At 47.4% G+C, this 119,762-nt stretch overlaps 4 protein-coding genes across 8 annotated transcripts; 2 read left to right on the plus strand and 2 right to left on the minus strand.

Moving 5' to 3' along the window:
• Positions 1–6,420: 6,420 nt before the first annotated feature.
• LOC144731455 (mothers against decapentaplegic homolog 4-like) lies at positions 6,421–38,364 on the minus strand. Of its 3 annotated transcripts, none has more exons than XM_078612504.1 (12): positions 38,178–38,364; positions 34,441–35,515; positions 31,503–31,677; positions 30,243–30,272; positions 29,144–29,398; positions 24,396–24,512; positions 22,435–22,548; positions 18,627–18,680; positions 17,319–17,505; positions 14,640–14,808; positions 14,367–14,505; positions 6,421–13,127 (listed from the first exon to the last, which is right to left on the minus strand). In XM_078612504.1, exons 2-12 carry the CDS (start codon positions 34,675–34,677, stop codon positions 12,916–12,918), a joined length of 1,689 nt encoding a protein of 562 aa, XP_078468630.1. In that variant the 5' UTR covers positions 34,678–35,515; positions 38,178–38,364; the 3' UTR covers positions 6,421–12,915. The 3 variants fall into 3 exon arrangements, with proteins under 3 accessions (XP_078468630.1, XP_078468629.1, XP_078468631.1); XM_078612503.1 differs by having other exon boundaries at positions 31,491–31,677; XM_078612505.1 differs by lacking the exon at positions 24,396–24,512 and having other exon boundaries at positions 31,491–31,677.
• A 1,189-nt stretch (positions 38,365–39,553) lies between these two features.
• SELENBP1 (selenium binding protein 1) lies at positions 39,554–57,441 on the minus strand. Its single transcript, XM_078612506.1, has 12 exons — positions 57,294–57,441; positions 54,584–54,634; positions 53,065–53,177; positions 47,792–47,977; positions 46,210–46,330; positions 45,089–45,271; positions 44,450–44,631; positions 43,265–43,343; positions 42,847–42,968; positions 42,303–42,395; positions 41,076–41,194; positions 39,554–40,198 (listed from the first exon to the last, which is right to left on the minus strand). The coding sequence occupies exons 1-12, from the start codon at positions 57,295–57,297 to the stop codon at positions 40,036–40,038; spliced, it is 1,416 nt and encodes a 471-aa protein (XP_078468632.1). The 5' UTR covers positions 57,298–57,441; the 3' UTR covers positions 39,554–40,035.
• An 8,074-nt stretch (positions 57,442–65,515) lies between these two features.
• SLC6A14 (solute carrier family 6 member 14) lies at positions 65,516–83,022 on the plus strand. Of its 3 annotated transcripts, none has more exons than XM_078612507.1 (15): positions 65,516–65,784; positions 66,249–66,703; positions 67,378–67,522; positions 73,655–73,786; positions 74,439–74,603; positions 74,777–74,855; positions 76,068–76,200; positions 76,679–76,819; positions 77,760–77,988; positions 78,664–78,789; positions 79,604–79,722; positions 79,945–80,044; positions 81,191–81,300; positions 81,752–81,922; positions 82,520–83,022. In XM_078612507.1, exons 2-15 carry the CDS (start codon positions 66,611–66,613, stop codon positions 82,715–82,717), a joined length of 1,941 nt encoding a protein of 646 aa, XP_078468633.1. In that variant the 5' UTR covers positions 65,516–65,784; positions 66,249–66,610; the 3' UTR covers positions 82,718–83,022. The 3 variants fall into 3 exon arrangements, with proteins under 3 accessions (XP_078468633.1, XP_078468634.1, XP_078468636.1); XM_078612508.1 differs by having other exon boundaries at positions 66,252–66,703; XM_078612510.1 differs by having other exon boundaries at positions 66,562–66,703.
• A 3,372-nt stretch (positions 83,023–86,394) lies between these two features.
• Positions 86,395–102,247, plus strand: CHID1 (chitinase domain containing 1). The gene is made up of 12 exons (XM_078612511.1): positions 86,395–86,547; positions 87,915–88,064; positions 89,437–89,569; positions 90,505–90,549; positions 91,311–91,417; positions 92,229–92,290; positions 93,428–93,520; positions 95,077–95,181; positions 96,050–96,199; positions 96,617–96,697; positions 101,096–101,138; positions 101,976–102,247. Exons 1-12 carry the CDS (start codon positions 86,449–86,451, stop codon positions 102,072–102,074), a joined length of 1,167 nt encoding a protein of 388 aa, XP_078468637.1. The 5' UTR covers positions 86,395–86,448; the 3' UTR covers positions 102,075–102,247.
• The last annotated feature ends 17,515 nt before the right edge of the window (positions 102,248–119,762 follow it).

Here is a 119,762-nt window from a genome sequence, read left to right on the forward strand (position 1 = left end):
AACTCATTTTTAGATGCAATAATTTTGACAAAAGTTTGTATTTTAGAAGTGTTTTAAATAATTTTTTGCCACAATTAGTTGGCTGCTCGTTGCAATTTCTTTGCAGTGGTAACAAGTCATTGACTCGTTGGAAGTGAGGCATATTTGCACCGAAAATAAGAGTCAAATCTTTAACGAAAGTCAAGCAATATGACGCTCGCCATGCGGTTGTCCCGTCAGAACATTTAATTTGTTATCGATGAAAATGAACGGCATCCTTATAAAGCTGCTGCGTCATCTGATATGATAATCATAGTAAAAAAAAAGAGTTGAAGAAATTTACGCTTGTAATATTTTTTGGCTTGCCTTGTTTTTTACAAATAATTTCAAATTAAATATGCTTATCTGCAGTACCACAGCACGCTCCCATCGAATTAGGGCACAGACCAAATAATGGACCTATCAGTCGCGACATCTTTCCAGCGGCTGGACGAAGCCCGCATTGAATGAGCGGAGTGACAGCGGCGGTAGTAGTGACGTGGGGCAGCAGCGGTAACAATTTGTAGAAAATTATCACCGACCGCCTCCGAATCAATAGTGCCGAGGGATTACAAGAACCTTAATCCGGCCCTGGGGGTGAAGGCGTTAATGAATCGTACACACGACGCAAATTACAACCGGCATAGATGGCAGCCGCGTCTATGCCGGGGGAAAATAAAGCATTTTAAAACGACATACATTGTGGCCATATGAACATGAAAAAGGGCAGAGGCTGAAACTGCACGGAGGAGTTTGCATCCAAGAGATTTCCAGACAACGGGAGCAGAAGCCGAGAAGGAGCGACCTCCCATAGCCGGACCTTCAGCAATAATAAAACACGTTTCGGAGACTTGTGTTGCCTCCGAAACGGCGCGATTTATTTATATTATTACTTTTATTAATTTTATTTTTTACCTACGTGACTTTACCGAAGAAACCTAAGAGTATGGTTAAGCACTTTTTTATTCTTCAAACCACAGTCACACTCGTTCCTCATAATCAACCCCGAACACGCAGCCCCTTTTAAACCCTCCATCTCTGCCCTCCTCAATCCACATCTGTCTCGCGTGCCGAGTCCGTGTGACGTCAGTTTCCCTTAACCCTTGACCCCCGTCGAGTGCATTCCCATGCGTGTGGTTGGTGTGTACTATGTTGAGTGTGGAGATTGTCTGTGGTGCAAGTGTGTGAGGATGGCTCGGACATCCCCTACAATTGTATCATACACACGACACTGGGATATCCACCCACTGTTGTATCATACACACCACACTGTGTGGGATATCCAACCACTGTTGTATCATACACACCACGCTGTGTGGGATATCCAACCACTATTCGGGTGGAAGCTCCACTCTGTGCGAAAGCGACACGTCCCGGTGGGGACGGTCGAATGTAATTGTCTCGAGGCGTACGCGACATTACCTGGCACTTAACATTCATCACTGACCGAACCCTAACGTGGCGAGTGCCGGGCATGATGGATCTGTCCTGCAGTAATGAAATCCCCATCATGTTTATGGTAATGAGCTTGGGGAAATTGGCAAAGGAATGGAGCGGTTCGGAAGCAATCTGAGTGTACAATTTGGGTCACGTGCCCTGGGGAATGTGAAATATCCATTTAAAGTTAGCAGGCAATCTATTCGTAACAGAAGTGCATTGTTGAACTCTTTATATGCAATATTGTCGAAATGCAGATTGATAATTATCAAGTACCGATGTATGTACGCATGGCTATTTTAAATACATTTCAAGTGGCCGCATATGTGGGATTAATTTGCTGGCATTCATACTCCCACTATTCACTTGGGGAGTCCCGGAGTACGGTGGCATGTAAACCCATCATCCTGCGTGCCCTTACCCACCACCACCGTAGATGGGTAGAGCGACTTGCCGACACCACCCTAGCCGGTAAACTCTGACCCTTGCCTTCCTCTCGGCGAAAGGGAAGAACCCGCCCGCCGTGGATAAGGATCACTGAAGCAGAAACGGTTGCTCGGCCCGGCCTGCATGAAGCCCAGGAGGCCAACACCCGCCCGACGTGGCGAAGAAGCAGTTGTGCACGCAGCTTTTATTTCCAAATCGAGCACAAGAGACGACAGGACACGTTCCAGATGTTAGTCTGTGGCGCAGCTCAACTGTCACTGCATCCCTGACGTTTTGCATTCTTAATACAACGTTAAACGTTGTTGGATGTGCCGCACTGGAGGCCTGGCGGTGGGCCACTGCACGATTTAGTGTCCAAATGTTCTGTTATACGGTAGACATGGGGGTGTGTTTATACCGGATCTTCCTGATATGATGGTAATGTGACCGGAAAGTTACGAGTTAATGGTGTCGAAGCCACGAGGCAAGGCAGGGGTGTCGGCCATTACAAAGAGTACAAAATGGAGGCACAAATAGCGTCTCAGTGAAGATGGGCGCATCTGTTCATTGTGGGACTTTAAGAAGCATTGTCTGCAAGTTCGTGTATGTTCTTATAATACTAGGAATGCTGTTATACTGTTAGGATTGTTGTTATAATGCTGTACATGCCTTTATAATGCTGTTAAATTGTTATGATAAATATGAGGCCTAGTTTACAACGAAGTCTGCCACTTGCATTATTGTGAATGTTATTTGTAGTTGGATGAGTCGAGCCAGATTTGTGCCCATGTAACTTTAATGCGTTCTTGAGAGCAAGGACGAAGAAGTATCTCATCCACAGTTCAGTGTTACTTGCAGTGCTGTACATTTGGGCTGCAGTATGGTGATTACACAAAGTGACCTTATTTAAGACAGTAGATTATTCTCGTTGCATAGCTATTCAGTGCTAATGTAGGTGCCTGGTCCATCCAGGACATATTATTCAGAATAAAGTTATCTCAGACAATTTTATGCTGCAGTGTTCTTTCATTGTATTGATATTGCAAGTATTAACAGATGCTGTATTTTGTGCTGTGTTTTTCCATGAGTTTTACCTCGTTCTATTCATTCAATACGTTGGAGTCGGATGTTCACCCTGGCTCTGAAAGTTCATTGAATGCAAGGTTATCTACTCGGATAGTGGTGCAACGCAGCGCACAGCGAGGCCGAGACACCGACCGACTCCACCGTCGAGTGTGGGTTTGGGGGCGTTGGGCAGTGCCGATGTCGGCTGGCGGTTCTGATTCAGCGGTGGGATGGACGCGATGAACCTTATTCCCCCGTCGTTTCAACTCTTGACCTTCAGATTGGGCGTTCTGCCAGGGCCGCTACCATTGTCCAAGCGTAATTGGTACAATAGTTAAGTGGTTTGACATCACTCGGTGAGATGGTACATGAGGAGACAGAAATGAGAGTGCTGTTTCTACAGGGATTTGCCTTTGCCCGTAGCGTGTAAGCGCATTGTTTTAGCCTGGCAATCCCCTACATTTCTAAACAGGAATGGGGAGATAATTGTCCGTGGATTTTTCTCTGCCTTGCGGAGGCGGCTGACCTATCTCTAGCACCGGTGAGAGGACTGTGGGGACGTGCGGATGTTTTTGATGATTTGTGACACTCGCTCCACCAAGGCACGGTCAACTGAAGGCCAGAACACGTGCTGATAATTTTACTGATGTGGGATTTGTTGAAACGTGGGACGGGAGTTACCTCATATGCCAAATAGCCATAATAACCTAAGTTCAATGGCTAATATAGGTTAGTTAATGGATATCTTTTCACGTTATATTTCCCACTTCTTTATTTAATATATCGCATAATAAGCCCAAACACAATGGAGAACTTAACTTTTCATTGAAATAATAACCTATGAAAATTTGGCCAATTTTGCCATGTGAATATATGATTGCGAATTTCACACTTTTTATTTCATGTATAGAACACTATGCTTAAACACAATAGAGAAATTAACTTGTATTGAAATACGAAGCTATGGAAAAAAAACGTGGCCGATTTTGGCCGATCTTTGGATGTGACAAATGATCGTGAAACTTCCCACTTTGTTATTTCATGCACAGCATGCGAAACCTGCACACAATGGAGTTCACTTTGGTCATAACTGCATTGAGAAGGTTTAGATTCTAAGTTTTCGTGACTGCAATGTTCCATACTCTTTGGTTCTTTCGGTAAAGTCACGTCGGTATAAAAATAATAATTTTTTTTATTTAAAAAATGTTTTATTTTATTTTATACCTACGTGACTTTACCGAAAGAACCAAAGAGAATGCATTGAGAAGCCCTACACACAGACTCTGTCCCTCATTACACTTGCATCGATGGTACAAATTGGAAATCAATCGTTCTTCTTAACATGTTTTATTTAGTGTATTGAATCATGAACATTTTACATGCAAGATACTAAAACTGCTATGTAGAGTATTTAAAATACCCCAAAAAATATCTCCGGTTCCTTGTTTGTATAAATGTAAGAAAGTTGCACACATATCTGCGCGAAAAACAACTTTATAATACCTGCAATAAGTACAATAACTTCAAACAATACATCTTCCCTGTAGTAATATACACATCACATCTCAATTATGCTGATCATATAGTTAGCAATAACAAGTTGTATTCGTCTGGAACATAATTTTATCCATCCATTGAGTAGGTAGCAAAAATCTGTCAAAACTTGACCCTTCCCCCCCTCCCTGGACACACGCGGACTTTTTACCCACCCCCCCACCGAATCCTATAGAACGGCCGATATTGAATACACGCAGAAACGATCAAGGATGAATAATATTAATGTGTTTAAGCAAACAGATAGTCCACCGCCGGACTATCTAACTAATTTGAAGGCCAATGTAGACAAATTATTATTATCGAGGCTTCACCCCCCCTCCGTTTCCTATGCGTACACTGTCAGTAGACCCTCATACGCAAGCGTACGCATTTGGGTTAACCCCCCTCCCTCCTCCATGCGTACGTACTGAATGGATGGCCCCAAATATCGCTCGCCACTCATGTTAGCCCAGGATGTGCTGCTATCCACTCTTCCAAAGAGAGATGTGACTTCACAATGCATCAGGACATTTATCAAGTGTGGAATGAAAACCACTTCTACGCATTTCCTGGGTTACGTATGCACGTTGAACTGATTTTGTACCGTAGGTAGCCAACCGTGCTAATTGGAGGTGCGGGGAAGGATAAACTAAACACAAAGCAGTTCTAAAGAAATTAGTTTTACAAACACTAGGACGATGCCCACTTTCTACTTGGAGGCCACAACCATCACTTTTTGTGTAGAGGTTTCATTTCCTTCAAAACAAAAAATCAGCATTGGTCCAGGATTGTTAGAACAATAACCTTCCCAACACGGAACTGCCACAGAAAATCAAACTCCTTTATTCGGACAATTGGGCGTTTTACGCAATTGGAAAACAAACCAGTTTTGACTCAAACGTTTCAAAAGAATAAAAGCTCATGCTTGAGATCAATTACAAATCTTAATCGGAGAGTAACATAATTTACATAGTTTCACGAGGTACGCTATAGAACTGCAAAGTCGTTTTATTTCTCACCATGCGCAAAGACCAATTGATGCCAACACAGTGACATTAACAAAACCTGCAAGACAATGCTCCGTTCAAATTTCCCATCCCCGACGTGATCCAAAAATGAACACTCGACTGCTGAACATCAACAAGTGCCCCCTTACAGGGGGTCTTCCTATAGTGGCCTTTCTGGCAGGGTTTTTGTACAAGACCAACACGACCTGGGCAAAACATTTTTAACTGCCGAACAGTAGCACACCACGGATTTGCTTTGTAGCTACAGGGGAAGCCTTCTTAAAGTTAACCACCAAGTAATTACGAATGCAAAAGTACGTGGACACGTTTGATGCCATTGTTCTGTATCATACATGGATGAGCGCGGTTGGCTACGTACGGCTAAGAAAGATGTGCAACGTGCATGTAATTCCCGATTTGTATATTCATCTGAAAAAATCTGAACCTGTTTTTAGGAATTCATATTAGGAAGTTCGGACCAAAGATCCGGATGTTTCTGAGCACGTGCCCCTTTCCTGACAAAAAAAACGACCGTCGCGTGGCATCGGCCCATGCTGTTTTTCTCATTAAGACATTTTAAATGAGTACATCACGTGTCGTTAAACACGCCACCACCCGACACAGCCAATTAGTATGGTGCCAATTCGTTACGAGTACAGCACACCGGTGTGTTGGAGAGTAAACCCACAACATTTAGAATGTGATTGACGTTTTCGCCGGTAATTACCACCAGCTTCAACAGGCGATAACCAGAATTCCCCACCTAACTAAAAAAAACTATTATGGACATTGGTCGTGCAAGCCTACGTGTTAAAACCGAGTACATCTTGTTATCCGAAAAAGATTCACATCCGAAATCCTATTATGATGAATCCGACACGCATCTCTAGTACAACAGGCCACACTTTAAAAGACAACGACCATGAGCAGATGCTATAAAGTTTGTTTATTCTCAGTAACACGCATCGCGGAGGTTATCAGGACACGCCACGCACCTCATCATTTGGACACTGAAAGTGAAAAAACGTGTCCACGTGTTGGTTTCGATTTGCCTTTGCCTCGGGGATTCGACAGCGGCGCACGCTGCGCAGAAATATACAAACGATTGCCAGATCACCCGCGAGAGATGGGAGCGTTACAAAGAAAGGTTTCAACAAGTGAAACTGAAATATGGTGGATCGATTCCACCCTCCGTTTAAAAAAAAGTACTTTCCATTGTTTGTTCTTGTGACTGAAAATTAATTGCAGTTCAGTGTTTGGTCAGAGGGAAACAAGGCTCGTTGTATTGTAACTCAACTTTGCAGACACAACGATCTTCCTGCATTTGATGTATACTAACCCACTACCACGTTCAGACAGTAAGGCTTATGTCAAAATTCGTGTGATGCCCTGACACCGGTGATGAGCAATGTGAACTAGCCTTGAGACTGAATACTTCGTACACATAGTTGTAATGCTGCGAACGTTAAGTACAGACTTCAGATTATGTAGAAACGCAACAAACTCGCACGAGTCGTTAGGAAACACGAAAACTCAAATCAGCCCTTATGTGCTCGTATAGAAAAAAATGTCCATCAAAGTATTGAGCCTATAAAACGTTGCATAACATTCAGGTCGATTATGTCAACAATGCAATTTCCGGTTTAAAGGCGAATTTACAACACTTTTTTTTACAAGCTGATTTAATGTTAATACTTTTTCATTGACCTTTGGGATAATAACGTGACTGCCCAAGTTCACCAATGCACCATTTGCTGACATGTCCAATCTGGATGATACAAACGTGCAAGTGCTCTTAAGAGTATGTCCTCTGCCTTCGGAGCCATGCGGAACCGAGATAACAAAAACATTTCGTAACATTTGTGACCTTGTATTCCATTTCGCGCCACCGCGTTTTATTATTCCGTGCATGCAACGCATGTGGCTGTACGGTAGAGTCGGGTAAAATGTAAAGCCTACGTGTTAAACTAAAATGTAAAAATGTGGACGAACTTCCGCACCCGTTCCGAACATGTGGTTTATGCTTCACAAGTGTAAATATAGCTTGCTTGACTCCACTACTTGTGTTTTACCGTTATTGTACAATTGGGTGTATGCAACACTGGTACATTTGTACACCATGATTTCCATTAGATGGAACTGCACTGGGTTCTGCATTCGTGGTTCTGCACCTACTGGACATCTGTGAAAGAGAGGTTCTTATAACTCATCGGATTCCTCCAGTCGAAATACAGGTTCTGATAGAAGATTCTGAGTGAATTGTATTCCCTCTGCATATTAATAATAATAAAAATATCACATCAAAGGAAACCACCTTTGATATGACATTGACACTGTTCGTCTGCATTCTCTTGTTCCCAGTTGTAAAATGTCATTTTAAATCCAATTTTCAGATCTCTAGAGGGTTGTCAGGTTGTACTTGCCTCCACTCCAAGGCTGCACATCACCCACCATACACGGCCATGCTCACAGATGAGTGTGCATGCCTCCGATCAGTTAAAAGGGAACATTATTCCAGGCAATTGAAGGCATTTTTTTCGTGAACTTGTGAAATAGGTGGTGTTGCAATGCCTGGGATAGAACGCAACGCAGAAACAGTTTAGTAGGGTCTGGTGTAGACGTACTTTGGTAACATGACGTCTGTGGTTCGATCTCGTGTGGTGAGCATGGATGCAGATGTGCAGTGTGTAGCGTAGGGTACATTTTCCAATTCATTGCGGTATATAATACAGTTCAATGTATTCACATCATGAAGGATAGCCGATTATAATTCAACGCTCGGCACCGACTTGGACAAGTAACAGTTGGCACGTTCACCAAAACATAAAACATTCCTCATAAATCCTGCCTCGAAATCATATACACTGTTCAATGCCTAACACGACTGGCTACGACGGCGGGTCATATAAACTTGCATTCGCTATTCCCTTTGTGATTTAAATTGTCATGCCACGTGGGGGTGTGGGGGGAGCGGCAGTGATGCGGCCGGCGAGCGGTAGCACGTTGGCCGCTTCATCGCGGAGGTACGCGGTTGCCCCCGGTGCGTTAACCATCAAAAAAACAGTGGCCGGTAAATATATCCTGCAAGGTTCATATGCGAGAGTAGGACATTGCTTTCTGTCGGCGTCGTGGTCAATCGATCAATAATCGTCCCGCTTTTCCGAAGTGAATTTGGTCGCGGGGGTAGCGACTCCACCGTCGTGGTCAAACGTTCCACATTGTAAAATGCACCCGCGAGTTTACTCTGTTGAGAATCAACGCGACAATAATCGGCCCCTCCCCCCACTCCTGCAAACAACATTGAATTCCCTGAATTGAAACGCACATGGCTGTACTCAACTGCCTCTTTATATTAAAAAAAGTGGGATAGCGCGCTACTGCGCTGTGCGCACAACTGCGATAGGCAAAACACGAACTCGTTATCGTTGAGAATAAAAGCAAATCCGTTAGGTGGAGTTGAACACCTTTCACGGCAGCCCAAATGTGTCGTGCCCGTGCATAGGGAGCGGGAGCACGGCGGGTGTCACCGCGAAGTGAGCCTCACTCCCCCCACCCCACCGCGAGGAGCAGTGCCCGTTCATCCAATGCCACGTTTCCACTGGCACATTCGAGCCGCGCCAGCACGGGGGAGACCTCACGGTAAGGGTTTTTTCTTTCTTTCCCACTGGTGATTTGCTGGGCCTCACCCAGAACTGAACCCTGATACAGCTTGGCCTCGAGACATCTGAATCTGCCTCTGGGCTATGCCGGGGCCACAGATGTGGTGAATCATTATTTTCGTCACGTTTTGTCAGTCAAGACAAATAAACGGTATGACGCGGTGACACTGCGTCCACCATCAGCGGCTATGACGTCACTCGATTGGTTCTTCCGCTGGGTTGTGTTAAGTTTACAAACGACAAGACAAAGAAATATAAAATGAAGGCTTTTTATACAATTTATGCGAACCTAACCGACCATTACATTATTGCCTTTGGAGCTGCTTTTTGTGTTTTCAGAGCCCCGCCCCCCTCCCTCCCGATACGTTCCATTCATTGGCTACCACATTCTGATGAGCTCCCCCCCCCTTCAACTTGCTTATAAGGGATTACTTCTTGAATCATTGCCTCACTTGATGCAGCTAATTCGGCTGTGACGGTCCCACCTGATGACGGAGACTTGTGTTGCCTCCGAAACGTCGTGATTTTTGTTTTATTTTATTTTCATTAAATTTTGATGTTTTACCTACGTGACTTTACCGAAACATCCTAAGAATATGATTCCTTGCAGTCACGAAAGCTTCAAATCTAGAATTTTCAGTTTATTGTCCTTCCCCCGCGCCTCTGATTAGCGCGGTTAGCTACGTACGATACAAAATAAGTTCAACATAGTATATACATTTGAAGTTTGCTTAAACGAAATATAAAAACCAATAGATTTTACCTTGCACTACCACCCACCCCCTGGCCACAGCTACATTTCTACCCAGGTCACTCTTGCACATCACTCATCCTGGTCTCTTGAGTTCTCACCCCGAGCTACCTAGTAGAGGGATGCCATCCCGAGGTGGACCACGAAGGGGTGCAGAGTTGGAGCGGCAGGGGCACGGTATGGGTTGTATGGGTGCATTCCGGCCTGTAGATGCATTCTGGGGCTGTTCCCAGTCACGAATGGGAAGAATCGGCCCATTTTAAACTGCTCATAAAACATCTCATTTATGTTCTTAATGTACACACCAATATTAATGCTGCCAGAGACAGATTCGTCGCTGTGGGATCCTTTCGGAGAGTGTCTATGGCAGATGACAACTATTTAACATCGACAAGATGCCGGTGACAGGGTGAGAGCTGTATGCCCGGTGCCATAAATGCAAGCACAGAGCAGAGGTCGCAATCGGGTACCCGATACCCGTACCCTACCCGATACCCGGCTACCCGTACCCGGCCGGATACAGGTACGGGTACCCATTTGCGACCCTGGTGCGGCCGGGTACGGGTAGGCCGTGAGTCACTGGTGAGTAACCGTTTGTCACTCATTTCGGGTAGGGTACGGGTAGGGTACGGGTAGGGTACGGGTAGGGTACGGGTACGGGTAGGGGTACTCTACCCGTACCCGGCTACCCGTACCCGGCCGGGTACCCATTTGCGACCCTGGTGCGGCCAGGTACGGGTAAGGACTCAAAACCCGTTTGCGACCTCTGGCACAGAGGCACCTCGTGTGTGAAGGCAAATGCCCGGCAATGCACTCATTCACAAGCCAAACACCCGTGGCTCAATCTGCGCTAAAAAGGAGCGACCTTATGCTCCAGTACAGTTTCGTGCCCAACCGTGACATGTAGTGTGTTGCTGTACAGTTCACGAACGGGAGATATATTAATACCGCACGTGGACGTACGGCACTCGCTACACAATTCTGGGACGCGTGCAACCTCGGTGTCGTCGAAGACCTTTTCGGTGAACATATAAAACACTCGCATTGCACGAGGATGTGCAGTGCCTTTTACATTCCCCACGATCAGCACACGTGACGTGAGACCAACGTATATCTTCGCGCATAATTGGATGGATATTTATTATAAATCGCCTGGAGTGGTAAACTTAGTGATGCAGCCACCGCAGTGGTTCAAATCAAGCGAGTGCCAAGGGCCCCGAATGTTTCCGCTGGCCACAAGTAGAAGACACTTCGGTGCGACTCCCATATCCGCCACACTTCCTGGAGATGCTGGATGTCTGAAAAAAAACCTCTTTAACAGCTTCGTTGCGTTGGTTAGAATTCACATTGCTAACGGGCACTGCCTTCCATAGCATCGCGACATCTGCAATAATACCTTGTACCATGAAAAGACATTCATAGCTGACGTGTCAGGATGGCAAAGAAACTAAATGTATTCCAATATAAAAAAAAGGCGCAAAGTGTCAAAATATATAACGAGCTGGAAATCCGGACGCTGCAATAAACACATCTGTTGCTCTTCACCGCACGGCAGGGCCGTTCGCTGCCTCACGCGGCCACAGAGAGACGAGGCTGGAGCAGAGGGGGGCCCACTGAGCCGTGCAGCAGCTGTTGAGAGCCACTGCGGAACGCTACGACGGGCTGCGACCTCGCACGACGCGGTGGATACGTGAAGATGCAAGGAGAACGTTTTCAAACAGCTCTGCTTCCCCGGGTGCAAAAGCTGAACGGGGTGAATGGAACGGAGATGAAAACGGAGCTGAACGTCGCGCCTCTGTGAACGACGACGGGGAGCCGTTACAGAGCGGTGCGCTTTAATTGGATTCAAGTGTGATATAGTGGAGTCGTGGTTCAGCATTGCACAGTGTTGTGTAGAATGTATTGCGTTATGTGTAATACAGCAGCAATCCCAGTGTGATCCATCATTAACACTAAATAATAATTTGCATCGTTGTCGAAAATACGAGCAACGAAACAAGCAATGTGCCTCCTTCACATTTCTGTCCCTTCTTATATTCTCCACGCTGCTCATGATTATTTCGTGTAATTTCTTATTTAAATAAAAACTCAACAATTTTCCTGTATTTAAGACATATCTCTAACAGAGGATCTTTGCGCACAAATGGAAATTCAGCAGCACCTCCGATCAGCACGGTGGGCTACGTATGGTGCAAATGAAACTCAACATACATGAGCCTGACTGGGCTGCTGATGAGACGGTGAATGTTGAAAGCGGTCCAGTTTGCTTGTGATGGGATATGTAAAAAAATATATTTTACACGGAGGGACAAATATATGCTTATTTACTTTGTTCTTTATATTCTCCACGACAATGGCGAATGGTTATTCTGCTCTATATGATGTGTTGCAGCGTTTGTATACAAAGCAAGACTCTTGTGAAACCACACCACACAGCACATGCATCACCCAGCACGAGTGCTGGGCGATGTTTCAACCGAGGGTGCCCGTGGAAGGCAGCACAGAGCCCTGTGGCTGTGTCTCCCTACATCCTGCTGCACTGCTTCTGCACCACTCCCCCCACCCACTCCCCCCTCTGGCACTCAACACGATAACCCTGTCCTTCTGTGAACAATCACTTTCGTCATCAATAATGCTCCCTTACCCGCGGCGCGTAGGGTCTCCCCTCATCGAGCGTGGTTAATAAAGTCAAATACAGAAGGGTGGGGGGAGTGTGTGGTTAAGAAAAGTGACACCTCGTGTTTAAGTCGACGGGTTCATACACGGTTTAGTGTGCGCTGCGTTGCACCACAATCATTCGTAGCGTCATATTTCACGTGTTCCTCGTCTGCGAAAGAAACCAAAACGTTCCCTTCTCCGCAGAAGACAGGCGAGTGATGAATCCTTCAGGGCGCCCGCCACCGCGGCGCCACATTGGACGATGACGCGGCTCATTGGGACGTGGCCCGTCGGCTCGGGCGGTACGCGAGGAGTCGCCCACGCTGCCGCGTGCCGTGCCGGCGCCGCCCGCGAGCTCTTAGTCGAGCGGGGTCGGGTCGGCCATGGGCATGGTGTGCAGCACCTGGTCCAGCAACTGCAGCGCGCGGTGCAGGTGGATCTCGATCCAGCACGGAGTCTGCTTGATGCTCTGCCGCGGGTAGTCGGGACCCCAGCCCTTGACGAAGCTGAGACGCAGGATGCAGAGCCGGCGAAGGTCGTCCACCCCGATGCCCGCTGCCGCCGACAGGCCTGGGAAGGGGGGGGGGGGGGCGGCACGCCTCTGTCAGTTGCGTGAGGAATAATGAAACGAATGACGTGGTGTCACGTAACCATCGTGCTGTCAATTATTCTGGAAGATTATTTTTTACGAAGCACTAGTGTAATTGGTAACAGCCATTTCGCTCCGTTTAGATTTTTGTGCCATTTCTATTGCATACATGTTTTGTGAGAAAATAAAATATGAAAAAAAGCGACGATGATACCAAATAATGAAATTTTGCAACAACAATAAAACCGATACAGTGATCATCGTACGATCCATCATATTACCATATTATGTGAGGGAGGGTGGAGGCTAACCAGTTTGGCAAAGTGGCTTCTGCTCTATCATCATGAGTTGGTGATATGTCAGAGACGTGAGGGCCCATTGAACCTAACAATTCTGAGCCATAATCATCACAGATGAAGCATCATGAGTGACGAGCACAACCTAGTGGCTGATATCGGCAACAAGTGCATACAAAAGTCCAAATCTCCTCCCAGTTACAGCAAAAAAGAGCACAAGCAATGTAAATACCTAATTTCTATGACATCGGCCAGGTTCTCCAAAGGGGCAATCACTGTTGGTTTCCAACAAAGTGGTACTCATTTTATTGTCCCCAGAATAATGATGGGCCGCCAAGTCACCCACTATCCCCTCCCGAATGGAGTTTGAAGCTCATAATCGTGAGTTTATTGGACCCATTATCGCTCCAAGTAATTTGTTTAGCAAGGGACTTTATTACATTTTTCTGAGATGGCAGTGGGATTTTCACCATGGTTTAGGACGCCGACCAGATGAGTAGCTTCCCACACCTGTCTGTGTACTGTACACGAATGCATACGAGCATAACGTGTAACAACAAAAAGGCTATTTCTGCTATAACTTTATGTTTTACCGGGTGAGGCTCACCGAGCTATATTCCTTTTTTCAAAAGCAAATTGACCACAAAAGATAGCTCAACAAAGTGGCATATCATGCAGACATTTCTAGCAGCCAAATACTGTAAACGCATGTTTTTAAATGTGGAGGGGAAAACCCAGAGGGCCCTGAGAAAAATCCACGCGACTACGGGAAAAGAGAGACATGCAAACTGGAAATATGCGGACATCAGGGTCGGGATCAAACCCACGACCTCCTGTATACCAGGCGAGGAAGTCATCTCTACTACCACCAACGTTCGCATAGACAATGCTGCGTTGCCGACGAAGATGGCAGCTGCCGCTTACTGATGGCAGGAGCGATGCCCCCAACGGAGCCCGGCCCGGGGATGTTTCCGGCCACCGCCGCAGCCTGCGCCGCTGCAGCCGCCTGCGCCGTGGCCGCCTGCTGCTGCATCTGCCGGTGGCACTGGCGAAGGTCGAACACCTGGCGGGCACAGCGGAACGTCCAAGACACGGAAACGCTCGCACGCAGCGGGCGGTGCCAGAATTGCAAACAGATCCTCCCGTTTCAGCCTTGCGTAGAGGAGTCAAGGTGACGCGTCACGCCCGCCGCCGTACCTTGATGTAGGCGCCGGGGTAAATCTTGTGCACCGCGTCTCCCGGCGCGCGGCCTGCCTCGCGGTCCAGGTAGTAGCTCTGCACGAAGACGGCGTGATCGCTGAGGCAGCGCACCCACACGTCGCCCTCGCCGCGGCACTCCAGCTGAACGCCCTTGCCGATGTGCAACCTGCCAGTGTCACCCACGTCAGTTTGTACGCAAACCAAATGCATGCGCTCTGTGCAAGCAGTGAAACATCATCTGATCTGTGGGCCTCTCGTGTATTTATGGCGGCTGAGGCTAAGCTCTTCCCATCATCCACATATAAGAAGATAACAGAAAGCATTCGGAAGAAGGCAAAGCCGAATTTTTTTTCAATGGTGCATTTATATCGCTCAATACATAGCCCAGGGTGTCATAGGAAATGTGCCCATAGCAACTACGATCTCATGGCGCGGTGACGTGGCAGCGTGTTCGCCGTTGAGAGGTTCGCGGTTCGAACCAGATGATGAGAGATCCGATACAGGAGGCCGTTGCGTGCCAGTGTCAAGGTCCAAATATTCCTAAATTTGAAAAATTACCAATAAATTACAAATATAAATAGCAATCGTTGGCTCCAACTGAGATTAAGTGAAGCTGTCCTGGGTCTAAATAATTGTAATAATTACAATAATAATCGTAATCCCTTGTTATCGCATCAATCTCTCTGGTAAATTATTCTGCCACGTAAAATGTCGAGACGTTACAATCAAAATGTGTACATTCTTCAAAGGTCATGGCCGTTTTCAGTACGTTACATGAGAGGTTTGTATTATGATGGTGTCAGATGAACAAGTACAAAGGTTTAGAGAGTACACAGTGAAAATTAGCAGGTCTCCACGTCACTCTTGGTTACTACTGACAAATGTTTGATCTTAATTTTATTTAAATCCATCTGAAAAAAAGTGTCTTTGCAAACTTAACTGGCATCAAATGTTTGATTTTCGTAAGCTTTCTCTTCCGTAACCCAGAACTTTAAGCCAATCTAGTCGAGACGATTAACGTGCTCATCTCGTTCATTCAAGAAAATAGGAAAATCAATACAAGAGAACATTCCATAACCGGTGACACAGGGAAAAAAAAGAGAGGGCCTTCCTTTATGAGTAACAATATTCCCGTATAAGGCCCGCGAAATCATTTGGTCTGGCCCTGCCAAGGTAACCGCAGGCGGGACTCGAAATTCAATGAATCTAGGAGCAAACCTGGAAAATCAGTTGCGAGTAGCAACATCATCAATACCAGCTAACATCACACGCCTCACCAAAGAGAAGCAGTTCCAGCCATCACATTAGGGGTGAGTTAATTAAATGTTTGACCAAATATAACAGGCTAATTTTTTAGTTGATAATTTTGTATGGCCCGCGAATGATGTTATAAATATCCAAATGGCCCTTGGCAGAAAAAAGTTTCCCCACCCCTGGGTTAGGGGAAGGGTAGAGTAGGGGAGGGAGGCCACAATAGGGGGTGCGCGTCTGGGTTATATCAGAGGATTCACCACTTCATCTAGTTGGTTAGGTTTGTGTATAGGACATTTAAATATGGAGATTAAAAGAAACGAATAATTCTAATCATAATATTTTAGAAAGTAGTTTTGCTGGCTGACTGGCTTCCTGGCTGCCTGACTTGTGGACAGATGAGCGCGCGTGTGCGGTGGTGACATCACCGCAACAAGTAGTTTCCTTAGCAGTTCTTTAGAACTGCTTTTCATGTTTAGTTTGTTGTCCTTCCCCCGCACCTTTCCCCGCAACCGATTAGCACGGATGGCTACGTACGGTGCGAAAGAAGTTAAACTTTCATGCATACCACGCACTTCCACGTGATGAGGTCACTCGCATCCTACAGCGTAGGGGCAGGGTTCATGCTGACGCCTCCCCTCCCACCCATCCTCCACCCTGGCCATGTATCCCTAGCAAATGCGTGGGATACGCTATCATACTATTATATCATACGCAATGAGAAAAAAGTGTGGCTAGCTCGTTGGCTGGCGGGGGAGGGAGAAGTCGAAAGAATGAGTGGGCTTTCGATTTAAAGCTTTCGTGACTGTAGGGATTCATATTCTTGGTTCTTTCGGTAAAGTCACGTAGAAGGGAAATAATAAGATAAAAAAAAAAACATTAAAAAAAGTAATTCTCACGACGTTTCGACCACAACGCAAGCAGCCGTCCTCAGGTGAAGAAACAGAGCTGTCGGAAAGAGAGCGTCCTGCTTGCGTTGTGGCCGAAACGTCGTGAGAATTTTATTGTATTGTTTAATTTTTATTATTTTATTATTTCCCTTCTACGTGACTTTACCGAAAGAACCAAGAAAAATGTGTGGGGCTGTTAGTTTCGTTGAAAAATATTTGTCAACATGTGATTACAACCTGACTTTCATGGCTCACGCGAGTGTTTATTTGGCGAGGAGGCAATGCTGGTAGAGCCACACACAAGTTGCGAGTTCAAATCCAGGTCAGAGGTTTTCTCAGCACATCATCCCCCAAGGGTAGAGAGAATGGCTCTCACCAACAGAGGATTTTTCTTTTTTTACAATGAAAGTTTTAATCCACCGGTATACACGTTTTATTTCCCTGGCTCTGACATCACCGGTAATACAAGCAGCGGTTTCCCTATAACCATTCGCCATGGCAGCGTTAGAGCATAGGTGAACGCACGCACGCTCACCTCGCTCTCTCGCTGGCATCGGTACGGTGGACGTTGGACAGCTGGCCCAGGCAGAAGCGGTCTCCTCCCGACGGGTCCACGTAGCCGTCCACCGTCACCACGGGGCAGCTGGAGGGCACCTTGAAGGTCTCCCCCACTTGCACGTCCATTTCAAAGTAGGCGATGGAACACCAGAACTCTGGCCCCGCTGAAGGTGTTCAATGCAAACAATACACGGGCTTGACGTTGCACAGAGTTCAAATGCATGCAAGGTAACTTCCAATTGAGATTGGTGGCGGGTCATTTGTTTATTCAAGGGACACCTCAAAGAGTCCCGTTTGGGCTATTCTGCTACGTCCTTGGCCGCCTGACAAAAACCCACACGCGACGGGATAACTCAGAATCCACATCCGGTATTGCAAAATACCCAGTGGGCGATGTTCACACCAGACCCCTTGGCACGGCGTTATGTGTCACACCTCATACACCGTATGGTGCCTGGACGTGTGTGGATAACCTCAGGCCTGCACAATTCCAGGCTGCAGCTGCACAAATCCAGCCTGCAGCGGAGCAGTGCTCACCCTCACTCCCCCATGTGCCTTCACGGTGAAATAGCCAAACATAGCCATCAATTGAGCATCTCGCAAACACGAAGTTACTGTGCTCTGTTCGTTTTTTGCATCAATGCACCCAGCGCTGTGTCGTACCTGTGACCTTTCACATGATAAGGGCATGGCCACTACGCCTTCCATCTGTATATATTTACAAATTTAAGCCCGGTCGGGATGACATTTTCATGCATTCAATCATTCAAACTGGGAATCTTTTGAGTGTCCACGAACTTTAAGCAGAATCACAGCAACAACACGTTCAATTGATTGTAAACAAAAAGTGACACCGAATGTCTGTAAAGGTGAAGCCGTGTGCTCGATATTTGACGCCAATGCTGGCGGGAGGGCCCCCCTCTGCCGCCAACTAGGAGGGTATTTGGCCTACTCTTCCACACTGGTCAGATGTCTTGGAAGAGGTCGAAGTACCCAGACCGTACCTCACCAGACGCGACTGCTTGATGTGTCTGTAATATTTACACATTTATAAAAAAACTGTATAAACATGAATTTCCATAAGCATTTATTATTTGTAAATTTCCTGGACCGTTGCTTGTAAAACAGACGCAGCGCCAAACCCTCGCCAAGGCAAAGCAACGGAACGGCTTCACACCACACACCGCTTGCAACAAGGGCTCCCATGTGGTTTTTACGATAGGGATTAAGAAGGCCCTCGTCTCAACATATCAATCGATGTATCGATGCAGGCACAAGCCCTCACCCGGGTGTGCAGAGATTGGCGGCTGGAAGGTGAGCTCGTTGTGATGAGACGGCCCTGAAATTAAAGGTTCCAGACAAACACGTTTAGACACCTCGACTCCTTGTAAAAACACACGTACACACCGTTCAACACGCAGGCTTTCACGACCAATATTATTCATAAAAAAGGTGTCTGGGTTAGATTGCGTAAGTATAAATGTGTCGTAATCCTCCACCACCCGACACAGCCAGTAAGGTTTGTCACGTAAACAACGCGCCAATTAGTTACTACTTCAGCCCACCGGAGTGTTGGAGAGTAAATCGACAACATTTACAACTTGAGTAGTACGACGTTTCGCTGGTAATTACATCCAGCATCATCGGGCAATTTGCCAGAATAGTGAAGCAATCCACCGTGCAATCATAAGAGGCGGTAGATAATTTCAAATGTTTGCACACTCGTCGAGTGTAAAGGAACCCGCTGGGTGCGAAAGGGACACGTCGAGTTGACGAAATTGCGACGTACGACCCACAGGGCTCTATCTGAAAGAATAAAAGCTCGACGAACTGGAGCATGAACTCGGAAATAAGCTGGGACATCGTTGGCATCAGCGAGGTGAGAATAGGGGGGAGAAGTGCATTTTCATGCATTCAATCAATTAAGCGCAAATGTCCTAAAAGCAGCAGACACGTTTTAGTTAATTGCAATAATTATGGTGACGGAAGAGATGGCTGAGAATCGTGAAGGAGTCGAATTATTTGTCTCTCTGTGAATTATACAGAGAGACAGGATCAATAGAGGAAGAGGACTGATGAGGAACAAAGCAAATTCAAGGTGGGCGGCAGACTCCAATGCATTCGGATTCTCTTGCAATAGCACCATGACTCTTTTTTGTCAAATGTTCTGATCATTCAACTTGCTCGTACATGCTTTTGCAGATACCAATGAGTAATTTTGCTGCCTTGTCCCAAGGATTTTCAGAGACTCTACAGCTACCCCATCTATATACTCAGCCTTGCTGTTTCTTATTGTCCTTGATGGTTGCTGTTGTTTGGCTGTCTAAAGTGTCAGGCCCGTTTGTATCAGCTTCTACATCTTCCTCTAAACCTCCACGCTTGGCCTTCCTTATCGTAACGTGTCTCAATGCACTCCCCTTCAATCTACATCGCATCTCCTCTGGCTCTGTCAATATCTCCCCATTCTTCGCCTTTATATTTCCTTCGCTTGTTTCTCGTCTCAAGATATTCCTGCCACCTCCTTTAGTTTCGCAGACATCAGGTGTGTTTGTTCTCTCCCGTCAAGCTTGTCATTATTACGTTTGATCAGACTCCTTCTACTCCGGCACTAGGCCACGAGTCTTTGTGGATAATGGAGGGAGGAGTCGGAGAAGAGTAAACCCAAACGAGAAACCCACCGTTAAGTTATTCATTCTTTTCTGCTTTTCATAAATTGGCAATTTAAGGTCAGGTTTAATACGTTGAATACATCCTGATCTGTACGATCGCTGTGCTTAGATTTATATTTTTACAATACCCGCAATACTGTTGCCATGGTATTGTTGTTGACAGCAGTTGGTTCATGAATAGCAAAATGCAATGCCTGTAAATCGGTAAAATTAACTGTAAAGATGCTGCACTGCAAAAAAACTAAAATCACAAACAATTGCCAAAGCCTGCCCTCGTAAGCACGCGTTGCATTCGCAGCCCACAGTCCAGAAACAAACAGCGCTTGATGCCACTTCCATCCCATTACGCAGAAAGCATCTGCAGCAGACATTTGGCGTCCTATTTACACAAGAATGAAGGTCTGCATAAAGCCTTGGGCTATTGTTATTTTCTATTTGGCAGAGCAGTTCAATGCAGGTCAGGTCCCCCGATGCGAACACAAAGGAACCCCCCCCCCCCCCCACTTAGCCCGGCCGTCCCCAGCCGCCACACCGCCGTCTCTTCACCGCCGCCGCCAATCGGATGCGCGAGCGAGCGGTACACAGCCGCACGAGCGCACGGCACGTCCTCGCTCGGGTTTTAGTCAAAAAGGGGTCGCTTGAGTTTCGTCTGCTGAGATTTGTCATCCGACAAAAGGGAGCGCTCCCAAACGAAACACGATGTTCAATGGCGTGTTTTTCCGGAGAGCGCCGGGGAATGGTAAACACTTGAATTACAATGCACGACGTAAAATAATGCCTTTGGCTCTTAACAAAAAAACAATCATTTAAATTCTGTAAAGTAAAAAAAAAGAATTAATGCAATTACAGGCAACTATGTTGAAATCCTCTACATGTAAAATGTCACAAGGTGTTTTGATAGTGACCTTTATTTAAAAAAATAAGTTATTACATTATTTTCTAAGGGTTGACGCCACCACAGATTCACACTTTACTCTCATAATTGGATGTATTGCAATTCTATACAGTTATGGACGATTCCACACTGACGATTTGGTAATGTTAATGGTTTGTAACAAAGGCTGTGCACGAGACTCTGATCATCCATTATTGAATTGCCAGATGATTTTTGGTTTTCCTAAAGCCACAATGCGTCACTAACAGCAGCGGACTAACAACAGCGGACTACTCTTATCCACCATCATTGAACCTGAACACCCTGCGTGTGCCATGGCAAGCAGCTTTCTGTGCTTTTTTAAACTGATGGTGGACATTCATTCAATTTAAATATTGGCTATTGTGTTTGGCACCGATTACTGCATTGATATATACGTGCCGAATCTCGCCTAAATGCATACACTGAATGTTAGATATTAATTATACCAAAAAAAGGTATTAGTTTATTAAAAAAACGTATATGCTTTTAATCCAGATATTGTGTTTACAGATCTCTTTAAAAAATAAATTAAGGGAAAATAATGTAAGTTGCATATTACAATTTTAACAGTGTTAACACAATAAAAATGTGCATTATTTCAAACGTAATTTGACATCTTAAACTCTCTCTAGCCACTCCGCACAATTCATAAAGTAACTCACATATAACCGAGGCTTCCAGAATGGAGCGTAATGATGCGTGACATAGCATATGTCACGCATCATTATGACATACACTTGCCTGCCTTGAAGTTTTCCCTGTGATAATCACCTCTGTGCACCACTCAAATGCCTGTCCTGGGAACCTGCCAATCCAGCGTAGGTGCACCTAGCCATTGCAACCTCCTCTTGTTGGGTCAAATGTATTTTTATTCCGATTTGTACCATTCATAAACTTTCAAGTTGCTTACCGTGTCCTGCCATAAAATCCTCCAAAGGCAAAACACATATTTAATAGTTTTTTGTTCCTGTTAAAATGAGCACGAGGCAATTGACACGCCCTTAGTACAGGTAAGGCAATATGCAATTTAAAAGTGGGTTTTCCTTATAAAAATACGAAACACATTTAACGACGATTTAAGGCTTTCGTGACTGCAGGGATTCATCTTCTTGGTTCTTTCGGTAAAGTCACGTAGAATGGAAATAATAAAATAATAAAAATAAAACATAATCAAATAATTCTCACGACGTTTCGGCCACAACGCAAGCAGCCGTCCTCAGGTGGAGGTGGAGAACAGGTCTGTCGAGAAGACAGAGTCTGAATGGGGTGTGTCATTCAGACTCTGTCTTCTCGACAGACCTGTTCTCCACCTGAGGACGGCTGCTTGCGTTGTGGCCGAAACGTCGTGAGAATGATTGTAATATGTTTAATTTTTATTATTTTATTTCAATTCTACGTGTCTTTACCGAAAGAACCAAGAAGACATTTAACGACGTCGGTACAGTGAGCCTCCGAGGGTCGATTATGCACACAGCCAGAGTCCACCGTGTGGGATGGGTAACACTCACAGTAGTGGTTGGGGTGGTGCAGGGGAGGGTGGTGCTGCAAGGGCCCGTTCTGATGGTGGACCATCGAGGGGGTGTAGGTGGCTGTGCTGCTGCCCGTCCAGTTTGTGACGCTACCTGCATCAAGATACGCACACGCGGGAAATGTGACAAAAAGCGCACCGCTACTTCCAAAAGTGGTGCAACAGATTCTAACACACAATGCAAAACGTTTGCAACAATACCGCATAAATATCGCACAGATTTTAAATCAAAGCCAGCAGCCGTTGGAGACCACTGGATCTGAAGGATTGCCCATGGATATTTTCCTACCATAGCCATGGAAATGCATCTCTCTCAATGACAATTATAACGTGTTAGCACATGCCATATTGTCTATAGAAGAGAGTGGGAATGACAACAATAATCACTGTACAATGATGGTAACATGCCACATCCTATAAAGCGCTGCTCTTTTTAAGTTCTATTTTCTTTCCACCATTATTTGACGATTGGTTTGCTGAACCTGCCTAGAGATATAGCCAAAGGGAACCACACACCTAAAGTGTCCGAGTTTGTCGATGGGGAAAAACAAGCACACAATGGGAGAATGTTGCATTTATCGAGCAAGCAGACACGTGCTTCTGAGGACATGGCCTTCGGTACCACTTTTCCACTCGTGCATCCCGAGCCGACAAAGTGTGCGGTCACCATGGTGGCCGAGTTGGAACCAAACCCTGATGAGATACAATGGTCAAAACAAGACATCTGTATCTCAGAATCAGAATATTTATTCATACTGGAGGAATCTGATCAGCTATAAAGCTCTTTTTCACAGATGTCCAGTAGACATTTGGCTCAGGGTTAAGCAGCCAAGGCTAGTGACGTGTTCATTGTGCGTAACATTAGTTGGTACACAACGTGAACACAGCGTCACCCATAACCTACGTGTGTCCCACGTAACCTCATTTATTGCTTGTCGGTAAAGGCACGGCTCGGCTTCTGCACTGGCTGGGAAAACACTACCTGGCGCCGCCTCCGTAGCCGAACTGAGCTGGCTCGGCACAGCCCCAGCGTGGCTCGGTTGTACAGTGGAAAAGGGGTTCGAGTCTGCACACCCAGCAGGAATCTCCTCCGATGTTTAGTTCACACGTTTAAACAGATGGTAACCGGCAATTCACCAGCAGTAACGTGACCATTATTTATGCTCCTATTGTGTTTTTCTTGGACCCAATGGTGAAACCTGCATAACAGCAATGGGGTTAATGGCTGCACTGACAGAAGCAATGGGGGGGGGGGGGGGGGGGTGCACAAGTGGCTACATGCAAGCCCATAAAATTAGAAGACAGAGAGTGGAGCTTGAAGTACAGGACTCACTGGCAGGTGGCGGTGTAGTTCCTGCTTTGGGGCTTACGTTGGTTACCTCCTCCTCTGAGACAGCAAGCCAAAGGACTTAAGCGTTAATGTGCAATTAATCAGGGTCGATTGGTAATTAATAATTGTGAAAGGAAAAAAAATTATGCTACCGCGTGCCGGTTCCTCGTTCTGCACATCTTATTTTCTTTTTTAAAAAAGCTAATTTAGATTGACGCAAGGCAGTGTGTTAAATATCGGTTTTCAAAAAATGTTTCATCAACCGTGCTTTTCGGGCATAACTCCTTCATAGGTAGCTACAGCTTCGAACACCAGAGTACCCAGTGAACATTGCTTTAACAGGGTAAAAACCTCATCGTGACTCAATGAAATTGAATACGGTCTACGGTTGCCTTCTTTCAACAATATAAATTTGCCATTTAAAACGGATGATGCGTATTTGAGTTCATCATTAAACAGACTCACCTTACTTTTTTCTGTAATTAATGTTTATCTGACAATTATTTAAAAAAATATTTAAATGCCATTGCTTCAAAATGGGCAGAAACATGCCAATTATGCAACCAGCGCAAAGTGCAAACATCTGGTGTGTATGAAAACCATGCACTCACTGTGGAAAGGCTGCGTTTGAGCTGCAAATCCGTTGGGTTGGTTGGCTTGTTGCTGGCTGCTCGATATGGGTAGGATCCTGTCTCCCTGAACCAAGGGCAGTAATGAGCCACTTTGGCCTGCAATGCATGTTAACTTAAAATTAAGAGGTCTGCTTTGACCATGGCCAACTATGTTAAATGTCATTATAATACAAAGGCCCTTACCACAGTGCAGTATGTTAAATGCAAAATCCACTTGCTGTGACTTAGACATCAGCTAGAGAAGACTAACATTCATCTCAATTATTCTTGACCGGCTCGTGTGTTCAAATGACAAGTCCAAAATGTAGCAATACTTTTAATTGTATTGATAAAAAAAAACCACATGGATTCATTCCTAATCACTACAATCAAATGTAAATGTGGTTACATCATGAGAAAATGCAAATGGTAGCAAACAATCTTCACGGCAGTATTAGAGAATGAATAATCATAATAAAACATTATGCAAGAATGACATTTAAACAGAAGCAGCACATGCAGTTACAGCAGTTGAAGCAATATATTAAATTATTATTTGCTGACATTGGCAGTGGTAGCCTTTATTCATAGCACATATATCTCTGGCTTCTATGTGCTATGATGAAGGGACATTGCCCAACACATCACTTATATATATATTTTAGAGCAGTGTTATTAACATGTGTTTAGTTGTCATTTTAACGATGATGGTAAACAAAAATAACAATAATGGGCAGCTGAACAAAACAGCAGTAAAGGATTGTCATCAGGAATATGGCCTGGCACCTGTAGAGGACATTTTAGATTCTGCTGTCAAATATGCTGAACTGCTACTTAAATTATTACAGGATCAACCCAAAAAAAGCACAAGTATAGTTCACCTATTCTGTAGATACACAATTGTGGCATGAATGCTGGGCCGTCTGACCCACGTTTGAATCATAATTGAGAAAATTAAGCTTTCTTTTAGGGTGAAATACCCAAATTCAATTTGTCACCACCACACCCTCTCTGGCTTTGAAGGAAACGTGAAATAAATATTTTTTTTCAGGACTGGCTTGCATTTGGTGGCCCAGCTGAAGGCACATCTGCAAAAATCCCATCAGCAATTATGTGGAGTCAACTTCTGGGACCAATCTACCGATGAAGCAATCAGTGCCATCCTTACGTATTCACCAAACCATGCCTTGATCTGCCCAGTGTGGCGACTCGAATTCAAGGGAGATAGAGCTCAAAAAATATACACAGCTGTTATTTTTGTGATACATACCAAGGCTCTTCATCAAAAGCAGCTGAACATGAGCTGTAAGCTTCTGAACGAAATAATTTAGTTTTTTTGTCAAACCAGTCTTGGACAAGGGCCTCCATCGCTACAATGGTCACGGGGGTTGTTTGACCATTCGTCGCCATCCTGATCAGTATGGGTTGGTTAGGCGGGGGACCCAAGATCGGTTCAGATATCACTCGGCACTGAAGTTAGAAGTGGCCCGGAATCGAACTCGGGTCGCTGGTTTCACCGGGTTCATAGTTCGCTCGTCACAACCACGTGACTTTCAGGACGCACCACTAGAGCGCCGCTAGCGACATCCCAGCCGCGCTGAAGTTTCCTCGCTCGCGTTCACGACGTCAGAGCCCACGTGACCCTGGCGACGTGACGGTGAGCGTGCAATGCTGCAATGTGCTCCACGTTAGTCTATGGAGCCCGGCAAGCAGCGGGGAAAGCCCAAATGTAATGGCTACATACAAGAATGTCCACCGGAATGCAACCGATCTCGTCAGGTCATGCAAGCTAAGCGGTTTTGAGCCTGAACAGTGCTTGGATTTGTGACCACCATGCACAAAACAGGTGATGTGGGCTTGCTGTGGGACTAATTTTTCAGCAGAGGGCAGTAATGCAATGAATTGCTTGTACTGGACTATGCTCCAACGTCTATGCTTCCCACCTTCAAGCAACCCACACTGATCACGTCTGACGTAAGTAAAATTAACTTTCATGACCCGCACGGTGTTGGGAGGCCCTCATCTAGCAGTGGACTCGAGGGCTCTTGCATGATGGCTGCACCACAACCCTGCAGCCAGAAGCATTGGCTTTAATAATTAAATTAGCAGATTTTTATTTACAGAAGCAGCTTTCAACTCGTGCCATAGATCAATATTAGTTGTATTAATGGAATAAAAAAGCACCCGGTTGTTTTATTGGATTGCTTCTTCATTCAATATAATTAAGAAACATGAATAAACATTACAGCCAATTAGAATTGTTAATAAGCTCCTGCAATCATCAGCAACTGTAATTAATATAGCATCCTTCCAGGTAATAAAACAAAGTTCAGGATAATCATGGAGCTGAATGTAATTAGAAAACATGTAGTATCAACACTCTATAGAATGACTATATTTATCGTGTCCATTGTCATACAGTAATGCATGGTAAATGAAACGAGAAGGACAGATGTGAACAGGATCACATCGGTGGAGAATGGCAAAGTGAGCACTCGAAAGGATAGCCTCAACATTCTTACCCTGCATTTTTTACAACCTTGTAGTACATAAATTCTATCATTCACATCTAAAACGTATTAATATTGTGCTCTACAAATGGATTTGCATGCAAAATGTTGTGTTCGTTCATATTCAACAAGTACCATTAAAATGTAATTAAATGTACGTTCACTCGTGTTCTGGGCTCGCTTGACAACCGCTGTTATGATTGAAACATTTCTTCTCAGCAGCTTGTATTGCGTAATACCCTCTCCACAGCAGCTACGATAAAAGCGTTCCCTACATCGGAGCCAGGGGGTTCGAGCGTTGTGCCAATAAGCCCCCACGTTTAGGTCAGGTCCTGAAGAATCTCAGCACGCTGCGGGGACAGACACCGCTCACCATTTGGTTCTGTACTGAAGTCTGCCCTCGCCTTCACTTTGCTCAGAGAACCCAGAAAATAAATGTCAGCATGTTGCCTGCCACTTAAGTGCATTAGGAACAATTAGCGGGCAATCAATTGGCAGTATTAGAAGTGCCACAGTCAATTAACTACTTAGCTGGCAATAAAATGCCAACGCACACAAAGATAAGCACACCACTTATAACAGTAATGGACTAAGTATAAAGCAATGCTCACTAATTTAACAGGGTATGGTCAATACATGTTAATCTGTCAAATATAACCATTTTAATAAAAATATATGGATCTAACGTCATTAAATAAAAAAAGGAGTCAGTAAATGCAATCAATAGTTTAAATAAAAAAAAAACCTACACTTGAGCAAAATAGCTTAAAGCGAGGTTTGTCCTCAGCAAGCTCGAGTGGAATGAACACGGTTGGCCGTGTGTAATTTGCTGTTCCCTGCAGGGCCCTGGAGTGGGGCAAGCGAGAGGCGCGATGGGGTGGAGGTGAGCCAAGGGGGGGCAGCGGTGGGGCTGGAGGAAGGTGCTTTGTGCTCTTTGCACACGCGGCCCCCTCTTTCTGGAGGGTGCATCACTAAAAACAGCCTGGTTGGGCCCTGGAACAGTGTCTCGGATAGGATGAGACCCATTAATAAGATTTTACGTTTTCATATTTGTTTATTTGTGTTCCTGTTTCATAGTGTATATCTTGTTTGCCTCTTACCTGTGATTCTTAAATATGTGTTTTTGTTTTAATGTTACGTCAGAAACACTTTGGCTGTGCTCTCCAGTTTCCTGGGTGAAAATTGGGCTAAGATTTTTATCCAAATTCCGTCCCAGCTGCCTCACAAAGGTAACAAACAGTGTGATACATCCTCATAGACCGTATTGTACATTATCACATCACATTCTGGACTATAATGGTCAAAAGTGTCAAGAGAACGCTCAGTTAAAAGAACCACCACCAGTAGGCATGTACACAACACACACACAAATAGCAAGCCACTGTTGTGCAGGAATCACCATCAAGTGTGATATTTGTTGTTTAAAGAATAATACAACTCACATCTCAAACATTGCTCATGTTGTAGCTACACACCGAGGCTCTGTCTCCAGGGCTAACTTGAATGTGAAGCTTCATATGACACAGCAAAAACTTTAACGCCACATCAGCCACGTCATAGAAGCACTCTAATAATATATCACTCCCGTAGGTTTTAATACGGCAATGTAGCGATGTCTCAAAGAGCACATTATGGTGTCTCCGCAGAAGAGCTGCTCAGGGCTGCGGATTCAAATTCTAGTTTAGCGCGTTGACTCAGCCCATCATCCCTCCAGGATCGATAAATGTCTATAAGTTTGTTGGAAAGGCAACAGTGGCTGTCCACTGGAAAGCCTTGCCTCCATCACAGGAATGTGAAACTTCCACCGCTGGCTCTGAGATCTCATTTTAGTAAGAAATTACTTTGACCAAATAAAAAACTAATCTTAAATTCTTGTTACTGTTGAGGTATGGATGTGAAACTTCTTTCACACCGTACGAAGCCAACCGTTGAAAACACAACCTAGGTAAGTAACGTCATAAACAATATTTTGTTGGGGGTCGCACGTTCAGTTGATACTCTGAGTTGTTGGTAGGAAAGCAGTCTAACTTGTATCCTGATGTCTGCAACCCTTGTTGTAAACCATCAATGGTTAACGATCCTCTCTTTCTTCATCCGCCACCTCCTCATTTATAGATAAATTGCATGCAGGAGCGGACCAAGCTTGACCTGAATGATAAAACCGAAGGACAACTGCAAGAAGGATCTTTATTGCCCATGTCAAAGTCTGCCCCGTGGGTGAAGAGACCGCGGCCAAACCTGCAGGCAGAGCGGGGAATCCCGAGGTAGATGTGGAGGTTGACGGCTCCCCGCTCGAGGAGGAGGGGGTTGCCGGGGGTTGCTGAGAGGAAGGGGGCCCAGAGGCTGGTCCCGCGGGCAGGGTGCCCCCCCCCGGCTGGTGCTGGATAATCTGTATGGACGAGTGACCGTCGGTGACGTGCAGCGATGGGCCGGGACCCTCCACGGGAACACACTCCGGCATGAACTCTTCCTTAACCAGTCGCCCACCCGGTGCTGCAAGAGTGGGGGACAGCAACAAAATATCAACGCCACGGCGGCGAGATGCTAACTCCCTTGCTTGGTATGCGGGAGGTCGTGGGTTCGAACCCGACCCCGAAAGCCTGGATATTTGGAGTTTGTGTCTCTCTCCCCATGGTCGTGTGGATATTTCTCCGGGTCCTCCGGTTTTTCCCTCCACATTAAGAATCATGCGTTTAAGAGTATTTGGCTGCTGTAAATTTCCATGTGATAAGCCATTTCATTGAGCAATCATTTGCGCCAGCTAGCTTGTGAAAAATAGCTATTTAGCTCAGTGGACTTTACCTAGTAAAATAAAAAGTTTAGTATAGTTTTAGTAAAAATTACTTCATTTCGTCTGAATAAAAAAAACCCATCAATGGTTATCAATACTTTTTTTAGCAAAGTGTCACACTGGGATATTTGGCGATTACCTCTGCAAAAATGTAACAACACAATTAGCTGGTGATATGCAGATGCCCCGATTGTAATTTAGTAGTAATAAAGGATGGGCACTTAACAATACATCGAGTGACCGATTACATTTTATTCTTACACTCAAGTACATGCATTTTGTATGAATACAGATGATGTGCAGAGTATATGTTGTTGCATGTTGCACTTGGGCTAATGGAGAGGGCACAACTTTACCAATGAAACAAAGACAGAAAATCTAAGAAACAACCGGAATGACACAAACATAATATTGCTAATGGAATCGTGACCACAGATCGCAGCGATGTATTGAATGGCGCTGGGTGTTAGGGGCGGGTTGCTATCGGTAACACGCTTCTTAAACTATTTTATATTTTATAGTTTAACAGACAAGAACAACACTTACGAGATCCATGAAGTGTTAGTTGTCCAAGGTCTGTGAACAGAACACAATCGACAGTAAAACACAAATCAGAATACAGCACAAGAATATTAAACAATAGTGCGCGATAAAATACAACAAAAATGCCCTTTAATAAGGAGAGAGTTCATTGCGTCCAATGAAAATCTATGTAACTACGGTTGCCTGGGTAGGTGTATTTACAGTGTGTAGAGATGGCCTTTATAATTTACTATCACACCAAATTCTCAAATGTGAGACCAGTCATTTGAAACTGAAGACATAATGGCCAATCCCTGTGGAATGATGATTTTCACCGGATATTTTTTTCCCATTTTACAGCAGTGTGCTCTAGTTCATTCCCTGCGGAATTCAAGAGGTTACTGCGGGTCTAGAACTTTTGACACCCCGACATCTAGCTCCGTGGCAAGTAGACTAACAACTATACCATCCAGGTGCTTCAATATGTGGCTACAGTAATCACATATAGTTTTTTAGAACTCTGCATACTTTGTACTGTAATTGTGAAAATCAATACAAAACTAATTTCAACCTTTGACACGCTAGACATTAATCGATCACTCTCACGAAGCGACTCGGATGCGCGACAAAACACAGGCAAGCAGGAATGCAGTCACATGATGAAGCGCAAACAATTGCCCAAGCTCTGCAGTACTCTATATATTAAGATGTTATCGGCCAATTAATAAGGAAATCGCAGCACCGGAAGAACACTCACACGTGCGACGAGGAAACACTCTATAATCGAATTATTGTTTTATGTAGTCCATAAAAAAATGAACTTGTTGATAATAACCATTAATACATTTCACTGCATTTAAAATACTTGCTTACGAGTTCATGGGTTACACTAGCCTATTTAATTTTGAACCCATAGGTCTCTGCGAACAGATTCATAGATGAGATATTAAAGGCGTTCTAGTGTATCGTCAGACCATGGACTGAATGGCAGACATGGGAGAGAACTTTGCCGGAGATGAAGCGATGAAATAAGCTCCTGTGCAAGAGTTATATGAATTCGCAGCTTGCGGAGGCTTTCACCCAGCAATGGATAGACGGCCGATAACAATGAATGTATACCATAAATGCATACATCCTTCACACAATTAACATTGTTCTAAAGTCGTGCTTAATCCCAAGAGATAACTGCACTGTTTATTAGTTCGACAAAAATGTGGAGAAAACTGGATGAAACACCGTGCGTCTGTGAATGTGTGACAAAGGAAAGAGTACCTAAGCCAGTACCTAGGCCGGGAGACACGACCCGCTCGTAGTGGTACGGGTTAACGCAGACGCTGTCGGCCTTCAGGTCAAAGGCGTACTGGCAGAACTTCAGATGCTTCAGCTCATTCTTGTGCAAATCAGGCCACCTCCAGATGCGAGCATAGATCACGTGTGGGAAGCCTTTTCGACCGGCAACCTGAAACGGGAGAGAAAAGGCACAACAATTAAGACTGTGCGTACTGCTAGACACCGAAATAAACAAAAGTTTTAATGCTCAAGGACGAAAAAAATAAGTGACAAAACACACTGGAAAGTCTTCTTGGTTCTTTCGGTAAAGTCACGTAGAAGGAAAAGAATAAAATAAATAAAATAAAACATAATAAAATAATTGTTTATGATAAAACATAATAAAAAACATTTTAATGTTTTATTTTATTATTTTATTATTTCCCATCTACGTGACTTTACCGAAATAACCAAGAAGATGAATCCCTGCAGTCACGAAAGCTTTAAATCGAAATTTACACTGGAAAAGTATTTGCCCATGAAGCCTTCATCAAGGCATGCTCAACATTCTGCTCACAACATGATTTCCTGGATGACCAGCAACACAAAAAATGCAAAGGTCTCACAAATTACTGGTAACCCTGCACCGCACACTCAATGCACCGAGTGTCAAGGAACAAAGATGCCCTGGTAGGGTAAATGTAAGTGGCATGAAACCGAACGCGCACACGTGTCCATTTGCTACTTTAGGCACACATGATAAGCCTCGTAACCAGCTGATAGCTAACTGTCTGAGACTAAACCACCCAGAAATAGCCTGATCTCATCAGGTCTTGAAAGCTAAGGAGATTGTAAATCATCATGCATAAAAAGGCGCCATAGGCTGTGGCAGCGCTACATTGTCAGCAGAGGGCAGTTGCAGAAAAATCAATGTCTGTACTGTACACCATGCTGTTTATGGATTCTTAAACCATAAGCTATTGGGTTAAGAATTAATTGTAGATGTTCAACTGACTTAAATATAATTGAGGATTAATATTTAAGCATTATCTGCCCACTTAAAAATGCATCATTTATATGGCCATGAATGAAGTCACAAAATTGTGCAAATAGGTGGCATACTTGATCAGTAATAAAATGCTTGCTGAAATAGTTTTGCTGTGGACACCCGACACATCGAGAGACACGGTGGCAATACAAAACAAGTGAGAATCACAACGAGCCTTCAAAGCAAAAACTCATGAACTTCTAACACTTAAATACAATCAGTTTACTTGGGTACCGCTGGCGGCGGATGTATGATTGAAATGGAGGAATAGTTTTACTTATTACAAGCGTTTAAAATGGTTCACCATCACGCTGAATGAAATAAAGTGGTAAATTCAAAGCTGAACACTGATTTTGGATGGGAAAGTAAAATAAACGTTGGAAGAGGAAACAAAACATAAATATGAATCTACTTAACCATCATAGATCTTAGGAGATCTTAAAAAATATCACATCAACTGGTCCCCTCAAATAACATTGTCTGCAGACATGAATTATGGATTAAAGTTACTATGTTAAGGTCACCTATCATCAAAGGGAAAAATACCCAGAATACTTTACAAACCTCCGCGCCCCTCCAGTTAATTCTAGATTTGAAGCTTTCGTGACTGCAAGGATTCATACTCTTTGATTTTTTTCGGTAAAGTCACGTAGGTAAAAGATAAAATATAACAAAATAAATGAAAACAACTAAAGTTACTCCTCCCCCCCTAACGCTCTATATAAACACATTGTCTCCGAAGAGCTCTCTTCATACGCTGCAGTGGTTTTGCTGGGGCGGTCATACCTGATCACGGATGCTTGTGTTGCTTCCGAAACGTCGTGATTTAATTTAGTTGTTTTCATTTATTTTGTTTTATCTTTTACCTACGTGACTTTACCGAAAAAACCAAAGAGTATGCCCCTCCAGTTATTGTGAATAGAAGCTTTAAGCCACCAGCCTCAATACGTCTGAAGCATGCCCCTTCAAATATCTGTGGAAATGAACCTACAAGCCAAATATTGATACTTTTTCGCAAAAGGGCATTTTGCAGTAAGTTTTAACATTTCCTGAAGGTGCTGTTATTTTTTTTCCTCTCCAGACTGTGAAATCTCCAATTTGCATAAAAAAAAATCTAATGTCAAGCTGCAGGTGTTGGAAGCAGGGACAGAAGCTGGAGCATTAATCTCTCGGGGCTTCCCCCCACTGTGTATAAGCAGGATTATTTTATATGAACAGCTGCTACACAGAAAACCCTGCAGAAATGACATCTGCGTGAGCGCATGGCAGCAACTGCACTCTTCATACTCGTGGGCGCAGGATCAACAACTTGTATCACTGCACTCATGACGCTTTGGCATCGTTTTAGAAAGCTTAATTGATTTCTATTTTATTTTCAAATTGGAAAAATGAACACTTAAAGCTGACCAAAGAGTAAACCTCTGCTGGCTGTAAATAAGATTAATTTCACAAAAGCTACAGGCTGGAAAATGATAGAATCATAAAAATAGGATTCTATATTTACCGTAAGACTGTTTTAAATGGTTGCAGATGCAGCAACATGAATACCACCGTAAGTCATATTCACAAGCAGGATCAGATATTTCTCATGATATATGTTTATAACCCATAAGTCTCCGAAGGTTATAGACATGTGGCTTTTTGTTTCCGATGCAGCTTCTCTAGAATATAACCGATGCATCACCATCAATGTGATTATTACTTTGATTGTAGCACTCATTTTTGGCCCAGCAAGTAAAGAAAAGTCAGATTTGATCATTAATTCACTTAAACCATACAGTCCCACATCATTTCTTTACAGCAACTAACTTTATATTCAATCAAGAAGCCACAAAAAAATATTCGTTGAAAAACAACAGCCAATGTGTACGGCCTCCGTGGCGCGGAGTTGGTCCCACGACCCACCTGCAGCCGGCCGTCAAGCGTCCGCTGAATGGTGACGCACTTGCTGGGGTGAGCGCCGTTTGTGGTGATGGCCGTGATGAGGGAGTCCAACTCGTCCTTCTTTTCCTTCAGCTTCTTGACGAGGCTTTCGATGGCCCTCTTCGAGAAGGACTCGCTCTCCCCGCCTTGCCGGTGGCACATGAGGCTGTGCACAATGCTGAGGCAAGCATCGTTGCTCGTTGGTGTTCCCAGCGACATTTTAGGAGCTCTTTTTCAGACTAATAATCTTCCGTTAAACGCCTGCAGTACCTGAGAGATGTAAAAGCTGAATGTATACTTCTTATCTCATAAGTGCCTTATTCCAAGGTGCTTTACAACAATTATTAAAATGTACATAAGATAATAGTGGTTGAAGATTGGGGTTATTAAAAGTGGTGATGTGGTTATGTTGACAGAAGAGGTGGGGAGTAGTTAAGGAGGGGTTTGGGTAGTGATCGGGGTCGGGGTCAGGGTAGGGGTAGTAGTAGGGGTAGGCCTGGTCGTAGCTTGGGGGTGGGGACAGGAAGTAGCAGTAGGATCGGCTAGGGAGAAGAAATGGGTTTTAAGGGAGGTACGGAAGCAGGTTAGTGAAGGTTACATTTAAAAGTGTATATCATTAAAAATATTTTTAAAATCTTCAAACGCAAATTCTAGTCTTCCGATGGCTACAGACCGTCGGATACAATATCAGGTTTTGGCGTCTCTATCGGCTAGAATCAAATTCTAACATGACTTATTAGAAAAGTATTGCGTTGCAGTATGACGTCTCTAACCCCATGACCTTCCGACGAGTGTTCAGGAGGAAGGCGTCACAGAGAAACCCAATCTCTCCATCCACTCTGTCTTCTCAGGAGTCACCATTTACATTTGGCCTAATGATATCGAAATGACTCCATGTCCCACCACCGCTGCCTAAATGTCAGAATCTTTCAGAATCTTTATTTGTCTTTGAGGAATCGGATGCTATGAAGATTTTTTTCACAGTTCCTCTGGCGAGCTCTCTTTTCCACGCGCCACTCTTTCGAGTTCACAAATATTTTGCAGAATGTAGGCGTCTCTGAAAAAAACAAGAACGGTAAGACATTAAATATTATAACTGAAAAATTCTGACAGATGTATAGTTTGCTACAATGTTGTCAGTAGAACAATAATAGTAAAACTTTCCAGCAGCATACGAGCAAATGCATAACATCCACATCGTCAACAACGTGCAGTAATTTAATGTCCAGTGTAGAGCCATTTACAGAGACCAGCAGTTTCTGACAGTTGCCAGGAAACTCATGCAAGAAACTACCAGACCTGTAAGTTGAACTCAATGAACCCATAATACCAGCAACTGCATGAGCCTACTACTGTTGAGTTACAGCATCGTGGTCCAAACATCACATTAAAAAAAACATTAGCAGGAAATACAATTGTAAACAAAAATTATGCTATTCATGGAAAGTGTGCGTTCACTCGAATTCAGGAGTTCCCTATGCGCATTCTGGTTTTCTCCATCGAGCAAAACAATTAAGAATACAATCCATCGATCTCAATGCAGGAGCCTGCTGCAGGGATTGAGTGTCAGTGTCACTTCCGTGGGTGAGGGAATCACCCACGAGCCATAACCAGCACTCATCTATGCTGCCTCCCCCCCGACCCCCGGCGAGCCATTGCTGGAAATTCCACATTCCTTTGGCGGGTATTAGTCTCCGGTACACGACGAGTTCGGTTCTCAGACACAGCGATTGCTACCGTGGGGTGGATTTTCCACCACTGGCTCATGACCACCAATAATATATGAGCAACACTGCTCACGTCGAGTGTGATGATACGAGGTCACTCACGCGCCTATTCCACCCCAGGCAAGCCTCACGCCGTAACTCCCTTCACGTGGTCTTATGGGTAATACCAGTCGCGGATTAAACTCGTTCGGGGCCTGTAGCATATGTTATAGAGGGGTCCTAAATAAATAAATATTAAAACACACATTTTATTACTTGCATGGTCAAGTAATTGTATTTTTTCATTTGCTCTACAGCCAGATAATACGACAAATCGCTAACCTTAAACACCCAGTCGTTCATCAAAGGCGGTATAGTACTATAGTAATAGAGCAAGTGCAGAATAAATGAACCGGAATTGATAGCTTGAAAACATTGAGCGCGGGGCCCGTAGCATCATCAGTAGCTACTTGTGCTACTGGGATAATCCGGCACTGGGTACAACCCTTCAAGATGGTACTGCGAGACGACACAAGCCCAGAGCGGGTCGTCAAACTCTAGATCTCGTGACTTGCGGGTCGGGGTCCCGAGGATCAATCGATTAAAGGGAGTCCCTCGCACGAGACGATCTTCGGCTAAGAAGGGCTTTACTCAAATCCCTCAACCCCTGCACTCGCAGGAACCATTCTTTTCGGGAGCCCCGGGGCAGACGTCACACACCCCCTTCATAATATAGGTTTTTGGGTCAGATCGCGTTATTTATAAATGTGTCGTAACCCTCCACCACCCGACACGGCCAAACAGTAAAAAATGTGTCACGTTTTCAAAGGACAAAATAATTCACTTCTTTAGCACACCAAAATTTGAGTACGCCGTTTCGCTGATAATTACAATCAACTTAATTATCAGCGAAACGTCGTACTACTCAAATTTTAAAATGCTGTTGATTCTCTCTTCAACACACCGGTGGGCTAAAGAAGTGAATTATTTTGTCCTTTGAAAAACGTGAAACATTTTTTACGGTTTGGCCGTGTCGGGTGGTGGAGGGTTACGACACATTTATAAATAACGCGATCTGACCCAAACCCCTATATTATGAATAATATAGCTAATATTGGTCGCGAAAGCCTACTTCGTGTTAAATTGACACACCCTCTTGTATCTACCACGTGTCCCTACCCCGTGTCCCTCAGATCTTCGTGGACGGGGGCTCCTCTATCCAACCCCCTCCCCTCTCGCCTTCCTTCCCGGCTGCGTTCCCGTCGGCTCCCATTGATATAACCGGGGCTGCTGTATTCTAGATTTGAAGCTCTCGTGACTGCAAGGATTCATATTCTTTGGTTTTTTCGGTAAAGTCACGTAGATAGTCTGCCGCTGTCCGAGCCTAGCCAAAGAGGACGTGTGTCCTCCCCTAAACAAACTTAACAACCGGGATCGGCACGGCGAAACCACGCGGCCGTTCACAGCCCCACCGGATGCGTTTGCTCCCAGCTCCTGAGGTCACCACCACAGCTCCCGGAGACGACAGCCACATGATAACCACGCGGCTGTGAGTCGTCACCCAGCGCGTCCATAACACCCAACAACAACCGCCCCCATTCGCCACGAAGTAGCGGTGACGTCACAAAGGCGCTTGTACCAGGCTAGGTGCACTTTGAGCACGCGGTGAAGGCAGGTCACGGGACAAGAAGACCGAGTTGTCCCGTGACCTCTGAGAGGACTATCGGATGGACCACCGGCAAACTGGTTCCGTTTTAATCATCCGCTCGTTGTTGTGAGCGTCGCTTGCCCCGGGCGGCCCAGCAGCGCCGTGCACACACGACGCATCTCGACGCCGCTGGCACCGACATCGGCGTCGACGGGACCGCAACTCGGCGGCTCGAACTCGGTCAATCTCGCGGTCCCCATAGGTGAAGGACAGCCTGAAGCCACTTTTAAACCAACAGCATCACCGCGCACATCACAACAACAGCAGGAGTAGCACGCGCGCGCATCTCCACCACCATCGCTCACCTCCAACCACCACAACCTCGTGCTGCTCATCACACGGGCGCGGGGCTGTGTCTGCCCGCAGCAGAAGACTACGCGCCGCGGTAGAGCGACGAGTGGACAGTGCGAGTTGTTGTTGTTTGTTGTAGTCGGTCGGAGTTTTGTTGTTGTTGTGGTGGTGGTTGTTGTGGCGCTCATCAGCTCCACTCGGCCCCCCCACCCACCCCGCGTCTTGGCCGCCCTCTACAATCCCTAGCGCGCACAGGGCCGCTCGGCTCGCGCGATTGGCTGGCGCTGCGTCGCGTGACGAGGCCGCGAGCCAATCGCCGCGCGCGCGCGCTCCTCCACGCCGCGAGCAGCGCCCATCCGCGGTGGGAAATGTAAAACGATTCACGTTCAGGGGCCGCAGGCGGGAGGGGGGCCACGGAATCTGAACAGAGCTCCTCCTCCCTCCCCGGAACGTGAATTAGCGGAGCCCGGAGGGGCGGGGGAGTGGGTAGGAGGAGGGGCTCCAGGGGAGATGGGGGAGGGGCTCCAGGGGAGAAGAGAAGGGGCTGCAGGGGAGGGGCTCCAGGGGAGATGGGGGGGGGGGCTTAAGGGGAGTCGAGAAGGGGCTGCAGGGGGGGGGGGGGCTGCAGGGGGGGGGGGGGCTGCAGGGGGGGGGGGGCTCCAGGGGAGATGCGGGGTGCTGTGTGGTGGTGGTGGCTGTTTGGTTGAGACTGCGTGCTGTGTGGTGGTGGTGGTGGCTACCTGGTTGAGACTGCGTGCTGTGTGATGGTGGCTACCTGGTTGAGACTGCGTGCTGTGTGGTGGTGGCTGTTTGGTTGAGACTGCGTGCTGTGTGGTGGTGGCTGTTTGGTTGAGACTGCGTGCTGTGTGGTGGTGGCTGTTTGGTTGAGACTGCGTGCTGTGTGGTGGTGGCTGTTTGGTTGAGACTGCGTGCTGTGTGGTGGTGGTGGCTGTTTGGTTGAGACTGCGTGCTGTGTGGTGGTGGCCAGAGGTGGGACAAAGTCATTGTTATGCAAGTCCAAGTCGAGTCGCAAGTCATCAAATTCATGACTCGAGTCTGACTCGAGTCCAAGTCACATGACTCGAGTCCACATCTCATAGGTGGGACAAAGTCATTGTTATGCAAGTCCAAGTCGAGTCGCAAGTCATCAAATTCATGACTCGAGTCTGACTCGAGTCCAAGTCACATGACTCGAGTCCACACCTCTGGTGGTGGCAATGGAAGGGAGGTGCGAGGTGCGGCAAGGCGTGCGGGCCTCACCGGGTCGTCAGCACAATTATTTAAAGTGGAGGAATCCGATGAGCTATGAAGCTCTTTTTTTCACAGACGTCCAATTCATGTTGCTCATTCAAAAACGCAACAGCAAAAAAAAAAGACACGTCAACGCATATTTATTTTGCAATTTGGATTTATTTTCAGCAGGAATTACGAAATTGTATTTAAAATGACATACAAATACACTTTATTAACAACATTACCAGAGCAGATGTTGTTTGCACCACATAAGACAGCAAAACAACAGTGGTTCTCATTTTTTTTTTACGACCAATGAAAGCGAATCATTTGACACAACCCACCCATTCCAAGTGATTATCACACACACACACAGACGTCACTGTTGTGGGCAACGCATTAAGACACATGAAGCCACGAAAGTGATGCCACCTAAGGCGGTGTGACCCACACAAAGCGAGAAAACTGCTGCTCTGGGCTCGTGGGCCTAAAGCCAAGGTCGTGGAGCCGGAACTACGAAACCAGCGGGGGGGGGGGGGGGGGCAGCGGCCGCACGAGGTGAAATCTTGCCCCGGTGCTCGTTCGTCCGCAAGGCGCTCCGGCCAAACCCGATGTGGGGGGGGGGGGGTGGTTGAGAGGCTAGAGCCAAATGTCGGAGCTGCAGTCCCCGCCCGGGTAGCGCACCTCGTGGGCGAGCACGGGACCGTCCGGCTCCGCGCCGTAATCCACCAGGAAGCGCTCGTTCACGGAGAGGCCGCCCTTCTGGGTGTCCACGTCGATCTGCAGCATCACCGAGCCCTCCCTGCGTGGCGCACCGCAAACACAAAGATCCCCTCCCGTGTAGCCTTGGCACGGGCCGCTGGGGCAAGCGCTGTTGGGCGAGCGGCCAGAGGCCGAAACGGCGCACGAAGGGGGTGGGTGGGCAGCATCGGCACGCCGGGTCACCCTGGTCTCCCGAGCGGCGGTGTTTACACACTGCGCCAAGTGCTCAACGGGGGCCGAGTCGACCCAGAGGAGGCGCAGGACTGGTCCAGATAACCGTCACTGGTGTTTGCCGTGTGCGGGAATCGAACTCGGGTCGCCGGGTCACACACACACACACTCGTACATTTCGAAATAGTGCCTGGACAATGCCGTCCTGCCCCATACTCCCGTGCATAAGCCGGTTGTTCAATCGGTATATGTTGCGAGACAAACTGGGTTTTACAAGAAATTCTCAAGTCGACCGTAACAGTTATCTGCCGGCTTGCGACGAGTAAACGTTAGGTGTGACGTTACCCTCGTGCTGCACTTGCTGGGAGATAACCTCAGTTAGTGCACCGCGGTTTGCGTCATTACTTCTGAATGGAATGCATCCGAGAGGACGTTCCACTGAAGAGATGGAGCGACAAAGTCAGCTACTGTGCAGGTTCCGGGTCGATTATCACATCGCAGGATAGCGGACAGGTGAAGAAGGCTTGGGAAGGCCTTCATCCAGCAGTGGATTGATCATGGCTGACGTATTCTTGGTTCTTTCGGTAAAGTCACGTAGAAGGGAAATAATAAAATAATGAAAATAAAACAATAAAATTGTAAAATGTACTTTATTATTTCCCTTCTACGTGACTTTACTGAAAGAACCAAGAATATGAATCCCTGCAGTCACGAAAACTTCAAATCGAAATGTAACGTATACGTACTTGATCATTTGAGGGTAGAACTGCTTGTCCCAGGCGCTGTAGAGGGAGGTGGTGACATAGAGGCGCTTCCCATCCAGGCTGAGCTGGATCATCTGGGGCCCGCCAGGTACCCGCTTGCCCTGCGCAACGCAACGAGGCGTGAGCTCTCACTGTCGTAGATCCTGCAACTCTGATTTGCACGGTTGGCTACGTACGGCGCGAAAGAAGTTCAACATACGTACATACATCCCCTCGATTCACAGGACTGAAAGCCTCAAATCCTCACCATCAGAGCCAAGGATCTGAGCTGCGATTTAACCTACGGATATGCAATGTCGCCGATTTAAATGAAATTGTGTTGTCTGTACAGGGTGATCGATAGAAGTGTTTAATTTATGGTGCTTGGTTTGGTGAGAAGGAATGAAGAAATAAGAGAACAAGGGTCACTGATGATGATGCTGCTGCTGTTAAAGCGAAATCAATTACTCAAATTGTAAATGTTGTGGATTTATTCTCCAACACACCGGTGTGCTGTACTCGTAACGAATTGGCACGTTCTGTTTACGTGACAAACCTTCCTAATTGGCTGTGTCGGGTGGTGGCGGAGTTAATGACACATTTACATGTATGCGATATAACCCAAAAAACCTGTATTATGGATATTGGTCGCAAAAGCCTACGTGTTAAACTGAAAGAAATGAAGTTGAATTGGGCAGGAGAGGTCACGAGCACGACTGACGAGAGAGACGAAACTAACTGCCGAGTGGAGGCCGAGAGATGACATCACAAAGGGTTCAGAAGCTTTCACTGGAGAGAGGGGGAGCTGGGAAAATGGAGGAATGTAAGGAAATACCGTGGGAAGTGACCGGCCCTGGTGTCACGACCAAACAATGTATGCAGAAATAACCGAAGCTAATTGAAGGAGGGCCTGCCAGCTCTCCATGCGTCCCAGTCGAGCCTCCCAAAAATTTGGAAGTTGTATTTCACACTCACGGCGTGACAAGGCGTCAGTCAGCTGTCCGTGGCGGTGTGTTTTTTACGCAACATGCCGTGAGCCCAAAACTGGTCGCGATATTCACTCCAAATGTGTGGGACGATCATTTTGATGGAACATATAAAAAACCCCCCACAAATTTGGGCTTTAAAGAACAGAAGATAATGGCTTAAATGAGCCCTTTTGGATGCATTTGTATTGAAATCATTTATATTTCTTTCTGGTAAATGCAGCCAGCAGCATTGATTCTTCACCTGCACCACCAGAGGTTCAGGCTGCTCCTTCAGCTCCTTGTCCTCGATCACTCGCACAGGGCCGCCCTTCAGAATGCTGCCTCCAATAAACACCTGCACGCATGCATCCCCACTCACACTACTCAGTTGGTGCTGTTAATAAAATACATAGAGCCCCTGGATAGCCTTAATAGGCTGTTGGGGCAAGTTCTGTTAGCGAGCATCTATGAAGGCCAGTACCAGGGCACACGAGGGGGTGGGGTGGCCAGCACCACGGCACACGAGGGGGTGGATGGCCAGCACCACGGCACACGAGGGGGTGGGGTGACAGCAGCAGGGCACACGAGGGGGTGGGTGGCCAGCACCACGCCCTTGTTAACAGGTGATGGTGAATTATGAGGTCAGCACCATGTCCGGGGGGAAGGGGGGTGGTTATCCACGGGTGACCCGTAAAGTGGGTCGCAGTCGTAGGTCTGGCCCTCCCACTTTATGGGTCACCCGTGGGGCACCCATGGGGTCACCCAGTGGGTATTCCACCCTGGTGGCGAGGATGCGAAAGCGGCACCTGTCCCACGAGCTTGGGGTGCCGCGTGTCCGTGACGTCGTACTGGCGGATGTCCCCGTGCACCCAGTTGCTGAAGTAGAGGAAGCGGTCGTCCAGCGAGAGGAGAATGTCGGTGATGAGTCCTAGAATCAGCGCAGCGCGTTCCGAGGGTTCGTTCCAAACATCACAATTTCATCGGGCAGCGCAGTGACGACACTCGTGCCTCGTAGCAAGAAGCACCTGAGGTTTGATTCCCAACTCGAGATCCTGTCAGTGTGGGGTTTATATGCCCCCCCCCCTGTTGTGTAACTGGTGTTGGCCAAACGTGTCAATGCTGAAAATTACTTGCAAATTACTCAATTGGGGATTTCACAAAAATCACTTTTTGAGTGTATCCCAGAGCAGTGCCACAGACGATAAACCTTGTGTGTCAACGTACCCGGCATCTCTGGCAACATCCAGCCCTCCACCTTCTTACTTGGCACATCGATGACTTTCTCTGCAGCCCAGTCCCCCTTCTGTGTATGACACGTATGCATATGCATGCACATGCGCACGCACAATGTGTGTTTGGGCGAGAATATCTCTGGGCGGCAGCTGGCAGCTGAACCTCACCTGCTGCGACAGTGGAAACGCGATGCCGCGGTGCTCTCGCTCAGTTCGACCGCGACTCTACGCACGAGCCGAGCTTCCGTACACGGCGAGAAACACGACCAGCAACTAATTTTTACTGCCGATACGAAACAACCGCCACGGCAGCAACATCGCCCCCCCTCCTGCAAAAAAACTTGGCCGGACGCTCCTGTCGAAGGTTACTGAACCAAACCGTCTCCACCAATGATAACAACCCGCTGAACTCTGGGTGAAGGGAGCGGGGCAGGTGTGTGCAGAATGCCGTGTGCATGAGCATCGCACCTCGAATTAGCACGGTTGGCTACATACGGTGCATAAGAAGTTCAATATACAAACAAGAAATAAGTTCAACACATTCATTGGCACTGCACGCCCTCTCCTCCTGCCACCCTACGCACGGGACTGCAGGTGGCGCTAGTCTGATGACTGAATGAGTTACAAAACTTTTTGGATGCGTACAAAATATGCATGAGACTGCATCTCAAGAGGTTGTACAGACATAAGGTCATGTTTATTTATAGAGCGAAAGAGAGAGACAGTCGGTGACAGGCAGAAGGAAACGAGGGGAGGTCTCGAGTCTGGACTTGAACAGGGGCAGGACAGTACAGACGGCTTCGGGATGGGAGTTCCAGACCTTGAGGTCAACAGAGCAGAATGAGCGACATCCCATCAATAACATTTATGCAGGGCTAAGATAATAAAAAAGCATTGCTCGCTAGAGTGGCGAGTGTGTGGAGAGGAGCTGAGTGAGGTGAGATAGGAGAGGCAGGCAAAGTCCCTGGAAGGCCATGAAGAAGATGGCGAGTTTAGAGCGATCTCCAAAAATGTTGTTTGTTGTGTGTAAACTTTCTGGCCCGTCCCTACTGGACATTGGTGGGAAAATAGCATCATAAGCTCATGGGATTCCGATTCCGGGAGCCAGCGGAATAATTCAGAGGACGTGGTCTCTTCTCGTTCACGGGTGCGCCTTGCGCAGCGTGGCGCCGCTAACCTCGGTCTTGTAGAAGCGGAAGACGTTGCTGGAGAGAGCACAGCCCACGAAGCCCTGGGGGGCGCTGGGGTCGTGCAGGAAGCGGACCTCCAGCGGGATGTCGCCCTCAGGGCCGAGGTCCAGGCTCTGCGTGCACACGCGGCGCTCCCAGTCCCACACGTGGATGCTGTGCCCGTAGTGGCCTGCGGCGAGAGGTCAGAGGTTACGAGGCTGGGCCGGAAGGGGGGGGGGGTTCCACATCGCCGGCACGACATTGACCGTCACCGGTTTCGTTATCGTCGTCGTCACTGAATGTTCACACACGAACGTGCCCCATCTCGCCAAGATTTCGGAAAGCCAAGCAGGTTCGAGCTTGGATAGCGCTTGGATGGGCGAGCATCACCGGGCACAGCAACCAGGCGTAGCAAAGAGCAGCAGAGGGCAGCGCAGCAAACCCGACCGTTGTTCTGTGCTCGCCACCCGCTCCCCGCACCACCTTCACCACCGCGCAATGACCAGCGCGGTCAAGTGCGATCAAATATCCCCCCCGCGTCCTGCAAGGCCGTGGGCAGGCCTTCGTCCAGCAGCGGATTGGCAAAACGCGGGGTGTGCGTGCACGGGCGCGTGATGTGGCGGGGGGGAGAGGCGTGCGAGGCTCACCGGCCTGGTGGTCCTCCAGGCGGAATCCGTATGCCAGCACCTTGGGCGTGCCCCACTCGGAGCTCACCATGACGTTGTGCCGAGGCTGGTACCAGAAGTCGTAGCCGAAGGGGACGCTCTCTCCCTCCGCCTGCCACTGCCCTTTCACCTCGAAGCTCTCGCCGTCCAGAAGGATGAATCCCCCTGCGATCGCGCGCGGGGGCAGCGTCGTCAGCGGAAGCTCGTGGGGAAAGAAAGGGGAGACAGCGCCGTCGTTTACCTTCACGCAGTGGCTCCAGGCTCTCCTCTCACCTGGCCCAGGCCCTCACCTGTTGCAGGCTGTCACCTGGTCCAGGCTCTCACCTGTTCAGGTTGGTGCACGATGGACTTAGAGCTCTGGTTCTGCGCCTCCGACTTCTTGATCGAACACTGTGTCCGATTTGTGAAATACGTGCGCGTTACACGTCTTGTTTATGATTACTTCGTAACCATACGGCAGTTAACCCAAAATGCGTGTTTTCGCAGCCAATAATTTTCGCCATACGGCAGTGTGGCGTGACCGTGTCACTTGCTCATCCGACCTTTTCACGTTTAGCAGCGCGTTCTTAACCTCGCGTAACGTCCGCTCCCAGAGCACTTCCCCGCCCCCACCCGGTGTTTAAAGAGCGATTCGCGCTTCTCCCCGAATCCGATACAATTAGCCAAAAGGTATCGATCCGGCGTTGGCAACGTTTCGATGCGGAACTCATTTTTAGCACAACGACGCTGTGCCACGCCACCGTGGCCAACACAACGGACTTGCGATCCAGAGGTCGCCAGTTCTATCCCCTGTTCAGCAGCAGCAGCAGGGGGAAAGTTACCTTAAACCCCGTCCCTCCCGCCACCCACTCCCCCATCTGAAAATATGTGAAGAACACCGCTCTGGAGTGGCTCTCTCGAGCTTCCTCTCCCGGACATTCCTTCCGACAGCGGTGGCGCGAGCGAGCGATCGCAGGACCGCACATTTGCCGTTCCCTCTACGGCTGAATGGAGGCAAAAAAAACCCTGGAAACTAAAACCAACCCGGAGTTTGCGAGCACGGCACGAGGGGGCGAGCGTGAACGCGAGCCGGGGGGGAGCGCGCAGGGAGGATGGTCACTGACCCTTGGCGTTCCCGGCGGGGTCGCCCATGGTGCTGATCATGACCTCGCCGCTCGCCAGGCAGTGCGACGTATGCGGGTGGGCCTGCCCCGTGTGCCAAAACACGTCGACGGGCTCCACCACCTGCACCGGGCGGCATTGTCATAGCGCAGCAGCAGCAGCAGCAGCACCCAGCAGCAGCAGTAGCAGCAGGAGCAGCAGGAGCAGCAGCACAAACGTTGTTTGAAGCACCATCGATCGATGGATTGTCATCGTAAGGACTGTGGCAAACATAGCTCAAGTTTTATCAGACAGAGACCGTACGGTCAGTTGTCCCTCGCCAGTGATGTTAGTCGTGCCCGGGAATCGAACTCGGCATTACAAGTTCACAGCGCGGGTTCGTTTAGCGCTACAACGCTGCTCCGCGTTCACATTCGGGGGAATTTAGTCGCCTTAACTACACGTCAATGTAGTTCACTGCATCGTGTGCTTTCAGATCCACTTCTGCGGCCGTCTGGAACGCTCTTCCTTCCGATATTAGGAAGCCACTGGAGCTACGCACTTTTAAATCTTTATTGGAAACTTATTTAACACCGATTCTCGTGTTTAGTTTGTTGTCCTTCAACATACATACAATCGCCGTGCCAGCCATGCGTAACGCATCGCGAGACAAACCCGACACGCATCGCTGGCGACAACGCCGTCTAATCGAATAGGAAAAAAAACAGCTTCACCACAGATTTGATTCCGCCTTTGGAATGTCCTGATCGTGCGAATCATCGAATTCACAGATGCTCGAAAAGTTCACACGGAGCCTAACAAACTGAGCCCCCGCGTTCCAGCTCCTCCTAACCCACTCCCCCTTGCATTTGTCATTTATCAGAATAAACTTTTATAGAGGACTCGGACGAAGCTTAATGTGAGGCGACATAATTATGTGCCAGTCACGCAACTAAGATGTAACGGTCGACATGCTGGCTTTAATAATGCACAGATTCCTGGCTCGATCTCCCGGCGCGGCAGTTGTAAACAACGAGGCGGAGGTTTTTTTTTTATCCCACCCTCCACTGCATCTGCCCACCCAGCAGCATACATGGGCGCAACCAGTCAGCCGATACGCAAGGTCACATGTGGCGGGGTAAAGTGTGGGTACTCCCATCTAAACGAAACTAAAAACGAATGCTACAGCTCTTTGTCAGAGGTGACCTGACCACAAATCATAGCTCAACGAGGCGGCCAAACACTCTAAACACACGACGATTCTAAATGTGGAGGGGAAAAACTGGAGTACCCAGAGAAAAAATCTATGCAACCATGGGGAGATAACATGCAAACGCCGAATATACACGGGCGAGGGTCAGCATCAAACCCACGACCTCCTGCATACCCAGGCGAGGGAGTTAACATCTCGTCACCGTGGCATCCAGATGTCTGGCCACTGTTATTCCCCCTGGTCTGGCCAGATGTCTAGCCAGACACGGCAGAGCAGGCCAAACACCCTCTCCAGCAGCTCCCTGGAGCTGCCTGGAGCGGAGGGCCCTTCTCCCAGCGGAGGCGAGACACTGCAGGGGGCCGCCGGGCCGAGGAGCGCGTGACGGGCCGGACCTTGTGCATGCGGGGCGCGCGCGGCTCGGAGCCCGTGTCGACGACGTAGATGCGCGAGGAGATGAGGCTGGGCAGGATGAGCTTGTCTCGACGCTTGCTCGAGTCCCCGTAGCAGCTGCTGCACGCGTTCCAGCCGCTGTGGTGCAGCTCGTCCTTGACGCACGGCATGGGCAGGCGGTGGATCACCTGCGGGAGGAGCGTCCGCAGCACCGAGGGCTCAGGCCTTGCGCTCCGGGGGGGTGGTGGGGGAGGGACGAGGAGCTACGTGTACATCCATAATAAAGGTCGCGAAGGCCTACGTGTTAAACTACGTGCACGGTGGCGCTTGCGTCGATGCCCCCGGGCAACTCGGAGCGCCGTGCATCTCGTCTCATCTCAACCGTGGAGATGCCTTGCAGCGGTCGGGCCTAGGGGACCAATGGTGGCGGCTGTCCCTGTGCGGCACAACGTGCAGGAGGCAGCGTCGGCCTGCAAATGGGCATTACTCTGCCAGTAGGGTATGGTGTTGCCACATCCGTGTTTGTTTTTTCCCCCCAATAAAGTGATTTGTGAGTTATTGATCACATTTGGACTCGTTTTTAAATCATGGGGGCAGAGGTTAGAAAGCCATAGTCTATTCACCTCATAAAAATAAAACATTTAGCTCTATCAACCTATGAGCCTTGTTAACACAATTTGTTTTAGTAAATTTAGGACTGTTTTTGACTTTTCTGGGTCTCATCAGCAGTGTCAAGTATTGCACCGAATTTGCTAAATAATGATCAGTTGTTATTTCCTCGGTCCCAATAACCCATAAATGGCAGACTTATCTGTGAGCGCATGATTGACTCTGTTCACAAACGAGGAACATTTTAACTCATTGCCACAATGTAGCGAAATGAAGCTGTCGATGTAAAATCTAAGCATGTCGTGTTTTTGTAAATATACAATTTTTTTTTTACAGGTAAGGCCCACTGAGCTGTACAGCTCTTTTTCAGAAGCGACCTGGCCATAAATGTTCGCTCAACAAAGTGGCTTAACACGTGGAAATGTACAGCAGCCAAATACTCTAAACGCGTGATGTTGATTCTAAATGTGGAGGGAAAACCCCGGAGAAAAAATCCACGCGACCACGAGGAGAACATGCGATCTCCAAATATACAATCGTCAGGGTCGGGATCGAACCCACGACCTCCTGTATACCAGGCGAAGTAATTAACATCTCGCCACCGTGGCGCCCCACGGCGTCGCCACTTCACGGAAAACCAAAACGAGCCATGTCTATGACGTAAAGAGATACGCAGAGGAAAATATAAATATAATCTAAAATATGATGTCCTTCCGTACAATCGCACTCGCATATAATGCCACAGGAAGCTCATGTCAAAACCGTAGCTGAATTTAATGCGGAGATATTTTTAACACCGGAAAATTCTCACCGAGTATTTGATACTTTTTTTTTTTACAAATACTGTATTACATGCTCACGCACTCTGCTTGTTGCTCGCTGTACGCTACACACACACACAAACCCTGTGCTGCAGGTTCCGCTATCAAACTCGAGTCTTCACTGAAAGGGAACCATTCAACCTCTGACTTCCACCGCCCTCTCCAGACCCATTCCAGAGATATTTTCTATTTGAATTACCTCGTTCATGCCACGTCACCAACATGGGACTGCACTTGGCTTCCAATAACACTGGTCAACAAAAACAACATTTTCTGGCCTGGACTTTTGCAGCTGTTTTAGACTAATTTCAGGGTGCTGATTCCAAATCTGGTCTCAGATTTTCTCTATCATATCTCATTTTATGCTATCGGCATACCTCATTTTCATTGATTTTACCCAAAATTAACTCTGTCACTTATGATTGCAAGTTGTTGCGAGTCAGTGACTGCTTTAGTGTTAAAATATGGTGCTGTATTTTTAGGAAAGTGTGTTTATAATATAATTTTATGTAGATATCCACATTTATTTAATATTTTTCTTCTGCAGTTTTTATTGAAAATGCAATATGTGATATCTCAAAAACCTGATGTGATACACAAAAACTGATGCCAGATTTGGAATCGGCACCCCAAAATTACCTTAAAACCGTTGGAATACCTTATGCCAGAAAAAGTGTGTTGACCAGTGTAATACATCACTGGCGTGTGAGATATCCAATTCCCTTGAGACATTACTGGAAGGAGCCTTACGAATAGTTGTAAATTCTTATCATTAATCTGCAAGTCGCCATTCGGCAGTGGACTGACCAAGTGCTGTTCTAAAAACAGAGTAAAAAACATGGAGGGTAACAATTGAAAAAAATATTACAAAGCAATAAAATCACGAGGCAAACACACGTTGGATGTGGTACAGCTAAGAGAGGATTCGCACAGAAAACATGTGATCGGGGACAAAACATCAATAATAGAGGTTTCTGGGTTAGATCGTGTAAATATAAATGTGTCGTTAAACCCGCCGCCGCCACCCGACACGGCCAATTAGTAAGGTTCGGTCACGTGAACAAAACGTGCCAATTCGTTACTAGCTGAGCACACCGGAGTGTTGGAGAGTAAACCCACAGCATTTACAATTCGAGTACCGTGACATTTCGCCAGTAATTTAGAACCAGCATCATCAGGCGGACAACACAAACATCCGTCAGGTGTGGTCAGTATTGCTGTGGACCCGAAGCCTGACCTCTAACCTTGTAGCGATAACTTACACGAGCCATCCAAATTCCTGCATCACATCATATGCAGCGATCTGTATGCATTCCATATGTCAAATATTGACAGGGAAACATTACTTACTTTAATGAAAGCCATCTTGCCCACAGCTCTAGCTTACTTTGAACTCAGACTTGACAAGCGACAAAGATCCACTGTGCAGCCTTTAACAGATTGTTGGGTCCAGTGCTGTTAATTTGGCACCTATGCAGGCCGACAAGGCACAAAAGTGGGTGGGGGTAGCCAACACTTTGCACCAGGAACTCATTTAAGTCCCAGTTGATCTCAGGGAGGCCCGGGAACAGTTTGGATATTCGAATTAAACTCGTTTTTCCAGGTTTTATGGAGAAGCGTGTTAACCGCTAAACCACCACTGCTTACAATATACAACGATCCTCTGTATAACCTCAACAGACTGTTGGGGCAACCGTTGTCACAATATACAAGTACACACGTACACGCGCCTGCTATACTCGCGTGTCTGGAATTGTCGGCACATCACTGTGCAGGACACACGCGTGCGCATGTCGACGAATCGGACACCAATGAGTGGTAAAGGTGTTCTGGTATTTTGGCCAGAAATATATAAACACATAATGTGAAAGACCACCAGTCCATGGCAGAGGGAAAGAAAAAAACAACAAAACCCAGAATGCCAGAACATCTCCCAGAGCATCACTCAGAGTGCTCTTCCAGTTGAATGTTTTTTTTAAAGATGCCAGCAGCCGCCCGTGTCGACACTCAGCAGACCACTCGAGCACGCAGCGGCACGGCATTGGGAAGCTTTTTCTGCTGAGAAAATACCGTACACCAAAGACAAATATCCTCCATATAGCCTCGAGTGACTGCTGGGGCAAGTGCTGTTCAGCGAGTACCTACGAAGGCTGGCACGGAACACGAGGGGGTAGGTAGCCAACACAACGCCTGGCCACCTTTGTCTCCCTAGAGGCGATGTTTACACATCGCACCAGCTACTCATTTGAGGCCAAGTCGATCTAGAGGAGGCGCAAGACCAGTTCAGAAAATAGTCACAGGTTTTGGCCGTGAGCGGGAATCGAACCCGGGCCGCCCGTTTTGTAGCGCAGCGCGCTAGCCGCTGCACTGTCGCCCCCCACACACATCGTGGACCCCGGCACACGCGATAGCAAGGGCTGCCACACGAACAAGGTGACCCTCATTCATAGGAACCCCAAGCCAGAATAGTCTCGTAAAGAGTGTCCTCTGTGGGTTCTTGACAACAGCCGCGCATCACAGCAAGAACCTCCACTGGGGCACCGACGTTCTCCCCCTGGTCTGCATGGGTTTCCTCTGGGTAACCGCACTCGACGCATGGTCGAGTCATATCACGTGGTGCACACCAGCTCTGACATGACATGCAACAACAGGCAATGCGCCGGTGACAAAATCACGCGGGATGTGCTCAATCTTGTGTCTCAGAAGCTTAAGCAGAGTTGAGCCGGGATTAGTGCTTGGATGGGCGATCACATGTTCACACTGCGCTGAGGAACTCTGTGTGCGGTAGCCGAGGGCGGTGAAGAGAAGTGCACTATCGTACTGCACTTTCTAAGCGCCCTTTGCCTTTAGCAACCCTCACCGGTCAGCGTGGTGGAGCGTCGCCAGATGTCCTCGCACAGGCGTGCAGAGGCCCTCATCCAGCAGTTGCCAGTTTATCATCTTGGTGTGGCCTGGGACTAAATGTTGGTGTTGTTTTACTGCCTTGCCCAAGCTTGGTAAATGGGACTTATTTCATGAATTAATTAGTCACTTTTCATTTTAACACGTAGGCTTTCGCGACCAATATTATTCATAATCAACGTTTTTGGGTTAGATCGCGTTACTTATAAATGTGTCGTAACCCTCCACCACCCGACACGGCCAATCAGCAAAAAAGTGTCACGTTGACAAAAGACAAATAGTTCACTGCTTTAGCCCACCTGTGTGTTGAAGCGTGAAACCACAACATTTACAAAAAAATGTTTTTGTAAATGTTGTAAATTTGTCTTTTGTCAATGTGACACTTTTTTGCTGATTGGCCGTGTCGGGTGGTGGAGGGATACGACACATTTATAAGTAACGCGATCTAACCAAAAAACGTTGATTATGAACACTTTTTATTTATTTAAATTTAGTGACTTGTTTACCTTTTTCTCAATGTTTGCACTTGTATTGTTTGTCGCATTGTTTGCTGTTGTCACTTGCCGACCCGCCTGCACTGTGGACGTCTCGTGGGAAAAGAGCTTCACAGCTCATCGGATTCCTCCCGCAGTCTAAATACCGATTCTGAATCTGAGTGAACTGAGAAAGGGCTTAAACAAAGTAGAGGTGATGTCATCACTGTAAGGATTTCAGGGTTAATATATTCACATGAATTACGATGTATTATGTTAATCTGAGAATATGCAGTACATATTTCCAGTTGCATTAGTAACAGTTAAGCAACATGAAAACCTTACAAACCTTACTAATCGGCTGTGTTGGGTGGTGGCGGGTTAATGACACATTTATATTTACGCGATGTAACCCACGAGACACTTATCCTTTAACAATATTGGTCGCGAAAGCCGACGTGCTAAACGGACCTGGCAGTAGGTGGGAGAGTCCGGGTCCACGTCCACTGTGGACAGGTAATCTGGCTTGTCCACTCCTGTGTTGCGGTAGATGCAAGGCACGTAGACTATCTCCTCTCTGGGCCCTGGGGAGGAGAAAGGAAAGAGAACCGGGAGGTTAATGAATGAGCACGGCCATGCGTATACAGTAGAACCCCTCTTAACGACCACCAGTGTTAACGACTAATCGGTTAACGACGGGCCTCCATAGAGCCCAATGTGTAGTGTATAGTGTGGTGTATAGTAGTGTAGTGTATAGTGTATAGTATAGTGAATAGCTGTGTATAGCAGTGGTGTATAGTAGTGTAGTGTATAGTGTGGTGTATAGTAGTGTAGTGTATAGTGTAGTGTATAGTGAATAGCTGTGTATAGCAGTGGTGTATAGTAGTGTAGTGTATAGTAGTGTAGTGTATAGTAGTGCACATTGTAAAAAGGCAAATGCACATTGTAAATAGAGATTACGTGTCCTTATTGTCTGGTCCTTGGGCCTGGAGGTGCCATTCTGCAACGCACCATGCTCTTTATTACAATTGTATGCCGTCATCACATATCTGTCCCTCCACATCCAAAACATTTGTTGCATTTTTGTTACACTTCCCGTCAACCACAAGGCCTTCTGGGAGTGCATCAAGTCAGCAGCAAACTCTGAACGGGGTTTGGCATACAATGTCTCATCAGTCGAGTCAGCCTTGTTTGACCCAAACGCTGGTCAACTGCCAGATGTTACAGGCAAGGGCCACCTCGTTACGATATGGAATTTGACACCAAACATCATGCTATGATTACATCAGTCGAACACAACTTGGCTTATGATGCTGGGCGTTAACTCTGCATTTTAATTACAACTGCGCCTTGAGCGTCGTGGCGAGGGCAAGCCATTACAGTTCAGGTTCATTTATTAGGTATAGCCCTGTGAGCCATTCGGCTCTTGAATCGGGTACAACCGCAACAAACAAAAAACAAAAACATGAACAAGAAAACATCTTAAAGTGATTTAAAGCTTTCGTGACTGCAGGGATTCATCTTCTTGGTTCTTTCGGTAAAGTCACGTAGAAGGGAAGTAATAAAATAATAAAAATAAACATAATAAAATGAAATAATTCTTATTTCATTTTATTATGTTTTATTTTTTTTCATTTTATTATGTTTTATTTTTATTATTTTATTACTTCCCTTCTACGTGACTTTACCGAAAGAACCAAGCAGATCTTAAAGTGACTATGTGCAAACTGAAAATCCAGGAAAAAAAACAGCAAAAATTCCAGAAAAAATCACCGTACACCAACGCTGTGTGCAAAAATCCCAGTGGGATGCAAGTCAAACAACAACAACAACCACAAGACAACTTACATTAAGGCCATCAGTCTAACTCCGTACTACAACAAACAAACATGGCCAAACCAAAAAACTTTTCGAAATCACCAAAAATAAAGCCATAAAAGCAATGTAATAGTGATCATAGGAACTACAGGGGTATAGTCGAGAGCGCTACCTTTCATGGCATCCAGGGGGGTCTTAAACCCAGGGCCGCAGTGTCCACAAGCTGGTTTGGAGACACAATGGACAACACACGGAACAACAACGATAATTATTAGCACGTGGGGACAGGCATAGTGTGATGGCAGAGTTTGTTATTCATGGTCAGAGGCAGGGCAGTGGTGGTTAACAAACTTGCACATTGTTTTGACTGCCGAGCTGGGAGAATTAATTGTCCAGCGTGCTCACCATTACAAGCACGGCAGCATCATGATGTATCAAAGGTCAGATGTATGTTGAACTTCTTTCACACCGTACGTAGCCAACCGTGCTAATCGGAGGTGCGGGTGAAGGACAACAAACTAACTACAAAAAGCAGTTCTAATGAAATGGGTCTTCAATCTGAATGATCTAAAAGTGCATTGCTCCAGTGGCTTCCTAATATCGGAAAAGGGCTCCAAATGGCCGCAGAAGCGCATCTGAAAGTGCGCGATGCAGTGCCCGACTTTGTTCGAATGCCAACCAAAAGCTGGAGCAAGGATGACCGGAGTTCGCGAGATGATTTATTCTCCCTGACGAGGCCAGCAAGGTGGTACTGTGGTTCATTGGTGGTGAGCACTTTGTGTGCAATGTTCTAATATTCTATACAACTGTTTTCTTATACCAGATAAGGCCCACTCAGCTGTATAGCTCTTTTTCAAAAGCGACCTGGCCATAAATTATAGCTCAACGAAGTGGTTTTGTGGCAATGTGGCAATGTATAGCAGCCAAATTCTCTCAACGCACCCGGATAAAAATCCGCCCCACCACGGCGAGTTAGAACATGCAAACTCTAAATACGCAGGCGTCACGGTTAGGGATCGAACCCATGACCCCTAAAAATACACCAGGCGGGGTAGTTAACATTTCGCCATCGTGGCGTCCGGAAGCCAATGCAGCTCAGGCGAGCACTGGACGGACGCAGTTGAAATAATAACGGCGAATTCGAGTTCAGGAGAAGAGTTAGACATGGGTAGGGAGAGAGAGAGAAAGGCAGATGACGGGGAGCTCTGTATGCTGATGTGAGCTACCCGTCGGAGGCCGTCGGACTGCTAGAACGACTGCGTGCAGAACGAGAGAGAGCGAGAGAGAGAGAGCGAGCGACAGAGTGAGCGAGAGGTGGGGGTTTACATAAAGCAAAGTTAAAAAAATTTAATTTTTTTTACGAAATGATGAACGAAGCAAAGTGCCGAATACACCGAGCATCTTCTTGTTTCCACTGATCGTAAAAAAAGTGAGAGAGAGGTGGCGGTGGGGTGTGCAAGGGGACAAATGGGGACAATTGGTCGTGTCCGGGCACAACCCAGACCTCCCCGACACGTGCTCGCATTTAACTGCACAGCATCGGTTTGGTTCGGCGAGGTGAGAGAGGGTGCCGTCATCGCCAAGTTTCGCGACCTATGCGCGCCAGCGAGCTGCCTCGCGCTGGACTTTGGCACGGAGGAGGAGGGGGCATCTGCAGGGATAGTATTTGCTTGCACGGATTGGTCGGCCTGCACTTTGGAGTTAAAAACAGGGGAGAGATAGAGAGAGAGAGAAAAGCCGCCAAATGCTACAAGAAATATATATATATTTTAGCATCACCACTCTATAACGATGGTTTACAACAAAGGGGCATCCCGGAATTGAATTGACCGACGCATCCGCGCGCATTGCTTCTGCACAGCAGACACGATTGTCGTTACCCACTAAAACACGGCAGCACAACAACAACAACAGAATGTTGCTAAACAGCAGCAACAGGTTTGCAAAGGAAATCGTGGAGGTGTGTCACGGTGTGTGCCATGATGGGGAATCACGGGGTATGATGGTGTATTGCCAGTTGATCAAAGTGAATCACTGTGTAACGTGGTGAATCATGGTGAATCACGGTGTAATATGGTGAATCATGGTGTATGATGGTGAATCACGGTGTAACATGGTGAATCACGGTGTATTATGGTGAATCACGGTATAACATGGTGTATGATGGTGAATCATGGTGTATGATGGTGAATCACGGTGTATTATGGTGAATCACGGTGTATTATGGTGAATCACGGTGCATTATGGTGAATCATGGTGTATGATGGTGAATCACGGTGTATTATGGTGAATCACGGTGTATTATGGTGAATCACGGTATAACATGGTGTATGATGGTGAATCATGGTGTATGATGGTGAATCATGGTGTATTATGGTGAATCACGGTGTATTATGGTGAATCACGGTATAACATGGTGTATGATGGTGAATCATGGTGTATGATGGTGAATCACGGTGTATTATGGTGAATCATGGTGTATGATGGTGAATCACGGTATAACATGGTGTATGATGGTGAATCACGGTGTATGATGGTGAATCACAGTGTATGATGGTGAATCATGGTGAATCACGGTATAACGTGGTGAATCACGGTGTATGCCAGTGCACCATGGGGGCCTGGTAGTATATTATTGTAAATCGCAGCGAATCATGGTGTAGATGGTTCTATGGTGATGTAACCATGGTAGTGTATGAAGGGTGTGCCATAGTCGTGAATGATGGTGTGTAGTGGTGGTGGTGTACGATACGTGTGTGATGTCGCCATCTATTGCGATGGTTAAACACGGTTGTGCCGTGGTGTACGATGGAGTTTGGTTGATGTCGCATGGTGAAATCGTAGTTAATCAAATGCTGGCTGGAGGGTGTGCAGACTCTCACCCATGCTGCTGCTGCTGTTACCGGCGCTGTCCCGGGAGAGGAGCGCGCAGAGAGAGGAGTGGAGAGAGGGAAAGGAATGGAGAGAGAGGCGTGTGGAGAGAGGGAAAGGAATGGAGAGAGAGGAGTGGAGAGAGAGCCGCTGGCCACCGATTGGCCGTCAAGGGCGAGGCGGCTCTACAAGTTACAATATCAATGATCGGTCATGGGGCGCCCCCACGGGAATGGGAATAACTCGGTTAACTGCGGATGGGGGATGTATGTAGTGTACGTTGAACTTCTTTCGCACCGCACGTAGCCGATCGGAGAACAACAAACTAGACACAAAGAGCAGTTCTAAAGAAATTCGTTTTCAATCTGGATGATGATTTAAAAGTGCATCCTAACTCCTAGTGGATTACTAATATCCGAAGGAAGAGACCCATAGAGACCCATAGGGGCCGTCCATAAATGACGTCACGCGATTTTGGACGATTTTTGAGCCCCCCCTCCCCTCGTCACACGGCGTCACAAAAAGTCAGACCCCCCCCTCAAATATGACGTCACAAAGCTCTGCCCCCCCCCCCCCCCAAAACCATATTTCCATTTTGAAAACATGCTTCAAATCGCTTTAAACTACAGTATTGTCATTGTAGTGCATATTTAATGCTGCAGTCTGATGTTGTAGGAGAAAACATTTATTAAAAAGTATATTTAATTAAGTAGAACGTGTTGTCTATATGTATTGAAAGTTGCGCATTCTTATGTGACGTCACATTTCTCAAACCCCCCCCGCCTCGTCACACATCGTCACAAATGTCTGACCCCCGCCCCATACTCCAATGTGTGTATGTTGGACTTCTTTCGCACCGTACGTAGCCAACGGCGCTAATCAGAGGTGTTGGGGGAAGGACAACAAACTAAACGTAAAGACAACAAGCAGTTCTAAAGAAATGAGCTCTCAATCTCGATCGAGTGTTGTAAAATCAATCCACCTCCACGCTGTAATTTTCAAAACAAATCAAAGTGATAGCCTTGTCAAATGAACAACGAGGCGTTTCCCACTTTTTGACCTTCTTCTGCCCCGCGACAGATATGTGGGCGTGTTTACACAGAAACTTCTCGAAATGATGGTGCTGAGTTTGGTCACGTGACCAGGAAGTTTCGAGTTAAGAGTCTCTGAGCCACGAGGCCAGGCGGGGGTGTCAGCCATTACACAGAGTACAAAATGGAGGCACAATTCACGTGTCAGTGAAGAGGGGCGCATCTGTTCATTGTGGGACAGACCTCACCACCAAGTGGTGCTCACACTTTTTTTTATCATCCCCAGAGATGCGATGAGCTAAATCGTCGGCCTGGCCCAGTTAAAACAATATTTGGGACCAAATTCGATTATGTTTGTATTTTTGTCTTATTTATTTGCTCTTATTTCTTCGTTTGTCTTCTTATAAACAAGCGCTCGACTCAATCTGTGCTACATTTCAGCTCTCTAACCCATGTAAGAACATCACCATATTGACATCATCACGTGTCCGAGCGTTTAATCTCCTCAAATTATTCCTGTAATTGTATTTCCTTTGCAAATTCACAATGAGCAATAATAATTCCAGTTTCCACATGGCCTGTGTCCCGACAAATATGTTTGGACATAAATCGCTGCAACATTGAACTCTTCACCCTGCTCTGCATATTTGTTGAATGCAACGGTTTTTTTTACAGCCGCTAAAGGAATAATACTCTCATTCCGGGCCGTGTATGATTAACGTGTGTGTGTGTCTGTGAACTCGTGTGCCCTGATTGCAATGGGAACTTCACGTTTGGCCACGGTTGTTCAAAGAGGCATTTTAGGGTCGTACCCACGATATAACAACTTGGATTAAGTTTCAGAAATAATGGTTTCGCATCGGGTCGATCAGCAAGCAGGTCGTGTGTGGTGGGGTTAAAGCGTGAGGTCTCCCACCACTTCCAAGATGTCTCGACCAGCCACCCCCCAGGATCCCCTCTAGTGGAGACCCTTCCACCAGCAGAAGCATGAGCAGACAATTGCAGAACTGTATCTTTACTCGTTAACCATTACAGTATATTCGATAACGAATTTCTTTAGAACTGATTTTGTGTGTGTGTTGTCCTTCCCCCGTACCTCCAATTAGCACGGTTGGCTGCGTACAGTGCGAAAGAAGTTCACCATTCATACATATGTAGGCGCCGCGCTGGTGAGATCTTAACTACTTTGCCTGGTAGGCAGAAGGTCGTGGGTTCGGTCCGTACGCCTACGCCTGTATATTTAGAGTTTGCGTGTCTCTCTCCCTGTAGTCGCGTGGATTTGTATCCAGGTCCTTCCTTCCACATTTAGAATCAACATGCATTTAGAGTATTTGGCTGCTATAAATTTCCACGTGATACGCCACTTGGTTGGGCTATCATTTGTGGCCAGGTCGTTTCTGAATAAAGAGTTACGTCATGAAAGTCAGTCTGAAACTATTATTTTCACTTTCGATGCAATGCCTGATGGGGAGGCAGCAGATTATGATTTGAATGGAATATTTCTCAAAATCAAGTTCATTATCTACTCGTGCAATCCCACAAACAAAACGAAGTGGCTGTTTGTCTTCATGGCGGCACCTTTCCCTTGTCTCGCCAAGTGTGTAAGGGAATTCTTCCGTGGAAAATGGAAATGTATGCATAGAGGGTTTACCTGCAGCCAGGGGGCGGCCCGTCCATATAGACGAATGAGGTGCCTAGGGCGCCAAGTTAAGTGGGGCACCAAATTCGAAAGAAAACAAATACAGATTACAAAAAAATATACAAATTAAATAACGAAGATGTCATAATTTCAATTCCTGTGCGTGTACAGAGGGAATATGAATTATAATTAATTTCTCCACAGTTCTGAGAATGTATTGGTTGGACAGACGGACGGACGGACCGAATAATTATACCTCTGTTGAAAAGAAAACGCTTAAAGAACATTAAACGAGAAACATGGGCAACATGTTTCCCAGTTTACAAAAAAAAACCTCAGCCGAAATCTCCCCTTTGGGGTTTGGGAGTGGGGGGTGCCGTTTTCGTGGTTCGCTGAGGGTCGCCAGTTGCGGGCATGCAGCTCGTCTCGGGCCGCCCCTGCCTCCACCTCCGTGCTGATAGAACTATCTATACAAAATGTTCTCTCGTCGTATGTGCCTGCAAGAAGGACTCCAACCCCCCCCCCTTGCAAGCACTTCGGCACCATCTGGAAACGTTCAGCAAGTCTTGTTTATCCACTACGTTGAATTTAAGTTGTTATAAGCGCAAAAATAAGCAAACAGAGATGAAAAAAAGCATAGATCTGGACGTGCACATTATATGCTTCGTCATGCATGCGAGGCTCTTTCAGGGGTGTAAGTGTGCTTGGCATGGGCCTTGGTGTCATGAATACAAATGTGTCAATGTTCACTTCCACTCTCCTCGTTGTAGGCCGGGGGCCTCGGTGCAGTCGCACCGCCTGCACCTTCGATCGCCACGCAACTTGGCCTTGACTCATACAGCCAATTGGGAGTTTGTGCTCAGAATGGCTGCTTATTACACACAGCAGGTTTATGATACAATTGTTTTTTCTCTCTCTTTCGAATATCTACTACTCATCATCCCCCTACGGGCGATAAAATGAGGACCGCTTTGTGTGGATTAAAATCAACAGAGGTTCCCCAACGGAGGAGAGTGTCCCTGTGAGCGGGATGTGAATTCCCCCCACACTGGATCAGCACCAGAGTTTGAGTTCACGTGATGACACACAGGCAACACCGTAGACAATGTTCACAACGCGTCTTGTGCATCCAAATGCCTCTGCTCCCGATCACCGTCAGACCCCAGAAGCCAATCAGCATTGAGCCCTGAGAGTGCTTGAAGCGGTATCCCCGCATGTGTGACGACGACAACGAAAATCTAGGTGCTAATGGCATTGTGGGCAGTAGAGGAACGCGCAGCAAAATCCGATGTTGTTTTGCATTCCCTGTCCCGACCAAGTCTTCAAGTCCAAACCCCCCCCCCCTCACGTCTGAGCTGCCAAAAATGTGGTTAAAAGGGAGATGCATGGTGCTCGATGGGTTTTTTGATTCCCTCTCCAGATCCGAGTGTATGACCAGCTCCAACACGAACACGCCCATTGTGCTGTAGAGATGTTTTTTTTTATTAGGAAGCAACTGGAACTACGCACCATTAAATCTCGATTTGAAAAACTAATTTCTTTAGAACTGATTTTTTTTCCCTATTCGGTTTGTTGTCCTTCCCCTCCCCCGCACCGCTGATTAGCGGGTTGGCTACGTACGGTGCGAAAGAAGTTTAACGTTATACATACTTAGCAGGCTTCACTCGTTCGCTGTTGGCTTGAGCGTCACGATGCACAGGAGGCGCGTTACTTGTCTTGCTGATGGAGAGGATTATTATTTTCTAAATGTTGAGGGCTAGACTTAAGAAATGCTGCACCTTGGGTTAACTCTGTCCTGTGAGTGAGAGCAATCAACCTCTGGGCTCTAAATCTTGCGGTCACAAATTCTGAATATTTACTTTTCAAATGTTTGTAGATACTTTACAAGCGTACACTTGACTGTACAGTATATGTGCTTAACGTTAAATGTATAACCCTTCTACGTCATTAGAATTGACATCGTTCGGTCACAGTCACCTACACGTCTAAACCATGGGTGTGGCGGAGGCAGGAGGGACAGCCTGAAGGTAGGCGGCTGACGAGGAGCAGATGACACAAGACTGCACCAGTTAGGGGCCGTCCATAAATGACGTCACGCGATTTTGGACGATGTTTGACCCCCCCGTCACACGGCGTCACAAAAAGTCAGACCCCCCCTCAAATATGACGTCACAAAGCTCTACCCCCACCCCCCCAAAATGAAACATGCTTCAAATCGCTTTAAACTATTGTCATTGAAGTGCCAATTTAATGTGGCGCTGCACTCTGATGTTGTAGGAGAAGACATGTATTAAAAAGTCTATTTAATTAAGAAGAACGTGTTGTCTATATTTATTTAAAGTTGCGAATTTTGATGGGACGTCATATTTCTCAACCCCCCGCCCCCGCCTCGTCACACATCGTCACAAATGTCTAACCCCCGCCCCCTAGGTGCGTGACGTCATTTATGGACGGTCCATTATGCATTGAACGTGTGCGCCACGAACACAACACTGGGGGATAAAAGCCACTGGATGGTACCTGCAATCGCCCTTTGAAGACAACAAAATGCCCTACAAGTAAACCCGTAAAAACAAAGTTTTTCACTATAAATCCTTTATATGCGGGGCGGCTAGAGTCTTCTCGTCCTCTGGCTTGAGATGGCTGCCACCTATGGGTCAGATGATTGTCTGCCAGTATTAAGCAATTGGTAATTAAATATTTAATTTGTTTTCCCTAAACAGTGTAAAATTTTGGAAAAATTTTTTCACGAACATTAATTGTCTCGCACAACGAGTCTGTGTGGAAAATGTCAGCTCGATTGGATCACGGGAAGTGGGTTAAAAACGAGCGACAGATTTGCACGGTCCTAAGCAAGCAAGTGAACTTAATATAAAGGATTTAAAAATATATTCGCCTGTGGAGGACGCGGGGATCGATCCCGCGACCTTTGGCATAGGAAGCAAGGGCGCTACCAACTGCGCTACTCCGCCACGGCCTGTGGAGGGGTTACGCTCTGGGCTCCTACACTGTGACATTCAGCCAAAGCCATGAATGAGTTGTATTTGAATAAATGTTAAATTATTATTTTTTGCCTAAAAAGTGTAAAATTTTTGAAAAAATGTTTCACGAGCATTAATTGTCTCGCACAACGAGTCTGTGTGGAAAATGTCAGCTCGATTGGATCACGGGAAGTGGGTTAAAAAACGACCGAAAGATTTGCACGGTCGTAAGCAAGCAAGCAAGCACGCAAGCAAGCAAGCACGCAAGCAAGCAAGCGAACTTAATATAAAGGATTTTAAAAAAAATGTCCCTTATGGACCCTTAAAGCTGCCTGCCACCTAGGGTTAACTACTCCTGAGGTGCAAAACCCCAGCACATATCGTGGGAATAGTATCCCACAAGAAGGGAAATGAGCAAAACTTCACGCACATGCATTGTTGTCGCGAGTGTTGTGTTTTTTTTTTTAATCATGACGAAACTGGCAAAAGACGTACAGATTTCTCAGGACAGTTGCCCCAAAGAGAGGACGATCCTGGGGAAATCCAGGATAAGGTGGCAACCCAACTCCCACTCCTCTAGGTGGCTACGAATGCTGTTCACGCGGAACCCAGCTGCAATTTTAATTTGTTTTCTCGATTTATTCTGTTTCCCATTCCTTTTCCAAAGTCCCACCCACCACGTGTCCTGTTCCCACCCACCACGTGACCTACTCCCACCCACCACGTGTCCTCGTCCCACCCACCACGTCTCCTAGCCCCACCCACCACGTCTCCTAGCCCCACCCACCACGTCTCCTAGCCCCACCCACCACGTCTCCTAGCCACACCCACTACCCATCACAATCCCACCCACTACCTCTTCTAGCCCGCCCACTACCCATCACAATCCCACCCACCCACTGCCCTCGTCACATCTCCAAATTGTTTTAATCCCAACCACCACGTGTTTATCCACAATTGGTGGCACACACCTGTAATCCAACACATTGCAAGTGGGGTTGGTGGATGATAGGGAGATCATTGATAACACATCCTAAGCAGGGCCATTACTGAAAGCCTCTACTCCGTGCAGCTGTCCTGTAACAATGCGCACATCCATGGGTCTTGCATACATGTCAACCCCAAAGGCTTCGTATCCTGATGAAACCCAATACATTTTAGAGAAACCCCAAATAAAGGGAGGCACACAAACATTGATATGTCAATGATAATTTAAAATCACCTTGGATAGTTGTGATGAGTTTCCTGCTGTTGCCTTAGAGCAAGGCTGTGAGTAAAGACAGCACTTTTGGAGCTGACCCTTACATGAGGCATGAGCCATCGGCAGCATCCACCGGTGAGACATGGCAATACATAGGGCTGAGTTGTGTACGAAAGGTAAACAACAACAAAAACAACAACAACATGAAAATCCATTGCACGGCCACGAGACGCTCAACGCGTGAGTGTCAAGGATAATAATCCTAGAAAATTGACAGGTTTATGCCATACTCTTAGGTTTTTTCGGTAAAGTCACGTAGGGAAATAAATACATAATAAAAGAGTAATAATAAAAATAAGAAAATAAATAATATAAATAAAATAAAGGTTTATGCCAGTCATCGGTGATCGGACTGATACCATAAACTCACCACACTTAACAAATGGGTTTAATCACAACTCAGACCCTGTGAGCATATGGGTCTCTGCAATTATCTGGGTCTCTATGCAAGTCTACGGTTCTGTATCTACATCTATGGCTCGCTATATCATTGATTGCTGACAGGGCTGAGGCCATCAACTCAACCAAACTTGAGAACCAACTCCGTCTACACAGGTCGACGGTTCTGCGTGGCGAGATGCTAATTCCCTCGCCTGGTACACCGGGGTCGTGGTGGGCTCCATCCCGACCCTGACGCCTGCATATTTTGGAGTTTGCGTGCATGATTTTTTCTCCGGGTCCCCCGGGGTTTCCCATCCACATTAAGAAACATGCATTTACTGCGTGTGGCTCATGGAAATCGTCCACTTCGTTGGTCAATCGTTTGTGGCCAGCTCGTTTCTGAAGAAGAACCACCGAGGCTCAGCTGGGCCTTACCTGGTAAAATACAACAACAATAAAAATAGTGTGCAAACCTCGGGGTCTCTTGTGCGAGTGTACGGGTGACCTTGGCGCCGTCCATAAATGACGTCACTCACCTAGGGGGGGGGGGGGTGGGGGTCAGACATTTGTGACGATGTGTGACGAGGGGGGGGGAGTTTGAGAAATGTGACGTCACATCAAAATGCACAACTTTAAGTAAATATAGACAACACGTTCTACTTAATTAAATATACTTTTTAATAAATGTTTTCTCCTACGACATCAGAGTGCAGCATTAAATACGCACTACAATGACAATAGTTTAACGCGATTTGAAGCATGTTTTATTTTCAAAATGGAAACATGTTTTTTTTTTTGGGGGGGGGGGGGCAGAGCTTTGTGACGTCATATTCAAGGGGGGGGGGGGGATTTTACTTTTTATGACGCCGTGTGACGAGGGGAGGGGGGGGGTCAAACATCGTCCAAAATCGCGTGACATCATTTATGGACGGAGTCCACGCGCGTAGCCCGGTCTCTATGCCAGTCACCGGCGGCGAGGCTCGAGCCGTGGAAAGGAACTCGAAACCCGCCCCTGGGCGCAGCGGTGGGCCGGGCACACGTGGAGAGCCCGCGGCTGCGGTGCTGCCAACTCAGCCGAATCAGCGACTCAGTCGTGGGTCACACGAGCTTGCTGTGGGGTTCCTTGGCGACTGCTGTTGGCGACTCACCGCTACTGAGGACGATGATGCTGATGATGCTGACTTAAGATCGATCCACACACCTCCCTGGGTGTGTATTGAAGATGCATGGCGTGCGGTGTTATCGTGTTTAGTTAGCGCAGGTTAAGTTGGTTTAGCTCTTGACTTAAAGCTTTCGTGAGTGCAGGAATTCATATTATTTGGGTATTTCGGTAAAGCCAGATAGATAGGTTCCTGATGACGAACGCTTGTGTTGCGATCGAAACGTCGTAGTTTTTTGTGATTTTTAAAAACATTTTTTTTAACCTATCTACGTGAATTTACCGAAAGACCCAAACAATTTGGTTGAGCCCGTCAAAGGTGGTTGTTGTAAAAGGTCAAATCTGTCGTGGTGCTGCGGTCAGCACACTGGCCTTGCTGGACGTCTGTGAAAAAGAGCTTCACGGCTCGTAGGATTTCTCAAGCACGAATTAATGTTCTGATCGTGATTCTGAAGAGTTGTTTGGGGTAACTTAAAACCCCACGCCCCCCCCCTCCCTGCCTGTACCCACCCAGCAGCTTTGATCAGCACGGTTGGCTTCGTACGGTGCGAAAGAAGTTCAGCGGACAGTAGACCACGCATAGCGGTCAATCGCAAGGCGGCGCGCGGTGGGATCAAACACCGTGGGAACTCCCCCCCCACCAGTCCAGTCGTTCTCACAAGTTGAAGAGTAGGCCAAGAGCCGAACAGCTACGGCGAGTGGAGGAGCCTCCTCCTCTCTGGCAGCAGTGGGCGTGAGGAGAGCGTTTGCGGTGCTGCGTCTTCGTCCGTCTCTCCACACCCACAACCAACCAGCACCACCACCCCCACACCTCCCCACGGTCACAGGACGCACGGACTGAGTTGGTGGTGGTGGCGGCAACTCCCGAGAGGCCGAATGGGCGACAGCGGCGACGGTGGCGGCGTCGATGCCGTGGCGGTTCCTGCCAAGCGCGGCTCGCGACGAGGGGAGAGTGGCGAGCGGTCCCAGGTGAGGCCACCGGCTGCGTCCGCGCGTCTTTTGCGACCAATCCCCGCGATCATAATAAGACGCGCTCCGGGAAAAAGTCAAGACGCGCAAACTCGCAGACATCATCAACCGCCACCACCAGCGCCACCACGCCGCCACTTGTCAATGAGGTCACGCAAATCTGGTCTCACTCACGCACACACGAGCGCGCGCACGCCGGATTATAAGAGGAGCGAAACGTCCCCGATGCAGATACTGACGCCTATATATTTGGAGTTTGCATTTTCTCCCCGTGGTCGTGTGGATTCGACTTTGGGTCCTCCCGTTTTTCCCTCCACATTTATAGACATGTGTTTAAGAGTATTTGGCTGCTATAAATGTCCACATGATAAGCCACTTCATTGGGCTATAATTTGTGGCCAAATCGCTGCTGAGAAAGAGCTATATAGACTCAATGGGCCTTACCTAGTAAAATAAAAAAAATAGTTTAGTTTCAATTAAAGTGGAACAAAAGCTGAAAAGTGCCAAGAATCGGAGAGAGGCACGTGCTTGAAATGACACCGAGTGAAGACTCAACACAAAGCTCACCTGGTTAAAATATGAGTGCGCTCTCCGTTGAATTGCGGGGATGTTTTTGTTGTTGTTGCGCGAGCGTCTTTAACCCAACGTCGGAGGAATTGTGACGGGCCACGCAGGATGACGCGAGCGGCTCTGGAGATGAGAATGCGGAGCGCGGCAACTGGACGTCAAAGAGCGAATACATGCTCTCCATGATCGGCAACGCCGTTGGGCTGGGAAACCTGTGGAGGTTCCCCTACCTGGCCTACAAGAACGGCGGCGGTGAGCGCGCACTCGTGCAAAGAGATAGAGATAAAATTCCCCCCCCCCCTCCGTATAGCCTTAACAGATTGTTAGGGGCAAGTGCTGTTAGCGAGTAGCACCTATTAAGGCCGGCACGGCACACGAGGGGAGTGGGTGGCCAGCACCACGCCCGACTGCCGTCTCCCTGGTGCTGATGTTTACAGAACGCTAGGGACTCATTTTAGGCTGAGTCGACCTAGGGGAGGCCTAGGATCAGTTAATGTATTCGTCACTGATGTTGGCCGTGAGCGGGAATCAAACTCGGGTCACCAAGTCTGCAGCACAGCGCCCTAACCACTGCACCACCGCTTGCCACATTCATGCACACACACGTTCTGGCATTATACTGGTAGGAACCTCCTGGTTACACCAGCCCACAGGGGATTATTGTGTCCGTCCGTCCGTCGTGAATCCCAAAAATGGGAGGGGTGGGGCTGGGTGGAGAGGGGAGGGTGGGGAGGGGCTGGGTGGGGAGGGCGGGGAGGGGCTGGGTGGGGAAGGGCTGGTTGGGGAGGGTGGGGCTGGGTGGGGGGTGGGAGGGGTGGGGCTGGGTGTGGAGGGGCTGGTCACCTCGTGGTGCCCTTATAAAACTCAACGTCTAACCTACTCACGCCGGCTTGTGCCCGCCCTCACAGTCGGCCATATTTGCGGAATACACCACGCCGCCGTTGACCCTGCAGGCCATTGACCGAGCAACCCAACGTTCCTACCAGCTCCCTCCGCAGGAGGAATGTGTTACGAGCAATGCTTTCACCATATAGTGTAGTTGGTCATGTGCCTATATGGAGATGCACTGAACATTTGGCTGTGCTGGATATTTGGGAGCAGTATTGAATTTTGACCAAATGCCCGATTCGTCTAACGCAGAAACATTTTGTTCTGTTGCAACACTAGTTTTGTACATTGGTAGCTCGATGCGTAATTGCTCTATTTTCATGATTCTGAACAAATGAAAACACTTGATTTGAAGCTTTCGTGACTGCAAGAATCCATACTCTTTGGTTCTTTCGTAAAGTCACGTCGGTATAAAATAAAATAAATCACGACGTTTCGGGCACAACACAAGCGTCCGTCATCTGATGACGTCGTCTGAAAGAACCAAATAGTATGAATGAAAACAATACAAAAGAGATGTGGTGTATTGAGCTTCCCTCTTCCATTCAATGCATTCTCATTTGCTTGAGGTTGCCGGTTTATTATGCATAAGGAATGATTGTTCTGTGATTCGTGTTGTAATGTGCTTAATGTAACTTGCACAGACGTGTTCTGTCTTGTAGTCATGGTACGATGCTGGTGTTTTAAGGTTTCATCTTATCATCTGTGGAGCTTTTATTAAACTTGGTTTTGTCATCAGCAGTAAATTGTTGCTAAGAAAAGATACCTTTCCCTTCTCAGCCATCATTTCATCAACTGCACCTTGTTCCCCTTCTTTCATCTCTGAACCTTTTTCGTCGCATTCGTAATCTCCACAGAGGGCATCTACCCCACTGTGAATCTGCAACGCAACAATCGAGTCCGTGTCTTCAAAGTCATAAATAAGTACCTTTATAACCGGCGAAGTCCATTCGAGGCCTCACAACAGGGCTTGACTAGAAATAAGTGTCTGTAAAGAGAAACGTGGCATGTTTATACGTCACGGACTGTGGTGGCCAGGAGCGTCACCTCACACATTTCTGGCAATCGCCTTGTGCTTTCCAATTGTATTTTTTTCACATGCCTGTGCGCAAGGAAGAACACATACGTGTACGGCCCTTTTGTAAATCTACTGCTGGATGAGGACCTCCCCCCTAAGTTTCGCCCACACACCGCCTTGCAACGTAGTATACAACAATAAGAGAAATTGAATAGCAACGTACTCATTTTTTTTTCAGACTCTGTCTCCTCGACAGACCTGTTCTCCACCTGAGGACGGCTGCTTGCGTTGTGGCCGAAACGTCGTGAGAATTATTTTATTATGTTTTATTTGTATTATTTTATTATTTCCATTCTACGTGACTTTACCGAAAGAACCAACAAGAGCAACGTACTCATTTGAGATGTATTGTCCAAGCTCTCAGTTTTACCACTAATAAAAACGGCGATCATAGCAACACGTTAATGGTGCAACATCTTTAAGAACAACAAGACTAAAGCACCCTGTACAAAAAGCCTCAGAACAGTTTTCTTCTTTTACATTTCGATTTATAATCCGAGCTGTCAGATAATTAACCATGCGTTCAACATCGCAGTTACCGCGTTGCGTCTTTCTGTCGCGAATAGAAATGTCATAATATCCCACGACGTTATGTAATGGAAAATGGTTCAAATTTAAAATGTTTAAGAAGGAAGAAAAATCATGCGTACGCATGGATTATGTAACGCATTCCAACGTGCGTTTGTCCTCGTAAATATTTAATAAAAAAAACAGGTAGCACTTGCATCAGGCACACAGGAGGTGGTAGGCCTGCAAGTCACGATGAGAGCATGACCGAGACAAAAAAGCGGAGACATTTTATTAATTGGTTTGTGTCTCCACGTTTTAGCAAACCCCGAGATCAATGTTGCCCGTTTGCGAAAGGTCGAGTCCCTCAAAGCAAACTCAACTTTTTACAAACCTTTGGTTCATGTGGGATCATCTAATGTTGTATTGCATTAAAAATACAGTGATCCTACCAATACAATAACAGATAATGTTTTTGTAAATAGCAAAAGCAGATGACACTACTCATATATAAAACCCAATTATGAATAGAACTCTACAGCAAGGATATAAAGAGCCCTAAGACCTGCGGTGAATCACTCAACTGCCTGTCCGTGTTTCGTTAACCATCTGCCATCTGTGTCCACGTATCTATTAACCATTCCACGAATCTTCAGGTCTGCTGTCCTGCCGTCACCCGTCTTGTTTTTGAGAATGTATGTATCTCCTACGTTCATCGTAAACCTCCACAAATTCATCGCACGATTATCTCAGCGGTAGACCAAGTGGATCGCGATCGGAAGGTTCCAGGTTCACATTGTGGTTGGTGGTTGACTTAGCCCATCGATACAAATAGATCCACTTTGTGGGGAATTTAGCACTGCAGCCGTCCTCAGGTGAATAATTCTTCACCTGAGGACAGCTGCTTTTGCGTTGTGGCCGAAACGTCGTGAGAATTATTTTATTATGTTTTATTTTTATTATTTTATTATTTCCCTTCTACGCGACTTTACCGAAAGAACCAAGAAGATGAATCCCTGCAGTCACGAAAGCTTTAAATCGAAATTTAGCACTGGTTGTCCTATGGATAGACTTGCTGCCGTCATAGAAACGTGGAGCTTCCACCGCTGGCTCAGAGTTGTAAAACAGGAGATGAGCACCACCACAATGTTCACTTGAGATAGAAACCATTGAGACCCAATTAATATCATTATCATAGTGCCTGGTCTACCAACGACTGGATGAAGACCTCACACTGTCGCCTCTCCGCACAGTCCTGCACACTCCATCTCCACGGTGGTCATGCTCAGTTGCGATCTCTGCTCTATCAGGCTTGACCACCAGCCACTCTGCCTTCTCACGACACGTCCTCTCGAAGGCCTTCTGGTTCTCTTAACAACCAGAATTATGTCTCTAACTCGTGTGTGCATATTCTTGGTTTTTTGTTTTGTTATTTTTGGTTATTTTCTTTGAACCTATCTACGTGACTTTTACCGAGAGACCTAACAATATGAATTCCTGCAGCCACGAAAGCTGTAAGTCAAAATCTTGTGTGCATGTTCCTAATCCATGCGAGTCTCTTTCTATCTCTCAGTGTCATTTCAAGAATGCATCTCTCCATGCTGCCAGGCAATATTCAGCTCTTTTTTTGTCATTACAAATTCTTCTAAATCATGGCAGAGTGGGCATAACGGATTTATTCGTCAAAGCGATTTAACCTACTTGCGCACACACACACAGGCATCGTTCATGAAATTAATAAGGAACAGATTGATTTTTAGAGACCAGTCAAACACACACGAGCAAGCTGGATTTGGGGAAGGTTTTTCTACCACATCGAGTAGCTATCAACCAGAATTATGCTTAACGTGCCTAATTCTCCAGTTATTTGTGTGAAGTTTTGACCAAAGGAATAAAAGTAGTCAAGTAAAATCCCATTCAGCAATAAGCAAGACCTTTGACATGTGCGGAACAACAGCGAGGGTTGATCATAAATTACAACACTCGGCATCATAAATGTTACTTTATTGTGTCGAGAACCAAGGTTGAACAGCGTAAAACACAAACCGCATTGCAACTCAAGGCCATGCGTGCCATGCAGATTGCAGGGCTGGTGAGGTTTTTCTTTCCCTGCGAGTTATGTATCCCTATAGGTGTGCTTATTTCAAGAAATGCATTGTGGGTATTGCCCATGTGTTTTCTACACGTTCATACACCTCTTGTTGAAAGACACACGGATACCTTGTATGTTAACCATAGCCAAAGCTAATATAGATCAAGTATTCAACTAGAATGACCTCAATATGTAATCTAAGTTGAGTTTACTTTCGTGGAGACCACTGTGGTAAGTTTAATATAAAATCAGTTTTAGTTTATAAAGTTCCCCTCTCCTCCCCTTCTGTTGGAAGAGTAGGCAAAAAATACCCTCCAGAGCAGTGGGAAATGCCCTTTCTAGGGTGTGCGAGACACGGCCAGATTGTTTTAGAAAGTAAATCATCAAAACACAAATTAAGCACGGGCTCGTAAGTACAACCTTAAATTTCGATTTAAAGCTTTCGTGACTGCAGGGATTCATCTTCTTGGTTCTTTCGGTAAAGTCACTGACTTTACCGAAAGAACCAAGAAGTACAACCTTGTTTCGTCAAACCCCCTGTGTGTTTATTGACATTGGACATTGTTTTAAGCGATTGAGAACCGGAGGGGTGCAAGGCTGCAGCGAAGTTGAACAACCACGACTCTAGAGCCATTTTTGCCGAAACCGGTAAAAAACTAAAATATTTAAAGAGCCGCGATGCATGTGAATGCGAGACCATCCGGAATAAATAACCATCACGAAGCAGTTCTTAAATTTTGATTTAAAGCTTTCGTGACTGCAGGGATTCATCTTCTTGGTTCTTTCGGTAAAGTTACGTAGAAGGGAAATAATAAAATAATAAAAATAAAACATAATAAAATAATTCTCACGACGTTTCGGCCACAACGCTGTCTCCCCGACAGACCTGTTCTTCACCTGAGGACGGCTGCTTGCGTTGTGGCCGAAACGTCGTGAGAATTATTTTATTATGTATATGTTTATTATTAAATTTTTTCCCTTCTACGTGATGACTTTACCGAAAGAACCAAGAAGATGAAGCAGTCCTTGAAGAGCCGCATGCGTCTGCGGAGCCGCAGGTTACAGACCCCGGCTGTCGTGGAAAGTCTTCTACCAGCGGTGGTGCGAGCGAGCACTTGCAGGGCTGTACCATTAACCATCGCGAGGCTGCAACACAGAATGCCATTGCGATGGGTGGATTCTTCATTGGCCCATCTTCTTTATATTGTTTTTACATATCAGTAAAACGACAGGTTAAACTTTTTTGAATCTCTAAGTACGACCCATTTAGTGAGGCTATTAAGATTGCAGTTGTTTGCAGGGTCAGTAATCCATCAGCTTAAAATAGGCGTGAAGCCTCCATAATTTAGTTAAGCATTATAAGCTAAATTCAGTTTATTTTCAAGCTGTAAGTGTTCCGTCACTGCAATTTCCTATTCTATGTCAAGGACTCACGAATGCATACTTCTGTTTTAACTTCACTCAAATAAGTTGGATTGCAGAAAAACATCTGATTTGTGTTTCATCTGGATTGCAATCTTGTGACGTGTCCATTGCGATTCATATATCGGGATTTAATAAACCTGCCTCCTTGTTTGAACTACCACGGTGGGAGATCAAACCGGCGACCCCTGGATTGCAAGTACAGTGTGCTGCTAACCATCACGCCGCAGCGGCATTCAAATCACAAGTACATTTATAGAATCTGCATTGAACACCGACAATATATTCAAGGTATCGTGTTACCAACGGCTCGACATTTGTTCTCATGCCCGGTTCTCAAACGCGTCCTCTTCTCCTTCCCCCGTGCCCCCCCCCCCCCCGGATGTTGCCCCCACAGGAGCCTTCCTCATTCCCTACATCATCATGCTGGCCTTTGTGGGGCTCCCGCTCTTCTTCCTCGAGTGCTCCATTGGCCAGTTCGCCAGCCTGGGTCCCATCACCATATGGAAGGTCGTCCCTATCCTCAAAGGTCAGTGACACACGTGGGGGGGGGGGGGGTGGAGTGAACTTGAGGTGCGACCGAGGCCGGGGTCTGTGTGGCCGGGGGTTCGTTCGCAGTGGGCTCGTCACCGGAGCCAGCTCACGCAGCGTATTACGCAGAGCCCCATCATGACCGCGATTGGTGTCTCCCGAGTTGAAAGGTGCACAGATAAACGAAGTGCGTCTCTGAGTAGGTCTCAGGATAGAGTCAGACTGGGAGGAAACCCCCCCCCACTCAATAAATCCGTGTCCAGTCCCCCAAGAGATCATGAAGCCCTGGCTGAGAACCCTGCCTTGTTGATCAAATTGAGATGATGGCTTTTTTTTTTACTTTAATAAATATGTGTACCTGCAAAATCTATTGAGATTGAACATCTCATCTTGGTTCTTTCGGTAAAGTCACGTAGAATGGAAATAATAAAGTAATAAAAATAAAACCTAAAAATTATTTATTATTATTTTATTATTTCCATTCTACGTGACTTTACCGAAAGAACCAAGATGATGAATCCCTGCAGTCACGAAAGCTTTAAATCGAAATTGAACATCTCGTTTGCAAGCATGTCCAGAGTCTAAATATTTGAAAAGAATGAAATCAATTACCCCATATCCTCTTTCCCTCTCCTCCCTCCCTCCCGTAGGCTTGGGCTGGATGATGGTGATAACGTCCTCCCTCATCGCACTTTACTACAACTCCATCATCGCCTATGGCCTCTTCTACCTCTTTGCGAGCTTCACGTCCGAGCTGCCGTGGTCATCCTGCAAGAAGTGGTGGGGAGCTGACGGAAACTGCTTCGACCGCTCAGGTGAGACGTGAAACCACGTGTGGCGGAGTCGCTAGTGAACTGTGCATTATCAGCACCGCACTATTTTCACCTTTTCGTTGTCGGCGCATTAAAGCATGAAGTAAATTATTATGGACTTACATTTACAGTTGGGACTGCTCACTTTTTGCGACATTGCATCCCTCTGTTCCAAGTTTGCAACAGCTCCCTCGCAGAGGCAAACTGTTCCAGCGTCAATTCCAGCAAGCAGACGCCCAGCGAGCAGTACTGGAAGTGAGGACTGCCCATCCGCACACACTCACACACTCACAGCAGTAGCAGCCCAGCGCTCCCCCATCGCAAGCCCCGTCAGCGGGGCTGACGCTCGTGTTGTGACGCAGAATCAGCAGCTCTAGGGGCCTCGGTTTGAGCACTGGGTCACTCGCTACCTTTGGTGTAAGATGTGTTACACACTGTACGGTACTTGAAAAGTATAACGGGCAAAGCAGTTTGAAAATAATAATAATAGGTATAGACACTCACAAATGGTTCCAAAACTCTTGAAATCTATAATTTGCATTTTAAATAAATATTTCTCTCCATTTCGGTTTGTCCATCTGTGAGGCTGTGTAAATAAGCAGCAGATGCAGTGTGCCGCATTAAAACCTCCGATTGGCACGGTTGGCTATGCATGGTGCGAAAGAAGTTCAACATACATACAGAGTGCAACTAATAGCTCTTTTCCACGGTACAACTGTGACGTTCCGTGCCCATGCCAAGCCAGCCCGGTGCGGCTCACGAAACACCGGATGTGTTCCCACTGCAATGCCACAGCTCTGCCACCGACACACACAACGAACGAGTCGAGGTGCGTTTAAATGACGCGGTGACGCCGTGCCCTCACCGTGTCTCGACCGACCTCACATGCAACGAACGCGTCGAATGCGACGTCACTGGCCCTGCCTGTTGGGGCCACAAGAGATCTGCCTCGGCATACAAGGGGCCGTCCATATTTAAATAAATATAGACAAGACGTTCTACTTCATTAAATAGACTTTTTAATAGATGTTTTCTCCTACAACATCAGAGTGCAGCGCCACATTAAATACGCACTACAATGACAATAGTTTAAAGCGATTTGAAGCATGTTTTATTTTTTGGGGGGGGGGGCAGAGCTTTGTGACGTCATATTTGAGGGGGGGGGGGTCTGACTTTTTGTGACGCCGTGTGACGAAGGGAGGGGGGGGGGGTCAAAAATCGTCCAAAATCGCGTGACGTCATTTATGGACGGCACCCAAAGTATCCAGTAGAAAAGCACCCAAACCTCGAGGGCCCGGCGTTGGCTCGGATCGAATCAGATGTCCCAGTGGAATAAGGATATGAATAGGCTCTTTGAATGAGGCTGTTAAACGAATGAGGCTGCTGATCGCGATATTCGCCGAGCAGACCTACGTATCAAGAATCACCGATGCACGTGTGCGCGCGGGTGCCCCGCCCCCCCTCCAGCAAGTACGCTCTGCGGCGGTCGGAATCCATGGACGAAACAGGGGACGTCGTGTGGCACCTCGCGCTCACCCTGCTGCTGTCCTGGATCGTCACGTGCGCGGCCCTCGTCAAGGGAATCAAGTCGTCTGGCAAGGTGGGCGCTCGCACGCCGAGAAGGGGGCACGCGGGGGCACGACCAGGAGGTCAGAGGGCACGCTCGCCCGTCCCGACGACTTTTTCCATCGTTTTACAGGAGGATGGGAAGCGTTCGGAATGGTTTATTGTTGCCCCTAGGCAACATCCGGCTCGCGAGGCACAAGGGAGCAGGAGGGGAAACCAAGGATGCCTAGACTGGCCTCAGTGATTCCTAAGACGGATGGAGCCGGTGTAGAGCCGTTGTGCGAAATGACAGGGCCACAACATTGACTCGCCATCTTTTAAACAATGCTGTGCGCATTGCACGTGTAGAATGGTGATGTCACGTGACATGCAAGGCATGCTGAGAGGACTCATCCTATGGTAACAATTGCATATTGTTCATCTGGAAATCACCTTTTTGCCCGTGTTGCCGTACGATTGCGACTATATTTCTGATTCCATGTGGGGTTATGGACTGCATGTTTCGCATGCAGGTGGTGTACTTCACGGCCATCTTCCCATACGTGGTGCTCATCATTCTGTTGATCCGCGGGGCAACGCTGCCGGGAGCCATCCTGGGCATCGAGTACTACATCGGACGCCAGTCCAACTTCACGAAGCTGCAATCTGCCGAGGTTCGTCATGGCTTTAGCTTTCCCACTCCAAACCTCCACACCGAAGCCAGACAAATCCATTCCTCCTCTTGGACAATCAACCGTGGAGAGTAGAGCGGTGGTACAATTGTTAGTGCACTGTGCTATGTATATGTAGGGACAGTGCGGGGAGTGAGATGGTGCTGGTGTAGAGACAGTGCGGGTGCAGGGACAGTGCGTGGCCGAGTGGTCACGAGGGGTAACGACAGAAGGGAACCGTCTGGAAAGTTCGGGAAAGTGCGAGCTAATTCGAGAAAGAGGGCGTGGCCGAAGGCGGAGTGGGGGGCCACGCTGGCAATAAAAGGGGGTGAGAGGCGAGATTCGGGGCTGCTGTGGGATCGGGGTCGACTGTCTTCACGCCGTCTCTGTCTTCGCGTCATCGCTACTTGCGTGCCATCCCTGGCCCAAGCGATCTGTGCGTTATCCCTGCCCAAGGCAAGTTATCTGCGTGGCGCGTCCCGAGTAATAAATGAAGCAACCTCTACAGTTCAAGTTGTCCGAGCGTCACTACAATGTGTATGTAGAACTTCTTCCTTTGCACCGTACGTAGCCAACCATGCTAATCGGAGGTGCTATGAACCCAGTGACCCGAGTTATTTTTCACATCAGTGGTAAATGACATCTGAACTGATCCTGGGCTTCCCTCTGCTGACTCCCAATCTTTTTGTACAACTTCTACAGATACAGCTGTACTTTCACGCGACAAAAACCCAAATTGCATCGTGCGTATCGTGCGTTGCCAAGTTTGTGGCCTCCAGAAATTCGTTTTACCCACGTTTATCTCGAGCCAAGGGTGTATTTTGCACGCGCAGCCACTGTACGTGTACGGCTGTGTGTGTGCTCTTAGGTGTTCTCCAACAGCACTTGCCCCAACAGTCTGTCGAGGCTATACGGGGGGGGGGATCTTTGTCTTTGTCCTCAGGTGTGGAAGGACGCAGCCACCCAGATCGTCTTCTCCCTGGCCACGGCCTCCGGCTGCCTCATCGCTCTCACCTCCTACAACAAGTTCCACAACAACTGCTTCAAGGATGCTCTCATCGTCACCATCACCAACTGTTCCACCAGCGTCTTCGCCGGCTTTGTGATCTTCAGTGTTCTTGGGCACATGGCTTACACCACCGGGCAGCCGGTTTCAGAGGTGGCCGATGCCGGTGAGTTGCTGTAGTTACCTGCACGGTTCCCGTGTGCAGCTATTGCACAGTAAAAAGTTTCAGTTTTGTTGCCAGAAAAAAGGGTAAAAAAAAAACTATTAATATATTTTGCTACTGGAAAAGGAGGCCTCATGATGTAAATCCTTACCCCGAGCCCTCATTACTCTGAGAGTGAATTGTCTTTGAGTTGTGCACCTTTTGGCGTCATCTGGTCGAACACCATATGAGACTGGGCTCTAACGAAAGCTGTCTCTGGTGTGGACCAATCAATTTCAAGGACAATGCATACATTATCAGAGTGCTGTTTTGTGTTTGCATTCTGACTGCAGGTATTGTGGTTAATGTAAACATGACTCCTTGTAAAAAGGTTTCAGTTTTGTTGCCAGAAAAAAGGGTAAAAAAAAACTATTATTAGCTCTTACACGGATCCCGTGTGCAGCTATTGCACAGCGATTGCACAGTTCCTGTGCGGTTGGTGCTATGCAGACGCTGGTATAGCGCTGCGCTATAAACCCGGCGACCCGAGGTTTATTCCCACTCACGGCTAACACCAGCGACGATTATTTGAACCGGTCCTGGGCCTCCCCTAAGTCGACTCAGCCTCAAATGAGTACCTGGTATGGTGTGTAAAAAACATCGCCACTTGAGAGACAAAGGCGATGTTGTTGTCCACAGGATTTGGACTGGCGTTTGTGGCCTACCCTGAAGCGCTGGCACAACTGCCAATCTCTCCCCTTTGGTCAATCCTCTTCTTCCTCATGTTCCTCACACTGGGCCTCGACAGCCAGTTTGCCACGATAGGTAAGTCCGCGTCACATTTCCCATGAACCATGCCTCTCAAAAAAGGCTCATGCCCATGCTATGGAGCACGGAGGCGTCGCTCCACATTCAGGGTTCATGCGCTCTGGGCCCCTTGCATGGCTCGTAATCTGTTCCTTCACCGGCGAGTTGAATAAAAATAAATATCCGAGTGTTCGGGGTAACAGTATGTACGCGTACGGACAGCCCTGACGGCATTGCACTACTGGAAGAGGGCCTCGCCACACGATGTTGGCCATGGGGAGTATTTAAAACGTAGCCACGTTGGTAAGCGTTGGGTTGGTGAAAGTAAGGAGCATAGGCATTGGAACGTAGAAATACATTATGTTAAGGAAGCTGACAAACAATACAAAGTAGAACCCTGATGAAAAGTCTTGTTATTCCAAAATATATGTATATATTTTTTTATTCTAGGCATGATACGTGTGGGACCCGACGCCTGTATTTTTGGAGTTTGCATGTTCTCGCTGTGGTCACGTGGATTTTTCTCCCGGTCCTTCAGTTTTTCCCTCCACATTTAGAAACATGCGTTTAGAGTTTCTGGCCGCTATAAATTTCCACACGACAAGCCAATTTCGTTGAGCTGTCATTTGCGGTCAGGTCACTTCTGAAAAAAAACCTGTATAGCCCAGTGGGCTTTACCTAGTAAATCAAAACAAAAAGTCCCTGCTCAGAGCAGGCAAACGATTGAAAGAGCAGCTGCACCGACCGCCGGGAGCACAGACACCGGACCCCAGGTGTCCTGGCTCCTGGCTCGCCCGCCCCGTGAGTGCACAGTACGTGGTGTCGCCTGCAGAGACGGTGACCACCGGTTTGGTGGACGAGTTCCCCAACTTCTTCCGCAAGCGCCGCCTCCCGCTACTCTTCTCGGTGTGCATGTTGCTGTTCCTGCTCGGGCTGACAACCACAACTCAGGTGCCCCTTGCTCTCTTGCCAAGGTGACGCTTTGTTGCCCAAACCACGTGGCCCGCACGCCGCATGCAGCCCAAGTGAGGTTCAATCGACGTCGGAGCCTAGCTTATGATTATTTTATTCTGTGAATCACTCTGTACGGACTCTTGGGATGCTCTACGTATTTAGGCAAGATGTGCATTCACAGTTGTATTACCGTGTGTATGCGTGTCTTCATCTCCCAAGACTGGGATCTACTGGGTGAATCTGGTTGACCATTTCTGCGGTGGGTGGGGACTTTTGGTGGCTGCTGCGCTAGAGCTGATTGGAATCAACTGGATATATGGTGAGATATAACACATTTAGCTGCAACGATACAAGCCAGTGCTCGCGAGAGCATTGTTTATCCAAAAATAACCCTGAACCAGCATCGACTCTACAGTTGCACCAGCAGTGTGGCCTTTAGATTCATGATACTGGATAGACTGATGGCATCGACAAGTCATCGACGTAAAATTTGGGCTTCCAAATCGAATTCAGTGGAGTACAGGCATTGTTGCTGTATGGCGAAGGCTACCTGGGTACCATTGGTCCTGAAATTCCATTAGGTGGTGGATGAGATGTTACTTTTGTGAAGGAGCACGCGTCACATGTTTATTTATCCATGCAAGTACACGCATGTCCTGCGCTAGAAACACTTGCGCTCTGTCGTGGAGGATTGTGAGTAGCAAATAAGACGGCAGTCTGTGTCTCCATGTAAAACTCATCTCAGCCAACATGTGGGTTGTAGTTCCTTATTCCAATCCTCAAACTTATCAGGGCCAGACTCAGCTCAGTCAAGATTTTGGCCATATGCCTCTCAAAAATATTTAAAGTACAAAACATTGCAAGCTGCGTGCGTTCTACGCTCATGCCACGCGGGTGCCCACGGGCACTGGTTCACCGATCATGGCCTACTGATGGTGCGGTGAGATTCTTGGACATTTTATAAATTAAATGCATTTTAATTGAAACATGTTTACGAATGACCACACCAACTTGTCCTTCCGTCACATGGCTTGGTTTACGTGCCGACGGTATTCCAGCTGGAGTTAAAACAAAACATTTTGGGGTGACTTTTTGGCATACCCGTAATTCGAGCTTAGTCCTGTCGGCCTTCGAGAGGCGTTGAGTACGTGCAGTGTCTTCTTGCAAGACAACCAATGACCCTGCCTGCGCTTTCCACTTATGGGCACATGTAATGTATTTCAGTAGTCGAACCAGCAGCTTGGAAAAGGGAAGTCTTAAGGGACGTGCCCACTTCAAATCGGCTTCACCAGTTGCACTCCAAACGTATTTTACAATAACCACCGTGCTATAGCGGCGTGCTTCGAGGATTACCATTTTGACATTGGCCACCTGTTATACGGCCACTGCTACATGTCTGCTTTGCATTTGTAATTCGAGCACGGCCCTCTGAGAGCTGGAGGTAAGTGTGTTTGCATACTTTCAGGTGGAAACCGTTTCATCCGCGACATTGAGATGATGATTGGGAAGAAGTCGCAGCTTTTCTGGATTTGGTGGCGTGCGTGTTGGTTCGTGATCTCACCCCTACTCCTCATCGTAAGTCCATCGCCTCTCCTTACCGCAAGTCAATTTATGAGCACTCACGACGATGGCTGCCTCAAATCACTTCCCGACTGTGCACGACTAACCATCGCCTTCTCCCTCCAGATAATCGTACGTACGTGGTCAATTGTAGATTTGTTTTCGTAATCCAGTTTGCTTATGCAGTTGCTTGTCTTCTAAATTGCCCATTATGATATTTAAGGCCAATGTATATATCCACACACACGTGTGATAATGGCCAACACTGTAAAGTACAATTGAGAATGTCTATCTCGTGTAAATGTTGATGCAAATTAAGAACTAAACAGGTGCGTGAGAGCAGGTTAGTCATTTTGGAAAATGTATTTTGATCATGAAAAGTAACAGCATCCTGTGCTTGAATTTCACATGACCTGTTGTGTCCACGAGCCTCGTCCAATTGAATGTAAACAAAAACCCGTTTCAGGCCATCTTCCTGTGGTCAATCATCACATTTCAAGCACCAACATACGGAGACGTGGTCTACCCCATGTGGGCCATCGCACTTGGCTGGTGCATGATAATATTCAGTCTCATCTGGATCCCTATCATTGGCGTGTGGAAGATAATCAAGGCAGGAGGTGGCACCATCTGGGAGGTGAGGCTGCACCGCTCAAACGAAGCACCTCTGGTTTTGGACAGGGACTGAATAAGTTTGAATGCACATCCTTGTGTGTTGTTTAATTTTTGGTCTTCCAGCCTGCACACTTTTTTCTGTTTCGATGGGGCATTTCTCATCGTTTACAGATGTGAATTGTTCCTTTGAGGCAGTGCGAATGGGGTCCCCAGAGTCTCCATATCGGGCTCCCAGATGCATACAAGAGCAGCAAACAGGGATGACTATAATGAGGATGAAACCCATCTATAGCTTGTTTCACTGGTGCCTGTCGAGATGGCCACAAGCATTTTTTTCACCTCTTCCGAGTTGGTGTTCTAAATGACACAATGGCCACACGCTCAGGTCTGTTGAGCTGGTGGTCTGGATAAGGCTTGAGAGCTTTGGTACTTGCAATGTTGAACATGCCTGGTGCTCGCTCACAACACTTGCCCCAACAGTCTGTTAAGGCTATATGGTGGGATCTTTGTCTTTGTGGACAAAATAATGTCTGTATGGATAAACGTCGAGATTATTAGGTGTTGACATCGATGAAGCTCTCCACAATAATCTAACTCTGCACTCTCCTTGACATGACAGCGCTTCCAGGCCGTCTGCAGGCCCGAGGCCGACTGGGGCCCCTACCTTGCCCAGCACCGCACGGGACGATACGCGCATCTTGTGAGCTCCCAGGGCCCGCCCGACAAAGAGACCACGAACGGCTTCTCAACGGGATCGAGCCATCCAGGCTCCGACGCAGAGAGCCAGAAAGAAGTTCGCTACACCACGGCACTATAGACCACACGTTACACACAAAGACAGAGATAAGCTCCGTTACAACACAGCACTGCAGACCACACGCTTACACACAAAGACAGAGATAAGCTCCGTTACAACACAGCACTGCAGACCACATGCTACACACAAAGACAGAGATAAGCTCACTCCAATACGGGACTGTGGACCACTCATGACTCACAAAGTTGACGATCAGCAAAGTTGCACATTAATGACAAACAGAAAAAAATGACCTCATCTGCTTGCACTGTGTTTTGTATTCTATTTTTGGTTGGGGGTAATTTAATAAACATTCAGGAACCAGAGTATTTGATTCCACTGTTCAGCCACCGCCTGTCCCTCGTCCCTCCACGGAGAGACGTCTCCAGCCGGCCTCGTCATTCGATGCGGAGCCTCGCCTCACTATGTCGCTAGGGTTGCCGCGATATATTATATACGATATAAATATATTGTTTATCTTCTTGGCTCTTTCGGTAAAGTCACGTAGAAGGGAAATAATAAAATTATAAAAATAAAACAATAAAATAATTTTCACGACGTTTCGGCCACAACGCAAGCAGCCGTCCTCAGGTGAAGAACAGGGCTGTCGGAAAGAGAGTGTCTGGCTTGCTCGAATTTAACCGGTCCACAGTTTGGTTGTCTTGACATAACGCAGCTGAAATTGTGCACTTCTGGAAGGGAATGTTGCTGATGGGTCGTCTAATGAAATTCTTGATATTTATTTTATGTAGAGGGACGGATAAGTGGACATGTCTGCTTATTTATTTATATTCTCCACAACAACGCATATGATTGCGGTTTGCTTTGAGTGCAGTTGTCAAGCTCCCCCCCAGTTGGCAATTTGTCATCAGCTGTGAGCAGGAAAGTCATATATCAGCATTCAGCTCATATCCAGCACAGCTCTAAACTACTCCTTGTGGTGATAGTATTACCTGCTCACTCTGTTCATGTTGCATTCTCTACACTCGCAATTCTTTATAAGAGACCACCAATCGAGAATTTAGTACATCAGTCTGCCTCCCGTCGACAGCCACAACAAGTCAGCCGATGCCACGGGACGACTCGTTCCAGCTGACCGCCACGACCAAGTGATCACGTACTCAACCGTCACACCGGTTAGCCATCTCGACAAAAGGTGCTTTAACCGTGTCAATCAACTACAACATACCGATACACATCAGTGTTCAGTCACGTTAATTCCCTTATAAAGTAACTCATGAAGTAACTTACAGGAACACATTTGTGGGTAAACATCTTCAGCTACTGTCAAGAAACTGCATGCACCACCACGCACAGTGGTTCGTCATGTTGACCTAATGTCAGATCAGGTCACTCTAAGCCACCAACAGGCAATGGTGGACAATCATGTTTATCCTTGTCAAAAAGCAGCCTTCCACCAGTAAACTATACCTTCACCTAAACTCCTACTGGGTGCAAAAAGACTATCCAGTTAACCTCAGCAGACCAATACGACTTCACACAAATAAGTGGGGGCCTAGGATGGGATTGTGGCCAGCAGATCGACGGTAACAGCAGAGTGGCAGCCCACTGCGTTGTGTGGCAGGAGACCATATCACAGAGACGGAGACATGACATCAACTTTCTGCATCACACAAGAGATGGCGATGCGCTTGGGAAGGCCTTCATCCAGCAGTGGGTCGATCTTGGCTGAAAACGATGAGGGTTTAATTGATGATGAATGCCTCCCGTGCTAATGAACACGAGCTCACCTCGTCGTAACTTCCATCGCTCATCAGTCCCACAACATTCGGACACAAAATTCGCCTGCGAGGTCATTGCAGGCTTTGGTGTTGCGCCACAGCGATACTTGGATATCGATCGCAAGGTCACTCATGTTGAACGCGGCCATCATATTACTACTTTGCGTTCATCGATTCAAGGGCTGGTCTCATTTGCCCCCCTTTTACTACCCATCTCGCCTTGCCCATCTCGCCTTGAGGTCCGGCTCAGACTCTACATCCACCGACTGCCAAATTCGAAAATTACCCGCAAATTATTATTCTACATGGATTAGCCATAGCAGCATTTATCGACTAGCAGACTAATGCCCCCCAATCATTCTTGCAAATGAGACTAATCCTGGGGCTCTTGAGTGACCTCGCCTGGTTAAACAAACGTAGATTGCCCGGCCTGCATATACGCGTGGCCTGCCTCGTGTATTCGTGCCTGATGCCAAGTCCACGTTGGTGCTACACACTGCACAGACAGCAGGGCTGACCACGACTTCAAACGCTTTTCCCACAAGCGAATCTTAAAACCCGTGTTGGACGTTTTGGGACAGGGCCTAAAAGGTGTGCAACTACCAGAGGTGGGACAAAGTCATTGTTATGCAAGTCCAAGTCGAGTCGCAAGTCATCAAATTCATGACTCGAGTCTGACTCGAGTCCAAGTCACATGACTCGAGTCCACACCTCTGGCAACTACAATACTCGTATCATTTATTTAAAACGGATGGAATATACCCACAGACACTGCATGAAACATCATCGCCTCTTCTTCACCAAGCGCAAAGAAGCGTTGTTTCCGCAAGCTGTTGTGCAATGTACAGGATGGAGCGATAGTGTTGCATTCCCCATCAAAGACTGATGCAGCCATCGACCGCATCAGAACATCATATTCTTAGGTTTTTTTTCGGTAAAGTCACGTAGGTAAAAAATTAAAATTAATAAAAGTAAAATATTTTTGAAAAGTAAAATACTTTTATAAATTTTCATTTTTTACCTACGTGACTTTACCGAAAAAACCCTAAAAATATGAATCCTTGCAGTCACGAAAGCTTCAAATCTAGAAGCATCAGAACATCAACAGCAAATGTAAAGTTAAAGGACAAGCCATGGCAGTGTGCTGGTTGACCATACACAACAGTAGTCTGCGCCTCTTCACACGGAGAGTCATTTATAGATTACACGCAAACGCGAGGCCATCTCGCCGCGGCGAGATTTAAATCGAGCTCCTCAAACAACAATAACGATGCTGCCACCATGCGGAGAAGAACGGAAAAGTCGGCAGGAGTGGCGATATGGAGCTTTGATGGGAGGGGCGTCTTGATGGTGGGAGGCGTGGTGATGGAGAGAGGAGGCGTGGTGATGGAGGTGGGAGGAGGCGTGGTGATGGAGGTGGGAGGAGGCGTGGTGATGGAGGAGGGAGAAGGCGTGGTGATGGAGGAGAAGGCGTGGTGATGGAGGTGGGAGGAGGCGTGGTGATGGAGGCGTGGTGATGGAGGAGGGAGGAGGCGTGGTGATGGAGGTGGAGGCGTGGTGATGGAGGAGGCGTGGTGATGGAGGAGGGAGGAGGCGTGGTGATGGAGAAGGCGTGGTGATGGAGGTGGAGGCGTGGTGATGGAGGGAGGAGGCGTGGTGATGGAGGAGGTGGAGGTGTGGTGATGGAGGTGGGAGGAGGCGTGATGTAGGTGGAGGCGTGGTGATGGAGGTGGAGGCGTGGTGATGGAGGAGGGAGGAGGCGTGGTGATGGAGGAGGTGGAGGCGTGGTGATGGAGGTGGGAGGAGGCGTGGTGATGTAGGTGGAGGCGTGGTGATGGAGGTGGGAGGAGGCGTGGTGATGTAGGTGGAGGCGTGGTGATAGAGGTGGAGGCGTGGTGATGGAGGAGGAGGCGTGGTGATGGAGGTGGGAGGAGGCGTGGTGATGTAGGTGGAGGCGTGGTGGGGGTGTTGTGGGAAGTGTTGGCAGTCGTGTCGCTGTAGTCGGCTGTGATGTCCCCGCTGCTGCTGCTCGCGCTGTTGACGTTGCTGGTCCCGGGCTCCGCGCTCTCGCGGACTCAGAAGGAGCGGCAGCAGAAGCCCGAGGTCACGGTGAGAGCCCCACTCCAAAAGACAAAGATCCCCCGTGTAGCCTTCACAGACTGTTGGGGCAAGTGCTGTTAGTGAGCGCCTATGAAGGCCGGCACGGCGCACGAGGGGATGGTGGGTGGCCAGCACCACGCCCGACCGCGTTTGTCTCCCCGGTGGCGATGCTTACACACCGCACCAGGTTACTCGTTTGAGGCTGAGCCGACCTTGGGGAGGCCCAGAACCGGTTCAGATAATCGTCACCTGGTGTTGGCCTTTACATTGAACTCGGGTGCCCACGTGATCGTAGCGCAGCGGGCTAATCGCTGCACCACCGCTCCTCATCCGCCTGACCCACGACTCCACTCAAATCTCTCCCCGAGCTCGTCTCGTTCGTAAGCTAAGCAGGGTTTGAGCCTGGATATTAGCCGGTAGTGGAGCCTTGCATTGACTCAATTCGCAATCATAATCATCCCATAACTGTCAACACATCACGGTTTAACTCCGTGTATTCTTGTACAAGGCAATTGAGTTAGGTCCCTACACCGTACAGCCGTTTCAATGCGGGGAATTAAAAATTTTTTTGTCAAAGTTGTTTGTGTTTCTCCCTTGTGATGGGAACTTTGTAGGATGAACGTTGAGATGTGTAAGGGCATGGGGTGACCAATAAGGTCTGAGTTGGTCTGTAATAAGGTAGGGCATTGATAAGGGGTTGACAGGTATTCGATCCGTGGGCAGATAAACCCGTAAATTTGGTGTCCGCTGCACATTTCGTCATTTATTGTTGCCACCGTCCCAATATGCTCAAGTAGTGTGGCCACATCTTTCTGGCAATCAAATCTCTTCTGATGTCAGTCGTCAAGCCATTTGTCCTCTTGGGTCTTCCTCTCTTTACGGTGTACTTCCATTCCCCCCCCTCCCCCGAACAACAACACCAACAACACCAACAACACCGCACTTTCTGACCCAGCATTACATTTTTTTTTTAAATGACCATCGGGTCAGAGTGTGTGTATATGTGAAAATTCCGTCAAGTTCCTATGATCACTGTTTCATTGCTTTATTTTGGTGATTTCGAAAAGTTTACTGGTTTGGCCATGTTTGTTTGTTGTAGTACGGAGTAAGACTGATGGCCTTAATCTAAGTTGTCTTGTGGTTGTTGTTGTTTGACTTGCATCCCACTGGGATTTTTGCACAGCGTTTGTGTACGGTGTTTTTTCTGCAATATTTTGCTGTCTTTTCTTGGATTTTCTGTTTGCACTTAGTCACATATTCACTTTAGATGTTTTTGTTTTTTTGTTTGTTGCAGTTGCACCCGATTCAAGAGCCGAATGGCTCACAGGGCTATACCTAATACATGAACTTGTATATGCATGGTTGTCCTTCCCCAGCTACTGGAGGTGGACGCCAGCGTGTGGGAGCGAGACCTGGTGACTCTCTCGCCACGCTCCAAGGACATCGTGAAGGAGCACGGGACCTTTTGCCCTCGACGGAACCTCTCCGCTCACTTGGCTGGCCCCGTTCTCGGCTACATCACACCGGTCAGTGTAGGCCGGGGGGTGGTGTCGGTGCTGGTTGCGGCGAGGTTGGTATCCCACGGCCACTGTGTTGCACGGTTGGCTACGTACGGTGCGAAAGAAGTTCAACATACAGTTCATACAATGGCGTAGCGAGGGGTAAAGGTACCGCCCTGGAATTTCTCGCACGCCGTCACCGCTAGCCGAAGGGCGTTCACTTAATGGGAGCTCTAGAGGGTGCCCACCCCTAGCACTTTCGTGCTGACCAGTTTTCTTAAGACGAGGAGGGTGTACCCACACTTTGCCCCACCACACCCGACCTGCCGATCGACTGATGGGTGGATCATCAAGGGGGGGATGATGGGTGGGTGGGAATTTAAACAACTTGCCCCATTGTTTCAACTTCCATGCTGGGGGAGATCAAACTGGTGACCTTTTACCCGAAGACTCAAGTCTAAAATTAGTACCTTGCGTGACACAGCCCTGTGTATGTCATCCTGACTTTTAGAGGTGCTTACTCAGGCATATTGCACTGAAATAATATTTCTCTCTAAGGCAAAGCAGGAGATCTTTGTTTTGCGTACAGCAATAAAAACAGTTCTGCAAGTGTGGAGGTGGAGTGGTTTGTAGGCATACGCAGATGTCGGAGCATATAAGGTGAAAAGGGGGCCTTCAGAGTTGATGTGTTGGTCACAATGTAGCTGGAGCATTACAGATTGATAGATCACCGATAAACAGCTTCTGTGGCAATTTAATCCTACGTATCCTACGTATTAAATTGCCAATCTTATCCATGATAGAGGCGAAATGTCGAACTCGAATTCTAAATGTTGTGGGTTTACTCTCCAACACACCGGAGTGCTGTACGAGTAACTTATTGGCACGTTTTGTTTACGTGAAATACCTTACTCATTGGCTGTGTCGGGTTTAACGACACATTTATATTTATGCTATCTAGCCCAAAAACCTCTCTTATGGATCTGCGTAAGTTGTTAAGAGTAGGTACATTGGTTTATTGTATATCTATCTCGTAGATGCAGGAATTCCTACTTCATCTGTGATGTTGAGCATCATGTTAACAAGTAATGGACTTAAATTGTATAACCTCACACTTTACACGGTTTTGCCGAACTGCAGTATAGATGCCACCAAAACGGAAACGGCACTCTCAGTGTAGCTTCAATGATGTCAACCAAAGCCACTCCACGAGAAAATGAAAAGTCGAGGTAGGCACGGGAAACGCCGAGTCATCTTTCTTTAAAATGGCACGTGACGGACGCTTATTGTTAAGCTTGTCTCACTGGATGTTCATGATGTGATTTTCTTTCACGGTGCTTGCACCAATTACTGTACACTGACAAGATGTGTTTGTTTTCCCCCTCCTTCCCTTCCTCAGTGGAACAGTCATGGATATGATATTGCAAAAACGTTGGGGTCAAAGTTTACGACCATTTCTCCAGTATGGCTGCAGGTGAAACCCAAGGTTCAGGGGTCATATGACGTCACAGGTCGCCATGACGTTGATCAAGGTTACCAAACTCTACATACACGCCTCACTCTCGACTCATTAAGACACCGTTTAAACATCATTTGCATTGCGTACAATTCCGGTTCTGAATTGTACAATCACACTTGCAAACCATTAATGTAAAGTGGTGGATGCCCCCACTGAAGATGGTGCATCTGTCAGGGACCCACTTCCAAGTCCCAAAAAATAGATTTTAGCGTCTCTGCAGGGATACATTAAGAGATGGAAAGAGAAATACATAGATTAGAGAACATATGCAAGTTTAGAGACGTGATTTTATCTGTTATGATAAACATTTGGCTACTATACATTTCCACGTGATAGGCCACTTCGTTGAGCTATCATTTGTGGCCAGGTCGCTTCTGAAAAAGAGCTACATAGCTCAGTGGGCTTTACTTGGTAAAATAAAACATAAAAAGTAAAGAAAAACGTTTAAAACAATGGGCTTGGGCAAGACATGTCACGAGGAGGGATGATGGCTGGTGGTCGAGACTCGCAACACTAAGCCACGGAGGGCACACGTTCTGCAAGGGTTTCCTCCCATAGCTAAAAAAAAACGCCACGCGATGTAACTGGTATTGGCCAAAACAATCACAGTTCTGAAACTTTACTTGCAAATTACTCATTTGGGATGACGTACAGCAACATCGCCCCCCCCACTGCAAAGCCGTGGAAGAACATTCATGAAAAATGATGAACAGGCATAGTGGTAAATGTGTATTTTAGATTCTTAATTGCATATTGATAGGTTTTAAAAGTAATTAAAAAGTAGTCCAACACTTTGCGCATGTCACAATGATGATTCTGCCTTGTAATATATAGTAATTGTACGTAAACTAGAAGACTGTGGCAGTGTAAGGTGTCATAACGTAAGCCGAGCTACCGTTGCCAACTAATGTTGGGCATTGTTGTGCTGTTCACACTTTGGCCATGCAGGATGGATACGGGACGTAAAACGAGGAAAAAAGGATCTCAAAATCCGTGAGTCCCTCCCCCCACTCGGTTCTCATTTCACACAGATCGCTGACACATTGTAGTAAAAACAACAACAACAACTCTGTGCTTCATGCATTGTATCCATCATTATTTACACCGGTGGATGAGAGTTGTAGTCCTGGAACACATTCCCGACAATTGTTATTTCAAAAACTCCCCGTCAGACCTTCGAGGATGAGTTTTTGCCAGGTATTCCAGCCAGTTTCCTCAAACCTGACAGGTGTGCACGATGTGATGGAGCGCTTTCTTGTGTTGTGGTAAATGCAGTTTGTGCGAATGTGTTATTCGGCAGGTGTTGTGTGTGTGTGTGTGTGAGATAGGGGGCGAAACTCAAGCTGGACTAGGGTTGACTCCTGTCCTGGTTTTCCCAGAATAATAGCATTGAGGCGGCTAGCTGGCCAAGAAAGATTTGTTAGTCTTCCCAGGACATTTAAAGATCCCAGTTTTCATCGTTTGCAAACAATGATAATCCACGCAAGACGTTGCAATTCACTTTTAGTTTACCCCCTCTTCCGGTATTGTGAGATATTCTTCCCACGATAGGTTCTGTTCTTTTAACCCGAGGGGAGGTGGCAATTCTCAGCTTCAGAATATTTATACTGGAGGAATCCGAGGAGCTGTAAAGCTCACAGATGTCCAGTCGCTTGATCTGTGCTTGGGGGTCGAGAGTGATGGGCGCGTGGCGTGTGTCGCGGTGTCGCTGCGAGTTGTCGTGCGAGCGCCTGGGTGTGGTGTGCCGTGCCCAGTTCCCCGCGTGCTCTTTGAGGCGTGGAGCGTGGCGGATTACGCGCAAGTGTTTGGCAGTCGCAAAGAAGCAAAACTACTGAGCAAGGCCCTCATAAAAGTCGCCAAGGTGCGTGTATATATATTCTGCATGTGCCGTGTACCTGGGTTTGGATGCCAATCATCGCATCTCTGTGAAAATTTCGCGGGAACCTATTGAAGAAGTCATGAAACTCTGCAAGGCTCTCCTGGGTGAACGAGCGTAATAATCATAACATCAGATCACATAAAAATAATACTCCTAGCATCTCACTGTGGTCTGTGCAAGACACCTATTCAGACTTGCCTTCTTGACTTATTTGATTAATTTTGATCCATTTACTTTCTGATGCTATTCGTCGTGCGCGGGTGCACTTTTTTTGTTCAGTCGGTGTTAGCCGATGAGGTAGTGACGGGTTTCTATTTTCACTCCTGTTGCTCCGTGCCCCACCCTGTACCGCGCCCGCTGTAATGTGCACGATGTCCACTTTGAGGGCGATATTGGACATCAAAGTAAAGGATTGATAGATAAATAATGAGTAGCCATACAGCGCATACGACATTTAAAACCATGTGAGAGCGATGACACGGATCCCATTTGCAGGGGAAGTGATTTTTTTTCTGTCGGTTGTCTGTGAAACATTCCACTCGGCTTCTGTTGCTGTCGCAGTGGGGAACCTTTACTGCGGCCTTGCACCCCTTTGATTCTCAACCATTAAACAAAAAATGTATAATGTTAATATATCGGTTTGATTAAACAAAGTAGCTGTATGCTTAATGTGTTTCGATGATTTGACTTCTAAAGCAAAATCTGGCCACGTCTCGCACCCCCACAAAGGGCATCTCTCACCGCCAGGGGGTGCAGAACCACCGTGTAAACATCTGCCGTGTTTGACCCTCAGACGGACAAGTTTCATGGATTTGTGCTGGAGGTGTGGAGTCAGTTTGGCGGCCATAAGAAAAGGCAGGTCGTAGCTTCTCCCACGTAGACACACACACACACACGCCGCGTGCCAGCTTTAGTTCGTCGTCCTTCCCCCTCGCCTCCGATCAGCACGTTTGGCCACGTGCGGCGCGAAAGAAGTTCAACGTACTGTACACACATCCACCAACATCACCCAGAATGCAACAGCACTAGCCAGGTCGAACCTGCCCTCTGCTGTACACCAGATCGCCTCGCAGTAGGCTCTCGTCATCTGCTGTACTTGGTGGTCACCCATACCAAGCACTGTCTGGGTCGAGCCTGGACCCACACCGACAAGCAGTGCAGTGAAATTTGGTCAAATAACCCTGGATCTGTACAGTGTGTGCGGAATGCCCTTATCCAGGAGTGGTTCGACAGGGCTGTATAGGCGCACATGCATCGTGTTCACCGGTGGTGTCGCCAGACCTTGCAGAGGGAGCACCATCTGCAGTTTGTGCGAGGTCGGAGCTGCTGCTCAGTTACGAGATTGTCCCTTTTTTAAATATAACAAGTGGGCGCTAATCCACTTGTATTGAATAGGTTGTTTTATGTAGTCATTGGTGGCGACTTCTTACATGTAAACTCCAAGCAAGATAATCTGATTTTATCAGAAAGGACGGGCCTTTGATCCCACAAATTCAGAGGCATTCAAAAGCCAAAGTGACTTTCTGCTCAAATGATCATTGAGGCAGTATCCATCTCCCATTCACTGCTCTGAGCTAGTGGTGAAATTCAACATTCCTATGGCAAACACTAATGGCTTCCCCGACAAAGTGGCACTGCATTTGTCAACGTTGGGAAGAATCCATCCCCAACCTGGATTTGAACTCACAACCGTTTGATAGAGAGCCACTCACCTCTACACTGCCCACAATACCTACTACTCCCTACTACTCGTGTGTGGCCACCCATCCAGGCGCCGTCCAGGCTCGTGCTCAGCTTCCAAGGGCCGATTGGATTAGGCGCACGTGAGATGGTTTAATAAAAAAAAGGCAAAGACTGCTGTGTAGGCGTTAGAAAATCTTCAGACGTAACAATATCACATTCGTTGTAAATCACATAAATGCCTCTGCCAGTTGACACGTGTTGGGCCGTCTGGCTGCCTCCAATTCGCGGTGTTTGTGCCGGCGCCCACAGCGATCTCATGAAGCTGATCGAGCGCCTGGCCGAAGACTTCCACGCGGAGCAGCTCAAGCTCATCCTGGTCATTCCTCCCGGCATCGTCCCGGGGTACGTGACATCTAAAGCACAATGCCGCGTTACGTGATTATTTGTCAGCAGGAGTCCTTATATTGGGGGGGCATAGGAACGTCGACTTGAAATGACGTCAGTCAACTTCCCTTGGCATTCCCCCCACCCTGCTCCCATTCTGCACTCTACTTGACCAACGACCATTGTAACTCACATGGGAGTCCCCTATTCAAGGACCCTGGTGTATGGAATAATACATTAAATACCATATATAGTGTAGGATTTTACTCGCAGAGCAAAGCTTGGCAGTTTCGAGTGGGCTGTTGAGTCGACCACTGCTGTAACTACTGTTGGTACCGCTGCTGGTAGCGTAGCTGACCTCTACTGTGGCTAGCTGTTGATGTCTTCCAAATCCTCTGGGCACCTGAGTTTTATTTATACCATTCCTGGGAGAGCAGCACCACCCTTATCCATTACACATCGCTGCCTAATTGCTCCGTATCAGCCCTCTGCACAATTCCAGACAATCAACTGCTTGATTTTAAAACCATGCAAAATAGACCACAAGTGAGCCAGCACTTTCATATTCTGCTGGGGACATGCAGCATTTGCCCCCCACACGTGTGCAAATGGAGCCAATTACTGCTCAATCCAAAGTCACTGCCACGAGCCTCTCTTACCAGTGGGAGTTTCGGCCTAGACAATAATTATCGCTGTTATCCCCGTGTCCGCATTGTCGAAAACTTGCGCACACTGAGTGAACACTGCACCACGTCACAGCCACACACCCATATCTTGCACCCAGTGACCAGCTTGACACCCAGTCGTAGGATCATATAGAGCAGTGGTTTTTCACCTGGGGTGCACACACCCTCTGGGGGTGCGAGGTGCCTTTTCTGGGGGTGCGAGACATGGCCAGATTTAGTTTTTGAAGTTAAATAATTGAAACACAAATTCAGCGTGGGCACGTAAGTACAGCTGCTTTGTTTCTTCAAACTCTATGTGTTTATTAACATTATACATTTTTGTAACAATTGAGAACCAAAGGGGTGCAAGGCTGCAGTAAAGATTAAGAACCGCTGACAGAGAGCGATGGTAATTATACCCATCAGTCACTGGCCACCCGCTCCTTCGCTCATCATGACTGCCCTTGTATGAAACTGCACTGTCGAGAACGTTGCACCAAGCTTTGCACGAGCGTCAACCTCGTTGACCAGGAGAGGGCAGTGGGAAGCCTGAGAGGCTTCGCTCACTTTATACACAGTGGCTCAATTTTCTCTGTCTGTGCGTGGCACTTAACCTGGCAGTGTGTTGTGCCCCATGTTCAGCTGGCGAAACTTTGTGTTTTATTCATCGGCCGTTGTTTAACATTGGCCATGTTTCGTCTTGAGTTTTTTTTCCTCCCCGGGATAGCTTGCGTACAATGAATCTGGCTCCTAATGTAATTGCTTTTAATTTGTGACGACACGGTTTCCCCACTTTCACAGCGGTCAGTGCGGGCCTCATCGTGTAATAAATCGATCGGATCTTATTATATTTACACCGACCGCACCCGCGGTGGCGTGCGTGCCCTCTGTGTGTGTGTGTGGGACCAGGCCCGGGGAGCAGCGTGGCGAGTTTGGAGAAGCCGAGTTTGCTCGCCTGGTGCTCACCGTGGACGCATTCAGCCTCATGACCTACGATTACTCCAACCCGGCACGGCAAGTCCTCTCCGCGCATCCACGCCACACGCTCACAAACACAGCGACGTGCACAACCGGGCAAGCCCTACAAAGCACAACCAAGTGGATTCATCGGCACCATTACCACGCTGCTGCATCTTCGTAGCATCTCCCCCTCGTTCATGCGCCCCTGAAAGGTCACTCGGATGTTTACATCGCAGGTATCTCCGCGTGCGTGTTCCGCAGTTTGTCCCTGTGCATGCCACAACATTTGTAGGCTGTCTTGAGAAGCGGCTACACGTAGACATGTCGTAAATACAACTTGTGTTGTTGAATGCATCATCTGCCATGATTAATCCACTGCTGGATGAAGGTCTCCGTGAGCTGTAGCTGTCTCTCACGGTTTTGTGATGTATAAATACGCACATAAGCTGCTATGTATGTGTGCATGTTGAACTTCCTTCGCACCGCACGTAGTCAACCATGCTAATTGGAGGTGCGGGGGAAGGACAACAAACTAAACACAAAGAGCAGTTCTTAAGAAATTACTTGTCAATGTATATTTAAAAGTGCATAGCTCCAGTGGCTTCCTCATTTTGGAAGCAAGAGCATTCCAGACGGCCGCAGAAGCGCATCTGAAAACGCGCGATGCGGTGGCCATCTTTGTTCGATGGCGAGCCAAAAAGCCGCTGATGCTGCGAGGATGACCGGAGTTTGCGCGATGGTTTGCGCTCCTTGAGATAAGCAAGGTATTGTAATCGCTCCATACTCCACGGCGTGCGCGCTCTCCGTGTCGTTCCGGTTATGTTTCCACTTTCTTTGAATTCTACTTTTTGCCGGGATGAGCTCAAATGCGGGCGGTTGCTATTGCCGGCGGCGGTGGCGGCGGTGTTTGGCGGCGCGGCAGGCCCGGGGCGGTGGCGCCGCTGGGCTGGATGAGGAGGTGCGTGGAGTCGCTCGACCCGCTCTCCCGGCACCGCGAGCGCTTGCTGCTCGGAGTCAACCTCTATGGCATGGAGTACAGCGCCACAGGAGGGCAGCCCATCCTGGGGATGCGGTACGTCAACGCTCGTTCAACACACTCATCGCCCGGTAACCAGCTCATAGACCAAAGACAAATATCTCCCCGTATAGCCTCAATAAGCTGTTGGGGCACGTTCATAATAATGTTTTTTTTTGGGGTTAGATTGTGTAAATAGAAATGTGTCGTTAACTCGCCACCACCCGGAACAGCCAATTAGTGAGCTTTGTGACATAAAACGTGCCAATTGGTTATTAGTTCAGCACACCGGTGTGTTGGAGAGTAAACCCACAACTTTTACAAATTGAGTACTGTGACGTTTCGTTGGTGAATACAACCAGCTTCGTCGGGCGATTTGTTTTTGTTACCAATTACATTGCACTCACGATTTTTACCGCAGCGATGGAGGGAGACCCGTGTGTTCATGTGCGCACGCGCTGCTCACGTTTGCAGGTACTTGGAGATTTTAATGAAGCACAAGCCCAAGCTGAAGTGGGACGAAGAGACAGCCGAGCACTTCTTTGAGTACAAAACGTACGTACGCCGACGCAGTGAAGTTGTTGGCTCACGGTTCGCATCCGGCAAGCCGCCTTGCTTATTGCTGCGGTGTGCATTGGCTATAAATTACTCGCCGTCTGTTTCGCAGCGGACGTTAAAGATACATTTGACGTCATTCGTGACGAGTCGGGTAAATTTTTGTGCCGGTGTCACGGTCCAAATTCGCCAAAATTCGAAAGATATTACCCACAGCTTACTCAATTGAGATGACACAAAGCAGCAATCCTCCCCCCCAATGGCAGACTGATGCCCACTTGCAGTTCAGGTGCAGCGTCGCCTTGCACCGCACAGTGACAGCTGCTACCGGGGGTGCCCTTTAAAACGTCTTGATGCGGGATGTGATGCAAGTCGCTCGTCGCGTGCGAAGCCGCTCCGAGATGCCCTGGTGTGAAGGACGAGTGACTCCATCAAACGCAGATCACTGTCGTTATCACTTGGGACGACGGGGATGTCACTGCACGGGTGTTGGGAGTCGCGCTGCTCCGGGTTGTGCTGTCCAGGCACGGTGTCCGCCGACGTCTCGCTCCACGGGCTGGCAGCCCCACGACACGCGGTACAACCAGAAGAGCCATCGCGGAGGCGTCACCGGGAAATTATGACTTGGAGATTAGGGAACTTATATTTGATTAACAATAGTCATTTACAGCCTGTGGTGGGATCCCACCGATAATGGCGAGAACACTTTATAATTACCTGCGCTGCACAACGATAATACTTTGCAAACACGTTCAACAATCCGAGTTTGCGGTGGCGAGATGTTAGCTATCTCGCCTGGTATGCAGGAGGTCGTGGGTTCGATCCCAACCCTGACACTTGTATATTTGGAGTTTGCATGTTCTCTCCGTGGACGTGTGGATATATCTCTGGGTCCTCAACATGCGTTTAGAGTATTTGGCTGATATAAATATCCACATGATAATCCACTTTGTTGAACTCTCGTTTGCGGCCTGGTCGCTTCTAAAAAGACCTACATAGCTCAGTTGGGCCTTAGCCTGGTAAAACCAAAACATTGTTAACTGCTTGTAAAAATGAGACGTTTGCAGTTTTGAACATCAAAGACAAAAGTCTGCGCCAAGGGCCGGTGCTGCTACAGCCCTCGTGTGCAGCCTGTTGCAGGGATGGCCATTCTCTGTCGAAGGGGATAGTGCCAGGCCACCGTCGATGGCTGCACAAACAACACTTGGCTGCACACAATGCACAGTTTGTGTCTTGGTGTGTGCCAAAGCACGCAAAGTACAGCAGCCCGTCTGCTTACCATCAGCGTCGTTCGCTGGTGGTAGGAGGTTGGTGAAAGTGTAGTGTGTTGTACGGAGACACACACTTGTTCATGGAGGCAACACGTTTATTACAGCACCCCAACAGGGCTAACTACATCAACGTACACTGGTTATACATCTAGGTGATCACTACACGGTTAACTAGACCACAACGGGGTAACTACATAACCAGGTCAGTCAGTAACGCACTGCCTGACCCACGATGCCAAGCGTAACATCGAAGACCGAGGATCGAAGAGACGTAGCACCCACGGGTTCCATTCAAACAGAGAACCTCGATCGCTCTCGGGACTTCCCTTTTATGCACCCGAGCGTGGCCTCGCTCCACCCTCGGCCACATATCCTACTAGATCCTACTAGAAGGCTCTGGCCCATATCACGTGTCCCTCGAGCCCCCTTTCGGGCCCCCTTGCTACCCGGTCACGTGCCCTCTCGGGTTCACACAGAGTATCACTTCCTCACTTGCTCTCTCTCCGACCCTCACCAGAACTATGCTCCCATAGGGTCCGCTTCCATGCCATATCCACTCTGGTGCCAGTAGCTGGCGCTAAACACCATAGTGACTCCATATAAGTCACGACACAAGGAATGTGGAAACAGCTGTTTGGATTCTGTCCAGAATTTGTTTCACCAAATTTGGCATGGTTGCTCCCCTGAAGGAGAATCTGTTGCAGATCTTAATTCGTCATTTTTTTTTCCAAAACAAAATCGGCACGCATTTTCTCAGGAAATCAATGAAATTATCACGTAAAAAAATACAAGCCAAAGATCGTGATGCTGTAAACGTTTCTGAATAACCTTACTGTGACGGTGATCCAACGGAACTTGAAGAAGAAAAAAATGGATCAGAAGTGATGGGACTGCTTTGGTAGTGGTGTACAAACACGTAAGAAACATCTCGCCACCCCCGTCATTCAAAGTCTTAAATGGACTTATTTCAGTCAGCGGTCCGTCTGGCTTTTAGAGAAGAGAGATTGACATTTATAGTCGGAGCTGGAGCTTTTCACTGCGGTCCCTTGAAAACACTGGGCTACGTGAGGCAAAGGTGCAGCCCTGCGATGGCTTTCTCACACCACTGCTGGTAGAAGGGGACTTGGCTAGAGAGGGCTCTGAATCGGCCCCTCTAGACGGTTTTATCCAGGCAAATCCGTGAATGATGGGGAGGGGCGGGGGAAACGCATCGCAAACATAAGAATTGTGAAGGCTGGAGAGCCATACGTTGCAACCGAGATGCAAAAAAAAGTGTGAAAAGCACACAGCCCTTGTGCATTTTACATAGAGCATCAGCGATTCCTAAAGAAGTGTGTCCGTGGGTCTTTCACACTGGCCTGGCGTCTCAGAAGAAAGAGGTGGAGATGTGCACATTATCCCGCCACACGCAACCTGCAGGTGGACAGCCTGCAGCGTGACCCATTCATGCTGCTGCGTGGACAGAGGTGGGTGGGTGTGGGGGGTTTTAAAAAACTTCTGTTTTAGCTGCCGCGCCGGGAGATGCGCAATGGGAAATTAATAATAATATTTCGATTTAAAGCTTTCGTGACTGCAGGGATTCATCTTCTTGGTTCTTTCGGTAAAATCACGTAGAAGGGAAATAATAAAATACAAAAAATAAAACATGATAAAATACAATTGCAAAAAAATTATTTTATTATGTTTTATTATAATTTTATTATTTCCCTTCTACGTGACTTTACCGAAAGAACCAAGAAGATTATCATAATATGGCAACGTCCTTCCACGCCAAAGCCACAGCAGCTCTTCGATAAGGGTCCTCTGTTGTCACGTTTTTTTTTCCCCCAGCTAATATCGGTGGCCTCTAAAACGCCTGAACCTCCGATTAGCACGGCTGGCTACGTATGGTACGAAAGAAGTCCGACACACACGGATACATACGGACGTCTTTTAGTAGGAACCAGGATAACCTGAGCAACGCTGCTTTGTGGTGCAATTTACTTCCGATAGCTGGTGATGATTTGAGTGGTGGTGGCCAGCATTCAGTGGTGGTTGCCAGCATTGGCTGGCGTGCGCCTGGCCCGACGCTTCTGTTTGGCTTCGATCTCCGCCAGCAGGTGGTGCTGCACACCTGTGTGTGTGCACCCACCTGTGTCTGTACACCCGCCTGTGTGTGTGTGCACCCACCTGTGTGTGCACCCGCCTGTGTGTGTGTGCACCCGCCTGTGTGTGTGTGCGCACCTGTGTGCGTGTGCACCCACCTGTGTGTGCACGCCCGCCTGTGTGTGTGCACGCCGGTGTGTGTGCACGCCCGCCTGTGTGTGTGCACCCACCTGTGTGTGTGTGTGTGCGCCCGCCTGTGTGTGCGCGCCCACGGCTCCTCCACTCAAGGAGGGGCTTCAGATGACATTTTTTGAGATAATTGTATTTTCTGGTGTTTTGGGGGTTCCCAAGTTTGTATTTGATTTTGTATTTTGAGGCTTGCGTGTATAAAATGTTAACGGTGCCCATTGTTTCCGCACTAAATGTATTCATTGAAATATTTTATAAAATATTTTTTTTTTCAAAGTTTCAACCGAATTTTTTAAATGTATATAATCATTTCAATATTTTAATGTAAGCAAACGTGTACATCAAAATGACACCACGTGGAGTTCTCACCATTTTCTCTGGGCAGTGACTATGTAACGCTCGATTGAGCATTGGGAAATCTCTCCGACGTGCTATGGAACGTTGTGTGTGGTGGCGTCGTGTTGCACAGGGCACATCTGTTGCACGTCTGTCCGTAAGCGTCTGTGTGTTACCGGTGTAACCTGTCACACGACCATGCAATCCGCTCGAGTTTATCCATTGCGTGACTTTGAAAGAGTTACAACAGGGATTGTTGCATCCAAGGATTGTGGGAGATGGCCGATGGCCTGGGGGAAACCTTCATCCAATCTAGCAGTGGATTGATGGAATGCTATTTTTGTTTTTGTAAGGTACAAAAAATATGTTGTGTCAGGGGGCATTCCTACATTTACCTGTTTTAAATTACTGGACATCTGTAAAAAGAAAGAGCTTTATAGTTCATCGGATTCCTCCGGTATGAATACATATTCTGAAGCGTGGCACTGGTTCACACGAAGTTGTGTTGATGTGGCAGGGACAGAGGCGGCAAGGGGATCGTGTTCTTCCCAACACTGCAGGTGAGCGAGATTCGTGGACACGTTACCCGATTGCGCCCAGGTGCACGGCCCCTTTTGTCTTGCAGCATTTGATGGATGAGGTCCACTTATCTTCAATCGGGGGAAAATAAGTCTCAACTGATCACGTTAAATGTCTGCACACACACGTCGCAAGATGTCTTGTACTTATCCCCTGCACCGCTTGAATACATTCCATCGACCCACCCTCCTCTCCCCCTTTACCTCCACTGCTGTTCCCTTGATATAAATATACATCCCTGGCCTTTCGCGCTTCTCAATTACGTATCTGCCCCACTCTGTACTTGTGCCTGTCCCTCTTGCTCAGTCTGTGCCCGTAGCCGCCTCTGCCTTCCCCTCCTGTGCCCCCCCCCCCTTCTCGCTCTGCGAGTCTCTGTGTGCGATGGGCGGTAGTGCAATGCTCAGCGCGCTGCACCACGAACCCAGTCCGATTCCCGCTCACGGCCAACACCGGTGACGATTATCTGAACCGGTGCTGGGCCTCCCCTGGGTCGATTCGGCCTCAAATGAGTACCTGGTGCGCCGTGTAATTATTGCCAATCGGGAGACAAAGGCGGCCGGGCGTGGTGCTGGCCACCCACCCCTCTCGTGTGCCGTGCCGGCCTTCATAGGTGCTCGCTAACAGCACTTGCCCCAACGGTCTTTTAAGGCGACACGGGGGATCTTTGTTTGGGCACGTGTTTCTTTGTGGGCGCGTGTCTATTTTTGTGGGCGCGTGTCTATTTTTGTGGGCGCGTGTCTCTTTGTCTGGGCACGTGTCTCGCTTCATGAACCCCGCTCCGTGTCTGCCCCGTCCCCCTGCCTGTGTCCCCGCCTCAGTCGGTGTGGGAGCGCCTGCACCTGGCGAGCAGCCTGGGCACAGGACTGGCTCTCTGGGAGCTGGGGCAAGGCCTCAACTACTTCTACGACCTGCTCTGACCTCAAAGAGAGCGCGCGCGCGCGCACAGACCACAAGGCTCCGTTGTCATTTTGACTCGCGCGTAAAGAAAAAGATAAATATTTTTTGGACACGTTCTAATATAATTGGCTGCAATGATGTACGCGTTTGGGATTATTCTCGGATAATTTATAAACGTCTGCTTTTGTGCTGAGTGTGTTTGGACTCGTGCCTTTCTGCATAAGGGGAAGTTATGAACTTGCACCACAACAACAGAAACTTTTATTTTACCAGGTAAGGCCCACTGAGCTATATAGCTTCTTTTTCAGAAGCGACCTGGACACAAATGATAGCTCAATAAAATGGCTGAGCATGTGAACACAGCAGCAGCATAATCTAAATCATCTAAACCTGGTAAGGAACATTATTTCCCTTCCACTCCAAGAAGACGTCGTCCTCACAGCCGCAGTCCTCGCGATCATGCCCCATCACCAGGTGGCCCTGTAACTTCCTCCACCTCGCCCCTCCACCGTGGCCTAGCCATGGTCGACATGAGCCCCGAGTAAAATTCATGAAATGTGGCCCTTCGTCTCTCCAATTCTCCCCTCCCCCCCGCTCTTTTAGCACTCAAGAGTTGCTCGTCTAATCTCCGCACAGATCTATTCACGAATCCACTCTGGCCATCTCGACACACCAATGTGCACTTGATATGGTCATCAAACGTAAGCCGTGGAGGTTCGTCGGGTAAATGCGCATATCGCTGCGTCGACGCGTGCTCCCCGATTTACATTTGAAGAGCGACGGGCTGTGAATTCATGGTGTTAAGTAAAGATCAGTAGGTAGGAGTGGCAGAGGGCCCATGATATTGCACGCATGCGCAAGCAAGAGTCGCAGCTGAAACGGCAGTAAAACGTTACACCAAGAAACAAAAACACGATAGGAGTGCAAAGTATAGGAAAGGTAAACAAATCACTTAAAAATAGTAGAAATAAACTTTTTAAAATCTTACCAGGTCAAGCCCATCCAGCTATTAACTTATTTTTCAAAAGCGACCTGGACACAAATGATAGCTTATCATGTGGACATAGCTACAAAAGTAATCTAAACCTGGTAAGGAACATTATTTCCCTTCCAGTCCAAGAAGACGGCCTCCCCACAGCCCCAGTCCTCGCGACCCCCCATCAACAGGGGGGCCTCTAACCCCCTCCGCCCCCTCCGTCTCGCCCCTCCCCACCGTAGCGGAGCCAGGTCGACATTTCCCCCGAGTAAAATTCGTTAAAAGTGGCCCTTAGGATCTCCAATTCTCCCCTCCCCCCCGCTCTTTTAGCACTCAAGAGTTGCTCGTTTAATCTCCGCACAGATAAATTCACGAATCCACTCTTGTAACTGCCTTCTGTTCATCTCGACACACCAACGTGCACGTGATATGGTTATCAAACGTAAGCCGTGGAGATTTTTCGATTTAAAGCTTTCGTGACTGCAGGGATTCATCTTCTTGGTTCTTTCGGTAAAGTCATTATTTTATTACTTCCCTTCTACGTGACTTTACCGAAAGAACCAAGAAGAGAAGCCGTGGAGGTTCGTAGGGTAAATGCGCATATGGCTGCATCGACGCGTGCTCCCCGATTTACATTTGAAGAGCGACGGGCTGTGAATTCATGGTGTTAAGTAAAGATCAGTAGGTAGGCGCGGCAGAGGGCCCATGATGTTGCACGCATGCGCAAGCAAAAGTCGCAGCTGAAACGGCAGTAAAATCGCTACGCGTTCCGTGTTGTGTGAAATCGCGTCGTGCGGAGACGTAATGGCTGGGGGTTCGTGCTAAATCAACCGCTTGCGAATTGCCAACAGGCAAAAAAATTGTTAATAAAAATGTGTCGACGCAAGGATTAGGTTCCAAGCGTCCACGGGGCTTTGTGTTACTCGGGTTGTGAATGTAATTATGTGAGTATATTTACAGTGATGGTGATCGATTACAATTATAAATGGGTGTTTATAGTGAGAGAATGCATTCCTATCAACCCCTTATCAGTGCCATACTGTACCTTATTTCAGACCAATTCAGGCCTTATTGGTCACCCCGTGCCCTTATGAATCTAAACATTCATTCTACAAAGTTTCATCACAAGGGAGAAACACAAATAGGCAAACATTTGATTTATCCCGTATTAAAACGACTGTACGCTGTATGAACGTTAAAACTCAATTTCTCTGCACAAAACACGGGTTGACAGGTATGGGAATGGTGCTCCAGATGATGAAAATATTCATGTAACCATCGTTGCTGCTGATATTGCGGCTGCTGACTTTGAAAGCGAAGAAGACTGCTGAGGCGAGGGCATTTCCGACTATTTGGCAGTCTCAACTCCGCAGATGTATTCGAGAACCCACGGCCTGATTGTTGTTGTACACAATCACTATGCCCGTCTCTGCACACCAATGTGTACTGTGGTCAATAAACTCTTACAAGTCGCCGCCGGGTGTATGGGGACGTGCACAAAACACTTCGCCACGACTCCCGTTCAGCAACACGCGCTCGTCAAAGTGGGGCAGTGGGTGTGTCGCACTTGAACTGCGACGGATCAAAGGCGACGGGGCGACAATCAGCGACAGCCTCCTGGAGCTTGCAGAAGAGCAGACGTGACGCCGCTTCGCCAAAGCCTTCGGATCGATACTCGTTGGTTCTTTCGGTCAAGTCACGTAGGTAGAAATGAAATAAATCACGACGTTTCTATCGCAACACAAGCGATCATTTCTACCTACGTGACTTTACCGAAAGAACCAAAGAGTATAGATTCCTGCAGTCACGAACGCTTCAAATCACCCTTTGGATCCACCCGAAAACTTTTTTCAAACGGTGCCAACGTACGGGCGTATTCCGACAGAACGCGTTGTAACGGACCTGTGCGCGACTTCACTGACGCACCGCGATCGAACACTCGTGTGTGTGCGTGTGTGATGATAATTGACTGACACGCGGCCCTTTCGCGAAACGCATGCATTTATGTACATATGCACGTGTGCTGCACACGGTGACGCATTAAGCTAGTGCGGGGCCTGTAGCACATGTTATAAAGGGGCCCTTACTTAAAAAAACATCAATTGTAAAACACGAATTTTTAACTTGCATAGTAAAGTAATTGCATTTTTTTCATCTGCTGTACAGCCAGATAATACGATAAATCGCTAAGGGACTGTTCCCTTAGCGATTTATCAAATATGATGTCACAAAGCTCTGCACCCCCCCCAAAAACATATTTCCATTTTGAAAATAAAACATGCTTCAAATCGCTTTAAACTATTGTCATTGTAGTGCGTATTTAATTGATTAAAAAGGAGGCGTTGGAAAGCTGAAATTTAGCATAAAATTCACTTGAAAATATTAATCGTCTAACTAAAACTGCAAATGTTCAGAATATTATATTGAAATTCTGTTAGAATTATCATATATTAAAAGTAATTATAACTATAAAAAATACTTGAAACTTTGTAGTAGAATGAAGCAAAATGGAGAGTACAATTATAACAATCACATATCATTCCACAGAATGAAAAGCCCTGGTAGAATCATTAAAATAAAAATGTTGAATAACTAAATTTATGCTTCTTCATTCTGGATAAGCAGAATGCTCCTTCATGGAATAAATAAAAGGTGACCTTAATAAATTAAAATAATCAAATAGTTAATAATAAAAATTAATCAAAATTAGTGTTGTTATAACGATTCTATTTAATTAAGTAGAACGTGTTGTTCATATTTAAAGTTGCGCATTTTGATGTGACGTCTTATTTCTCACAAATGTCTGACCCCCTAGGTGCGTGACGTCATTTATGGACGGCCCCGAACATTAAACACCCAGTCGTTCATAAAAGTTAAAGGCGGTATAGTACTTTAGTAATAGAGCAAGTGCAGAATAACTGAACCCGAATTTATATCTTGAAAGCATTTAGCGCGGGGCCCGTAGCATGTGTAGCTACTTGTGCTACTGGGATAATGCGGCAATGGCTGCACACATTTCGCATCGTACGTAGCCAACCGTGCTCGTTGGAGTGGGCGAGGGGGAAGGACGACAAATTGAACACAAAGAAAGCTGTTCAGTTCGCTGTCCTTCACCCGCAACTCCGATATGTTTTTTCGTCCATTTTAGAGCACTCCTGTCGGCGCCTGTGTTGAGATCTTGATGGCCCCGTAGAGCGCTGCGTGGATTCCGTCGGTAAGAATCAATCGCTGTGCATGCTGCTAATGATGGAAAAGACGAACAAAAACTTGTATTTTACCAGGTAAGGCCCACTGAGCTATATAGCTTCTTTTTCAGAAGCGACCTGGCCACAAGTGATAGCTCCACAAAATGGCTTATCATGTGTAAATGTATAGCAGCCAATTACTCGTAAAGCACGTTTCTAAATGTGGAGGGAAAACCGGAGGACCCGGCTAAAAAGTAACGCGACCACGGGGAGAACGTACAAACTCCAAACATACTACAGGGGTCGTGGATCGAACCCACGACCTCCTGCATACTAGGCAAGGTAGTTAACATCTCGCTACCGTAATTTAAATTGTCTTCATGCCGAACTTTTGGGGAGACTATGAAAGAGAATTAAACTCAAACTGTAGCAAAAAAGTTAACGAGACATCCCATTTACTTTCCATCAGGCGCTCGGTGGATTGATAACATCGTGGGATCGTGAGAGGTGACTCGTGAAGGCCTCTCATCCAGCAGTGGAATCGACAGAATTACGACGACGTTCAAATAATTCTCACTTTCAAAAGTTCCAAGCCGTGAAAATAGACCGCGAGAGTTCGTTGGCCGGGCTATTCATGCGCGCATTGCCCGCCCTCATCTTTGGCGTTCACACAACGCAATCGGTGCGCGAAGCCCTCTTCGCAAGCGACCCCCCCCCATTTGCATTTGAGTTGCATGTAAATAATGCGCCGTGCGAGCCGTGAGTTTTAAAAGGGAGGGTCACACGCCAGGTCAAAGTGTCTTTGGTCGCGCGGCTCGTCGGTGACTGTTCCCGACCTCAACTCCACCATGAATATCTACGGAGGCTCCTATCTGGCGCACCCGCTGGGCTACAACCACCCCAAGAGGCCCTTCACCATCGAGGCGCTGCTCGCGGACGATGTCGAGCAGGGCCCGGCCCGCGTGGGTCCTGTGGGCCTCATGGGGCCCGTGGGTCCCGTGGGCCCCGTGGGCCCCGCGAGGCCCGTGATCTCGCCGCTACAGGGCCCCCTGGCCTTCCCGTGGCCCGCGGCGAGTGGCGTCCTCCTGCCTCCTCACCCGCTGCTGTCCGGCGAGGTCGTCTACGTGCGCGCGTATCCCTTGATGGGGCCGCCGGCTCCTCTCCCTGTTCCGTGGCACTACCTGCAGCAGCGGCACGCCGCTATTGCTGCTGCTGGGACACTGATGGAGAGCGCAGCTGTAGCTTCTGGTAAGTCGTCAAGAGTACCCACCTACCTACACATTCATTCAAACAGTTATGGGACAATAGGGCTTGCAAGGACGATCGCATGTTCGAAAGCGTTACATAATCCACGCAACGAAAGTGGTTTCCCTTGTTTTTGATGCACACTCATTCACCGTCCGTAAATCATATCAACACAAATGTCTTCTCGTATACACCCACGTGTGTGTGTGTGTGTGCAGGAACTGCTTCGTGTCCCTCATTGTGCACGCGTGTGGGTTAATCTCGAAAATTTAGCGAAAATCAAATATTATAGCGCAAAACACCCCAAGCGTGAGCCCCGTGAATAGATAGACGTCCGTGGCTCACCTGGGTGGAATGTTGTTCATGTGATGGTCTCCATATCGCACAGAGAGAGGACAGAGTGTTAACGTGCATGGACATTGGCAACCGAGGGGGTTTCCATTAAACGGATTGGCACCCACCATACGAGTGGATATCCGTAGCTCATTGGCTTCCTCCGGTACGAATATATATTCAAATGTTTTTTTTTATTTTGAGTGTGGAAGTTTGACCGCCGCGTCCCCCCGCGTCGTCCCACCTGCGTCCTTCCCTATCAGGCAACGGCGCCGCGGCCTCCGAAGTCGCCGCAGACTCCGCGGGCTCGGATCGAGGCCACGAGGCGGTGGGGAGGCCGAAGCGGTGCCGAGGCCGACAGCGTCCGCGCTTCACGGCGGAGCAACTGGACGCCCTCGAGAGGCAGTTCGCGCGCGCGCCGCGCCCGGGAGCCGCGGAGCGGGCCAGCCTCGGGGCCACCATCGGCCTCACTCCAGAGCAGGTGAGGGCTCAGGGTTCGCTGACCCACCGCTCCCCCCCACCCACTCCACCCACCACACCACGCGACGCGTCCGTTTTTATTCAGCTATTTTCATCCAATCTTGATTTGAAGTTTTCGTGACTGCAGGAATCCATACTCTTTAGTTCTTTCGGTGAAGTCAAGTAGGTATATAATAATATTTTTAAATGTTATTTTATACCTACTTGACTTTGAAGCTTTCGTGACTGCAGGAATCCATACTCTTTGGTTCTTTCGGTAAAGTCAAGTAGGTATAAAATAATATTTTAAAAAATAATATTTTAAAATAGTATTATATACCTACGTGACTTTACCGAAAGAACCAAAGAGTATTTTCAGCCAGAATAACAATATAAAAATAAATACCTTGATCTGTATGTACGTCTCAATAAAACGCAAGGGTACTTCCCGACAAGGCATAAAGCTGACATTTTGCTACCCAGGTAGCTTTTAGGACAACAAACAATTGAAAAAATGTGAATATTCGACGTTATTCATTTTAAAGTAAGGCCTCGAAATCTCGATTTTAAGTGCCCCATGCATTGTTTGTGCCTGGTGTCATTCATAAATCATTCAAACTATAAGATTGCGGGGTTTTTCATTTGAAAGTGCGTTCAACAGCAAAACAAATTAAAGCAAGAACCATTGTTCTATGTTATATTGCGTTTTGAGATTTTTCGGATTCAAGCGGTTTTGAACGAAAAAAATATGCATTTTATGATGTTCGAATCTGAATAGTTAGAAAACAATAAAAGATAAGAGCTTCCCCTCATAGAGTATTAAGTTCATTCAAAATTTGTTCTAATAAAAAAGAAAGGAATCTTTAAATTGAGCGGTTTTCGACTGCTACGTCCCCTAGGTCGACTCAGCCTCAAATAAATACCTGGTGCGGCGTGTAAACATCGCCACTAGAGAGACAAAGGCGGCCAAGTGTGGCGCTGGCTATCCACCCCTCGTGTGCCGTGCCAGGCTTCATAGGTGCTCGCTAAAATCACTTGCGCTGACAGCCTGTTTAGGCTGCAGGGGGGATCTTTGTCGTTTGGGTGTGCGCGTCTTTGTGCGCGCGCGTGCCCCGTGCTTGCGTACAATTGTGGTGAACTCATTGCCCCCCATCCGACTACGAGCTAGCAGTAGAAATTAGCAAGCACTTGCAGGGCTGCGCCTTAAATTACAAACCTGACCGTGGCCTAGCGCCGATGTCTCCCTCCCGACTTGGTGCTCTATCTCCACGCCCCATCGCCGTTTCTCACCCCAGCCATTCACACCCCAGCCATTCACACTCCGCACAGAGCCGAGCCTCCTGCTGCTGCTGCTTTGCCCGTTGGGCGTTCGGGGATCAAGGGAGAGGGTGGGTGGGGGTTGGGGGGTGGTTACCCCGTCCCACCCCCCCATGGGGGTCTGGAGGGGGTCCCAAAGGTGAGAGCCGCGGGCAGGAGGCGAGACGTTACGGGATGAGAGATGATCGCGGGATAACAGCGATAGAGGAGAGGCCCTTTGCTGGGATTTGTCTCCAGTCGGCCCCAATGATACACAGTATAACAAAAGCAAAACCCCGTTCCGTCTCCACGCATGAACATGCATCTGTTCTGGTCCCATCAGCTAATTGTTTTTGCAGACATTATCAAGCAGCGATTGTTTAAGCGTAGATACGACACGTGACTTGTACTGGAATGTATTTAATGAGCGGAATGAGTGCCTGTGAGTGGGTGGGTCACCTGGAAAGGTCACGTGTGGGCATTAAATCTGGCTGTGACGGTCCCACCTGATGACGGAGACTTGTGTTGCCTCCGAAACGTCGTGATTTTTTATTTTATTTTATTTTATTTTCATTCATTTTGATGTTTTACCTACGTGACTTTACCGAAAAAACCTAAGAAGATCATTACATCGCAATTGAAGTTAGGTGTGTCTCGTAAATCGTCACGCGCGTGATTAACGCACGTGGCAGTTGCATTGCTGCTGCTTCGGCAACACCGCCGCGTTGCGCCGCAGGAGATGAGCGATCCACTCGCATTTTAACAATTTGGTGCAGGAGTTAGAGGCTCAATCCACTGCTGGATAAAGGCCTCGCCAAGCCGCACCTCCGATTGGCACGGTCGGCTGCGCACGGATGAGAAAGAAGTGATGCGTAAATGCAAAGCCGTCGCTCCCCCCGCTCTCACGACCTTGCGATGCTAATGATGCAGGTGATGAAGCGCGGCAGAACTCTTTCGCATGCTAATGCGGCGCGTGCATGCACACACGCGCCTTCCCCAAAGGTCGACATTTGAATTTCAAAGGGTCCCACCACCATCACCACCACGCCCATGGCGGTAAGGTGTGGCGTGCGGGTGGGGTGGAGAGTGGGGGTGAGGTGGGGTGGAGAGTGGGGGTGAGGTGGGGTGGAGAGTGGGGGTGAGGTGTGGTGAAGGGGTGGGGTGGAGAGTGGCGGCGAGGTGTGGTGTGGGGGTGGAGAGTGGGGGTGGGGTGTGGCGTGGGGGTGGGGTGTGGCGTGGGGTAGGAGGGTGGTGGGGTTCAAGGGGTGGGGTGGGAGGGCAGCTGTAAAGACAAAAACCTGTTGCGCAAAGCAGGGGATGCACTTTGTGTGTGCACGAGACAATGGGATTTGTATTTGGTTTTATATTGATGAGTCTGAGAGCGACTGCATCTCAATAGGCTGCACGCACCGTTTATCGGCATGTATTCTGTTGTCATGTATGAGTAGTCCATACATATGTATGTTGAACTTCGTTCCCACGGTACTAATCGTGGGTGCGTGGGGAGGATAACGAACTAAACACAAAAAGCTATTTTAAAGAAATTAGTTTTAAATCTAGTTTTAAAAGTGCACAGCTCCAGTGGCTTCCTAATGTCGGACGGAAGAGCGGTTCCAGACGGCCCAAGAAGCGCGTCTGAAAGCGCCACGCGATGTGGTGACCGTCTTTGTTCGATGGTCAGCAGTCAAAAAGCTGTTGAGAAGTCCGTGGTTTCATTAGTTACAAATCAGTGGGCTATTGAGAGATTACGGGTCGCCCTATACGCCACCCACCATAGATTCATGAAAAAAAAGTTCTGGCACTCCCAATAGAGTATAAGATACCATCCACAATAACTACTCATTGACTTAAAACTTTTGTGACTGTAGGAATTCATATTATTGGTTCTGTCGGTAAAGTCACGTAGATAGAAAATAAAAACTAAAAATAATAAAGTAAAAATTTTAAATAAAAAATAATACATTTAAAATAAGAATAAAAACCACGATAAAAAGGGGGGGGGGCACGGGGGGGGGGAGGCAAGCCCTCCCCAAACTGGTCACCTTTATTAGTTTATTTTCAGTAGTTTATAATAATCATTAATGATATGCACACGCGATTCCTTACGTGCGGGACAAAGCGAACCGCTTGCCTACCCCCCAAAATATAGAAGTCAAACTCTGCCTATTCATTCCCTGTAAATTACAGCAGACCAATAACAAAGATATTTGCATTTAATGTACAAAAGCCTCCGGCCTTGTCCAAACCACGTGCTCAAAAATATCTAAACGCGTGTCGCTCTTTGTCTTTCAAGTAGTTGGCACGGTCACGTTTTCTCGACTCTTTGAGTTGGCGGTCACAACGACAGACATGGTCGCACATTCAGTTCCGTTGAGCTGGTGGTCTGGACAGAGCCGCATTTGTTGGTGGTGCGAGTTGGTCATTGTGTGTACAGTATGTTGAACTTCTTTCGTACCATTCGTAAAAAAAAACTGCTGCCATATAGGCAGCTGAGAGTCTACGTTGTATGAATGTTGAACTTTCTCGCACCGTACGTAGCCAACCGTGCGAATCGGAGGTGCGGGAAGGACAACAAACTAAACACAAAAAGGCAGTTCTAAAGAAATGAATTTTCTATCCAGATTATTTAAAAGTAGAGCGCTCCAGCGTCTTCCTAATATCGGAAGGGAAGAGCGTTCCAGACGGCCGCAGAAGCACATCTAAAAGCGCCGCGCAATGCGGTGGTCGTTTGTGCCGCAGCTGCCGACGTCACCCGACACCGTTCCGTGACCGCGTGTGTTTGTCTCGTGTTGTTGATGATGGTGGTCAGGTGACCTCGTGGTTCCAGAATCAAAGAGTGTTCTACAAGAAGCAGCGCCCGGGAGGTCCGCAGGCCTCCTCGCCTCCGGGTGGCGCCGAGTCGCCCCCAGCCGGCGACCACGATTGAGAGGGCGCGCGGCCGGATGCTCACAGCGGATTCACTGGGGAGATGGTGCCATGTGTATGTATGTTGAACTTCTTTCGCACTGTACGTAGCCAACCGTGCTAATCGGGGGCGCTGGAAGACAACAAACTAGACGCAACAAGTGGTTCTTGAAGAGATGAGTTTTCAATCTTGATTTAAAGGGGCATATCTCCAGTGGCTTCCTAATATCGGAAGAGCGTTCCAACCGGCCGCAGAAGCGCATCTGAAATAAGAACATCATTCTTATTACGAGTCAGGGGCTCCTTCCCCTCCTAAACTAAAATACCGATGTTCATTTTATCAGGTAAAGCCCAATTGAGCTATACTATACAGTATAGTTATTTTTCAGAAGTCACCTGGCCACAAATTATAGCTCCACGAAGTGCCTTTATCGTGTGGAAATTCATAGCAGCCAAATACTCTCAACGCATTGCATTTTCTAAATGTGGAGGGATGTTAGATCCACGTACGATGTTAGGTGAACGATAATCGTATTGTCCCGTCCCCCCCCCACACACACAAATATGGTGACATCGCAAATTTTCTTTCCTTTTCATCTTATTATTCAAAATTTTGTCGAAGTCACAACTATTTTTATTGGCTCCCAACATCGATTCATATAATTCGTTGCAATTTAAAACCAAAAAACAAAAAAAAACCTTAAAAAACACAAAAAAATCATTATTTTTTCTCTCTTCAAATAATACATCACAAACACGATGACATTAAGTTTAACATGATTTGTAGCTTTCGTGACTGCAGGAATTATTCTTTGATTCTTTCGGTAAAGCCACGTGGAAATTTCCACGTGACTTTACCGAAAGAACCAAAGAGTAAATGTAACATTTTACCGCTGTGACATTGGTGCTATAATTGACCGTACGGTAATATCAATATAAGGTCATCATATTCATACTAATATGAGGTCATCATATTCATAATACTATGACGTCATCACATTCAGAATAAAATTACGCCACCACATCAATAATAATAATATGACATCATCACATTCATACTATGCCGTCGTATCATAACGGATCATATTCACGGTTGGTTTTTAATGAATCAGAATCAGAATCTTTACTGGGACCGTAGGAATCCGATGAGCAATGAAGCTCTTTTTCACAGATGTCCATTACGGGGCGGGTCAGTGAGCTGCAACCGCAAACGGCTTCTCTGTGACTCACTGATGTCAGTGCTACTGATGGCGTGAGCGTCTCGTGCCAGGCTGATGTTGAGTCAAGTGCCGATGAAGAATATTCGAATAATTATTCAGAGGGCCTGCGAGCTAAAAACAATAATGACGCAAGATGCGAGATGCAGTTCTAATGCTTAAGTAGAGGGGAGGGGAGGTGTGCGTGGTGAGACGGGGGTCACATCGCGATAATCGCCATATCGTGAACATATCGTATCGCGATTTTTGATATATGGCGTCGGCCACACGATCACGCCTCGCCAATCTGGTTCTCAATCTTAACAACGAATGTTAATAAACATGTCCGGGTTGATGAAACTAAGTTAGCACGGTGCCCCGTGCTAAATTGGTTTCATGATTTACTTTCTAAAAAAAAAATTGGCCGTGTCTCGCACCCGCCCCCATCTCCCCTCCCGAAAGGGCATCTCGCACCCCCAGGGTGTGCGTGCACCCCCTGGGGGGGCTAAGACCCACCGGTTTAGACTCATGATCTGTGTTCTGTAACGATCAACGTATAGCCGTGATACAACGATGACATTGGCGATCGGGGAGGGTGGGGTGGGTGGGGGTAGGTGATTTCGCACACCGCTTCGATGGAACGATGGTTTTTTTGATCAGCACCTCTGGGTTTACTCGGAGCTTCGTGACATTGAGTGGTGACCCCGCACACTCGTTTCGCCACTGCCCGCGCAACACAACGCACTCACAGCACAAGATACATCGCCTCATGCTTATCACGTTTGGCACGTGCTTTTTTTTGTATTAATTGTAACATTAGCTTTTTTTTCGTAGTTATTAAACTTACACTTTGAGTGTATTTGGTTTCCGCGTGCCTGGTTTGTTTTTTGTACGTGTGTCGTTACGGGCTTGCTTTTTGTTGTTGGTATTTTTGGCTGGGCACAACTTTTGGTCGACTCGTGAACTTTGGGCCCTTTCGTCAAGGCCGCCGCTGCTGCAGGATGACGGCCTCGCTTTGCCACGTCAAGCGCAGGTCATCATGGCGTTTTGACCATACTTCACCACGCCGGTGGTCAGTCCGGGTCACTCAACGTTTGGGGACGTGGAAGTGAGATCCTAAGGACGGAACAACAATGGGTATTGTTTGCAGCAGCCCATGCTGGTAGCGCTATCCCGGAAATATCCGTAAAATAATGCATTTGAGTAACGAGATTACGGCCCAGGAACCATGAATGCGGCAGTACCCTTGATGGCATGAGTCTGTTACTCGATTTCTTCCCACTCATGGCCGCAATAAATCTCCCACTGAACCTGCACACATGCAGGGCACCTCAAAGCCGTGGAGAAGTGCCCATCGACGCTACATTCGGAAAACATTTAAAAATTCGCTGCGGAGGACAGACGAAACTAGTATGGGAAATAAATAAGTTCAAGATTTACCCTTTCTGGCTATAGAACTGGTATTGATATGTTTAAACACCACATAGATACATTTTGCAAGGAATCACGTGTGCATTAACCACACACACGGGACTTCTGGTGAACATACAAACAAACATTCTCTAATAATAGACGCATTGTCTTTGAAACCGATTGGCCTACAATGCGTATATTATCATATACAATGCGTATATTATCATATACAATGCGTATATTATCATATACAATGCGTATATTATCATATACAATGCGTATATTATCGCAGCATGTTTGTTGTAATGTTCACCACAAGTACGTGTGGTTAATGCGGACTTGATTCCTTGCAAAATGTACCTTATTTGGTGTTCAGACATCTTAACGCCTATTTTATTGCCATAAAGGGTAAAAACCTATTATTATTTTTCATACTTTGATACTGGCAAAAAAAGGTCCACATGACGAACTCCTAGCACTGAGGTCCTGAAATCAGCCACGGCCGTGCAGTCACGCAGGCCAGGCCACATCATCCGCACGTCAGAGGCATCGGTGCCACCCAAAGCATACATCTCTTCTCTGAACTCTGCCACAGCAAACAATCTCATTGGAAGACAAACAAGTACGTCCTTACAGCCTCCTTTGAAGAAAAACAAATCCAACATTCAGTGTCGGATTCAGCTAGTTACGGGGCCTGTAGTATATGTTATAAAGGGGCCCTAATTTTTTTTTCAAACACATAAATATTAAAACACAATTTTGTTTACTTTCATTTGGTATACAGCCAGATAATACCACAAATCGCTAATCTTAAACACCTAGTTCATAAACGTTGAAGGCAGTATGGTACTATAGTAATAGAGCAAGTGCAGAATCACTGAACCGGAATTGATAGCTTTAAAGTATTTAGCGTGCGGGGCCCGTAGCATTTGCAGCGGCTTGTGCTACTGGGATAATCCGGCACTGCCAACATCAACACCGCCACACACGGGGAGTCTGTGTGGCTGAAGACCGCGCTGACTGATGTAGGCAGCACTCGGATCGGCTCTGTTGCACGCTTTCTGAGTCTCTCCGGCGAGATCACAAAGAAGGAGGGAGCTCACAGCTCCACCGACTCACCTCCGATAAGCACGGTTGGCTACGTACGGTGCGAAAGAAGTTCAAGAAGACAAAAGAAGATTCCCCCGTATAGTCTTAAGAGACTGTAGGGGCAAGTGCTGTGAGCGAGCACCTATGAAGACCAGCACGGCACACGAGGGGCTGGGTGGCCAGCACCTCGCTCGACCACCTTTATCTCTTCATTGGCCATATTTACACATCTCACCAGGTATTTATTTGAGGCTGAGCCGACCTAGGGGAGGTCCAGGACCGGTTAAGATAATCGTCACTTGGTGTTGGCCGTGAGCGGGAATCGAACCCAGCTGGCCAGGTTCGCAGCGGAGCACGCTAACCGCTACACTACCCGTAAGCACATTCGACTCGCTAAGTTACCAACTTCCCCGCCGGTGACAGTCGAGAACGCACAGAATCACTGTGGGAAGCAAGCCATCATCGATGCACGAGGCACTTGCCTAAGGAGTAGAAATAGCACATTGCTTGATATTCAAAGAAGACCCTTGCTGCCCTTGACACAAAACCCAGTCCTGTGTGTTTTAAGTGGCACGACTGCGCTCTGAATGTCAACAATAACATCGTCAGTCTCCACGTGTAGCTCTATGACGACCACAACAACATTACTTATCCCATTAACTGGCAAGGACACGTTGCCTTGAAAGTTAGTACGGTCCAAATCGGAGGGCATTGGCCAAATATGTCTGCAAACACTTGAAGTTTTTATTTAGTTCGCTTTCACCTATTGCATGTGGCCACGCGCCAGCTGGCAACGCTTTTTGAACAGCAGCCTCCCATTAGCGGCAGGTTTTTTCTGTTAACCTCCATCCACCTGCCCTCCTCCTCCGCCACACGCCCCGGTGCTCGACGCCGTGCGAGGGGGCACGGGCTCCAAAACCCCGCGCCGGCCGCTTTGAAAGCCTCAAAGTGAAGGAGAGGGGGCTGGGCAGGGCCGCTTTAAGTTATCACGACGGCAAACTCTCTTATTCTTTGGGTCTTTCGGTAAAGTCACGTAGATAGAACAATCGAATAAAATATGAAAATGAAGTGAATAAAAAATAAAAATATCACGACGTTTCGATCGCAACACAAGCAATCGTCATCATGTGAAAAATAGAGGGGGGAAAGCTGCTGAAGCAGGCTGTTTTAAACCTTTAAAACAGCCTGCCTCAGCAGCGTTTCCCCCTCTTTCTTCAGCTAATGGCAATTGCTTGTGTTGCGATCGAAACGTCGTGATATTTTTATTATTAATTATTATTATTTATTATTTTTATTCACTTTATTTTCATTTCGATTTTGTATTACTTTATTGTTCTTCCTACGTGACTTTACCGAAACACCCAAACAATATTCATACCTGCAAGTCACGAAAGCTTTAAGTCAAGAGCAAACTCTCCGCTTCGTTCGCTCGACGTGCCACCACGTGCGCCTGAACACGCCCATGGAGTCGGTGACGCGCGCCCTGCGCGTCACGAAGACAACACCGGTGGGGGGGGGGGGCAGCGGGCGGGTTGGGGGGGGGGGCAGCACGTGCAGTGGGGTCCGTGCCACGAAGAGCCGAGGTCAGCTCGGTCCGACATCACAAAAAAACGGAGATCAAACGTTGGAACGGCTCCCGGGAGGGCTACCGCCGCCCCGCATTACAGATTGATGTTTACGATCGTCGCCTTATAGATTCCATCGGGGCATTCTTTAACGCGCCTCGGACAACCCGCTGGCGTGGTGCTTTGCGCACACACGGAACGCGTTTTCTCACATCGAGTGCACGCACGCGTGATTGGTTGGGGCTCCTGGCACCGTGGGGAGCACAGCATCGCGATACGAACCCGGTGATCCGAGACGGATTGAACAGGTGATGCTGCCCCACACATCCCTCTCTCTCTTTCTCTTTCTCCGGACTTCTTCACCGACCCGTACCGACCAGCGCGGTGAAGTATGGTCAAACAACCCCCCCCCCCCCGTTACTAAAAAGCACGTGGAGGTCTTCATCCAGCAGTAGATTTACAAAGGGGTGTGGTGTTCATAATAGAGGGGTTTTTTGGGTTTATCGCGTAAAATGTATGTAGTAAATTGGTTAACCATCGCCAGCGATCGGTATCCAGTTCAGAAGTTCTGTCCTTTGGGTTGCCTCTGGGAGAAGGGAAGCCTCCGCCGTGGGCCATGGGTTCACGAGAATGTTTAGAGACGTAAATGTCACCCAGGAACCTCGAAACAAATCGCCCAGAATGAAAGCCGATGTGGTCAGGTCTCAAAAAGCTAAGCTGTGTTGAGCCTGGATAACGCTTGGATGAGCAACCACCACGCGTCGACAACAACACTAAAAGCTGGTGTGCCCCATGCGCCTGAAGATCTACGTGTTATGCGTGTCTACGTTGAACTTCTTACGCACCGTACGTAGTCAACCGTTGTTAATCGAAGGTGCGGGGGAAGGACAACAGATGAAACGTACAAAGCAGTTTTACATTTTTTTTGTTTTAAATCTTTTTGATGTAAAAGTGCAGAGCTCCAGTGGCTGTTTGAGAAATGTGACGTCACATCAAATGCGCATCTTGATTAAATAGACTTTTTAATAAATGTTTCTCCTACAACATCAGAGTGCAGCGGCACATTAAATGCGCACTACAATGACAATCGTTTAAAGCGATTTGAAGCATGTTTTTTTTTGGGGGGGGGGGGGGCAGAGATTTGTGACGTCATATTTGAGGGGGGGTCTGACTTTTTGTGACGTCGTGTGACGATGGGGGGGGGGGGTCAAAAATCGTCGAAAATCGTGTGACGTCATTTACGGACGGCCCCTAAGCCACTTCGTTGAGCTATCATTTGTGGCCAGGTCGCATCTGAAAAAGATCTACATAGCTCAGTTGGCCTTACCAGATAAAAAAATAAAATTGTTAAAAATTGTTTAGATCCTGGGTTCGCATCCAGGATCTCACTAACGACTGCAAATACAAAGAACATTTTATAATTAATTTTGTTCTGCACTTTTGTCCTGGTGAGGCTGCGACGAACGAACTTTTGTCCAAATTTCAGCTTTGGGAATTAAAATGATGTTTTCGATAGCCTTGCCATAAACATGACTCTCATATGGCATAGCGGGTGGGAAAGTGCTGTCTGTCCTCTACTGTGTGGACCAGAGGTCACTGTAACATGGACCTCAGAAGTAGATCTGTGGTAACTGCTTCCGTGAACCATTCTATAACACTTAAGGTGGCACTGCTTTGGGAGATATCAGAATGGGTTCTACATCTCATGATTTGACGGCGATACCACAAGTAAAGTGAGATTGGGGGAAAAGATTAAAACAATTTCAATATATACTGCATAGGAATTATATTTATCAGTTATATAATAAGACATTTTAGTTTTAATTTAAAAAATTCAGATTGGCCGCCCAATCATCATCATCATCATACTATAATGGAGCGCGTAACATTTGTGAAAGTCCGAGTAGGCCTCAGACCTCCGAGACATACTCGGACGCTCTCTTTATAGATCTTCCCCTGGGTCGCAGACCTCTCGGTGGCGCTCCGATGCCCTTCCCGGCGACCTCCCCTCCCTCCCTCCCCCCTCCCCGCATGCCTCGTCAATCAC

Source organism: Lampetra planeri, chromosome 39 (assembly GCF_965212315.1).
Source record: "Lampetra planeri chromosome 39, kcLamPlan1.2.h2, whole genome shotgun sequence".
NCBI lineage: Eukaryota > Metazoa > Chordata > Hyperoartia > Petromyzontiformes > Petromyzontidae > Lampetra > Lampetra planeri.

Bases quoted from the DNA above. Each gene is read 5' to 3' on its own strand.
- LOC144731455 (XM_078612503.1), bottom strand. From the start codon at position 34,677: ATGTCGCTGGGAACACCAACGAGCAACGATGCTTGCCTCAGCATTGTG. The intron at 29,399-30,242 runs GTAAGTGTTGTT...CCACTCTTGCAG, and splicing joins ACTAACACTTCATGGATCTC to CACCGGGTGGGCGACTGGTT. The intron at 14,809-17,318 runs GTGAGCGTGCGT...TGACACTGGCAG, and splicing joins GATGCCAGCGAGAGAGCGAG to GTTGCACATCGGCAAGGGCG.
- SELENBP1 (XM_078612506.1), bottom strand. The intron at 45,272-46,209 runs GTCAGTGACCAT...GCGCGATCGCAG, and splicing joins CCCCGCCGGGAACGCCAAGG to GGGGATTCATCCTTCTGGAC. The intron at 41,195-42,302 runs GTGAAGAATCAA...TGCGTTGCGCAG, and splicing joins CTGAACCTCTGGTGGTGCAG to GGCAAGCGGGTACCTGGCGG.
- SLC6A14 (XM_078612507.1), top strand. From the start codon at position 66,611: ATGGGCGACAGCGGCGACGGTGGCGGCGTCGATGCCGTGGCGGTTCCT. The intron at 73,787-74,438 runs GTCAGTGACACA...TCCCTCCCGTAG, and splicing joins GGTCGTCCCTATCCTCAAAG to GCTTGGGCTGGATGATGGTG. The intron at 79,723-79,944 runs GTGCCCCTTGCT...TCATCTCCCAAG, and splicing joins GGCTGACAACCACAACTCAG to ACTGGGATCTACTGGGTGAA.
- CHID1 (XM_078612511.1), top strand. From the start codon at position 86,449: ATGTCCCCGCTGCTGCTGCTCGCGCTGTTGACGTTGCTGGTCCCGGGC. The intron at 91,418-92,228 runs GTGCGTGTATAT...TTTGACCCTCAG, and splicing joins CCCTCATAAAAGTCGCCAAG to ACGGACAAGTTTCATGGATT. The intron at 93,521-95,076 runs GTACGTGACATC...GTGTGGGACCAG, and splicing joins CCTCCCGGCATCGTCCCGGG to GCCCGGGGAGCAGCGTGGCG.